The sequence below is a fragment of the Arctopsyche grandis genome, chromosome 5, assembly GCF_051622035.1.
Source record: "Arctopsyche grandis isolate Sample6627 chromosome 5, ASM5162203v2, whole genome shotgun sequence".
Lineage (NCBI taxonomy): Eukaryota > Metazoa > Arthropoda > Insecta > Trichoptera > Hydropsychidae > Arctopsyche > Arctopsyche grandis.
The window spans coordinates 4,579,007-4,715,209 of record NC_135359.1 but is presented as its reverse complement, the minus strand read 5'-3'; the positions used below and the strand labels follow the sequence as shown (position 1 = coordinate 4,715,209).

The following is a 136,203-nucleotide window of genomic DNA, read 5'->3' as shown; positions in this document are numbered from 1 at the left end:
TAATTAATCAAAAATCTTTGTTTTATGTGTGTTATATTGTCAGTGAAAATATATTTTCACTAGCGTTTTAGTGATATCATAACCGAATAATTTCGCACTAGTGACTAGTACCTACATGCACATATATATGAATATGTAACTTAAAAATTGTGCGATTTCGTTGTAACATGTGTATATGTACTTATATGATAATACGTGGTAATACGTCATGCCCGTTGTTGCTGGAGCAGTTGGGACTTTATGTCCCTAATCACTATGTGCGTGGTAGACATCATCATTTGCTGGCTGTACCTCCTGCCCGCACAGTCCTTTTTCGAATGGCTCCTATTCCAAGAGCTATCCGACTTCTTAATGAAATCGTTGCTGCCGAGACTGAATGTGATATTTTCCACCTTAGTGAGCGTAAATTGTCGGAAATTACTCTAACCCATTTATCTGGTAGTCTGCGCTCATCATTGTTTTCATGATTGATTGTGATTTATGAGTGAAATTTTGATTAACTCTCTTCCATTTGGGCCTTACAGGGATGTTTTGTATTTGTAGTTGTTTCTTACATATTTATTGAAACTGGCTGTAGGTGCAAGGCATTCCTTATGCTATATTTTATTTGATATTTTTACTTTATCTGTTATTATTAAATGCTATTTTTTATGTTTATGTATGGATGTATTTATGTTTATGTTAAATTGTTATTTTGTTTTTTTTCTTTTTTGTGTTATATTTTTTTTGACCATTTTGGCGCTTTAGGAATTCCTGTTATGCCACAATGGTCTGTTTAAAATAAATAAATAAATAAATGATGACCGAATAATAACTTACCGGACAAATAATAAAAATACTGACCATCTATACATATTACAATACTTCACAAAATTATTTACGAGTTAACAAGAATACAAATCAGTCAGTTTATTGAGCAAAAACATGTAGTATTCTCGATATTTTCGAGATTCTAATAAACGATTTCTTGAGATACGAGAATCTCGAATTTTCATAATAAAATATTCTCGAGAAATGAGAATCTCGAAATTTTACAATAAAATATTCTCGAGAAACGAGAATCAAAATTTCTCGAGAATACTCGAGAAATCTCTAGACGAGATATATGTATGTATATAGACAGGTTTCTATGTGAGGAATAGTATATATAACTTACTTTTAGTTCGGGGCTAAGGTCGTTCAAAATTTGGCACGTTGGAGCATTAAACTGGAACCAGTAGTGCAATTTTGTTCTTTGGCATCAGCTGGTGCAGTCGATGGACGGCAACTCTCCTCAGCATTGCGCAATCAGAAAAGCACTGTTTTGGCGAGTGGCCGTCAACTTGACCATCAAACTTTCTGAGCAGAAGCTGGTGGGACGTGGATACAGTTGCACGTGAGCTCTTTGGACGATGCTCGAATTCTGCAACAGTCCAAGATGAGATCGTGGAAACTGTTCGCCGTTTTTCTAGCGGTGTTGCCGCTCAGCGAACAGTCACCTTTTCTTCCCAACTACGATATATGGAACGATGGAGCCAAGATTACCAGGAAGAAGGAAAGGAGTCACCCAAGTGTGAGTGCGCCGAGAAAATTCGTGGAAAATCCGGTGGAAATCCACGACGGAAGATTCAGGAACGTCACCAAGAGAAGGGGAAAAAGTAGTGAGTTTTCACACCAAACATTTCTTATTATACATTTTATTGAATTGTATGATTAATTTCAAACTACACCAGTCGTACTTTTATGTAGATTATTTGGAAACAATATAACCTTTTGTACGAAACCTTTTCTTAAGTACAGCTATAGATGTTTTAATGTTTTTTTTTGTCTTATTTTCATATGTATGTATGTATATATTTTAATAATGATATCGTTGATTTTCAATTAACTTTATCTTTACTTGATTTTGTAACTATTGCTGAATCTATAATGGGAGGAGGACAAAGCTCAGATTGATATGGTCACATCAATGCAAATCAACTCAATCATTAAATATTAATATAAAATAAGCAGGTTTGTTTAAGTATGTCTATTTGTCGTAACTATGTGTATGTATATTCGAACTACGAAAATAATTAAATTTATTTAGTTACTAGAAACTTTTGATAATATAGCTTAGTAAAAGTAGTGGAGTTTTATTCTAGTTTTCACAACTACTAGCTATTGCTATACAACTGCTGAATATTAGAAAATCTAATTTCGAATGCCTTCGTTAACAAATTTCAAGTTAAATACGTATTTTAAATTAAAAATGAAACTTTTGAGGTGATTACAAAATAAATATGTTAAACGAAACCACTTTCCATATTTTTAAAAACAATTTTAGCAAGTACGGTATTCGGGAAATATGTACTAAATTTTATACAATTTGTTAAATTAATGATATAGGATTATAAATAATGTACATTTAAAGGATTTTGTTCGGTGAATCCGTTAAAACATGCTCCATTAAATTGAAACTAAACTCCACAATACTACGAAACATTTAAAGCTTTCACTGATAATTCAAATATAATAAACTCCCATGTATTAGAAAGTTCGTCATTGTTATATGTACTTGAAACTTACATAAATATGAAAATATAATGATGCCATGTTATTAAGTAGCCGATTTAATATTTATTGCTAACACAGTTTAATTTATAAAATTTATCAATTTAATATGATAATTCCGAGCTGATTTTTTTTGAGGAAGCTTTGAGATATTTCTTAAAATATCTGTTAACCCTTTGATAAAAATTATAGGCAGCTGAAAAAGCTAAAAGCATCTGACTGCGAACAATTGAACTAAAACAGTTGTAAATAGGCCAAGATATGCACATACATAGTTCTGAAATGTAATTAGATAAATCAGATAAAATAATTACATATTGAATTGTTGCTTTTGCATTGCATTTTCTTTATTTTTATACTGTAACTAGTTCGTGAAATATTATTTTCCTTTTCTATAGAAAAAAAAGGCTTTTCCTTTTATATATAAAAAAAACACCATAAATTTCCTTCACATATGTTCATATATGAAATGTATACTACAGTTGTAATATATTTTGAGCTAACCTAGTACCAACTACCGTTAAAATTTTAATATATTTTCAGTTATAATATATTTTGACTTCTTGGAATATATTCCGCCTAACCCACGCAAGTTAATTCATATGGTGAATTACATTCAAACTGGTCAAAATATATTACAATTGAAAATACGGTTCAATTACAAATTGGTACCAGGTTAGATGGATAGGTTAGGTTTTCGTGAAAACTAGTAAATTGATTTGGAAAGTCACATTTTTGTTTTGAACAAATTCATTGAGCACTAGTAATACGGTACTCATTACCTTCATTCGTAATACCTAGCAAGTATTAACGCATTATTGAATTCTAAGACATTCGTAATAGCTGTCAAAATTCAACTGTTATACTACAACTGGCGCATATTGTTGAAAGTGTATTTACGCTTGTAGATATATAATTTACTAGTTGAATTGTATTCGAATATGAATGACCTAAAACGCCAGTTGGAATATATTACTACTGAAAATACACATCGACTGTAACATATAATGCTATGATTACAGATCCATTTATACAACAACACGACTGATAAAAATTCACTCTCGTTACATGAAAAATAAAAAGAAGACCATTTTTTGTCTGCACGCGATTAAGGCTAGTAGTACAAATAAATTTCGTACAAAAGACTTTCTCGTGCCGCAAAAGGCGCTCGTAAATTACGATTGTAATCGTTACAACGAGATCGTCTGATTACATTACGACCATTGATCTCATTGAACGTTCAATTACATTATCGGAAGTTCCATGTTTACATTATGCTTATAATTTGCTCGGGATTATCTGAAAGAAAAAATCAATTCAACTGCGTGTATGCAAGTTACGATTTCATCATCAATCATTATTAACTTAAATGCAATGGATCGATCTCGGTCAAAAATCACCGGGTTTGGTTCCGGCGAACCTTGGCGAATTCAGCTCACCGGGTTACCTGTTACCTGTTATTCGAGTTGTCCGCGTATTTAACTGGATTTACCTTATGGCGCACTTGTGGTTTCAAGTACCGTTATACAGGGTAAGCAGAAAGTCAGACCGACCCATATGTCAGTGTCGAGGAAAGGATGCGCGAAGACGTGTCGAACAATCGTAATAAAAAAACTGAAAAAAAAAAAATTACATATCATTTTTACCTCATCAAACATCCGACGTGATGAATTAATGATTGATGATGCTCGTAAGACTCGTATGACCGACTTAATAAATCGTAAATCCCAAAGTGGCGTGCATAGACGTAATGAATTTGGCTTAGGTGCTTACATATGTACATAGCTAAGGTGTGTCTAAAAAATGAATTTGAAAAGTTTGATCATATTTTGTGAAATTAAATGGAATATTTCAGACATTTTTTGTTGTACATTTGTCAAAGCGTGATGTTAAAATGAAATTTCATTTTGTGCCGTTGAAGGGTCGGACATAATTGCGTTATAATACAAAATTCTGCTTTTGCAAAATGTATTACATATTATACATATAAGTTCATCTCAAACTGTGGGTAAATACATACATATTTAAATACATAAATCTTTCAAAGTTGTCGATGCGTCGTTGTACCGTTGAAATCTGCATTTTATCGATTTTATTTGCCGTCGAATATTATGTAATCTAACTGTTAACAGTGGTTTCGTTTTAATTCAGTATAGTGTTTTCGTTATTGGTACTTCAGCTGATTTTATTTATTATTTTTCAAGTGCCATAACCATAAGTGTGTAGGTGTAAGTGTGCTTGGGTTAACTGCATAAGCAATCGGATGACTCAGAGAGATTGTGTATAGAATGTTACATTCCTATAGTGAGATTTTATTGGGTGATGGTATAATGTTTGTCCTAAATACGCTTTTCTAATATAGTATGCACTCAACTCAAATTTGAATTGAAAAAAGTATTGTAATTAATACAATTGTATATGAAAAAAAAATTCTTCACAATAAATTCTTCGGTTCGTGCTTTATATCAAAAGTTCATCTGCAAAAACCGTTTTATTATGCTAATTTTTTTTAAATTATTGAAGCACTGAAATAATTGAAAACTACATATATTTGTATATACACATCAATATTTGAAAGTGGCATAATTACAATTTTCAGTTCCAATAACACTATTTCAGTTTGACTATTCACAAATTGTTATCACGTTTTTTAATTCGATATGTCCAGAATCTCGGACAAGCAGAAGATAGAAGAAAGGCCACCAGTATTTTTAAATATTGTTAAACGCAATTATATCTTATGTTTTGCAAGATATTTCTCGAAATGAAGAAAAGTGGACTTATGCTACTTACAAATATAACGGCTCATATATTTTTTTATATTGGTACGTTTAATTAGAGACAATACAAACTGAAATATTTTTCAACTCTACGTAGCGTCAATGGAATTTAATATACATATGTATTTATTATACTGTTAATTCCGACGAAAGGGTCTCTTGGACTGTATTCGTTGGTGGCCTCATGTTGAGGGCTTTAAGGGTCAAATTCCGTGACCTTTAAAGCGGGCTTAGAAATACTGTTAATTAACAATTAATAAGCTTTCGCAACTACTGGAGAATACATAACTTACAATTACAATTACAATTCGCGGCCGGGCTATAGTGAGTGGACGTGTTTGTGCGCGCTCTCGGTTATTACTAACGCCAGCTGTCTCTACACTTTAGAACCACTAATAGAAGCCAGGAATAACAACAAGGAGCTAGGAGGAGCTCTTGGTACATCGCAGCGTCCGTATCAACATTGTATTTCGTATCTAAAGGTGTACGCCGTTGTACTGCGAACGATATACGTATTGTTGCATTTACGTGATGGGCGATTGTTGTCGCATGTGGCGCGATCTTTTTTTCGATGCGATAAACCGTATCGAAAAGAGATTTGCTGCTTTGGAGTTGTTACTTCAAAGTTCAGCCTCAAGAGGCGATGTCCCTCATCTTTCTGTTTCCCCTGTTGCTAATGCAGCTACGGTGAACGGTGGCTCCAGTCAGAAGAAGAGGAAGAGGAAGGGACGCAAATCTGATGGTGCTACCAATCCTCCTTTTGTCCCCTCTGCACCTAGAGTCAATATGCGCCGCTTATCCCTGTCTCGGGACGGTGGAAAGTCTGTATACGGACTTTTGGCTGCCACACCATCGAATAAGCAACTACCACTACGTCGGCGGAATTTTGAAGTTGGGACGGCTGTTTCCAGTAGTATCACTGCAGCTAGAAGACTCATCCACATTCATGTATGGAAGCTCTCCTTGGATACTTCCTGCGATGCTGTACGAACTCATGTTCGAGCCATCTGTGGAGGCGTGGATGACATAGAGGTGTTATCACTAAAAGCACGTGGAGACTATGGATCTTTTAAGATCTCTGCCCCTGCTTCTGTGGCTGGCCTGCTTTTTTCTGCTGATTCTTGGCCTGCTGGGGTCCACTTCGGCAGATTTAGGGACTGGAGAAATAATACTAAGAGTAATATTAACTCTACTTCCACTACTAGTAACACTACCTCCTCTCCGCCTGTTTCTCAACTTAATCCATCGGTTGCTGTATCTCCAAACGTTACGTTTGCTGATGTTTGTTCCGGAGCTGCTGGGAGCATGACACCAACTGTTAATACTCTTTCGACTACAAATGCTAAGAGTGGTGATACAACTATGTCTACTGTCGCATCATCGACTATTTCATCTGTTCCTCAGTGTCGTGATTCTACAGTGACCGTATTGCCTTCTTCTTCTTCTTCCGTTTTATCTCCGCTGGCAAGTCTTGCGACTTCAAATCAGTCATTTCTTGTTCCAAAAAGACTCACGCGCCAGACTGAGAGATCGAAAAATATCAATCTACTACCAAAACGTACGCGGTCTCAGGACCAAGGTGGCCGCGTTTAATACGGCGATTTATTCTATTGTCGATGATATGGTGGCGTTAACTGAAACATGGTTAACGCCATCATTTTTTAATTCGGAGTTCTTTGATTCTTCGTGGACAGTGCATCGTCGGGACAGAGAGCAACGACGTGGTGGGGGTGTTTTATTTGCTTCTCGTGTCTGGTTGCGGTCTGTCAGGTTGAAGAACTTTGAAACTCCTTCTGGCGAGGACTTATGGGTGAGAGTTGATTTTGTATTTGCGAGAGTTTTTATTTGTGTTGTTTACATTCCGCCCGCTGCGAAAGACGATGTATATGAGTTATTGTTTGCAAATATGATGAATGTACGTGATTTCATAAATGAACGTGACATATTATTAATAATGGGTGATTTTAATATGCCTAGTGCCAATATTCATGTCCGCAATAAATTTAATTTTGTTATTTCCTATTGCGACCTAGTACAGGTTGGTTCACCCATTAGTCCAAGTAAGCTTGATATTATGTTGGTGAATGAATCCAATGTGTCAGCAACGATGATCCTATGCCCAAAAGGAACTGCGATCATCCCTGAGGACCTATATCATGATGCATTACAAATTGAGCTTCTGTTTTTGTCTTCTGTGAGACCTGTTTCAGCTTGTTCATCTGTTGGGATTCCTTCATCACGGTGGAATTTTGCTCGCGTTGATTCTGAATTGGTTTATAATGAGGTTCGTTCTATGGACTGGCGCCAAATGTACCTCATGAATACTGGTGATGCTGTTGAATTTTTGTATAACACACTATATAATATTTTTGACAGTTATGTTCCTCGGTTCATCAGTTATCCTAATTTAGAACTACATCGTCGGGTTTTTCCACCGTGGTTTGGGTCCAAACTTATAACTGATGTTCGTGCAAAATGGTTGTCTCATAGAAGATGGAAACGTAGCCAATCATTTCGTGACTATGAGAAATTTCGGATTCTTAGGAAGATCGTGAAACGTGGTGTGAGTGAGCGTTATACCCTCTATCTCAAAGAGATGGAGAGTGCTATCGCTAGTAATCCTCACCACTTTTTCAGATTTATTAAGAGTAAGCATATTTCACATGGCCTTGAGCATTCGTTCTCATTTAATAATAAAAGTTGTGTCGGTCCTGAGATCGCTAAAGCTTTTGCTAGTTTTTTTAGCTCTGTATTTGATCAGAGATCACCATCCCTTGATGCTAATTTGGCTTCCCAAATTGGTACTGAAGGTGTTATTATAGACATTCCGCGGGTCTCGCTTGGAGATGTTAGGATAGCAATTTTGAAGCTGAAAGGGTCTGTTGGGCCTGACGGTGTGCCCCCTGACGTATTAAAGGCATGCTGTAATTCGCTCTTAGAGCCTCTTCAGTTTATTTTTAACCTTATTCTGGATTCTGGTAATTATCCTGAAAAATGGAAATTATCTAGAGTCATTCCCATTCATAAAAGTGGCTCTAAAAATGAGGTTGAAAATTACAGACCTATTGCTATCATCTCGGCTATTCCCAAAATTTTCGATAATATCCTTCACCGTTTGATTCTTTTGCAGTTCAAAAGATTGTTGTATGATGAGCAGCATGGTTTTTCACCATGTCGTTCCACTACCACTAATCTTGCCTGCTTTTCATATTATACCATGTCTAAAGTTGACCGTGGACAACAAGTTGATGTAGCCTACTTTGACTTTCGAAAAGCATTTGATCTTGTCAACAATGACGCTCTTATGATCAGATTAGCTGAAGTGGGCTTTTCTCCACGTCTTCTTAAACTCTTTGCTTCTTATCTTAGTGATAGGAAGCAATTTGTTAGATATGGTATTTATGAATCTCCTTCATTTTTTACGCGATCTGGTGTAACTCAGGGGTCCACCTTAGGCCCTTTACTATTTACAATAGTCATTAATAACCTCCCAAAAGTACTACGCAATGCTTCATGTCTCTTGTTTGCTGACGACGTTAAACTATTCTTTGCTGTTAAGGATGAGAGGCAAGCCTCTCTCCTTCAAGCTGATATTAACGCTGTTTTAGAGTTCAGTTCCAGTTTAGGGCTTGAACTGAATACTAGTAAATGTGCTATTATGAGTTATGGACGTGCGAATTCGCTCTATTGTCACGGATATTCCATTGGATCCGTATTGTTGAAGCGCGTGGAATCAATGGTCGACTTGGGTATCACTTTTGATCCTCAATTCACCTTTCACAACCACATCAAGACAATCGCTGACGTTTCCTTTCGTCGACTTGGATTTGTCTTGAGATATGCTAGATTATTCTCCAACCCCTTGTCTTCTCGCTTGCTTTTCAACTCGCTTGTTAGAAGTAAGCTAGAGTATAATGCAATTGTGTGGAATCCGCACGAAGCAAACTACTCTCTTATTATAGAAAAAGTGCAAAAAGCATTTCTTCGTTTTCTTTATAAGAAAGAGTATGGGTACTACCCATATCTCTATCCTACTCCTTTCCTTTTGGGCATGCTTGGGTATAATTCCCTTGAACTTCGGAGAAACTTCTCGTTAATTCGTTTCGTTCTCCAGCTATTGCGTGGTAATACGTCATGCCCGTTGTTGCTGGAACAGTTGGGACTTTATGTCCCTAATAATTATGTGCGTGGTAGACATCATCATTTAATGGTTGTACCTGCTGCTCGCACAGTTCTTTTTCGAATGGCTCCTATTCCAAGAGCTATTCGACTTCTCAATGAAATCGTTGCTGCTGTCCCTGAATGTGATATTTTCCACCTTGGGGAGCGTAGATTGTCGGATATTATCTTAACATATTTATCTGGTAACCTGCGCTCATCATTACTTTCTTAATTTGAATGTGATGAATGAGTGGAATCTTAATCTACTCTCTTCCATTTGGGCCTCGCTGTGATTTTATTTTTTATTCATATTTTGTTTTATTTTATTTTATTTTTTCTTTCTCTTTTGTACATTTTTATATACTATTTTAATTTTGATCAGTGTAAACAAAGAATGGGATTTATGGATTTTATTTTTAATTTTTACACTTTTGTTATTTTTTTTTTTCTCTCTGAATGATGTATTATTTTCCTTTTGTTACTTTTTTTGTAATTTTATTTTACCATGTTTTCTGCTTTTGCTTTTTTCCTTTATTTACAGTTTACTTGTTTTTATATCATGTTTTTATATATTTTTCAAATGTAGGCCATTGTGGCGCATTAGGTTCTTCCTGTAATGCCACAATGGTCCAAAACTATTAAATAAATAACTTATAGAATTCATTCCACAAGCTAATTGCTTAATCAAATGCTGTACTTTTGATGTACTTATACACTCAAGTATGTATATCAGCTGATAGAACGAGTTTCATTCGTATCAAATTTGCCGACCATTAAGACAATTTATCTTCTCAAATATCACTAAGAGAAGCAATTCTCAATATCCATTAATGATAGTATGAAAATGACGATGTATTGTTGAATTTTATTTTAATATTTGATATTTTCAATAATAAATACAGGGATTACTTAAGCTTAATGCTAATAGAAAAAAACGAATTACATTTTTGTGCCCTATTTTATATTCGACGTTTAGACAAACTTTGTGCGCAGATTAACGTCAATTAAAATCCGATTTCGATTGAACGTCAAAATAATTGACAATTAAACTACGTTGTCGTTTGGAAGTGACATACATACATTCATCAACATAAAGTACGTCAAAAAAATATGTAAATCTCGGTGTGATGTATGCCATCGTATTTTTCCCAAAGCGTACCAGATTTGATTGATTTGGTTATTTTTTTAATTAAAACACGCCACAGACAAGTGAAACGAAATTTTATATGTACATTTCAGTTTTGAACTTCTTTTTTTCGACCGATGAAGAGGAGTGTCTGGGTTTGGATGGTCGCAGATCTGGATTGTGTATGAATCCTTACACGTGCAGGAGGCAGGATGGCACTTCGAGTGGCTCCTGTGCTCACGGCTTCGGAGTTTGCTGCCTTTGTGAGTTAAAATTTATTAAAAAATATAAGCAAAACAGCATGAAAGTGAGCGGTGGAATCGTTATTTTTTTTCAATTGCAATTACTGTAGTTATTCTCGATCCGATGCTAGATTGTTCTAGCTGTCTAACGGAACAGATTCGCTTCGCCATGCTGTCGGTGGGCAATCTCCGACTTTTATCTATGTCGTTATAATTATAATTTTGTGTTTCAGTTGTCGTGTCTTGCGGCAAAGAGATCAAAAACAACATCACCTATTTTGTCTCGCCGGAATTTCCCAGCTTGGCCAGAAGTTTAGACACGTGCAATGTCATGATAAAGAAAATTGAAGGTGCCTCTCAGTTGCGATTGGATTTTATACATTTTAATTTGGTAAACTTTGCACAAATACATACATATATAGTAATTGAGTCTAATTCCAACTCAATAGTATGTAATTCAACACAAAGTCTTAAGTTATAAGTTGTAGGTTAGAACGATTACACTCTAGCTTAGGTTTTCTAGAAGAAATGAAAGCACTATAGTTGATGCCTTACAAGATGCGTTTGCTGTGTTACAAACATTATTTTGAAACTAATAATAGCTTCATTTATACATTATTAGTATTCACAATGCAAGCTATCAGGTTAGATAATAATAACTTTTACAAAACGTGAGTCTCGCTCTATTCAACGGTATAATTATTATTACCATACTAGAGATAATCCCGGATTTGCTTTCGTCTACTATTAAAAATGTATAATCATTAGAAATGAATTGTGCTTTCAGGTCACTTAAAACAGTAGTAATTAAACAGTAAATTAATATACAGTTTTCTCTCTATAACATTACAATATTTGACCGTAGAAAATTGTAAACATGTTCGGATATTTGTTCGTATAAATGATGTTCGATTATTAAATTAGAATTTCGAATACAAGTAGCGTACAAAATTCAAGCTGTCGTACAAATACTTGAAAACATTTGTAATCTATTTTATTACATTTGAAAGCTTCAAAATTGTTTCAGCATTGAGGCCAAGTCTTATTATATATTTATTTATGCGGACGATATCGATCATTGCTGAAAATGGGCACAAATTATTAGTTTGAAATTCTGCTCGCCTGGAGATTGTTTTCCGGTACACGATAATGAGTAAACGTAAACATGAAGTTTACATTTGATTACAGTATTTTCAATATTTATGCAGCTCGTTATAACTGAAGTTAATGCTATAGCCGAAATACAAAATTGGTTTCTATGTAGTGCATTTATAGCGAAGTGGAAAGGATTCGTTTTAAATGCAGACGGCATTCTTGTGCCCATTAGCTGCAATGTTGCGGAAATCATCCTAGATTTTTACAACTACAAACATTCAGCATGCGTGAAATCAAACGTTATAATTTGCATTTAAGGGTCAACCAAACAGGTTAACTGGCGAATGCGATTCGGATGCTTTCATCGTATCTGGAGGTAAAAAGAAAGAGTTCAAATTGTGCGGTCAAAATAGCGAACAGCACGGTAAGCATTTTTGCACTTAAATAATGGACCGTTCGGTTGGGAATCACGGTTAATTTTGTCGTTTTGCAGTGTATTACGATATCGACAAGGAGGTCAATAGGGTTTTGGTTACTATGAGACTGTCTCGACCCAATTTATACCGTCTGTGGGAGATAAAGGTTACGCAAATCCCCTTTGGAAAGCGAGCCCCTGAAGGTTGTCTTCAATACTACATGGGGAAAAAAGGTAATGTATTAATTAATTTGTTTTTATTTATACACAGAGTAAGATATTAAATTTAATTATGAATGTTTACGAGTGTAAAATTTTATAGAGAAATTTTTAAGAACTTTTCCGCATTCCGCAATGTACTGCATTGCATTCTGGCGTGGATATTTTAATGGAAATATTTAAATAATCAGGAATTATGACAATATAAGTAAACATCGAATTAAAAATTAATTTCAACTTCCAAAGTACTGTTTTGTTTAAAAGTATTTACTAAATAAAGTAAGTGTATTAATTCTGAAAGATTTTAATGGTTGAGCAAAATTTTGGAACTATTTATATATGTATGTGTAAAATTGCTATATTTTTACAAGCTTTAATTGGTTCAGAATTAATACGATATTGAGTTTCTGACAAATTAATGTTAAATGAAAATTTGATAGAGTTTAAACAATTTCTTGCGCTTTCATCGTCAAAATGTGTCATTTTGGTCTGCCTATATTTCATAAAATTCACATACTATTTCTTTATTTTTCTTGCTTAAAATAAATATAAATACTCGAGGAAGTTGTTGAAATTTTTTTTGTATTTAAAATAATCTCGGGAACATGAAAAAAATTACAATTTTCAAAAAAAAAAAAACACTTCCGCTATACAAATGGGCGTTGTGAGCGTAGCGCGTTTTGTATGGGAGCTTTTGGCAAAACGTCGATTTGAGTCCTCGTTTATCATTCAAAGCCAATTGAAATAATTCTAATTAAACTGCAATAGGTGATTATATGGCACATACTTATTTTAAAAACTATATAAAAATCTTAACTATTCCTAGAAAAAAAGATATATGAAAGAAATCAACTTTTGTGATTAAATCAATTGGGAAGAGGCACATGATATTGTTTAAAAGCGATGAATTTTATTATCTAACATTCCCTTAATATGACAAAAGTTTTCTACTAGGGTCATTGTGGGAAATTAAAAATGTATTAATATGTATCTAGAAGAAATGAAGAGATGTTTGGACGAATGAATGCGGTTTTTAAATAAAAAACGCCACTTTGCCTGAAGAAAAAGTTCTTTGATCAATGTGTTTTGCCAGTGATGATGTACGGATGTGAAAGTTACACGTAAAGAAGTACATATATTTGTATTCTTGGCATAAAGAGAACATACAGGAAACGGAATACGTGGGTGAGAAGTATGACAAGGGTCGTACTAGGATATAGTTGATAGAGTGAAGAGATTGAAACGGCAATGGACATAGAAGGTGGACAAAAGAAGTACTAAAATGGTACCCGAGAGAATGCAAAAGGGCAAAAGGAAGAACGCAGGGAAGATGGGTAGACGAAATTAGGAAAATGTGTGAGGTGATATGGTTGGGCGTTCCGCAAAACAGAGACGAGTGGAAGCGTGTTGGAGAGACCTTCATCTAGCAGTGGATGGTGAATGGTTGTAGATGATGGCATACATATTTGAGACACAATAATTCGTGCTAAACAAAACGACGTAAGAATAATACAACAACCAGCAGCGTGGTTTAGTTTAAAATTTACTTTTCCTATCCAATTTTCTATTGAAAACCTAGAGTTATTGTTATATCTCAGGTTTCGGCAGATAGCTCTCCATAGATGCCTCTGTGGATGTTTATTGAATGTATGATGTTGATGATGATGACGGTAATTGGACTATTCGTCACATTGCGGTGGTCACAAAGACAATTTTTGCCATGAAAATCGCGAATACACAATATTTGGCACTCAAGTTCTCGTTAGTATGATGGACTTTTCGGCTGCCTGATGTTCCGCTATAGAGATTTTAGTGACTTTGTGACGAGTACTTTGTGACCAATAATCACCAAACCGATGATGACATATGCATCTAATTATTTATTTCATAGTTTTGGACCATTGTGGCATTACAGGAAGAACCTAATGCGCCACAATGGCCTACATTTGATAAAGATAAAACAAAATACAAAGATAAAACAAGTAAAATATAAAATAAAGGAAAAAAGCAAAAGCAGAAAACATGGTAAAATAAAATAAAAAAAAGTAACAAAAGGAAAATAATACATCAGAAAAAAAATGAAAAAAAGTGCAAAAATCAAAAATAAAATCCATAAATCCCATTCTTTGTTTATATTGAACAAAATTAAAATAGTACATAAAAATGTACATAAGGAGAAAGAAAAAGAAAAAGTAAAATAAAATAAAACAAAATATGAATAAAAAATAATATCACTGCGCTCATCATTACATTCAAATTAAGAAAGTAATGATGAGCGCAGGTTACCAGATAAATATATTAAAATAATATCCGATAATCTACGCTCACCGAGGTGGAAAATATCGCATTCAGGGACGGCAGCAATTATGTACATATGTTTTCTGAAAATTTACACCTCTCTAACCAGTTTACGCAAGCAGATTTTTAAGATCCAAAACAAATAAATTCGTTTGAATTGTTCGCTTAGTTTTATCTATTTCGGCTAGTTGAGTATCCTAGATGATATATTTAATTTTTTTTCATATTCAGGAATGATCCAGACACTGAATTTTGCCGAAAATGGCCGCCATCTCGCCGACCAGGACTACAATGCTTGCGTTCGTCCCATGAAGGGAATGTGCTCCATAGCCTACGAGCCCTGCGACTCTTCCAGCTTCAGGATAGGAAGAAGTGCGGCTCTGGACTCCAGACCCGGTATGGGATCCCATCCAAGTCCCCACAGATTAATCCGACCATATTTCACACCGGAAACGCTCGTCGAGCAATTAATCACGCCCGGTGACGCTTTATTATTCGTCGCACGCAGCACGGGATTTATGCGAATTCGCGAATGTCGCCATTTTAATCCCGAGGGAGAGTACAGCAGGACCGCACGTCAGCCCCCCGTCCCAGTCACATTCAATTCGGCAACAAGAGGGACAAGTATTTTTCCCGTAGGGGTTTGGTGTAAAGTTAATGCGGTTATGACGTACATTTATACATAGTGGTTATGTGTGTAAAGTGTTATGTACATACATTGTATGTTACAAAAGTATTATTGTTATTTCTGTTTGTGGGCTGAAAGGGTGGATGTTGATATAAGTTTTTCTGAATTGCTTTGGGTCGGGTGTGTATATGCTGATAGTGGGGTTTAATGCTGAATGAGAAAAGTTGGGTCATTTTTATATTTGATGTCGGAATGTAATTGCTTTCTAAAATTGTTGGAAACCTTTTCCTATTATAAATATATATATATATATATATATTTTACATATATACCAAGAAGGCCTTACAGGTGCCTTCCGGGCTATTTACAAACATTGCAGCATTTTTTTTTATTATACAAGTCACTGAATTACGAGACACTGAAAAACTCGCAAATTAACGAGACATCTATGAATTGTATTTAAATTTTATTGTACATTAATCAATCTCAAATAGTGGTGACATAGTAGGTAGGAAGGATATTTAGCCAATTTTACCGGGAACCGTTTCAACAATGGAATAAGAGAAAATTGGCAAACTCTGATAGGAAACGATCAACCTGGAGTCACAAATATCCAGCAGCACTACAGATATACTCGGGAAAAATCTTTTCAATCGAGGTCAGCTCATGGGATCGAACCCGGTGCCTCTCGACGCTAAGCAGAAGCTTAACGACCGAGCTATGCTGCTGGCTAGGATGTCAAGATTTCTTTTAACATTTCAGTAATAATGTTAATTTTATTCAAAGTTATAAATTTATGATATCTGCCGCATTAGAAATATTATTATTCATCATTGAGTCTCGATTAAGGTGACTGGTGCATTAAATATTGCTTTAAAAGAAAAAAATAATCAATTTTCAAAGTGTATGTATGTAGGTCGAAGATTTCATGGGGATCTAATTGCTCAAATACAAGCTCTTTTAGAGATATTGGAATTTTGAATCGAGTACATAAGTACCAGGGAAAGGAGAAGTGAAGTTGAAAAGTATTCGTTGAGAAAAATTTTCCCTTCATTAAGAATTTTCTTTGATGAAAAGTCATTCAAGGCTGAAAATGTTCATGGAAGGAAAGCTTATCTCATTTTAAAGCAAAATTTTTAACTGTTCAAAAGTATTTATTATTTTAATTGAACTTATATAATATTTTTTCGTTTTTCTGCGCATAAATACGTGACTAGTATTCAGGTTGAATAGTAACCTATATATGTAAGGATTCAAATATTTCGAGACAAAATGATTATATATACATATTTACATATATATGTAGATAAGGTTATAGAAATATGTACTCTGACTTTATTAAATGAGTATTAGACTCTATTAAATGGGTATTCGACTCTGTTAAATGAGTTAAATGAATATATTCGACTCTGTTAAATGAGTATTTATGAAGTTCTATGAGGTTATATGAGCATTTTTTTAGAGACTAATACATATTCATATACATATGTGTATTTATGAAATTCTATGAGGTTTTATGAAGATTTATGTATGTACTCTGGCTGTGTTAAATGAGTATTCGACTCTGTTAAATGAGTTAAATGAATATATTCGACTCTGTTAAATGAGTATTTATGAAGTTCTATGAGGTTATATGAACATTTTTTTAGAGACTATTACATATTCATATACATATGTGCATTTATGAAGTTCTATGAGGTTTTATGAAGATTTATGTATGTACTCTGGCTGTGTTAAATGAGTATTCGACTCTGTTAAATGAGATAATGAATATATTCGACTCTGTTAAATGAGTATTTATGAAGTTCTATGAGGTTATATGAACATTTTTTTTAGAGACTAATACATATTCATATACATATGTGTATGTACATATTTACATATATCTTAACTCTATATCTAAAAACGTAAGTCTAAAATTACATTTTGTGTACGAGAAAATAAAAATATTTTGTCGACCGTAGTATTGTATCAATTTTATAATTTTTTCATGATAGATTTGGAATATTTAGTAACAATGTTCAGTATGATAGATCAAAGTATTTCTTATATTATTTTTTGGTAGGAGAAAATTAAAGTAAAAGTTATTCCATTTAGACTAGATTTTTTTGTCAACTATATAAAATAAATATATTTATAATAATTTATTACAATCAAAATTTACTACCGAGTATACATATGTATATACCTAATTCTGTAGCATTTCCAATTTGTCAATGCCTACTTACTCCATCCCGATAGATTTGTCAAGCCGAGGTTTCCGTGTCGTAAATATCTTAACGACCAATCGATTGAATTGACACGACTACGCGGTAGATACTAATCTCATTTAACGTTTTTAGGCGTGTTACGGCGTGTTCAACACTCGAATTTTACGAGAGGTTTCCGGTCACCTACGAATGGCCAATAATAAAGTGAAAACCTCGTGAAAACGAGTGAAAACAGCCGGGGAAACTAAAAGTACCACACAGCGAAACAATCAGAACGTGTAACTGAAATCGGTACCTCATGAATTATTCATTAGGCGATGTAGCTTTTAAAATTATATTTGGATATAAATGGGCCGTCATTAAATCGACGATGCATTTTTATTCGTATGTTACTTTTTCTTACACGGTATTTTTATGTTTTTTCTTTGTGTTTTAACCGGTTATAGTGACATTGTCGTTAGCGAAACCGGACGCGGTTGTTCAAACGAATGCTGTATGCGTTTGCTGCGCCTAAAATGCCAAGAAAGTGATTTTTTTTATTGTTTTTTGTGTGTTGAAATTAAGGTAACCTTGGATATGGAGGTTCTGTGGGGTCTGGAGGATTGGGGGGACCTGGAGGACCTGGAGCTTTTGGAGGACCGGGAACGGAATACATCGGAGGAACTCCTCTCAGACCGCAAAATGGGATGTATCAAGGCGTTCAAGGTAGTTTTATAGTATAGCAATCGAAATACTTTATATTTCATATAATTTCATATTTGTTTGGTTTTGCAGCTGCTGAGCCGGTTCAAGATATGATTGAGGAGTTTGCAGGTTCTGGAGACGGTGTGGCGCCCGATATTGCGACCAATCAAGTATGATCACTTATATTCTTTCGTAGCATAAATATGCAACGGTTGATTTAATAGTAAATGTGTCATTGCAGATTTCCACATCTCGTCAGTTCAATCGTTGGAGTCCGTACGCTCAATATTTGGGTAATAGCGATCAAAAGGACGAGCAATTATGGAGGTATTGGGGCTACGGTAATTACGGTTATGGAGTATCCAGTTTCGGTCGTCAACGTTGTCAAGATCGAATCATCACGCCATGCGATGGAGAGGAATTTATCGCGGTATGTATTTGTATAGTGATATGATATTGAAAAAATATTACAAATAACCATTTAGAATTAATTTTTTTTCAGTCGGATGTAGTATACTTTATAGTTCGTTTGAATGAAATGCGTATTTATTTTTATTGCATTATTTGTATGTTTTTTTATTAAATTTTTATTGATTGAGTATCAAATTTGCATATGATGAAAAATTCAAGATAAAGAAAAGTTTAATTGACCGGAAAACGTGTATTAATCGTTTCAGAAAAATGGCAAAATCGACGATGATTAATGATGGGAACGGCGCGAAAAATAATGAGAAAAGTTTGGCGTATAAATGACCATTCAGATTTTGATTGATATTGTAAATGTGCATATTCGAAGCTATGTATGTCAGCATATTTGTACATATTTTCTTACATACGGGTTCCATACATTTATACGTTAAAATTTCATGAAAATACAACGTTCTAATCGAAGTCGATTTACGACCGTTTATAAGACCAATTTCAGTTTAATGAGTAAAATGATAGCGTTCGATTAGTACTAGACTGCTTTCAATAGAGGGTGAAGTTAGTTTAATATTGTTGAAAATGTATCCATGTCATGTGTATTACGATATGGGTCGTTTTGGCTTCGAAACAATTGGCTTTTGAAATATTGATTGCAAAACTTTAGCTTTAATAGTTTTTGACATACATACAAATATGTATACATATGTGTATATGTTTTTGTACAATGTAAAGACAAACTTATAAAATTTAATAACAGAAGGCAACAACTGTTGGGTTCTGTAACTATATTTTAAAATGTTGTTTTAATACTACATACATACTTACGTATATAAAAAATAAGTAGATTCGCCCATTGGATGTACCTATATAATATTTAAATGTAGGACTAGTTTAGTATATCTTGCGAAAATGAAAATAACAAAGTTGCCGTTTTACAAATTTTCATTTAAATCATAGTTGTCAATATTACTTAGTTTATTTCCGTTGTAAACTCGTTATTGGAACTAGCAATAGTTTCGTTAATTATAATCAGAGATCGGCGGCCAGGATTTTTTATTGCTCTATTGCTTTGTAGGACAATAGTGAACATTTTTTTGAGCATTAAAGAATTTTGACATGCCGATTTCTGATTATAATCATACATTCTTCGCATAAATTTGATGCTCAGTGATGTTCCCGAAACAACAAGATTTCAACAATGCTTTCAATACATTATGTAGTTATATTATACAAGCATGCGAATACATTAAAAGTTATTAAACACATATTTATAAATTATAAAGTAATATTTGAATATATTTGGCAATATGATTTTTTTTCAAGAGATTTTGAAAAAAACATTTATTATACATTCGGTTCAGCGACTATTCCATATAAAGCACAAATGACTAAAATCTCGATCAAAAAAATTCCTGAAATTCCATCCATCGAGAGTCACCCACGTGAACTATCATACTAACGAGAACTCAAGTGTTAGATATTCCGTATACGTGATTTGTGGGAATGATTGTCGCGTGCACGGTCGCAATGTGTGAAATAATCCGTTAACCTATGAATTTATATATACGTATTCACTTCGTCGCCGTGCGACCACCGGTGGGCGCTTAAGCTAGGTTCGAAATCGCCAGTAACCACATAGCACATAAGTTTTTAAAAATTTTCGATAGGGGTGTCTATAAAATCGTGCGTGAAGTTTGTATGGAACTTATTTCTAAGCAAACATGTTGTTAAGCAAATGAAAATTAGCAAATCAAGCAAACATTTAAAATCTATATCCTCTCATTCTGATCCAAAATAGTCAAATTGTACTAATGATTAGAACACACTGTGATAAAAGTGAAACTTTAGTTATGAAACCATTTTAAAATAGGTTTCTGCAAATTTTAAATTTGGAACCAAGGGTTTCCAGAAACTATTGGAAATCCACTTCATGAATGAACTAAATAAATTGCAGGATTAATGTTCATATAGCCAATTTATGACTAACTATTAAATAACTGTAATTATCTACAATTAAGTAACTTATACAAAGCGTCATCTTTGATCTATTAAACAATTTATGTTATGGAGAAAATAATCTCGAATTCCTGATCATTTTTGTGAACGTAGACGAACAGACATAGTTCTATTTCAAAACGAATATAATTATATCTACATATGTATTTAAACTCGTCACCATGATAAGACTTGAGGAGCAGACACACAGAATTGTACGGCCCGGCACGGCATGCCTAGTTAGATTTCAGTTGTGAATGGGCGTGTCTTATATCATTGTTAATTCTTAATACATTTATGCAACCAGCAGTGTGGGCTAGTGGTTTCCATACTATGCTTTAGAGCGGAGTGGTCACGTATTGATTTCCACTAGTAGCTGTTGGCCAGACCTCGGTTTGTGACTCCAGGTCGATCGTTTCCTATCTTGAGTTTGCCAATTTGTCTGATTTTCATTGAAACGGCCCCCATAAATTGGCATCTCCTTTCCAATCTCTCTTGCAAATCTCATGTTATTCAGCGTCTTGAGGTTCGCAAATTTCTATAATAAAGTTCTGCAAAAATATCTCCATAGATATCACCGTGGATAATGTTTGTATGAATTCGCATTGTATTGTCTGTATTATTGTATTGTACCTGTATTAGTACTCTCGTAGCTTCGGAGCGATCTGTAAAGGCGAGTGTAAATGTTCACCACTATATCACCACTCTGTGTGTCTGCACCCTTATAAACATAAGAATGCCAGTGTATGTTTATGGGCGAATATTTTATATCATCATCTATATATATGTATACAACTCGTATATCAAAATTAATGTCTGTTTGTCTGTTTGCCTGTCTGTCTCGTATAGGCTCCTAAACCACTCAACCGTTTACGATGTAACTTTCAGAATTTATTGTATGCATGTCCGGAAAGCTTACTATAAAAAAAATCGCCCAAAAACGGGAACGGAAACGCGAAAAACGGGAATGAGTGGCATTGCAACGCAATAATTTCAAATATTTTCGCGTCGCGACCTGCGATGTTAGGGTAAAATAAAAAAAACAATTGAATAATTTCAAATGTGTTCGCTGCCTGCATTTTTCCAACAAATGGGAATGGGAACGAGAACGAGAACGGGAACGCGAACGAGAATTGCATGCGTTATTGTGGCATTGCAACCGTATGCCGGGTTCAGCTAGTATATTGTATTTATTTATTTAATTTGTTATTTATAATAATAATAACAACAAAATGACCAGTGTGACCTGACAGATTGCCCCAAAGCGTCACACTAGTTTTACAAAACAAAAGAAAGAAAATAACAAAATAAAAACAATAAAAATTCCAATCATTCATCTCATTCAAATAGTCTCGTGTTGAATCTTAAGAACCCAACCAGCTCATCAACATGACAATTGAACAGGTCCAAATGCTCATCAATGACATAAGGGAACCGGATAGCCTTTACAAGAGACGAGTTATTGAAAGCAGACGTTTTCACAGGAATAGGTTGGAAAAGTAAATGATGACACGCAAAGCTCTACCGCATTCAGGCGCCGAAAATTCAAATTCAAATAAAATCGAAGGGTTGTCGATTCTTCCCTTTAATACTCCAAAGAAATATTTGGAAATGGCAATAATTCTTCTCGAAGATAGTGAGTCAAAGCCTAGCATACCGTATAAAAAGGGAGTGGGAAATAAATAGGGGTAATATTTATATTTCTTCATATAAAGGCATCTAAGAAATTTTTTTGTATGTATGTATCAACATATGAATGCATGTGTAATTCAGACTTGAAATATCCTAACGGGTCTCAAAATGCTCGCTCTGTCGGGTTTTAGCTTCCATTCGAGAGGCACACCTGAGGGCTCCGGAACAGTATTCTCCCAGGTGAAGTTTAATTAGGAGTGCCAGTTTTAATTACAAAGTGATTACGGGGCGTATCGTACGCCCGAGACGCGGAAGCTTCGGAGCTTTCGATTTGTCAGCGCCGTTCGCGGAAAAATTTTCAACGGTCGGGAAAACCGCCGGCCGTTAAACATTTTCCTCGTCGGCACCCGTTTCGTGTAAATTAATTATTTCGTTTTGTATTAATCCTTCCGCCGCCGGGGGGGTCGTTGCGGGCACCATGTTTTTGTCAATTCCGGACTCTGCGCAGTGTTTCCGCCGAATGTTTCAATTTAATTGGATGGTTATCCGAACCGATTTATGTATTTATTTATTTTTGACATATATATCAGTAAGGCCTTACAAGTAACCCCAATGGCCAATTACAAACATTGCAGCATTTTTTATTATTATTATACAAGTAGCTGAATTACGAGACACTGAAAAACTCGCAAATTAACGAGACATCTATGAATTGTACATAAATTTTATTGTACATTAATCAATCTCAAATAGTGGTGACATAGAAGGTAGGAAGGATATTTAGCCAATTTTACCGGGAACCGTTTCAACAATGAAATCAGAGAAAATTGGCAAATTCTGATAGGAAACGATTAACATGGAGTCACAAATATCCAGCAGCACTACAGATATACTCTGAAAAAATCTTTTCAATCGAGGTCAGGTCATGGGATCGAACCCGGCACCTCTTGACGCTAAGCAGAAGCCTAACGACCGAGGTATACTGCTGGTTAAGATTTCAAGATTTCTTTTAAGTTTCTTCAAGTTGCGTTGGTTTTAAAATTTCGGTAATGATGTTAATTTTATTTTAAGTCAAAAATGTATGATATCTGCCGTATTAGAAATGTTATTATTCATCATTGAGTCTCGATCAAGCTGACTGGTGCATTAAATATTGCTTTAAAAGAAAAAAATAATCAATTTTCAAAGTGTATGTACAAATGTAGGTCGAAGATTTCATGGATCTAATTGCTCAAATACAAGCTCATTTAGAGATATTTGAATTTTGAATCGAGTACATAAGTACCAGGGAAAGGAGAAGTGAAGTTGAAAAGTATTAGTTGGGAAAATTTTTAGAAAAAAATCAGCATGCGGTGCATGAACCTCGAATTTTATATTATTTTTTTAATATTGTTTATATTTTATTTATAAATTATAATATTATAAAATTTTTGAACTTGCCATACACTCGTAGGGGGGGGGGGGGGGAGGCAGGATAATTATTTTGCAGAACGTCCGTTTTGGGTCCTAGAAAATATGGTAACCCAACATATTTACATGTATTAATTTTTATTTAGTTCACGAAATTGCGGTAGGAAAAATAATAATTAAATGAATTTGAATTTTATGTATTAATTAATGATGCTGTTTGTATATTAAATTAAGGCACACAGTTCAGTCTTTTTGTGGTAACAAAAGGCTCGTAGATCAAATTCAAAGGTCGTATAGATAAATTGATTCAGTTTATTCCTAAAGCTGCTTGCTGACTTTGATTGAATTATATTGATTTGATTTCATTATGTTACATATTTTATTTTATTACATTTTATTATATACGTGTATACAATTTGGTTTGATTATATTTCAAAATGAATTTTGAAATGTTTGAAATATGCATATGCATATAAATTTTTATTGTTTTAAAAATTATTCATTGTTCTTCGATATGTAATCTAAACGAATTTTTATAATAAATTCGAAAAACACCGTAAAAATTCATTTATCAACATGATATTACGTTGTATCCAAAATATTTCATTTGCAAACTTCACCTTCACGGAAATTTCACAAATAATCTGTTTCAGACATGGGATATCTACGCCTAAAAATCTTATAATATCATACAATATACATAGCGAAATTAAATGAAAAAACAATTTCAATCTCGCCGTGTTTGTTTTTATTTATTTTTTCATCAAATTATATTTATATACATCACAATAATATTTTTCAACGACATGCTGTACTCCATATACATATCTACCATCGCACGTAGGGATTACAAAAATACCGGAATTTCCTATACCAATATTATCGAAATAAAAATGAACGATATCGGTATTACCGTTATTTTTGATTAATTAATTTTTAATAAAAAAAAACATTGCTTTCGATATCACGAGCACCGCTTGCATGTTTCAATATGTTTATTGAAAAATACGCCAAACCCAAACACTAAAATACAAGATTTTCGGTTACAAAACTGTCAAGTAGGTACGTCCCAGGTATTAAGGATTATAATGTGTGATTTTTGGTTTTTTTTTTTGCAATTTCGACTTACATAAGCTTATCATATACCCAATCATCACTCACTGGAGATGCAAAGAAAGGTAGATGCAAAATCAGCTGGTAAATTAGTTGTTGAAAGGCAAATTATATTTTTTTCCATACACTAATTAGAAAAATAGTCCCCGTCATGTTATCATTGTATATGTACATATATATCGTACTGAAAAATAATATATTTCATCACATTTTCAATGTATGTATGTATGTATGTACGTAATTAAAAAAAATCAGTATTTAATGTATTTAAATTAAAATTGAAAAGGTTTGCGAACTTGAGACACAAATGTTTGCCAAACATTGTATTTGACGATATGTATTGGAAACACTAAAAATTAAAACAATTTTACCGACGTGTTTAGTTATAAAATGAAGAGAGTTCGAAAACAATTTATAAAATAATAACTCGTTCATTATCGCGTATGCGAAATATGGTTCGGTGATTATTGTGGTCACAAAGCGCTCGCCCAAAAGCCACTAAAATCTCTGTAACGGAACATCTAGCAGCCGAAAAGTCCATCATATTAACGATAACTATCATACTAATGAGAACTCGAGTGCCAAATATTCCGTATTCGCGATTTTCATGTCAAAAATTGTCTTTTGGGCGATCGCAATGTGACTAATAATCTAATTACCGTGAAATATCATATCGGTAGTTTTCGTATTTTTTAGCCATGGATATATTGTTTTCGACAAATAAAATGTACGAATTAAAAAAAATGGATACTATCGATATTTCTTTTTTTAACCCTTCCTCACCGAAGTGGGGTACGCAAGTGCCCCAATATTTACGTTTTTCATAATAACTTTGCGGTTTTCAAAGCTATACACCCTATATTTCTTGTATTCCTAGAATGAACTACAAGAAATTTATTTTAATATATTTTGTATGATTTAGAAAAGGGGCACATCTTAAAAAATACATTTATACATTTCTACGTTCCAAAGTATGATTTAAAGGCGGAAGCGATAAGTCATGTTTTTGTCTGTTCGCTTGCATATTCTTGTTGATCGAAGAATCAATGAGAGAGAAAAAGACAGCTATATTTTCGTAAGGTATTGTTTTTGTCGCGTGGCTATTGAGTCATGCAGTCGCCTGTCGTTATTTTTCAATACAAAAATAGTTAAAAACATGCTATAGGACTAAATGAAACTTTTATGTTGATTGATGTATAAAATGATTAATAAGATATATATTGAACCCATTTGTATTGAGAAAAGCTGTATTTTGATTAAAAATTACTTATTCGACCCCGGTTCGGGACACCCGTTCGATCTCGACGCTCCGTCCTTCAAAACTTAATACCGGTATAACCAAAGGCTTATTTTCAGTCACATACCGATACTACCGGTTTCGTTACTTCCGGTATTGCAATCCCTAATCGCACGTTATTTTAAAACAGCCTACTGTTAACCTTTAATCACCTTTTCAGCTTCATCTCAGAAACAGGGGGATTCGTTAGCATGTATTACAAATTTATACATCTTATTTGTTTCAGGCCAGTGCTTACAGTCCCGGTGTTTGTGACCCTTACCATTGCGGTTCAACCCTTTGCCCGGACTTACCATCCGGGAAGGTGTGTCGTATAGAGTCCTCGGTCAAACCCTTTGCGGTCGGCATCAAATTTGGACCTCCTGTAGTTAAGACGAGTCCCGAAGAAAACATAGGAGCCTGTCTCAAGTACGAGCAATTGCCATGTGTAGAGTAATCGACGAGGTTCTATATATTTATACATATTTAAATAAAAAAAAATATATAAACATTTTATTTTCATAGAATGCTCAAGTGTCAAGACTGAAATGTATGATTTATTTTGTATGTACGTACGGCTGTGATTTATGTATTTATACTATAATAAGAGTTTCGGTTATATTATCATTGTTTTTATGTATTTATTATATTATATTATATTTGATACACTTGCGTCTTGTTTATTTCATTTTGACACGTCCTGTACTAATGTGGCAAACTCGTTTGTTTATTAATATTGTAAGTTGACATACATTAATTCAGGTTTATAATTACCAACATGGTTTGTTGTATTCTTTATTACTGTTTGATCCAAATTTTCATTTTTTCGAGTGTCGAGTAACGGCTGTTGGTATAATGAATCTATGAAGGTGGGACGAAATATACTTTCTGATATTAAATAATTGTATTTGATATTATAATACTAATTATAATACTTTCAATACTAATTCCCAAAAATATTTTTATCTGCAGCGCGTTTATCGTATGTTTAACGGAGAGCTGAATGAGGTTGATCTATTTGGTATTTCCCTACATCAATTCAGGTCTAACATCAAGAGAATCTTGACCGATTGATTCATTTCTTCTCCTATTCTATTTTTCCAATATTTCCAATATTTTTATACTTTAGTTTAGTTATGTAATGTGCTATTTAATCATATTATAGCTTTCATTCTTTTCCTTTTAATTTGTTTATTTTGTATTTACCTTTTTCATTTGTTTTATATTTGTTAATTTCAATTTCTTCTTATATTCTATTTTATAACCTTTTCCAAATATTTTAATACTATAGTTTAATTATGCATTGTTCTACATATTTTGTCATGCCTTTATTATTTACTTTTTAATTTGTTTTCCTTATATTTATCTTTTTCATTTATGTAAAAATCTATTATTGGACTCGGATGTTACATATATTATTTATTTACTATTTGTTTTTTTATACATATCTATGTACATCCTGTCTGTTGATTTTTCAATTAATAAAATAAAATAAAAATAAAATAAAATAAAATAATTCCAAATTAAACATAGTATGGGCTTAGTAAATTAAATTAAATTAAAAACCATTACTCACAACCCATGAGAGTGATCATATTCAAATTCTACCATTTTGTAGGCTTTCTAGATATATGTATATGTAAGTAAGTATGTATTTAATGTTAAATTGTCCAATTATTTGTGAGCCGTTATATTGGAATATGGCGTAATTCCACTTTTCTTCATTTCGAGAAATATCTTACAATATGTAAATATAATATTTTGCGTTTAACAATGTAATAAGTTTATTCTGCCTTTCCAAAATTCTGGACATATCGAATTAAAGGAAGCGATAACAATTTGTGAATTAAGTCAAACTGAATTAGTGTTATTGGAACTGAAAATTGTAATTATGCCACTTTCAAATATAGCGGATCATATTAATATTATTATTTTTTTAAATTTATACCAGGAAGGCTTAACAGGTAACCTCAATGCGCCTTCCTGGCCAGAAACATTGTACATTTGATACAAGTATTATTATACAAAGTAAATACATATTAACTAACATCCACAGGGACATCTATGGTCAAATTTGTAAATTTGCAGCATTTTATACAATTCAGCAAAATTTGAGATTGCTGAAAGCTCGAGTTTTGCGAGAAAATGGGTACGGTCGCCAATTTTTTGGAACCATTTCAATGAAAATCTGATAAATTTGGCAAACTCTGATAGGAAACGATCGACTTGGAGTTACAAATCCAAGGTCTGGCCAGAAAGCAGAAACCAGTGGGATTTGAACCCGTAACCACTTTGTTCAAAGCATTATATGCTAACTACTAGTCTATTCTATATATGTATATGTATAACTGCTGGTTATATATGTATGTATAGTATAGTACATATGTATGTATTTTAGAGCATTTATTATAGTAAATTCTTAAAACACACACACACACAATATGTAAGCTTTTTTATTTAATTTTTTTTATCTAAATATAAAAATTGAATATCTGTTTGTCTGTCTGTCTGTCTCGTGTAGGCTCCTAAGCCACTCAACCGATTACGATGGAACTTTCAGAATTTGTTGTATGTATGACCGGGAAGATTACTGTGAAATAAAACCGGAAAAAAACTCTAAATAATAATATTCGTAATTACAATTTCAACAAAGCTGAAATTTGAAGCGTCATTGTGTAGTTAAGGAAATGTGTTTGATGGTAACCACGTTACCAGTTGGTTTGAAGAGACTTTCGGCTTTGAAGAGACTTTATTTAAGCTCCAACAAACACTTGAAACGGAAACGGGAACGCAACAGGAACGGGAACGGGAATTGCATCCCTTATTCTGGCATTGCAACATAAATTCAAGAGGTGGTCTTTCAAATAATTATTATAATTAATAATTATATAATAATTATTATAACAAATAATTATATTATAACAAATAATTATATAATAATTATAATAATTATATCAATAATATACCTCGTTTAAAAATTTGCACTTTGAAATTGCTTGTATAGGATGAAAGTGTGAAAGTCGTCTCATCGACATTGTTCAATGTGAAATTTAAGCAAATTTAAATTTCCACTTTGTACTTTATGTACTCGAATTTATAATCAATGTTATTAAATTACAGCACTTGCTTTATAAACGTATAATACAACGCTTCGATGGAATTGAAGATGCTAATGAAGAGTGAGAGAGTCGAATTTTACAGGTGATTTAAATTGTTTGTTTAAAGGGCTTTAGCAGTGATTTAATTCGAGATGCTTCTCCATTGTATGGGCTTGGCTCGGCAGTCCAATATTGGAGTTTCTCGCTTTCGTCAACGCCCACTGAATTTACAACAGACTTAACCCTTTTAACCCTCCCTCTTAACTTTGGCTCTGTCGCCATGGAAGAGGCGTAAACATCCAAAGTTTCAATACGGAGAGTTTTTATCCGCGAATTATAAGTTCGAGTATTTAATTTGCGTTTACGCAATGCGTGGCGGGCAATCTACGTAGATTAATTGTTTAAACTGTGTCGCCAGGACGAGTTTGTGTGAGCTCGGGAAATTTCCAATAAGGCTTTGTCACTCGAGCCAGGCAGGGGTATGTTAATGAGTTAGCTAGGATCTCAGGAAGGTTACAGGACCCACCTCGACAACATCTGAGAGTGGTAAACTAATCACAGTTAATATTAACTGGGTGATACGTATCGGTCCCTAAAAACCTTTTTGACAAAGGGAAACTTTTCATACACAGTAATTAAGCGGTTCAAATATTTTACTAAATTTTAAATTATTGAATAAGTATTTCGTATTATTCAATAAGTATTTAAATTATAGTCGAATAAGTACTTCGCTGATGTGAATTTATGACTTTTTTTTAGGTAAGAGACAAAGATAAATAGTTATTTAATTCATTCAAGATAAACCATATTCAGTAACTAGAAAAATTCGGATGTGACCAATCCATGACTTTATCTATGTATTTGAGCAATATCAGAAGATAACAAAACAAAATTAGATATTGAACCATACCGACACATTCACACATACCGGCAGCATTATGAAATACTAACAGCTATGACAGCATTTTCGATACAAATTGAGTGCAAATGTATGGAAACTTGCACAAGACAAAAGTTCTACTTCCGGTTGTCGGATTTTGTTCAAATTTTTTTCATTAATTAAAATCACTATCAGTAATAATAATAAATAATAATAAAGGGTTCCATGGCAAATTTGAATTAGATTAGCGCGATGTTCAAAAATAAACATCAAATAATAAACTCTTAATTTGCGCTTAAAAATAAACACAATCAATTAAAAATAACACCCACTTTTATTTTTATTCGATACATAAACTGAAAAATATTTTTTAAAATGTAATTTTTTCGTTTGAAATATTGTCTGCATCGAAAAAAGCTCAGCCAAATAATTCAGTGGTTAGCGTTTAATGTAAACATCTGAGAGGTCACGGGTTCAATCCCCGATCCAGTGTTCTTGGATATATGTATGTACATATGTGACTTCAGGTCGATCGTTTCCTTTCATAGTTTACCAATTGATTTGACCTCATTGTTGAAACGGTTCCAAGCAAATTGGCAACCTATCTTAATTCGTCACCATTATTTGAATACAAATTCAAATTTATAATAAGAACAATAAGGTATAAAATACAAAGTTGGTCATATGTGTCGCCTTGGAAGCAATCCCGCAACGAAACCACGATAAAAATTATATAGAAATTTTTAATCCAGTCAAGATTTTATTTATTTATTTATTTATAGTAGTTTTGGACCATTGTGGCTTTACAGGAAGAACCTAATGCACCACAATGGCCTACATTTTAACCAGCAGCATGGACTAATGGTTTTCATATATTGGTTGAACCTTGGTTCGTGACTCCAAGTCGATCGTTTCCTTTCAGAGTTTGCCAATTTATCGGATTTTCATTGAAACGGTTCCCTTAAATTGGAACTTCATTTCCAATCGTTCTTGCAAATCACAAGTTATTCAGCGTCTTGAGGCTCACCAATTTCTATAATAAAATGCTGCAAAAATGTCTTCATAGATGTCACGGTGGATGATGTTTCTATGAATTCGCATTGTATTAATTGTATTGTATTGTATCTGTATTGTACACTCGTCGCTTTGGAGCGATTTGTAAAGGGGAGTGTACATGTTCGATTGAAATAAAAAAAAATCTCAGTTTAATAATGCATGAGTGGTATAAAATAGTAATGAAATCAATAAAATTTAATGTAATTGTAATTGTCTTATGAATATTTAAAAAGTCGCATTTCCAAAAGTTTTACATCCGGTATGAAATCATATTTACATAAATACATCTGATCATACATAAATGCTGGTAAATTATGATGATTTTATGTGTGCATTTGAATTGGGCCAACATGTAAATGTAACGGTCGCTTAAACTGCATCAAAATCAGATAAAGTTTACGATGTATGTAAATATGAATGGCCGTTTGCATAACGTCTGTTTTCATTCTACGAGCATCATACATACAAATATATTTCCGATAACATTCATGGATCGTTATATTACATGTACGTGACTAAAATCTTCCGAAAGTCCATCAGACCAGTCCCATTAATCAATTAGTGATAGGCAGTTAATAAAAACGAGACCAAAATCACGGCATGCGTGCGTCCGATTTCGGAAACTGGAGTAGGCCGATTTGTTAACGAATGCGTGTCAGTGTTTGTCGAAAGCGAAATTGTCACAATGGACGGACGTGTCCGGAATCGGTCCGGAGCGGGTTAACGACATCTGTAATATATACAGATGGGTCGTTAGTAACGAAATAATTGGCTTCGGTAGTACATTTTGAATCATTTCATCAAAATTTAAACTATTTTTTAGTAAAATTTATTCATATATGTATGTATAGAACTATTTAAATATGGCGTCTATTTCAGAGATCAGTAAAAAAATTACATTTCGATCGGTAAAAAAAACATTTGGTAGGTAAAAATAATGGGTTGATCAGTGAATATAATAAATGGATTTGGTGCATCCGCTCTAAAATCGCCAGATTAACAGAACGGCAGCTTTAAACGTAATTCTCGTTTTCTCGAATGATAGATTGCACATCAGATGACGAGTAACCTTTTGATTAATCTGTCGTTCAATTTGTCTGGCGATTTTAGAGCGGATGCACCGCATCCATAATAAATTATCAATTTGTATTGATCAGTTGCTATGCGATCAGTTATTAAATAAAATGATAAATATGTAAATAATATGAGCAGTAATTAAACCAAAATGATCAGTATATAAAAGGAAATGATAACATTTTCAAATAAATGATCAATTACACGGAGCAATATAAGCGGAGCGGAGACTAATCAATCTTTAATAAATAAATTTGATCCATTAAATTCGAATATGATAATGATTTTTGTTGATTCGCTCTTGTTTACGAGGTATGAGCTTTTAAAAAAATGCGTAATTTTTACAGTTTTTTGGCTTTTGCGGTCTTTAACTCAAAATCTACTATTGTTGTATTCAAAATGAGTATTGGAATCAATAGTCAGATGTTTTTCGTATTAATTGTGATATTTTATTGCTTTAAAAAAATTATAATTAATTATCTAGCAAATTTTAAAAGTCGAAAATATATATATATATATATATATTTTTTCATGCTATTATGCGTTTATTTGGCCAGTTTTTTATTTCACCAGGTTTATAAGGATTGGTTTTCAGTAGTGTACTCTCCACCCGCGTGCGTTTCTTTGTTTACGCCGGACAACGCGTTGATAAAATCTGACATTCACTGGTGTTTTGATTATTTGACAAATATTGACCCCCTCTCCGTTTTCAACCCCCTGGTCTTCACCCCTCGCTCCAGGCTCAGTTCTCGCGTGTCTGTTAAATTAATAAATACCGACCCTATCAACCTCATCTTAAATGAATAGGACCAACCCTAACTTAACCTAACCTAAGCCGACCCTTAAAAAAATAAGCTGCTAAGATCTAAGATGGGCGATGCGCTATCATCGAACTGTCAAAAATTTTAATTTATTTGGTTTTACTTATCATTCATATTATTTATATGATCACTTATTTAATTAATTACTGTTATTTACTGATCGAAAAATGAATATTTAATGATCATATATATTATTTAACTGATCAGTTATTTAATAAATTACTGATCATTAATCTCAATTTTTAACTGATCATTTTAGTAATTTTTAACCCACCAAATAATTATTTCCCTTTAAATATGTTGGTCCATTCTCGAAATGATATGCCTTCTTCATCTAGCAAAAACTGGAGATGGAGATCGATATAGATAGACTCGCCGTTATATGTATATCTATGTAGAAATATTGTGAAAACTGGAACGGCAGCTGTTAAAGTTTCGTCATCTATTTTAATACGTCTAATTTTAATATTCAAAATAATTTGCGGTTTTAAGCATAATTTATAGCAGTTCTATGAAGAAGAAAGAGTGGTTATGAAAGCACATATGAGACGTTATATTGTATTTTAAAGTGGCATAAGTCTACTTTTCTTCATTCCGAGAAATATTTCACGAAAAATTTAATACAATGTTTTGCGTTCAACAATATTTAAAAATACTGTGGCCTTTAATACGTTTATTCAGCTTGTCCAAGATTCTGGACACATCGAATTAAAATAAGTGATAGCAATTTGTGAATTAAGTCAAACATAAATGGTACTTTTGGAACTGAAAATTGGATTTCCACCACTTTCAAATATAACGGCTCATATCTAGTACGTATGTTCTTTATAACGATATGTCAATGTCATCTTTATGTATTTTGTTATATGTATATTCATAACATTTGCATATACATATGCATAGACGTAATACGTATGATTTTTTTTTATATAAGCATAAAATTTGAAATACCTACATATGTATCAAATAAAATAGTAAATGGTCACATACCAAATAAAGCTGTATAAAAAGAAAATACATGTATTTAACACAAATTACTATAATATCAACCAGTAACATAGATCAGTGGTTAGCGTTTAATGCCTTCGATTGTGAGGTCACGAGTTCTATCCCTGGCTTTTGTGTTGCTGGCCAGACCTTGGATTGTGACTCCAAGGTCGATCGTTTCCTTTCAGAATTTGCTAATTTATCTAATTTCATTAGAAACAGTTCCAACAAATTGGCAATCCTGTTCTACTTCTCTCAAACTTTTAGTTTACAGAATCTCACAATTTGTTGATATTTAAAAATGCTGCAAGAATTTGTTTGATGATCAATATTTGTAATTGGCCTTGTATTATATAATACTCAAATAATAGCCAACAGCAAAACTCGGTCGCTAAGCTGCTGCCTAATACCGAGAGGCGCCGGGTTCGATCCCATGAGCTGACCTCGATTGAAAAGAATTTTTCCGAGTATATCTGTAGTGATGCTGGTCAGACCTGGATATTTGTGACTCCAGGTCGATCGTTTCCTATCAGAGTTTGCCAATTTTCTCTGATTTCATTGTTAAAACGGTTCCCGATTAAAAATTGGCTAAAAATCCTTCCTACCTACTGTGTCACCACTATTTGAGTATGATTAATGTACAATAAAAGTTATGTACAATTCATAGATGTCTCGTTAATTTGCGAGGTTTCAGTGTCTCGTAATTCAGCGACTTGTATAATAAATATGCTATATTGTGTGTAATTGGCCAGGAAGGCGCATTGGGGTTTACCTGTAAGGCTTTCCTGGTATACAATGTAATAAAAAAAGGATGAATACTCGTATAAAATAAAATATTGATCTAATCAAATTTTCCAAATGTAATCATTAGATTCTAATGATTACATTTAAAGAAGATACATATGTACATAGGTATAGAATCAAAGCAGTGGAGCTGAAATATGATGGAGATGTCTGAAAAGGTCCTTCTGTTAATGATCTGTCATGCAATCAGTTGGGTAGTTTGTTACAGTGACAATGGTGATGATTTATAGTGGTGTCAAACTACATATGTATGTTTATGTACATACATAGTAAGATTGTATATGTAGTAGTTAGCAGCAGATCATCATCAAACAATGGAACAGATGTTTTTTTTATAGTTTATTATATACTATTTTTCAACGTTATGTGTCTAGTTTTATTTTAATATTACTTCAAATACCATTCGATAAAATAGTTTTTTGACTTACAAAAATATATCCGAAAAACATTATTCAATCAAATCAGCAGCAGAATTACAATTCTACGCTAGATGTACATTCTATGTAAAAGAGACTTTTACACATTTTCATCATGGCAATTTCAAATAATAAACTATTTAGGAGTACCGTTCGATAAGAGAATGGAATGGGCTCTTCACATTGAGGCAGCAAAATGCAAGGCGATACGTGGTACATATTTATACCTTCAATATACCCAATATTTAATCGCCATAGTTTTTAATCAACTCAAAATAAAATAAAATTATATCGCGCGCTCATATTAACAATTTTAAATTGTGATGCAACTGTATGGAATAACGCCTACAATACTAACCTTTTCAAGCTCTAAATTATATAAAATAAATCCCCAAAGATAATTTATAACACACCCATGTATATTAAACCTGAAAAAACTGCATGGTATAAATAATATTCCGTTAGTCACAGACATTACTAACAAACTTACTAGTAGATTATATGTCAAAATCACTAATAACCATACGTACACACTTGTGAAGAGTCTCGGTGTACAGCCAAATGTCTATACCCTTCGGGTATAAACACAGGTTAAAAAAACAAAAAAATAAAGAGTGAAAAAAGAAAAAGTTATAGGCGTTTAAGCAATTAAAATCTAACAGCGAGATGGCGGGGTGAAAAGTAATAAGAACCGTCTGAAACTACCGATGTGAATGATGAATGTGACCGTGTAATACGATGCAGTATTTTCAAACGTGTCTATTACGATTATTTCACCATCGAAATGACGGATTACACTTCCACTTACATTGATGACCAAACCGAGCAAAATAGTAAAGTTTGAAAACGATCGGATAACAACCCAAACTTTGTCACACAACCAAATTGTTTGCAAGCTATAAAGAGGTATGTAAAAATACTTTAGATCGTCGACTTTAGAGTCTTTAGTTAAATGCATTATAAGCATTTATATGGATGTTAAGTAGGTTTGTGAGCTCTTTTTTTTACATACCTCCTTAACGTTTCACTTACGATTACAATTCAGGAAAAAGTTTGCCTCTTATCCGATCGTTTTCACACTTTGCCATATTGCTCATTTTGGTCATCAATATATGTAAGTAAATGGATCCTCCGCCATTACGATGGTGCAACAATATCGTGTAAGACGCGTTTTATATCTGCCCGGCGAGATAGTCGTTGACGTTTATCCATCGTTTGTTTATTAGTTTTAAACATAGATGGCGGTAGTAAAATAAAATTATTGTTTTTATTCAAAATAATAATTTTATATACAAATTATAGAAGAGTATGTTTTTAAAAAACTTTTTTTATGTATATATTTTTATAATTATGCTGTACATTAACATAATATAATACTATAATTACAAACAAAAAAAAAAATAAAATAGAAAATGATCTGTAGATCAGTAGCTATTAAAATAGATATAAAATGTATTGTGAATATAATTTAGTAATAATAAAAAATATTTTCTCTTACATATTCAATTGGTAAATACATAAAACGATAGAATGGGCATTTCTTGACAAGCTTAGGTAAAGGAGAAAGAAATTGAGTGCATTCACTTCCAGTCCATTCTGTAGATTGTACATATGTATGTATGTATGTATGTTAGTACGACGAATTAATTCGATCGTAATTTGTCGGACGGTTTTTGTCCGGAGAATGCGAATCGGCCGATTACTAGCGGGCCACCGATTAAAGCCGGTCGTTATTCAATTGCCTTCGATCGAACACGTCAATCAAGACCGCGCCCGCGCAGGGCACAAATTACCGTTTTAACGCTTCTGATGATTAAAATACGTATATAGACTTTGTACGTACATATATATGACCCATTAGACGTAGATAAACAATGTCCTGTGCCTCCAAACAATAGATTCATCTCGATTTCGAAAAAGTTGTTTTTATTCATTTTTCTGCGTGCCAAGCTCACAACGGCCGTTTGTAAATGTTCTTTTAAAATATTTACTATTTTTTATGTTACCATTATAATTTTGAATATAAAAGTTATTGAAAGCTTTCATTAAAAATAAAAAATCCGAAAAAAGATGTGAATTTTATCAAATAAAAACAAACCAAAATACTGTATGTATATTTGGATTCCTTACATACTTAGATGTAAAAAATTGGACAGAATGTAGTTAGGCCGCCGCGATGACAAAAAAGCAGTCGCAGATAGATCCACGACGAAACGTCCCCGGATGAAACGTCTCCGGACGAAACGTCCCCGGACGAAACGTCCCCGGGCGAAACGTCCCCGGACGAAACGTCCCCGTACGAAACATCCCCAACAAAATGATAACTAAAGAGCGACGGTCAGATTTACGCCATAAAATAATAACAATAGACCTCTCCACTGTCGGAGAAAGCTGATTGATGATCATTTTTTATGATCGGCAACATTGATGTATAATACACTAGATCCGCCCTCACGTGTTATACTGGTCTCCCTTTTGGCGCATGCAAAATACATGGCGTATGCACAGTTTCTCTTAGTAGGTAGGTAGGTACCGCTGCGTCGTAGGGAAAAAAACCCAACTTCCCCGGTAGTTAAACCCCCCGCACCCCTCAGTTAGTGAAGACAATATATCCGACCAAAATCACACGTCAGGGCCCATCTATGTGTATTATACATCAATGATCGGCAATCAGCTGATGAAATGAGTCTGATTTGCAATATGATACAATAGAGTGTTGTATTTTGATCACATCCATCTTTTTTTGAAGTTTTTAGTTTGGTTTTAAAATACTTGTGCTTATTATGTATACATTTTTTTCTGTGTAGAATATTACATATTGTATTTATATATACATAATCCTGTTTATATATAATTTGATCATTTTGATTGTTTTATGGTGGAAATCTGAAAGGAAAACAGTGTCAGTGGTGGTAAATTTTGATACTTTCATCAAAAGGACGAAGAAGATTTGTTTTCACGGCCGCCAATTAGAAGTTTGACGACACTAGAAGATACTGAATTGAGATTGATTAACTTTTTCAATTAAAATTCAAACAGAAAGTCTCAAGCACCATCCTCGAAATGAAATCCGGGTTTGTTTTCATCATTGAATTTATTTCGAAAACTCATAATAATATAATATATGTATGTAGTAATTAATAATAATAATAATAATAGAATAATTCCATATGTATCTGTTTGCATTTTGATTTTATTTTATAAATAGTAAAACACCACAAGGAAGAGTAAAATATTTTAGATTCATGTGTTTACACAATATTATTATTATAAGGTTTTTTTTTTTGTAACTAGATACATGATTATGTCGCGTAAGCCGATAATTGTTTAAACGCTCGACCCAACAGCATAGCGGCGAATATATCTAAATTAATATGGACACGAATATTTAAGTATATGTATATGTTTTTTTTATACATTAAATTCGATCTTCGACGATATAAACGTTTCATTTGAAAAAAAATTGTGCGAAATTTGTGCAAATCTTGTATAAAAACCACCACAAATGTATGAATTTCCAACTCAACTGTGTTGTAGACAAGTTAGGAAATAATTGAATTTGTTATTTGAATAATGAAAACATTGAACATTTCATGATAATATCATCGGATCGAATGAAATATATGCATATTTGTCTTTCATCCAGTATTATGAAGATAATGACTTTACAAGTATATTTAGAAATTACATTATAAAATTACAGGCGTACGTTTTTTTGCAATGGTGCATTTCATTACATATTTTAATTATTTATTATCCATTGACATATATATTTATAAATTTTTTGTATGTTCATGTATAATATTATATATTATCTATGGCATTTTCACAATTTAAAAATTATAAAAATAAATTACCCTCGCATTAGTTTTTGTTAACTTTTCATTAAAAATATTATTATTTTATAACATGAATAAATGAGCAATGAATACTATGACTGTTTCAATATTTTTTTTACGACACGAATTTCATTCCGTACTAATTATGAAAATCATCAAATTACAATATTTTATATCATTATAATGAACATTTTTTTGTCTTCCGACTTTTGATTCAATCGAAATATAAAAAAAACGAGTATTGATTCAATTTGTTTTTTAATGGTATTCGATTCTAATCGAGTGTTTGAAAGTTTTGATTTGAAAATACTAATAACAATAGATAAAACTTCAATGAAAAACATCTCAACGTGTGTCACATTTTAATCATTCTATATAATGTATTTTTATATCACAAAGATAATTTATAAATCTTGGTCCAAAGTCTCTGTGATTCTCACTAATCCATTGCAAATATATATATATTAAATTATAAATATATTTTTTTATTAATCTTAACATACCAGATATTTGTGAAAATACTCGTAATTACGAAGTTATTTTAACTTTGAATATTGATTTCAATTAACGCTTAGTTATACTATATATTTACATTAGTCACTAGAAAAAATTAAATTGTGAATTATAAATAAAATGTGTATATTTTATAATATTTAATTCAACGAAAAATGCGTAAAAATCTATTAGTTAAATACATATATGTATAGTGGATGTGTATAAAATATACAAATCAATTCAAAATTGTTTAAATATATGCATTTTTATAATAGTTTATATGTATGTATAATAAAAATTACGATTTTTTATATGCAAAAAGCGATATTTTAATATATTTGAATTTTAAGTATTTTTGAAAAGAAGTGATCGGAAAATCGATTCAGTTATGTTATTTCATATAATTTCTCACATATTTTTAAATGCATTTTTAACCACATTTCATTTTCTAAAAAAATATAATTATGTCAAAAAAATCATCTTTTACGACGATTTCTTACACTCAAAATAGAAAGTCCGATCACGTCTTTGCATTTTTTTTTAGTTTTAATGAAAATTTTAATAATTTTTGATTTTATTTATGTGCATTTACGATTTATTAAAAACCATGTAATTTTAATGTCATTTTAATTTTTTTTTTAACACGTTATGAATAATTTATAGGATACTAAATTCATATTAAATTTAAACACTTTCATATATAATATATATGTACATACATACTCTTAAAATACACACCGTTTATAATTGTACGACATTTTAATAAAGTTGTATAAATTATAAACAATTTTTGCACAGTAAAATTTCATTCAAAATGATCATTTAATTTTACTGACAAATAAAAATGTCATACGCTTATACGCAGAGCATAAATATAGCATAACACACAAAGAGTTTCATAAATTCAAAAAAAATTTGAATTCTTCACAGATACATACCTACTGAAAAGCAAAAAAATGTCGCAAAGTTAAATCTCAATGGGAAATGCACAATTCATTTTGATTTAGAATTATTGAAACTCTTATATAGATTGATTTAAATTTAATGTTAAAAATCAACTCACACGGTTTGGTAAAAATAAGTTGCACCATCATTTATATCAGTGAATTTCTTGCACTAAAGACATTTATTCGTTTTGTGAAACATTACACTCTTGTTTGCATAGTGTTTTGCTAAAATATTTCGAGCCAAGTCGTTCTCACAGAATACATGAACCGAACAAAATTTCTCAACTGTCGATGATTTCAATTTTTCGTCAATATAATAATGATAAATAAAAATTACGACGACGAGACTAGCGATTGGAGTTCGCCATTCTTCTCTTCGCCGCAGTCGTTATCATCGGATTGGTTCGCAATCGGATCCACTTCCGGTTCCGCTGTCGCAGGTAAGGTCTCCTTGGTGAATTCCGGTGACTCCGAAACCATATTCTTCTCGAGGAATCCCTTTTCGGTGACGTTCTTCTCCATTAGACCCTTGCTGAGCAGATTTGACTCGGCTTCTAGCGGCTTTCCACTGAAAGCCAAGTTTTCGAAGCACTGGGTGGCCTTCATCATGGCCAGGGCAGGATTCATGTCGAGACCATTCGGACTCAGGGTGGCTGTGATACCCACCCCTGGCATCATGCTCAACGTCACTATTCCGAAAAAAATACAAAAATAACATTAGAAACATCAAAAAAATGATTGAATCGAGGATAAAAACCGATTAACATATAAGTTCCCGGAACGTGTTTTATTATTGTATTATATTAGACATATATTATATACAAATCAAAACGGTAACAGACAGACAGACTAAGCGGAATGTGAATTTTCAGAATAAATCTTATACATAGGATTATAAAAGTGAAAATGACCAAATTTTGAATTCAACTATTGAAGCGATGATTGACTTTCAAGCAGTTAGCGCGTCAATTTGGACACGCATTTTTTCAATCAACAAGAATTTAAAAATTTAAAAAACAGTTTGTTTATCTATATAAAGAAGCACCTGATACTCAATTTTTGAAAGGTAAATAATCTTATCTGAAATCCGATGTTTAATATTTGACGTATTTATTATTTTAATTGATTATTTTCTAATTTGTGTTTAGTGTCAACCCTTGACACTACCTCTTGAATACATCACAAACTAACGAAAAATATTGAGTTTTTTCAATTTAATTAGTATCACAGGATATTTTTAGATGTCACTGTGAAGAAATCGAAATTAATTTCGAGTCATAGCCTTAAATACGAAGTTTAAATACGGATTTAAGACTATTGCGTGTCCATATGAATTAACTCGCTGTATTATACATATAGAATAAACCATAACGAGCTAAAATACGTTGCTCTATTTGGCTAAGCTTTAATCTTTAATCCAAATATAAAATAGGATGAAAGACTACGATGTAAATGTGGTATAACTTCAAATTGAAATAATCTCTAAAGAAAAATTAAATAATCATTTAGTTATGATAGTTACGCTACTTTTAAATGAGATTTATTTGAAGAAAGTTGATATTGCATTAGTATATTTTGTAAATAAATTCAAAATGTTGACATTTTCATTTAAAACTCCGTGTATAAGACTTAATCGGATGAATTTGCAGATTTACGAACTCGGCTAAGGGGGGTTATTTAAGTATTTAAATATTATAATTGAGTAAAAATGCTATAGTAGAGCTTTCGCAATCTACGCAAGCTTCCAATTCAGCTCGGATAAATTGCGTCAATTGATTTTATTAAACAAAAAATGAGAATCATCTTTACTAACCTGTTCGTAATCAACCTATCGCAATATCACACAGCATGCATATGATAAATGCATTGTGAATAATATCGTAAATGTACAATTAATAAAATCGAATCGACCATTACGAATATTGTATTTAAAATAAACAAAAAAAAAATATATATATATTCATGCACTCATACTCACATATAGTGATTGACACATAGTTGTGGTTAAAAATATTTTTCATACATACATACAAATATAAAAGTAAAAACGTGAAAAAGAGTACAATCTTGTCCATTTGATATAAAATCACATCGAAAAATACACGCAAACATTCAAAAAACATATCATGCATATATATAAAATACTATAAATGTTAATAATTCATAAGTAATATTTGTAAATCGTAGTTAGTATACATGCTGTGTCGAATAATAATATAGTTTTGTTATGGGATCAAGTATTAAATATGCTTCAACCATAAGCATGCGATTTTAGTATGGTATATACTCTAGCGCTTATAACTACGTATAGGTATTTATTAAATATAATAAAAATAGATGCATAGTCGTAATATTACAATAAATACTCGATCTAAGCGTATAATCGATTGATTTTCATCAAAATAAGGGGATGACAACTATATATGTATATAATAAATAAGGTTTTTTTTTTTCAATACGCATCCAGCATTTTTTTTAAATAATACAGTATGTACATTCACCATACGCCATACAGTGGCCAAAAAAAGAAAATTACGATTAGTTATAGTGATTTTTATTTGGTACCCTATAGCGGTCTAGTCCCGCCCTACATCCACCGAGGCTTTGGTTCCATTTCTGCCCAAATTAGAGTTGCGTCGTTCCTCATCTGAAAACACTTTTAAAATCAATTCAAAGCCTGCTATCGATCGCCACCTAGCTATCCAAACGAAAAATATATCTATTCATGTCAAAATCTGTTGGGTTCAAACTAACGGTCCACACAAAACGCTAGTCAATATGTTACATGTTTAGTAAATGTATAACACACAAAGCTGACGACGAAGAAAGCGCCATTGTTCTATGGTACAAAATAAACAACAATAATAATTAAAAAAAATACACCGACGTCACTTCAAAAGCACAACACCATAATCCACGTTTAAACTACGTCAAAAATCAAGAAAAAACAGGTTAGACCAAAAACAAAGCTAGAAGAAAGAGATAGATAGACACGTAAAAGAGGTGCAAGCAAAGTGTGAGGATCAAAAAGTTACTATAGAAAGTCATCTCTACTGTATACAAGGGTATTATGAAAGAGAAGCAAAGACATGTTGAAGATGAAAAATAATAAAAAAAAGTTGAAAATCAAACCTGCGATGATGGCAGTCGGGAAGCGGGTAGCTAAAGCTTCTAATTTGGGAGCTACGAGCGGTGGTCGGTGGTGTACTTTATTATACTTGCTCGGGACTATGGAGGGATGTTGTTTGAAACTTTTCAGGAATTGCAGTGTACTGTATGTTGTGTGTATGTTGATTTTTTTAAACTAAAAAGACTTTCGTTTGGCTTTTTCAGCTCATTTTTATCAATTACCATCAATTTTTAGCATAAAAATCTTCATATAGACAGGAAAAAAGCGATGTTCTATATTTTTCAATACTTTAACGTACCTGAATTCACGAAAAAAATATAAATTTAAACACTACGTATACATGTATATATTTTTGATAAGCTGATTTAGCATCGTACAAATTCTAATATTAGTACAAATGAGCAAAGCCTGAATATTTACGAACCATTCTGTTGTATGAGTAAAAATTAAAGCAGACATTCATTGAGAGATTCGTTGGCAGACAAATCTTTAACTATCTGTCGTTTTAATCACATAAACATTAATTTTTGAGGATCTTTTGTTGAACAATTTTTTTTTCAAATGTGGTTTTGAATAAAATTGAAAGAAAGAAACTAAACTTCACGTTTACTGCTAAAAAATATTGTGTTTGCAATTTTTGAGAGTCTATTATTTTATCATATTTTAATCTTTGAAAAGTGAATATTATTAATAGAACAAAAACTACTCAATTGATTGTATTGTATTGTGAATAAAAGCCATATCTGCTGGAAGAAAAGTTGAGAAAAATCTATGACAGATATGTAGATAGCTAGAGATTCGTCTGCCGAATTTTCACCTTCAGAAAAATCCGCTTGTAAAAATAGTAATTAATTCCATTGTACGAAAAAATTGTTTGAATTTTACGCCGAAACTACTATAATTCCAATTAAAATATTTTATCAGCTTAAAATCCTCCACTCTAGAACAACAGAATCGTCAGAATGAATGCGAGAACATCGTGGCTTAAAATAACAAGCAAAAGTTATACAACATCAAAACATCCATAGCGAAAGCTCAAAATTCGTTGAATCGAATGAATTATTAAAAAAATATTAAACATATTGTGTTAGTATGGTAGAATTATCGTCAGGAACGACAACAGGTGTTCGAAGGAGGCCGCAGGTAGGTATAATAGATAGGTTAAATAACACTAAAGTCGTATAGAGAATAGATAGAGATATATCATAGAATGTGCATTTGAAGTCGTTATGATAGGTGGTGGTGGTGGTGGTGGTGGTGGTGGTAGTGGTGGTGTTAAAGTGGTTAAAGGGTGTGAGTGGAAGGGTTGGGCTAGTTTGGCCTAGACGGGGGTAGTTCGGGCAAGTTTTCCCGAAGCGCCTCGGCCTAGTGGCCGTTAGAGCATGCTCAGGTTCTTTCTTTTGAAGTGGTTAGGGGTGCTTTGGATCATGGCCTCTAGCTCGCTATGGTCGCCATCTGTGGAATTGCGCACCACAAACGCACAATAAAAGTAAAAAACGCAAAATAATCCAATATTTTCATATTCACTTAGGTGTAGCCTCATTTACGTATATGCGAGTGTCGTAGCGTGGCCCGAATTTTTGTTTATTTTTTTTTTTTTTGCAAATTTTTATTCCCCTCGGATAAACCGAGAGACGTGTGAAATTTGAATGGATAACTGGATTAAAAAGTATACATATGTTTGTATATACATACATATATTGGTGACTTAATTTTTTTAGAGATCAGATTTTGGAACTGTTTAACAGGGTCAAACAGTTCTAAACATTGTAAATAGATTTTTGAGCTCTTTTTTCTATTATGCTGTACATTAACATTAGAATAATATAATACTATGATTACTAACCAAATTAAATAAAAAATTTAAAATAGAAAATGATCAATAGATCAGTAGCTATTAAAATAGATGTAAGATGTATTGTGAATATAATTTGTAATAATAAAAAGAATTTAAAAATCAAAATCAAAACAGTTCTAAACACAGATTACCTAAGCACAATCTGCTTTAGATCACCGACTTTAGAGAGGCTTTAATTAATATTATGTATCAGATGTATTATGAGCATTTATAAGAATTGTAAATAGGTTTTTGAGCTCTTTTATCTATTATACTATACATTAACATTAGAATAATATAATAATATGATTACTAACAAAATTAAATTAAATTGTAAAATAGAAAATGATCAGTAGATCAGTATCTATTAAAATAGATATAAGATGAATTGTGAACATAATTTAGTAATAACAAAAAGCAATTAAAAATCAAACAGTTCTACGATTAGTTACTTGAAAATGAACACATTAATTGAAAAGTGTATAAATTTTTGTTTTTTTAAGACATTTTAGATTTTGGAACTGTTTGACAGGGTCAAACATTTCTATGATTAGTTACTTGAAAATGAGCACTTTCATTGAAAAGTGTATAAATACATCTTGTTCATAAGTGTAAGTACATAGTTTCAGTCCTAAATTGTCAAAATGTCATGATGATTTTGATTGAGAAGATGATAAATAAATGATTTCTTATATTGTATACATATCTATAATGGTTCCTTAGATTTTTTTAAAAGCTTGAGTGTTAATAAAAAGGTCTGTATGTATTTGGTCAGTAAATTAGGTTGATTTGGTGTAGTTATAATAGATGATTACTAGGTTATATTATCAGTCACTGACTGCTTGACTATTGTATGTTTGTCAAAGCACTATTATCAATAAATCTTATAATAAAGTTAGTGACCATTTAGTGAAAAAACAGACCATTTAAATTGTTGCCTAGCAAAAATAATACAATTAAATTATTTCAATGTACAAAACAGGCCACTTAAATATAAAACAGGAGCGGAACACTGATAATAATCAGTATTCGAATCAATTCATATTAAATAATTTTTTGATATTATATTACGTCTAGTTGTTTTGAAATAATTTTAAATTTTATATAATCTTGTTTGGTTTTGTTTTATTATTATAAAACAAATATTATTATTGGTTTTATTATTATAATGTAAGTATTATAATTTATATAATTTTATATTATCTTGTAAGCTGTTTGATATTACATAACACTCTCATTTGAAATATTAAAAACACAAAGGCTTTAAAAAGAAAAATTTTGTTTATTTATAAATTCAAAACGGTTTGATGTAGACTAAAAATTTAAACAAAAAAATCTTTAGAACCTCTTTTTTAATCTTTAAAGTTATGTTTTGAGAAATTAATATATACTATTCATATTATATTATATTAACTATGTATGTTGTTTTATTATATATGCATGTATATTTTTAATTATATTTAATTAATATTTACAACATTTAATATAATAAATTAATACTAACAAAATTTTCAGTTATATTTAATTAATATTTTGTGATCTTTATTATAAGTTGAAGGCATTTTTTCCATATACAAAAAATGTGAGCTTTTAATGCAATTCAGAATTGAAATATAACTATTATATGTACATACATAAAATAACCAGCAGCGTGGTCTGGTGGTGAGTATTGAATTCTTTCGTGCTTGATGTCACTGGTTCGATTCCCACTAAGACTCTCGTTGTTGGCCGAATGTTTCTTATCAGACAGAATTTGCCAATTTTTCTGATTTTCATTGAAATGGTTCCCGTAAAATTGGCTTTTCCTTCCCAATTTTCTATTACAAACCTTGAATTATTGCTATATCTCAGGTTTCGCCAGATTTATCACCATAGATGTCTCTGTGGTTGTTTATCGAATGTGTAAATTCGTATTGCTACATGAAAAATGTTATTAATCGTATTTATACGATGTTTGTAATATCTGAACATAGATGTCAGGTATTGTTTCGATTTAAATGTGTATGTATGTAATAATTACGTATTTAGATGTCTCGTTAATTATGAGTTTTCAAGTAATCAGATTATTAGTCACATTGCGGTGGTCACAAAGAGAATTTTTACCATTAAAATCGCGAATACACAATATTTGGCACTCAAGTTCTCGTTAGTATGATGGACTTTTTGGCTGCCAGATGTTCCGTTATAGAGATTTTAGTGACTTTGTGATCAGTGCTTTGTGACCAGTAATCACCGAACCGATTTTTCAATGTCAATAAATTAGCCATAGTGACGACCTGGAGCTCATCTGTAATGTCACTATGGTGAATTTGTAAAAAAATAAATAAATACAACTGCATAAATACTATTTTATAATTGGTCAAACCAGACAATGAAGATCAATGAAGAAAACGAAGTCAACTTTATTTTGTTAAATTTGTAATTGATATGAATAAATTATCAGAAAAAAATACCAAGAACCATTAGAAATTTTTCCCTTAATAACTTTGTATAAAAATATCAATTCTTCAGTTTCTCATATAATCTCGTTTTTAATAAAGTCCAAAATTCACAGTCATCCATTCAAACAGTACTGAACCGAGCTGAAATTTCATATACGCTACAAAGTAACTAAGACGGGCGCTGGTTACATTTTGGCAAATTTAGGCCACGCTAATGTACAATACATATAAACTTTGGCGAAATTGGTAAGGTAGGTGTTAAAGCTTATTAACACTTTCCACTCCGTACGTCAGCGGGGGCGGAGGCCCGGTTTCGAGACCTCGTGATTGAAACGGCTTAATTAACCGTAGCTCTTATAATTATTCAAATAATTAATGGTAATACATAATATGGATCGAATAGGACTTACTAAGGTTTTGCACACACTCTGCAATAAACAGATAATTAATTCATCACTATATGTATATACATTTACGCCATGTTTATATGTATTTGCGTACTTGCATACATACATATAGCGTCTTTTTATTTAATTTCGGTTTGTTTTTAATACATTATAATAATACATGAACGATAGATAAAGCAAACATTAATAAAGCCTCAAAATTTATTAGGTATATTATATCATGTCGAATTATTATAATATGATAATATAACCTTTAGTATCTGTACTGTTTATTATTTTTAAATTTATATAATGAATTGTGCACGTTAAAAATACATGTATGGATTAAATTAAGCGTCGTAGGCAAATAATTCGCAATGAATTCGGTCGAAAGCAACTCGTTTGATTTTTGTTAAAGCAATGCGCCGTTAATTATTTGCTTTAACGGCGTTAAATGCGTCCGTTATTATGAAATTGGAATGCTATTTGAGTGAAAGGAATATATTTTTTATAATTTACTCTACGGAGTAATTATTTTTTATTTTATATTCTATCAATCAGGCAATAATAATGATATCAAAAAAGTAAAAATTCCCCGATCGGTCGAATGAGGCTATGAAAATGATGTTAGTTTATTTTTAGAATAATTTTAGTTTGATCACCTGGCGTTTCTCAGGTGAGCGGTTGAAATTGAAGCTAAGCAAAAGCTTGTAAAAATTGAACATACATATGTATCTACATACATATGTATGAGTCTAAGCTAAAGTATACAAAATTAGATATATTATACATACATAATACAATTTGCATAATAGAAAAACATATTTTTTCAATAAAATTGCTTATTCCAGTTTCATAACGACCGGCATAAATATGCGACAATAGTGATCGAATAAAGCGTTAAAAATTAAAAACATTTTTTAAAAGCGACTCCTTCTGTACTGTTAAATCGGAGATCACTGTAAGCCTTATATTATAGGTTATATAGCCTAGCAAGGCTATATTCATATATATTATGATATCTGTTAAATATTTTGGTGTCGATATTGTCGTATAGTAATATCGTTATAAATTGAAATTATAATTTTTTTTCATTGAATAAAATAAATTAAAAAATACACTGACCCAATTTGGCGCCCATCATCTCCTTGGGGTGATTGGATTTAATGGCGTTCATTCGCCTGTTTTGAGCTGCGGGGGCCCCGGCACCCGCGGGGGGCCCGCCCTGGCCCGGAGCCCCCGACAATGAGCCCGCTGTTCCTCCGGGGCCGGCTTGACCTGACACAAATTTAGCCCGTGACAATGATTTAAATGGATGTGTTGAATTTTGATTAATTCAAAATATACGTACCAGGAAGCCTTGGTCCCCTAGGTTGTTCAACGGGCAGCACTCGCCGCCTCTTCTTGGGCAGTTTGGCCCTCGCCTGCGTGTGCGAATAGTACATGGCGAAGTTGGACACTATGACGGGAACCGGAAGTGCTATTGTCAACACCTGGAATATTTGCACAAAGAGTTAAAGTCATGGCATGTCCGCTTGAGCGACGTGTCGACGCGTTCGGGTAATTCCAGTAGCGTGGTCTAGTGGTGAATGTTGAATTATCTCGTACTTGATGTTACGAGTTCGATTCCCGCTAAGTCTCGCTATTGGCCAGACCTTGATTTGTCAAGGTCGATCGTTTCTTATCAGAATTTGCCTATTTTTCTGATTTTCTTTAGTTATTGTTATATCTTAGATTTCGCCATATTGCTCACCATAGATGTCTCTGTGGTTGTTTATCCAATATAAAATTCGTATTATTACATGAAAGTTATTCATCGTTGTTTATCGTATTAATGCGATATTTGTAATATCTGACGATAGATGTCAGATATTGTTTAGATTTACATGTATCTATGTAATAATTATGTTGTACATAAAATGGGGTACCCCAGTGCCGGTTTTAGGGGGGAGCTGGGCTGGGCGACGCCCGGGGGCGCCAAATAATTTGGGGCGCCGCTCGATGCGCTAAAGGCGATTTAAAATTTAAAATTAGAGCGCCAAAGGCACTACAAAATTTTAGATTAGAGCGCCAAAGGCACCTCTACTTTCTAAATTAAAAAAATTGTACTTGGCAAATTATATTCATTGGGTGAAGGCGCATTCCTTTTTGTATTATAATTAACGTTTTCTTGTGGCAGCCACAATTTAAATCTTGTGCTATACAACGCTGCGAAATCTTCTGTAACATCGTAAACTTTTTTCGATACTCTTCAAAAATTGTTTACACTATTTTCTGCTTTAATATATTTAACTGATTATGTGCTAAAAAACGTGATTACGTTTCCTAAAAAATATCTTAGATTTGAACAGTTAAACGAATATTCGAAGATGTGGGGGTTTTTGTATTTTGTAAACAATCTACTGAAAAGAGTCGATCTTCAAATTAAGCTCACCGAGAATTCAAAATCTGATATTATTAGCAATGAACCCTTCTTTCAAATATAGTTCAAGGTAAAATTAATCCACTCATTGTAATCAATTTGATAAAACAGCATAATTTACAAGAATTATATCCAAACATCTGGGTTGCTAGCTTTTGCTGACACTGCCTAAAACTGTAGCAAGGTCTAAGCCCGGAAAAAGGAGGATGGTAATCCAATTTTTATAATTTTTTTCTAAGCGTGTTCAGAAACAATTGCCCCAAGGCGCCATTGGGTGTAAGGCCGGCACTGGGTACCCCAAATCTCGTGAATATGGATTCTTACCACTTGAAGAATCAATTTTCAAAATTGTCAACGTTAGGTGTCTCTTTCGTTATGGTACGACATATAGAATTAAAAACAGGTGTAACAAATATGATCATCAAGCCCGATTGAGAAGAATATTTGAGTCCAGTTGTTCAATGATTAGACCAGGAAACCAAAACTAAGATTTTTACCATTGCGAAGGCATCAATATGACTAATCAACCAGCAATTTTGAATAAAAGAAATATGTATGTAATATGCTAAATATATCCACCCCATAAAATTATGGTGAACGTTTGACAGTCGGCGCTTTATAAGATTTTATGGCTTTCTCCTGATCTTCGTCGTACTAGCGCTATCCCGCCTGGTCTAATCAAATGAATTTTCATTCCTCGGAAAGAAAAACTCTTTCCCAGTCTAGAACAGTCAAAATTTTTTTATCTTCAGCCCACCAAAGACGAGTTTTTCTCATTTTCCTCGTGACAAAGGCTTTTTTTGCAGGGTGCCGCGATAATGATCCACATTTACAGTTTGTTATTACAGACTGTTTTAATATTTACAGTTTTTCTTGACTGTTCAATGTACTGTGATTAATTTGTGATGCAGTTTTGAATCGATTTTGTTGCAAGATTAGTTTGAAAATTTGTTTCCTCGTTATTTTTAGTAAATCTACTTATTGTAAAATGGCTACATTCCATTCATCGAAAAAATTATTTGTTTTCCTCGCACAGGGCTACGATTTTTACCTTTTCAGCGATCGAAAAAAGCTCCATCTTTTTAGTAATTAAAGCAAACACTCGAATAAGACGCCCTGCTTGAAAGCCAGAGAGTAACTGACTCAAAAGTTTTTGGAAATAAAATGTTGGGTTGTGTTGAAAACGACTTTAAATTTTTTTTAAGAAAACTCCTAGAAGATAAGATGCAATGTGGTGAACAATGGAGAGTTTCTGTCAAGTTGATGCTTGATGCGCTTCACTTTGCGCGGAGTGTACATTGACGTTATTAGATTATTTTATTTTTAAATTGGGTCATAGCGACACAGCAGGTGTGATGGTTGATTGCATATTTTGCATATTTTGATTGCAGTGTATGATAGTTGGTTTCGAAACAAAGCTCAGGAGCTAAAACCTTGATAGTTGAAATAATTCTGAATACAAATACTTTTAATCGCATTGTATTGTATTAACTTCCATTTTCGATAAGCTTATCAAAAATTTCAACTCATTTTAGCTAACGGATACCTGCAAATATGATTATGAAATTTATTGATACACAAATGAATGTATGTACACATGTACAAATGAGATGTAAGCCAATTTAAAACCAATTTGATACTTTCACAAACATGTTCAGCACGATTTTTTTTACCTTTAGTATCGTACATATTAAAGACTTTGTATAGTATACTATATGTATGTAAGTCGTTATAACATAGTCGATAGTATCGAACAAATTTCATTTATATAATATTGTTATCGTCGAAAAGAGATACCGATCATGCTACGAACGAGCCATAATGTGATAGAATCAACATGCATATTTTATCGCATGGCATGTTTCACGTATTGCACGAAATATCTATATTTTTTCCTTATTATATTTCCATGTGAAATAAAATGGAAGGAAAAAGACGATCATCGTAGCATGCGAGAATTCAGATATGTCGATAATCGTCATTCTAACGTGAACACTATATGACGCGTGTTCATGATACAATTGTTTGACGTTTCAATTTAATATCTAACCCCATTTAAGGACGAAAATATTGTTCAATATATCTAAAAAAAAAGATAGGGAAACAACCGTAAATCTATGTTTGAGAAAATGCGTTGTGTCGAAATTAAATAAAGTTGGTTTGTATTATAAGAGTGGTCTTCACTTTGGCATTTCGATAAATATGTACATATGGAAGACCTGGTCCGGATATCACACTTTAGTTGATGCTTTTTTTTCAATGTTTCCTATAAATAATAGTTATGATTTTATTTTGAAAAGTGTAGGTTTAGATGTCTATCAACGTATATACATTTTAAATGTATTATAACCATTCAAATGAATCATTAAAAAAAAATGGCCGTAACAACTGACTCTAGCTCTGGGATGATTGTCACAGGTAAGGCGTGCGAGTTGATTACTATAATATAAAAATGGCTTGTAAAATCTAGTATGATAAAAGCTTTGTAAAATATAAAAGTTGAAAACAAATATAGAAATATATAGATAGACGAGATTGAAAAGAGAGAAGTCAAACAAGCGGTGAGAATGCCTTGGCCAAAGAACAAACACCGCCATTTCAATTTTATGAAGACATATTTTTATCATTCATTATTGTAGCCTATTTGTGAAGTAAATATATATATATATGAGAGCCTATAATGCAAATTTTATAAGATATAGTGTGAAAAATATAAACTTATAGGCGTATTAGCAATTGAAATCTGGCAAAACGAATGGCGAGGGGGGAAAGTCAAACATATAAGGCTACAGGCTAATGGCAAAGGGTTAACTGTCACCGTCTCCAAAATTTTTGGATACTTAAACGTGTTTATTACGATTATATTTCACCATTGACTTATCGCACCTAATTGAAATCTTTATCGGCGGCCAAACCTTGCAAAAATGGCAAAGTTTCAAACCGATCAGAAGAGTGTAGTTTAGTTTAGTTTATCAGACCAATTGATGAAGTGAAAATTTGATAAAATGAGGTTCTTTTGTGGTAAATGAAGTTAAATAGTTTGGCAAACTTACTCCAGCAAGTGCACAAAGTGCTCCAACGAACATCCCAACGTAAGTTTTGGGTGCCATATCCCCATAGCCCACGGTGGTCATGGTGACCAGAGCCCACCAAAGACCCAGGGGTATGCTGTTGAAGTCGTTGTGTGGATTCGCCTGTATCCTCTCGGCATAGTACACCAAACTGGCGAATATGACGATGCCGAGCACCAGGAAGAAGACGAGCAGCGTCAGCTCCTTGGCGGACGCCCTGAACGTCTGTATGAGGATCTTCAGCCCGGAGGAGTGCCTCGTCAGCTTGAACAGCCTCATTATCCTGATGATGGAGAAGAACTCTAAAATATCGGCGTTTTCTAGGTGCGACGCGAACTTCTGCAGTATGAGATCGATGTAGAAGCTGAGCGTGGCTATGTAGTCTATGATGTTCACGGACGCCTTTATGAATTCGCACTTGTTCGGCGAGGATATGAACCGGACTAGGATCTCGAGGGTGAACCAGGCATTGCACACGCATTCTATGTAGAAGAATGCAACGTGTGCATTCGTCTGGGTCTTGTCCAGTACCCAGTCTGTGCTCTGGTTCGCAGTTTTCACGGTGAGGTTCCGGATTACTGGTACTCGCATATCTGGGTGTGTCTTCAGACAGAACGATAGGATGGAAACGCAGATGAAGAACACCGATATTACCCCAATTATCTGAAAACAAGAAAGCAGACAAATGGTTAGAAATTTTTAACTTTATAAATGGTTCAATTCCTATAAGGTACAGATATTCATATAGTACAGATTATTTAGGAGTAACGTTTGATAAAAGAATGAGATGGGCACCTCACATTGAGGCAGCGAAATGCAAGGCGATGCGGGGTATATCCTCAATATATCCAATATTTAATCACCATAGTTCTTTATCAACGCTAAATAAAATAAAATTATATCGCGCGCTCATATTACCATTATTAACCTATGTTTCACCTGTATGGAATAACGCCTCGAATACTAACCTTTCCAAGCTCCAAGTAATACAAAATAAATCCCTTAAAATAATTAATAATACACCCATATATACTAACCTGAAAAAACTGCATGCTATATATAATATTCCGTTTGTTACAGACATTACTAACAAACTAACCAGTAGATTCTATGAAAGAATCACTAATAACCATACTAACACACTTGTGAAGAGTCTCGGTGATTACAACAAAATGTCTATACCCTTCAGGTATAAACCCAGATTACCTAAACACAATCTGCTTTAGGTCATCGACTTTAGATAGTCTTTAATTAATATTATGTATTAGATGTATTATGAACATTTATAAGGATTGTAAATAGGTTTTTGAGTTCTTTTTCCTATTATGCTTTAGATTAACATTAGAATAATATAATACTGTGATTACTAACCAAATTAAATTAAAATTGTAAAATAGAAAATGATCAGTAGATCAGTAGCTATTAAAATAGATATAAGATGTATTGTGAACATAATTTCGTAATAATAAAAAGCATTTAAAAATCAAAAAAATATAGTACAGATAGTAAGTGGCGATGAGAAAGTCAAAGTGTTCAATAAAGATACAATTTGAATCAAGCAATCTTTCTGTATGTCAATTGAAATATAATAGACTAGCTGAGCCTAGCATGCTTTGCAATTCCCATTTCCGTTCCCGTTGCGTTCCCGTTCTCATTCCCGTTCCCGTTCTCGTTCTCGTTCCCATTTGTCGGAAACATGCAGACAGCGAACACATTTGAAATTATTCAATTGTTTGTTTATTTTACGCTAACAACGCAGGTCACGACGCGAAAACGTTTGAAATTATTGCGTTGCAATGCCACTCATTCCCATTTTTCCCGCTTCTATTCCCGTTTTTAGACGATTTTTTTACAGTAAGCTTCCCGGACATGCATACAACAAATACTGAAAGTTCCATCGTAATCGGTTGAGTGGTTTAGGAGACAGACAGACAAACAAACATTCATTTTTATATATGTATATAAATATTATTGTATCTAGTCTTAAGGTTTAAAGTCATAAAAGCGATGGTCAAGTTGTATACAGGAAAACGTCAAGGAATTCAATAATGTTTTGTTTGTATGGCAATTCACGGTAAGAACTTTTCAAAAATGAGGCTTTGAAAATTTACCTTTTTCAAGATACATATGAGCCGTTATATTTGAAAGTGGCAAAAGTCAACTTTTCGTCATTTCGAGAAATATTTCGCAAAACATTAAATATGATGTTTTACGTTTAGCAATATTTAAAAATACCGGTGACCTGTAATCCGTTTATTCTGCATTTCCGAGATTCTGAACATATCGATAACAATTTGTGAATTAAGTTAAACAGATATAGTGTTTTTAGAACTGATAGTTGGACTTTCTAATATAACGGCTCATATGTTGGGTAATCTATCACAGGTAAAAACAAGTGGGTAATAGGTAGTACCTTGACGAAACCGACTTACCGTGTTAATGAAAGGATTACTATACTTATAAATGTGTAGGTATATTTATATACTATGCACATTCGTAAAAGTGGCTCTAGGCGTCATATTGTTGTCAAGTGAGGAAGGTCCACAGACTTTTTCAAATAATTTTAGCATCAAGATGCATTAAAAAAAACACAATAAGCAACATGGGATACATTTTTATAAGTAAATTGATCATTTAAGTAACATATTATTCAATAAACATCGTAGTTTGACAGTTTTTAAAAGTGCCATGGCGATCGCCCGCATTCTATGTACATAAAATTTCAGGGGTGGCACCAGAGAAATGTTAAAATTATTTTTAAATAAATGTAAAAACATTTCTCTTGATGGCGCCGAATACTCAATTATATTAATAACCAATTATTTAAGTTGAATTAATATAAACATCGTCCATTTTATATTATACATATTTTTTTTGAAACTATACATTACACATTAATTTAAGAGTTCCCAAGGACAGACAAATACAAAAAAAGTGGATAAAAATAATCCACCAACCGAGAAAATAAAGAAATTGGCCACTAACGCCAATCACCACCATTTGCTCAAATTGTAAATAAATCTATATCAAAATAAAACTTTAATTTCTGTAGTGAATATGTGATGACCCTGATTATATTCTGTGCGTTGTAGCGTAGTTATGGAGATGTACCGCGTATTATTGACACAAGCAAAGCATTAGTAAAGGCACTTTTATTATTATAACATTTCTCTGTATATAATCCACGTCTAAATTTAATTAAATTTTTTACTGGTTTTTAGAGGTGCTATATAAATCCATCTTTATGCGAAAAATTCAAAAACAGAAATCTTCTTCTTTATTCTTTGTATTATTATAATTAAATGAATGAGATATTCTGTATGCTATAAATGAATATAGGATCACATCACAAACTCACAAAGAGTAAAAATGCAGCAAGGTTTTTATACGAAGTGCTGTATTTAGTCAAGTAGTGATGTACCAAAGATGCATCCATTGCACTGTAAATGTCCGCAAATCCTTTTTGTCTTTTACACTGAAAGAACAGTCGCAATCAAAAAGGCGGAACTTAAGAGAAGTCTCCGCTTCCTCAATCTGCAGATTCCATTTCCTGGGAAGTCCTACTCTTTTATCGTCACAAAAAATAGAACCAAAGAGAAAATGTCTCACGAAAAAAAAGAACTAGGCAAGCATCGTTTGCATGTACGGTATAGTGAAATTTTTAGCCATGCAAATTTACGATAGGAATTGAAGTGATCGAATTTCACACCAGGCATTATAATGCTACGAGGAAATTTATGCTTTCGGGTCAAACGGATTTTCCGAATATTTGATTCGATTCTAGAGTATGTGAGATGAAAACAATTTATTTATTACGCTGTGTGAGCACTTGTTTACTTATTTTCAATACGTTATTGATAATGGATGATTCCATGGCTATTTTGAATGTTTTTTTATAAAGAGAGGTGTCACTTCCGGTCAACCTAAAATTTAAAAAAACAAAACGCTTCTCTTTTGGAATAATATTTGGACTTATTCAATACTTCAACACTTGCTAGAAAAGATTTTAGTTATATATTTACTAGTTTTTTGCCCGATGAAAAATCATCGCATAGGATATGGGATATTAAATTATTAAATAAATAAAAAAAAAAAAAATGTGTCGGTTCTGTGTTCGATACGGTCGTATGTTTTACAAATACATAACATAATAAATACATACACAATAAAAATACATCGCGGTCGTATTTTTTTCAAATACCTTTAAAATATAATTAATATAATATGTATATTTAATTGAATATGAATAAAAATGGCTCAAAACCGCGCTAAATCAAATTACCGTTGTATATTTTTTTATATGACGCGACGTAAGCTATTTATATTATATGTAGGTCTGTTACTGAGAGTTGGCGCGAACAAATGCGCTTGCGTAGTGTTTGTGAATAGGGCACACTGCATTCAATAATAAAAATACTCTCTGTCTCTTTCGCGCGCACGTGTGTGAGTATGAGAACGCGCCAACAGACAGTAATATAGGTAACAGACCTGTAATATAGAGATAGACCCGATGAAAATTTAATCGGATGTATTATAAGTAAAAAAATACCTACGATATAAAACAGCGATAGAAAATTTTTCAATAGATGGCGTAAAATGCTCTGAGATTATTTTCCTAGAGGAAACATTGTTAGCAAACAGTATATATAGAGGTTTTCTTGATTTGATATCATATTCGTAAATTTTGCTGGCAATATTTTAGCTGTGACGTACATATGTATGTCGAATCGAAACGACTATATGTCGAATAGTACGGTTAGCGTTATCGCACACAAAAACACATTATATATGATATAATGTCATTGATCCGCCTTTATTGGGAAAAATTTGACCTTTGGATGATTGATATTTTGTTCAATTTACCTACATATATAATTGCCGTAAATAAAACTTTCAAATACAAAAAAGTTGAATTATAAAATAGGAGTTTTATTGAAGCAAAATGTTCAATATAAATGTTGGATGACCCGTCATAATGAGAAAATGAGAAACTAAATTTGTCGTAAAATGTAATTGTTTCGTTAAATTATATAACGAAATTTAACGTTTAATTATATATTAAGGTATAAATAACGTTTCGAATAAATGGCTCGTCGCTTACTTAATATTTTTTTATCGAACCCAATTAAACTCGATAATTGAACTTCATTGGTTCGGGGAACCAATTAAGTGATTTAAAGCCACCCCCAACTTAATTGCTGCGTCGTTGAAATGGCGAGGCTTCGCATTGTTTTAACTAGGCTTCTTTCTAGTTTTTTTTAAATATCGCTATTTCAGATTTGTGTGTTTGGAATTGCATTAAAAATATATCGAGCGTGACGGTAGTCGAATGAGTTGAAAAATAAAAAATAAAAGTATCACACAATAGGCGTTTGATTTATCGATTGCCAAGTCCGCGCAGTCGAGCCATTATTTATTGCAGTTTTGTGCATCGATTCTGTGCAGTTAGCGCATCGACAATGCACCAGACGTATACGTAGAAATGCATTCGGTCCGTTTCACTCTAAGGTTATATAATTTTCATCGGAAAATTTATTATTTACTCTGCGAAAAAATTCAGTTAAGATTTACTTGATATTGCGAAGCACTTCGATTACACGTCAACTATCACCGTGAGAATTTTATATTTGATATCGATTTTCATCGTCACTTATGTATCTAATTATCAACAAATTGAAGTGTCAGTATGTCTTATCTGGATATGTCAAATCTATCGTATTCTACATTGAATGCATGGATATATTCAGTGTATTATATGTATAAGCAAGTGCCTATGTATATTTAAATTTAATTACGTGTACTTGTAAACTTGTTGTTTTTTTTTATAATTCAGTCATATGTAAATAAGTGAATCCCATCAAAATTTATATTAAATTATTTATTTTTAGGGTATCGAATATATTATAACTAATTTGAAGTAAGAAATTTATTAAGTTTTCTAAAGCTGCAAACGTGATGTTAAATATATACTCGTAAATATCAAATATTTATGCTAAAAATCAAACTGCATATCGTCAACAGAATAGTCTTCACTTTGCCGAAAATTTATTTGGTTTTAAAACGAGGTAAGTTTCTTTTTTATAATTTTCATAGTCCTTTTTTTATTTTTTTAGAGATTTGAGATGATAATAAAAGTTTAAAAATAGTACATCGACCTTTTATGGACACGATTATTTATTTTTAACTATAAATTTATCTCACCATATCAATTTTTAAATTGTATATACTTATTCTATTTTTCTAAAACAAAATAATTGCCATATGAAATTTTTATAAAAGACTTACTTTTTGGAAAACTAAAGCAATTAAAATTTTTGTCAAAGTGAGCACAACTTTAATTGACAGCTTACTATTGAAACCTTCCAAGTCTCAATTTATCTGAAAATTAAATTAATACGTCAAAAACTTAAGTATTCATCTTTATTAAGTTATATTTTCATTTGTTTATTTTGTATTTACCTTTTTCATTTGTTTTATATTTGTATATTTCAATTTCTTCTTATATTCTATCTTATAACCTTTTCCAAATATTTTAATACTATAGTTTAATTATGCAATGTACTACATATTTTGTCATGCCTTTATTCTTTACTTTTTAATTTGTTTTCCTTATATTTATCTTTTTCATTTTTGTAAAAATCTATTATTGGACTCGGATGTTACATATATTATTTATTTACTTTTTGTTTTTTTTATACCTATCTCTGTACATCCTGTCTGTTGATTTTTCAATTAATAAAATAAAATAAAATAAAAAATAAAATATTAAGGATTCATCGTTCAAGTAACATACATATGTATATTGAAATAATTAAATCTTAATAATAAATAATCAATAACTAATAATCAAACATAAAACATTGTGTATATATTTTGAATTGAAATACCATTCAAATATAAATAAATAATTACATGCATGAGATTTTAATATCAATTTAATTATATTAAAAGTCAACGCCTCATAAATGTATGTATGTATGTATGTATGAATAGTTTGAGGCGAATTTGTAGAGACGATTTATCCAACTCGATCTCGGGTTAAATTTCACTTTGTTGTGGATGCCATGGATGATGTCAATGTGCCAGTTTTGAGGGGGATGTTTCCTTCGACCGTCCCATAACACCCCCTACGATGTTATTCAACGGATGTGTTATCAATACGAGGGGGTGGCAGGGGGTGCTAATCTTGATATAGACGCCTCAGGCTTCTCGCAAGGGGACGAGATGAGATATTTGCGGCACGTACGTCACCTTAATAATGGCAAACCCTTCTGCAACGAAATTATTCAATATTCAATATTCATAGCCGGATTTACGTGGTTTCCGTTTACGCGGTTTCGCTTCAATGCCGTGGAAAAAATGATTACATACATATATCCGAGTACGTGAGTGGACGCATACGATAAATGTGCCGCGGAGTAAAAACAATACGTCGTGTGACAACGTGGGGTAAAAAACCGTGGTTTTGGATACAAAGCTTATATCACATCTTAAGGAAACATCAACAGTTAAAATATATATATATATATATATATATATATATATATATATATATATATATATATATATATATATATATATATATATATATATATATATATATATATATATATATATATATATATATATATATATATATATATATATATATTTAATAATTGAACGAATACAAACATTTGAAAAAAATTGCTGAAGTTGGCCAATTCATAATATAAAAAGTTGTAAGATGTAAAGGAAGATGCTTCTCGATTCCAAAATCCAGGTGAAAAATAAATTCCAAGGACTCTTGGAAGCACTTGGTGTCTCCAGGAAGGGTGGGAGAATAATTCTGCCCATTATAATGGCGGCAACCGGCACTCACGTTAGCATTCTAGTATATCAAGAAGTTTGTAAAGGACTTCGCAATGACATTGATTGGTCAAAACAATGTAAATATAAAAAATATCTATTTCAGTTTAATTCGGTCGATTATGATGAGTTTTATGTAGCTTAGAACAAGTAGATTAATAAATAAAGTAAATAGTTTTTTTCAAACTAATTTCAATTAAGATTACAATATTAGACCCTTTACTATTGATTTTAACTGTAGATATTGTTGCGTAGGGGTGGGTGGACGATCCAAACAAAAAGCCAAAGTCGCTTCACAGCATTTATTGGGTGATTAAAGAGATCCACGCATTGCCAGTGTTCCCTCCAGAATGCCTTCATATGGTCGAAGTACCTGCTTATAAAGGGCAGGTCGCTCGACGCGTTTGCTACACAGTCCTATGGTCTCGGCATGCAGTCTCACCCTTTCGCGCTGTCAGTTCTGAGAACTCTAGCGGGAAGTTACCGAATGCCCTTATCGACCACTAAGTCAATTCGGGGGTCTTCATTGTTAGCCGACTGCACTTAAGCCTGGAGATAATCCTCGAAAACCAAATAAAACGGCGGCTCCTTTTAGCATATGCTACAATATCTATTCGTTTTTATTGTATTTTATTTATGTAACGTATGCCACCGGTTAAGTGCAATCGGATTAGGCCGATAAGCATCCCAGAGACCGTGCGACCGTTATAATTGGTTTCGAGGATTATCTCCAGACTAAGTGCAAGTCGGCTAAACAATGGATGGACTCAACCACTTCCCACTAGAATTCTTGAAACTGACAACGCGAAAGCGTGGGACTGCATATCTGGTACGTGATCATAACAATAGGTAAACAAACGTGTCGAGAAAGATGCCCTGAGCGACCTGTCCTTTATAAGGAGTACTTAGACCATATCAAGGCATTCTGGACGGAGCATTGGTAGTGCGTGTATCTCCTTAATCACCAATAAATGATGTGAAGTGACTTTGACCTTTTTGGATCCTCCACTCACCCCTACGCAACACATATATAATATACAAACAATGCAGCATTTTTATATCACATAAAAATGAAAATAGTGTCTTAGCAGCCAACATTTATTTATTTAAGGTTAGGTTAGGTTAGATCAAGTTAGGGTTGATTTTATCTATTTAAGATTAGGTTGTTAGGATTAGTGGTACGTTGTAATTCGAATTACAATATCACTGACATTGAGAAGAGAATTTGTAATTTGAATTTTATTGTTATATCCGTACTCACTGCTTGAGTCAGTGAAATTATAATTTCACTGATAATAACAGTTTCACTGTAACATCGACACTGATTTCATATTTTAAATTTAGCATATTTTAAATGACTTCTAGCTACATACATATTTACACATGTTGTTTTCATTTTGTAATTTTATTATTTAGCATAATGTGTATGTATGTTGGTTTTATCTTTATTTATATATGTATGCTATTTTTTATTTTTATATATATATGAGTAATTTATCTTTATTTATGTGTTTATGTGTATATGCATGTATAATGTTTGTATGTTTATGGATGTATGTTATGTATGTGTATGTGTATATGTATATGTATATGTGTATGTATGTATATGTGAATATATATATATATATATATATATATATATATATATATATATATATATATATATATATATATATATATATATATATATATATATATATATATATATATATATATGTGTAGGTGTGTATGTATGTATATGTATATATGTGTATTTTATATTTATGTATGTATGTATGTGTATTTGTGTATACGTGTAAGTATTTGTGAATTTATCTTTATTTATGTGTTTATGTGTATATGCATGTATAATGTTTGTATGTTTATGGATGTATGTTATGTATGTGTATGTGTATATGTATATGTATATGTGTATGTATGTATATGTGAATATATATATATATATATATATATATATATATATATATATATATATATATATATATATATATATATATATATATATATATATATATATATATATATATATATATGTGTAGGTGTGTATGTATGTATATGTATATATGTGTATTTTATATTTATGTATGTATGTATGTGTATTTGTGTATACGTGTAAGTATTTGTGTATATATGGATGGTGTACATATATGTTTATATAATTGTCTTTGGCCAGGAAGGTGCATTGGGTTTACCTGTTAGGCCTTCTTGGTGTAAATTAAATAAAAAAATAAAAAATAAATAAATAAAATATAACCAATTCGCATAATTGTTCCCAGGACGCAAATTTTTTTCAGAATCGTTACATTTGATATAATTTATGCAATCCGCTGATTGAAAAAACGGAATACACCGAAAAATACGAAATAAAATCCAAAACCAAAAATATTCAGTAGCGCGATCTCTAATTTATGTACGCAAAGGACGCGTTATTCGCCGAAACAAATAACACCTGCAATGCCGCCGGTGTGTATATTAAATATTTTACGAGGTGCTCACGAGATCACACCACCCCTGCTGGTAATATATATTGCATAGGGTGTGATGAAAAAAAATACCCGTTACGCTTTATAAGGGTTACCTTTACCTTCGCCTACAGTAGTACGTACGCACACACATGTAGTTCTTTGTTCTAGCGCTAATATGTACTACATGGAGAATGATGGCGTAGAAAAATCCCACTGAGAATTTTTCGCATATTTTGTATATACAATTACACTTGAGTAATGACTGAAGCGTGCCCTATTCAACTTATACGCATACATACTATATGTATGTAGGTATAAGATGTCGTACGTGTTCATCAGTCGGCGGTTATTGTGTTAACTATAATATTGTAGTAAACCCTTTGAAATGCGGCCACGCTCGATATCAAATATACAAGACAGCCTTTCAGAAACCGTATCATGATGATACTCATGTATAATACCTATATATTGTTGAAATGCATTCAAAATATAATTATTAATATATGTATTTCAAAAATTCTATTTAGATAAATTTTGATGTTCATACATAATATTAGATTAGTTGAGATTAGTACTATTTATTATTACATACCTCCTTTACGTTTCACTTCACAGCCTGCGGTTTTTCCGACAAATTATCATTACTGTAATTTAATTTGATTATTAAGTATTAATTTGAAATTGAAACATTCACATATCAAAACACGTCGTGAAACGGGAACGGAAATTGCATGCGCTATTGTGGCATTGAAACGCATGCCAGTTTCAGCTAGTACACCATAAATACAATGCAGATCATATTCCTTTAAATTATATTATAAAAAAAAGTTTTTTAAAAACATACCTCTTCTATAATTTGTATTTAAAATTATTATTTTGAATAAAAATGGTGGCACGACAAATCAGCGCAAACCAACTTAGCGCAGACAACTCAGCGCAATGACAACGCAGCGGATGACAATTTAGCGCATGGACTATTCAGCGCAAAATCAATTTTTTCAATAAGTTTCAAAAGTGTTTTCAAAAATAATAACTGTATTGAAATTGTCGGTCATATCTACATGATAATTAGATATGACTAGTCACCGGACCCAGAAGGTGCCGCGTATTGTTCAAAGGTTGTAAATGCATTGTTAAAGGTTTACCGAAACTTTTTTACAAAGAATTTACAACAATGGAACAATGGATAGCACTGTGACTATCCTACCTCTAGATATGACCGACTACTCTTTGTGCCTTTGTGCCCGGTTTAGAAACCCTGCTTAAAAATAAAATTTTGCGGCCTTAGTTGAGAAACCCTGCTTGCGTAATATTTCAAGGCACAAAGAGTATCAAATAAATTTATTCGCATTTATGAAATTATCATGTAGATATGACCGACAATTTCAATACAGTAATTATTTTTGAAAACGCATTTGAAACTTATTGAAAAAATTGTTTTTGCGCTGAATAGTCCATGCACTGAATTGTCATCCGCTGAGTTGTCTGCGCCGAAAGGTCAGCGCTAAGTTGGTTTGCGCTGAGATGTCGGTGCGCCGAATAAAAATACCAATAAATTTATTTTACTACCGCCATCTATGTTTAAATATTTATATGTTTATAGATATGACCGACAATTTCAGACCGACAATTAAATGTTTATAGATATGACCGACAATTTCAATACAGTAATTATTTTTTAAAACGCATTTGAAACTTATTGAAAAAATTGTTTTTGCGCTGAATAGTCCATGCACTGAATTGTCATCCGCTGAGTTGTCTGCGCCGAAAGGTCAGCGCTAAGTTGGTTTGCGCTGAGATGTCAGTGCGCCGAATAAAAATACAAATAAATTTATTTTACTACCGCCATCTATGTTTAAAACTAAAAACTGGATATATGTACGTCAGGCACTTTTCAGAAATTCAAATTTCAAAAGCGTCTTACACGATATTTTTGCACCATCGTAATGACGGAGGATACATTTACTTATATTGATGACCAAAATGAGCAATATAGCAAAGTATGAAAACGATCGGATAAGAGGCAAAGCTTTTCATGAATTGTAATCGTAAGTGAAGCTTAAGAGGTATGTAAAAGAAACAGGTTTAGGTTACTAGAACTTACTATTTCATTCAGTAGACTATTCCCAATTTTAACCTCTGCATATAATATTAGTACGATTCATAATGTAATGAAAATCAAAAGAAAATTTTGACGATATAAAGCGAATGTACATAAATTTTGCCCGGTGATGGCGAAATAAAATATTATAATGGGCGTGAAAATTTCATATATTTATAGGCGAGCCTTATTTATGCCTCATACGTGAAACTTGTCGACCGTAATTTTCTAAGTCGCTGGGCTGAAAAAAGTTGCAAAATGGATACTATATACATATTGTGCACATACACAGTGCGAAAAGGGACGGTCATCACTACTTCGTTTTGCGATCAATTTCTGATATGCTATCTGTGGTATTTTTACCTTTGCGGCATTGGAGCTGTACGGTTCGTCGAAGAGACTCCACATTTGAGGTTTCAGATGCTGCCACCAGGATACGGTCCCTTTGAAGTAGTCTTCTTCGAAGCCGAACTTCCTGGCGATCTCTTCATCGGATGGCTTCTCCGTATCAAGATCGAGCCTGTCCAGAACGGCTAGGGTCTCTTGCGTGTCTCGATGCTGTGAAAATGAAATGCAAATATATAAATGAAAAATCGGAAAATTTTGCCATACATGAATATTAATATTTTTGGTGACCCTTTTTAATGAAACTTTTTCTTTTACCACTCAAAAAAAAAAAAAGTTAATTGGAAATGTAAATTTAAGGTTCGTTAATGAAACGAAAGCATAGGGACAACCCTTGAATAATGATTCGGACTTAAATATATTCAAAATATCGATAATATAGCATATGAAATGCCAACCGTAGGAATTACCGGTAAAAAATAATTATAATGCGAGGTGAATTTTTAATCATTAATTTTAGATTACATTATAAAAAGCACTCCCTCACCGAAGTGGGGTATGCAAGTGTTTTTCAAAGCTATACACCCTATATTTCTTGTATTCATAGAATTAACTACAAGAAATTTATTTTTATAGATTTTGTATGATTTAGAAAAGAAGTACATCGTAAAAAAAAATACATTTCTACGTTCCAAAGTATGATTTAAAGGCGGTAGCGATAAGTCATGTTTTTGACTGTTCGCTTGCATATTCTTGTTGATCGAAGAATCAATGAGAGAGAAAAAGACAGCTATATTTTCGTAAGCTAATGTTTTCGTCGCTTTTGGCACGTGGCTATTGCGTCATGCAGTCGCCTGTTGGCCTTACCTATGTGCGTTTGCGTATTGATGTTTGTCGTTATTTTTTAATACAAAAATAGTCAAAAACATGCTATAGGACTAAAACATTTTTATGTTGATGTATAAAATGATTAATAAAATATATATTGAACACATTTGTATTGAGAAAAGCTGTATTTTGATTAAAAAATGCTGGGGTCTTACTCGACCCCGGTTCGGGACACTCGTTCGATCTCGACGCTCCGTACTTCAAAGGTTAAAATGAAATGATGCACTAAATATTGTTGCGTAGGGGTGGGTGGAGGATCCAAGTAAAAGGCCAACAGTCGTTTCACAGCATTTATTGATGATTAAGGAGATACACGCACTGGCAGTGCTCAGTCCAGAATGACATGATATTGTCTAAGTACCGCCTTATAAGGGGTAGATCTTTCAGGACGTCTAATCTGTTTACCTACTGTATAGTCATGTATTCGTATATGTATTCCCACGGTATGAGAAGTGCAATCATTGTTTACCTTACTTGCACTTAGCCTGTCGCTAATCCTTGAACCCACTTATACCAGTCGCACGGTATGCACTTAGTTAATCCGTTAACAGATATCCGTTAAATAGATAATCCTTGAACAGTCACACAGTCTCTGGGATTCTATTCGCTTAATCCGCGGCGTACGTAACAATATTTTTTAAATTTTATTTAAATTATTAATTTAAATAAAATTACTAAATTACTTTTTTACAAAAATTTGAGCATAAATATTTAAACACGAAATAAATAAACGTTATTAAAATTGATTTTCCAATATATGTCATAATTGAAATGCAAATGAAAATCAGATTTTTTTTGTGAGATTTGTACTGTGAAAAATGAGTATCTCTTAAAAAAAAGTAATTTTTAATGATTCTGTTTTCATAACTAGTAATATAGAATATTTTAAGCGTTTCACTTTAAATTTATTCAATAAAAAAAATAAAAGCATCAGATACTAATTTGAATGCCTCGAATCTGGAAGGTATATATTTGAATAATTTAAAAAATTTTCCAGGCATTTTTATAAGTTTATTCTAGAAAGAAAGAATGAATTGAGATAAATCTCAGAGGTCGCTAAAAAACAGACAACCACGAAAACTAAATATGTAAGCCGACACAAAATCGATATTTTCGTACATTTAGAGATATACCTACATATATAATAAATCAATTTTATATAGAAATACATTATAAAAAGTTTTTATATTTGTTGTAGACATATGATATGCTTTAAGCAACACGTTTTAAAGGAATAAAACTGTGAATAAATCATATCCGGAAAATTCATTATTTTGATCAAAGTATCATATGTCACTTTGTTCGGCTCATTTTCAAATTTTCACATATTTATATTTAATAGCGCTATTCTCTCTCTTCTCTCTGTGTGTGTGTGTCTGTCTGCAATAACGCTCGCTATACTATAATAGTCGTTCCGATTCGACATACATATGTAAGTCACAGCTAAAAAAATGCCAAAAAAACGTACGAATATAATAACAGATCAGGAAAAAAGTTCTATATATACTGTTTGCTACCAATGCTAACAATGCGTCTAGGGGGGCCGGGTGGCGGCAGCCGCGGGGGCGCCAGGGGAACCGAGGGGTGGCGACATAGGGGCGGCAGCCTTGATTACTGTTTCAATTCTGGATCCCGATTACTGTTTCAGTTCCGGTTCCCGACTTTTGAATCAATTCCGGATCAGGGTTCCTGTTTCAGTTTCGGTTCCCGAATTTTGCTTCAATTCCGGATCTGGTTTCCTGTTTCTGTTCCGCATCCCAATTACTATTTTAGTTCTGGATCCTGATTAGTGTTTCAGTTCCGGATCCCTATTACTGCTTCAGTTCCGGATCCCGATTCCTTTTTAAGTTCTGGATCCTGATTCCTTTTTCATTTCCGGTTCTGAATTCGTGACGAGATATGACTTTTTTTATAGATCAATGCCCAATGAACACGAATCTCGTAATAAAAAGTGTTGATTGGCTCGAGATTTGGAGATATATGTGTTTTTTAAATCGCGCAATTTTTCTATATCTTGGTGTTGTTCGGTCGATTTCTCAAAATCTGTTAATTTTCTGTTCAAAATAAATATTGGAATCTACAGTCGGGTATTTTATCTTTTATTTGTAGTACTTTTCAGCTTTCAAATTTCTCTAAGTAGTCGTCCAGTTCAAATCAAAAGTCAAAATTACGTATTTTCACTTGGGATTTTTTCCCACTGTTAATACTATATTATATTGAGTATTTTCTATTGAAACATGTTTATTAGGATAGTGTTCTGGCCACACAATTTTTTTAGTTCGTTTAAAAGGGTTAATTGGATGTGTGGTGAATTTTAAACCGATAAAATTGTGAGCAAAAATTTCGTATTAGTATAGCACAGATTTGTGTTGTGTGCGCTGCATCATTGTACGCTGTAATGTGCGTCATTGTATACAAAGATATAGAGTGGTCACAAACTTTTTTCAATGTGTTTTAAATTAATTTTGCAATGAAATAATTTTAATTTAATAATATATTTATTTAATACGAATATGTATAGCGTAAAAATAAGTATCAGTACATTTTAAGCACCCGAATAAAAATAAAAATAGACATGGAAAATAAAATTAAAAATCAAAATGAAATTAAATATGAAGAAAAAGTACTTTGTACCTACTTAAAAAATATAATGCTAAAAAATATAATATTTTATTTTCACCTCGTCTCTGAAACATTTTTCGTGTCGAACAGTGTTATTACTGTATGTACGTATTGAATTTTAAATCCTTTATCAATTTGTTTCCAAAACCACCCGTTGAAATTTCAACGGGCACAACACTAGTATAATTATAATGCTTGTTCAATATTATTGTAAGAGGAAAACATATTTTCTGTATTTATAACAATATAAACGAAGCGGAAAAATCTATGTTTGTTCATGTATACATAGCGAGTATGGAACGATTACACCAAACAGTGATAAATGGCCAAAAGCTAAACAGTAAGGGATGAAGTTGTCGTAGTCGAATGCAAACGAGAGTACATTTTTAATGCATAAATTCATCGTTGATGCGAAAATCCGACGTTGTAAGCGAATTTCCGTGTTATTCGTTGTAACCTATCCGACATTAATCTTCGGTAATCCCGAAAGCAAGCGACCGCGCCCCCTGAATTTAATTCGCGAATCGACTTTTCCTCGCATAATCTCACAATGTCGCTTTTTTGCCGCTTTTTAATTCTTCTGTGCGTAAATATTTTCGCGTGGGTGACATAATTAAGAAGACTCGGCGCTTCGCATTTGTTTTATACGAATTGTTTTTTTTTTTTTTTGTTTAAAACTAGCACAGACATTGAATGATGTTCATCCCTTGTCTGATATCGTACGACGACGTTAATATATGATAAACAGAATGACACTTGTGACCTAGACGGAATATATTAAATATTAAACTACTGTACATACATACCTACATAGCATAAGGTTTTATTTTATCATTTGTCAAAAACGAATTTTTCTTTGTAAGATCGCATATACTTATGTAAATTATACCTTATAATATATAAATTTTATTTTAATTTTTAAATGCTTTTTATTATTACTAAATTATGTTCACAATACATCTTACATCTATTGTAATAGCTGTAAGATGATCTGATAAAAAAAACAAATTTTAAAATACCAGTATACGTTATGCATAGGAATGTGGCGTGAAGATCGATTGTGTAAAGGAGATGCGGGGATGCAAGGTAGCGGAAAAGTAGGGGGGGGGGGTGGAGCGTCTGTTCTGTCGACATGTGCTCCTGATATTGAGCGAGTTGGAAAGAGTGGTGTCAGCGTCAGATGCGCTACGCGGGAGCATACACACATACACACATCCGCGAAGATACACACACACATCATTTCGCTCAATATCAGGAGCGCTCGACTTTTTACTAATAATATGCGCACGCGCCTATACATTACCTTACTCTATATTTATATTTATAATTCGTGTATCAATTCCTTTCCGAAGCCACCCGTTGAAATCAACGGGCACAACAGTAATTTATACATATATACAGTCTCAGTCATGAAGATAATCTCACAGATGAGGATATAAATGTATTTGTATACATTTATGTGAGAAATATATATAAATGTTTTGAAAGCAGATGTGAATATTTAGCTAAAAAAGGGATGAATTTCTATACAATATATACATATATATGTAAATTTAACGGTTGATATGATAAATCCACTCATTATTAATAACTATCTGAACCCGGCATGCATTGCAATGCCAGATTAAGGCATGCAATTCCCGTTCCCGTTCCCATTTCAAGTGATGGTTGGAGCTAACTATGTAACTCAATTAACGTCTCTTCAACGCCATGTAGTCATAAACCAACTAGTAAAATGGTTACCAACAAACAAATTTCCTTGACTGCACAATGGCGCTTCATACTTTCGAGTAATTACGAATATTATTATTAAGAGGTTTTTTATCGTTTTTTTTCACAGTAAGCTTTCCGGACATGCATACAACAAATCCTGAAAGTTCCATCGTAATCGGTTGAGCGGTTTAGGAGTCTATACGGGACAGACAAACAGACAAACAAACAGACATTCAATTTTATTTTTAACTTTTAGTCACACCTAACCACACCGAATCTTATATTATATTTTATTAAAATAAGTTAATACAACCTAAGTTTCCTCCTTCCTAATTTACTTACATAATTATAATAATAGGCAGTTAATCACAGTGAGCATAACATATGTATGTAAATATACAAAATGAATTTGAATACATACATAAAGTTAAATAATAACTTTCATTCAAACGTATCCGATAAAAATGTAGGTTTATTCCATTATACTCGTACATTATACAAGTACGAAAAACATATAAAAATAAATCTCTCGCCAGCTTTAAATAAAAACAAATCGCTTTAAATTGTATGAAGTCCTGTTACAGAACATAATTACATACATAATATTATATATCCACAAATTATACATCTTAAAATACTTTCGAAAACTACGTAACTGTTATATATTACATATATATAGACTTAAAGCTGATAATCTTAATGTAATAACTTCTTAGTTAGCGTACGTACGTACAATTGTACGATGTTGCACGCGATCGTACAAAACACTACTCGAGCACAACTTAGAGCTTTCAAAATTACATCGAACACGAACGAAAGCTCTAATTTAGATGAATGCAAACTTCCGGTCCAAACTTTGAAATTCACTTGACCACCTCCGGTGTATTCGTAGTTTAAAAACTTCGGTATAGTACGAAGTCGTGGTTGAATCAAATCGTTATGAGTTTGCGTCGGTGATTTTCCGGAACCGGAAGTTGCATTTATAAATCTTCTCGGTTTCCTCCATCGAGATGAAGTTAGTGCATACTGCATTGCAAGCTTCGATGACTTGCAAGCAACGGGAAATACGCTCGTTAATTCGACTAACGAGTAATCTCGACATAATTCCTCATGCTTATAAGTGAAGCGTATGCAATTAATTAGAAGTCTAATTTTATATACATATTTTTCAGATTTAATTGAAAAATAAATCTTGGCTTGGAGTTTATAGCTATGTAAAAAATCAATAGAGGATAAGATTTCATTTGGGTTTTTGTTAATGATTGCCGATATCAAGTTACAAAATTCCACGCAAAATATTTTACAAAGAGCCTACACAATTAATCGTATAGGTGAATATTAAAATTGTTGTCTCAAATTTCTTCCAAATATGAAATTAAATCTTGACTTAAAGGAATATAGAATAAATATTTACTTCATATTTAAGATTGAATGTACATTATACAATCGTTATACAATATTTAATAAGTAGAAAAAGTTAGGATTCATTTGGTTTTGTTTAAATTTTTATTTGAGGGAATTTTTTTAAGATATATACGACAAGAATTTTACTGATAATTTTCAAGAAGATTATTAAATAATTAATAAATATGCTAATCAGCATCAATATAATTCAATTCGAAGATATTTGTGCATTTTTTAATAACTATTTACTGACTTTTCTAAAGCCCAGCTTTTACTGAGCTTACTTGAGAATGGAATAATTTACATTTGGTCTTTCTCAATTTAATTGAATACTTTATACGGTTTTATCATTCGCTATAACGGATTCTAACTACAAGTTTCTAAAAGTTCGAGTTTGGCATAATTTAACCTCTAATTTACACATTAGTTGTCCAGGAAGGCACATTGGGGTCTTCCTGATATGTTTTCTTGGTATATATTTATTTATTTATTTTATTTTACATAGATATATACCAGAAAGCTTGACAGAAAGACTCCAATGCGCCTTCCTGGATAATTAATTACAAACAATGCAGCATTTTATTATTACATAAATCACTGTATTTCTAGAACCTGAAGAACACGAAATACCAATTAATTAATTAATTAATTACAGAATTAATCCATTGAGACATCTAAGGTTGTAGATTTTTGTACATAATTTTTAAAAATTATACACAAAATAAATACAGAAGATTTGTGACACAGAAAAGATGATTTTTGCCAATTTTGAGGAATCGTTTCAACAATGATCAGATAAAATTGACAAACTCTGATAAGAAACGATCGATTTGTAGTCACAAATACACCCAAATCCAACCAGCAGTTTGCAGATCGAATCCACTGATCACTTGGTGCTAAACGTACACGCTACCATTAAGCCACACTGCTGGTTATATATCTATTTAAAATAAATATATTTAATAGAATATATGCACATATTATGCCTACGATTGAAATGTGATGAATTTTGCCAAGCACTGTTTTGTTAACTATTTTTTAAATAAAAAAAAAATTGTTTTTGACATCGTTAAATGTCTGCACATATGTGTGGCATAATTTAATTTTATTACTTGTGTCAAGTTGGGGGGTTTCATAGAGGTGTCAGAGTTTAGGAACCCGCCTCTCCCCGAGATTTAATTTCAAAGTTAATTCTAACAAATTGACTTTAACGACGCGGGATCGTCACGGCTTAACAACCCTTCAACAAATAAACTGAATTTCATAAAATAAACTTTTATTACTCAAGCATATTCTCTCGTAATGATATCGCCGCTTTTAATTTATGACCGTGTGAGTATTCATCGTAAATTATTAATATCGTCGTCAGCGCGCGCACCTACTTTTTTACGTGTCGTAAAGTTATGCATGCTTTATAATTAACCCTTTCGGGGGCGACGAACTGTCACATTTGAGGGATGGAAACGGTTAAAATACGTGACTCCTGTCTGGATTAAATCGGGGAAATTGCAACCAAAAATGCCAAAAAAAAATCAACAAAAAATGTTTGATGATGAAATATTTACATACATGGAAACATATATAACAATTTTCTTTGTTTTCGTATTCATATCACAGCGTTATACATAGTTTCCATTTTGTTTGCAGAACTTTAAATATATGTTCGTTTAATATATATATTTTCTTAATTTGACATGTAAAATAAAATTAACGGATGTGCATGGGTGACTTTTCATGATGTAAAAATATGTATAATAGTTCTGGGAAAATGGGGTTGCAAAGTTAGGTTAAGTTAATGATACGTTAACCTTTCCTGTCAAGAGATGAATTGGATGAAAGACCCAACCTTTTACATAGATATATTATTATTATAATATAATAATATGCGTATACTATAAAATATATTTTGTACTTTCGCATCAAAATCATATTAGTTTTGTTTATTGAATATGTTAATTAATTATTTGAATATTTAAAATAATACAATGTACGAAAGCTATAACAATAGTTGAAAATATATTCATATAAATTTGTTTCATATTAAATTGACATCAATTTACTTTGACTCATTTTAAAAGGAATGTGTATATTGTCTATTTTTCATGTATATGATAAAATTAATTTATGAATATAATAGTAAGTGCCTTTATAAGAAGAATTTGAGTGATATTACCATTTAAAGTGTAATTTTTCATATGAGCTATTGCAAAATTTTCAAAAGCGAGTCTCTTAAGACTGCTTTACAGACGTAAAAGTAAGTGAACCTGTACCATATCATACGACTGAAAGTGAACATAAAATATTTTCATAGCAACACGAAAAAAGTATATATATATATATGAACCTACATACACAATTATGTATATATATATATATATATATATATATATATATATATATATATATATATATATATATATATATATTTATCGCACATTTTGAGTGACATATTTAATAATACGACGAATTAGCGAGGCGAATGTCGAGTGAACGTGTAATCTAGACGAAAACCCTATGAGGATTTTCCGACCAACAAATTCTGACAGGAGAAAAACGTCAATTTTCAAAGTCCACTTCGTTAATAACGCACATATACTGTACACATATTATACATACATATATTTTAATGTGAAAAAAAAGTAAAATACCTGAACCGAAATGTGGAGTACATGTACAGACGTAGAATTGGATGTGCACTAACTAGCTTGTGATTTTTTGGGGAAATTACTTTTTCTTTGTAAATTCGGTTCATAAACATCATTGGAATTAACAATAGCTTTATGTAATTGTCATTTACGGTGCATCATACAATATTTCATATATTCTTTGCACAACTTTGACGCAGCACTACGACTTTGAATCATCATTTTAATTTTCTCTAGCTTTATTTAACGATATAAATATTACTGCAATACAAGAGATCAGTGGCGTAGATAGAAATTTTGAGCCCTCATGTAAAAATTAAGTAAGGGCCCCGTAAAATTAAAAAAAAATTATGAAATTAAATAATTTTAACTACATTGTATTTGTATATACGAAATATTCTCATAATTGATTCTTTCTTGCTTTAATATTTGCGAAATCACTAATAAGTTTTTTTGGTTCTATTTTTGATACTTGTTTGTGTTCAATGGCCAGTAATTTCAAGATTATTTAGTCTTAATTTTCCGATAGTTTCTTTTGTAGTCTTTAAACTTACATTTCAACACACGTCATTGTTATTGGAAGATTAAATAAAGCAAATTTTATAAAATATAGAGTGAAAAAAGAAAAAGTTATAGGCGTTTAAATAATTAAAATTTGACAGCGAGATGGCAGGGCGAAAAGTAATGAAACTACCGATGTGAATGATGAATGGGACAGATAAACGTCACCGTGTAATACGATGCAGTATTTTCAAACGTGTCTAATACGATATTTTTTCACCATCGTAATTGCGGATGATACCTTAACTTATATTGATGACCAAAATGAGCAATATGGCAAAGTATGGAAACGATCGGATACGAGATAAGGGATATAAAAAATGATCGCTTACACGAAAACCATGTGAAACGTATAAGAGGTTAGTAAAAAATCATAAACTTCTGAAAATTCACTTTCTTAGCAACTGTATTTCGTGATGAGTTACATAATTCTAAAAATTGTCTTATAGTCATATTTTCAGTCAAGTCTTTTTTCAATTGTGAAATTAAGTGAATGGGCATCAAGTTCCTATGATAAGACTTCTGGGTATTTTTTTCTAAGTTTCAAACAATTTAAAAAAAAATTTGCTTGATGTTTTTATAATATTGCGAGGTTTGAGAAAACTGAAATAGTTTTTCAGTAACGGCATTCCTAGAAAGGGACTTTTAAGTTGAACGATTACCTTGTTAATAACACTATACAATACATAAAAAAACTCCGAATAGTTGTTCACTATTGTTGAATCAGTTGTCGGACGTTAACTCGTCAGAATGACGTTTAATGACATTTTGACTTTTTTTTTTCAATAATCATTTAAGCCCTATTAACAGGCCATTTCTTTCGCCACTGATTTTATTTCTTCATATGAATTTCGTAATTTATTTAAATTGTGTATGTTCTGTTTTAAATTTCGATATTTTTAGATTGACAATAACTATTGTTTCATATTGAGTGCTTGGTAGAAATTTGGGCCTTCATGCTTTACATGACCCTTCTGTTATGTAAGTACGCCACTGCAAGAGATAATCCTAAGATTTATAGTGATTGTATAGGTGACACTTTTTCGTGTCGCCCAATGTATAGTTCTACGTCAACAGCAATAGAAAATTTATTCGAACGAGCATCACTATAATCTGCATTGCCTCATCGTCATGATAATCCCGCTCTGGCGTGGAATTTGTTAATTTTGCACCGGATAAGATGAAAAACGAACGTCGAACCGGCTGCTGGAATGTGGGATATGAATGTTTCGGCATGCTCGTATGTGGTGGAGCACCGTTGGTATGCGAAACCGTACCAAATATTGATGACTACATGTATGGGATAGTGGCTCGTTCCCCATATATATTTTTTGTATATACTATGTACAGCGACGGTTCTAAAATGTTAATAGTGCGCTCTATTCGAAAGAGAAACTCTTTACTCGCACGTAAATAAATGTGAAAAAAATTGCGGTGAGAGCATATTAGAGAGAGTGTATGCTCGAACGAGTATGAGCGATAAGCGTATCGTTTAAAAGCACTATGTATTCTAGAACAAAATGAGAAATAGGTGTATATTTTAAATATGTAAGCAAATATAAATTTAATCTAAAATATGTAGAGTTAAATCTGTCAAAAGTTCAGAGGGAAATCAAGTGCACATCGGCGATAAACTGGTGTCGTGACAAAGCCGCGCGGGACAAAATCGCTTGGACGAGACCACACAGATAAAAATTGCACAAACCAAAATGACACGCCGAAAAAATCGCGCAACGCATTTATAAATAAATATAAGTAAGAAAATAAATACAAAAACAGGTCTTTATGTGTAAGAAAAATTCGATAGAACACAATTATGATAAAATAAGCATCGTATTATTTATTTTGGAAGTGTTCTTTTGAATTTGTGCCGATCCTTCGATATTATTTTTAATTTAAGACATATAATTGAATTTAATATGTCTATTCGTGTTATTAAAGTTTCAATAAAGTGTGAATAAATTCAAAAGTAGACTTTCAAAATTGATAAAAGACTTTATCATTACTGTGTTTTATTGAATTTTTTTTGTATATTAAACCTGTTTTTAATATTATTATTATTTGTTTTTTTATTTATTTTCTTGTTTATATATGTATGTATGTGCTGCGCGATTTTGTCAGGCGCTAAAATATTCACTAGAGTGGAATTGATTTTTTCAAAATTAATTTTTGCTTTCCAATTATTCTTTTAGTAAAAGTTTCACAATTTAATATTTTTCTATGTACATATGTGTACAGATTAAGTCAAAAAAATGTCAATAATTCAACTTTAAAATTGCTTGATTATGTATTTACTCTAAAAACACATGGAAAAAGTCAACATAAGAAGATATGTTGTTTTTGATATAAGTTTTTTTCTGATTCTAAAAAAAATTACGCCAAAATGATACAATTTACAAGCATATTCTATTTTTCATTTTAATACTATGATTACTATGATATACTATTTTTTTTAATATAAAGTTTTAGGCCTTGTGTAAACTACACATGAACTTTTCATGATACTGAGTGTTAAAAACTCATTTTTCAACCAAAAATAATACGAATAAGATAAAGATAGTGTTGTTGTGTGGAAAATAAAACGCAGTATGTTTTTGAATATTAGTAATAATTATTAGTACAGGATGGTAAAAATTATTTATTTATTTATAAAAAATGAATTCAAGATTAAAATTAATTAAAAGTTCGTGCTAATTTTCAGCAGATATTGAAATAGCAAAAGATATAAGAAAATTGAAGATATGATGAATTTCAATTCAAATGAGTTCAAATTTCAGCAATTTCATTTATTGTCTGATTTTACTATTAAAAATATTTATAATTAACTTTGACGACATCTTTTTAAAAATGATTTTAATTGATATTTTTGAATATAAAACGAGGAATAGAGAGTTTGTCACCTCTTCATATTATGATGCCACACGCATAATATACACATACGTATGTGCACATGTATTAAGTTGAGTATCGACACAAATAAAAAGAAAGCGAATAGAATGCGATGACATTCTAAATGGCCGTTTTAAATAGTTGAATAAATACTAAATCACCCTTTTTTCATTAAAAATATCCAACAAAGCGCGTCTGATTTAAATTGCAACATAAATTCCACTTTATTGACGTCCATAACTCTTTCTTTAGTACACACTAAAGGACATATCGATACGGTATTCGAAGTCCCCTCATAAGGACGAGAACAGAGACCGATAGCACATCGGCACAAAGCTATACATACATATATGTATACATTTCAAAATATGATACGTACGTAGATTATAAACCGAAATACATATTATATTTTCAACGGTTACAAAATGGCCAATCTCTCGTCGACCGTTGAAATTGTAGACTTTGATACACGGCGAGAATTTTCACCCGGATAAACCGGGCGAATCGATTTCGAAGTAGACTATTCGATTTTCCAGATTTCCTTCTCCATACGAAATAAAATGGATATAGGATCGGTGACCTTTCGTAACTTACGACCGGATTGTTTGTACATATACGAGTTTGTAGATATAGAGATTGGCTTGCATTCCGTACGTACCAGATGCTCCTTTGCGTGGGTCAGCATTGATTCCTGTATACAATTTTCCGCTTTATATCCACTTCGATGTCACATATATGCTACTTTACTATGAATAAAAGAACATGTACACATGTTACTTTTGCTATAAAAGATAACGTAATTGGAATACATTTTCTGTGAATGTTTTCAAAATTGAATTACTTTCAATTTCATTGAATTCATTGCAAGCCGATTTGAATGTCTGTAGTTGGGCTGTGATTGGTTTTATATCGGCTTTTATTTCGTCTCTAAATGACAATTTTTGAAAATTTATATATCTATTGTATATATGTATATAAGATTGAATGTCTGTTTGTCTTTCTGTCTGTCTGTCTCGTATAGGCTCCTAAGCCACTCAACCGATTACGATGGAACTTTCAAGTTTCAAGATTTTCAGTTTTTCAGTTCAATAAACCAAAAGTTTCTGAGAAAAACAAAAAAACCTCAATTCTCTAGAGTAAAAGTACTACTTACGGTTCAGACAAAAAAATTAGGTTATAAAATTTATAATTTCTATTCTATTACACGTGAAAAAATTTCAGTTCGATTCAGTTAGCGGTTTGGGAGATAATTGAATTCAAAAACATAAAGGGGACACCTATAAGGGGAGGTACCATTTCCGGGCAACTTAAAAATTTAAAAAAAAACCACGTCGTGTCCAAAAAAATTTCAGTAACCAATACTAAGTTTCAGTTAGATAGGACTAACGGTGTTTAAAAAATCCCCAAAATACACAGCCTTACTATATACTAATACACACATAAAAAATTTTCTAGATCATGAAAACATGATTGATGTAATACATACATAAAGTAAAAATATCTAATTTTCGCATGATTATAAAACTTCATCTATTGTTACTACGTATGTATGTATTGTTACTACGTATGTATGTACATACATATATTTACATACACAAATACATAGATACAAAAGTAAAAAGTACAAAAGTTGTATAGAATTGATAGTTATGTATGTAAAGCAATTATAATGACTCTTTTGTCATAAATAAAAAATACGAATTAATTAGTTTATTTTTATTTTTGGGTTACTTCAGAGGGCTGGATACCAGAAACCTTAATTTTGTTGCCGTTACTTTCTTCGATATAAACATACATATGTATATTGAGTGTATGCGATAATATATATATATATATATATATATATATATATATATATATATATATATATATATATATATATATATATATATATATATATATATATATATATTTTATTTTATTTTATTTTATTGTCACAATCAATACACACTCGCCATTACAGATTTGCTCCAATGCGACGGGTGTACGTTAATGAAATACATAAACAATCAGAAATCAGAAATACAGTAATACATACATATAGAATCAGAATATATAGAATATAACAATCGATCAGAAATAATAATCATAGTGACATCTATGGATTTCAGATTACTGTGTATAATTAATACAAATTATACACAGGCAGATTTTTGTGACAACAGGATTAGATTTTTTAATACCAATTTTCAGGAACCGTTTCAGCAATGATCAGATAAAATTGGCAAACTCTGATAGAGAAACGATCGATTTGGAGTCACAAAACCCCCAAATCTAACCAGCAGTGGCGAGGACACGAACCTATGACCTCAGTGATGCTAAATATAGACGCTATCACTAAGCCAAACTGCTGGCATATATATATATATATATATATATATATATATATATATATATATATATATATATATATATATATATATATATATATATATATATATATATCAATATACATATATGTATATGTATATTCAGTGAATGCGACAGTTACGCCTCGACTAGATTACCTATTTTAAATCGACAAAATCGAGGTTTCATATTCTCCATTTTTCCCCTCTGAAACTGCACCAATTAAAAAGAAATTTCATCATCGGTATGAGAAAGATATTTTATTTGTTTGTGTCTTAGTATTTTTTAAAAAATCAATCGTTAAATTAGCACGCTGGACTCTTTTAATAGGTGTAAAAACGAGGCGATTTTATAGATGTTTGGTGGCTCCTAGCTCCTATAAAAAATAACTAATCAAAAAAATAAAGAAGATAGAAACATGCCTATGGTGGTTATCCATAGCATATTAAAAAATAATGTCTCTAGTGCCATAATTGAGGAAGGGAGAAGTGTAATACGTTTGTATGGACAAGGCGATGGTGTCCAGCCCTCTTAAGTACAAATATTAGACTTCAGCTAATAGCTACAACTAGAATTTGCTTAAAAATAAAGAATATCTTGAAATTGGAAATCTTAAAATAAGTCCTTGAAATTATGATTTGTTTAGTTTAATTTTCGCCGAAAACTTTTTAAGCTTCCGTAAACTTCTCAGTCACTAGCCGAATCGTTAAGGAGATATACTTGAAATTGATGGCAATTATTCTTAGACAGTCGTATGTTTTCCTTCGAGCGGAATGAAACTTTTCACGCGTCGAATTTGTCGCGAATTGCGAATACTGTCACAATCAACACAATTCACCGATCGCTTAAAAGCAATTTTCGCCGGCACGAAAATCACGCAGTTTTCCCCACCCCCTCTCATCATAGAGAGGATGCTGGGAGGAAAATCGATGATGCGAATGGGGGACGAACTCCCCTCATTACGGCAGCTTCGAATGTTTGAAATGCAATACTACGTAGAGGTATGAATGCGAAATCGTACCGTGAACCGGATATGGTGAGGCTTGAGAAGCACTTACAAAACTTACGAGCAGAATTACGAACCGGAAGTACCAAGTTTTTCCTTCAGAACTTTTAACAAGAGAGCGTCGACATTATTCAAATAAAATTTCGCAATGAACATTCTTCTAGGATTAAACCAAAAGCTCAATTTAAAAATATTTTACACAAGTATTTTGCTATATTTGCCATTGCCGTAGATAAAAGTTGGTGATTAATTGAAGATAAATCTTTCAACTGAGGTGAAATTCTTCCAGAGGGAAAAAATCTCGTTTCCGAAGAGTGACGAGGATTTAGCGCAATTGATACGCTCTACTGGATTACGGGGACAAAGAAAATCTTGTCTTTTGAGGATATCAAAGTCATCAAAAGAATCACTGGAGTGTTAAACAAAGAAAACTATTAACGGTACGCGAGGACTATCTTAGAAACGAAGTTTAACGTTCGGAAGATTTGCCTTCAGCTCGAGTTGCGAACTCAATTTTCTCGCAAATTCAATCCAACTGACATGCGAAAGAAGAAAACCAGCCCTTATTGTAGACTACCTTCATTCCGAGAATTTACGGCACATTCGTTTGCAAATTATCGAATATTCTTTGTTGTGCCGCGAAAGAAAAAGCCGAAACAATATTTGACTTTAATTATAAAACGTTGAGCTTTATTTGAATAACACTCGAGACTAAAGATCAGAAAAATTTGACGCGTTTATAATTAAAATGGAACAAATATGTAATAAAAATTTAAAATTATATAAAATTCAATTGAATTTCGCACTCGTAGATAAATAGCGTACAAATATTCATGGTTTTAAAATACATCAATGCTAAAATTCAGAATGAATGCTTATTTTTGAGAGAATACAGAACTTTTGAAGTTGGGAAAATTATTAATTAATGATTTTCAACCAAATTTGATATTTTATTGCCATGAAATATTTATATCAAACGATTTAGCGCATTTCAAAAGCGAACAAAGACGTGATTCAAAACAATGAAGCTTTCAATTTCACACATTGCTTAAAACTTCTAAGACTTTCTAAACTGGCGACAATATATTGTGTAAAGCGTTAACTTTTAAGCCAATGTCTGTATATAAGAAAGCACAAAGAAATATTAAAACATTGATTTGCGTTTCGGGAAAATTTATTTAAAAATTTCACAATTTTCATTGTGATCACAATTGGGATTGACAATATTTTCAGTAATTATTAAATAATTTAGTAAATTTTATGCAATTTTGAAGACTAACTATGTAAGTTTCCAGACCGGCTAATCATCAATATTAAAAAGCTTAATTCCTCATCGATCCAATGCAATTAGTATTATTACTATAAAAGGCTCACATATAGTAATACAACGGATTTATAGTGAATAGTCCAAGCTACTACTTATTATTAAATAATTTAGTAAATTTGATGCAATTCTGCGTATAATCTGTGAGTTATATAATTATTAAAAAGCTTAATTTCTATCCAATTCTATTCGTGTTACTTCTATTTGAGACTAACAAATATTATATCGAATTTATAGTGATTAGTCCTAGCTACTGTTGATATAGAAACACACGTCTAGACAGACTTTATTTTGCAAAATGAATAATTTATTTAAATTTTTCTCGCTCAGTCTGGCTTATGAATAGAGATCAATCCAAAAAGAAATTACAGAAATCATTGCCTTATAGCCTAAATCGAGGGACATACTATATACTTCACAAACAAATAGATATTTATTTATTTATTGAAATTCAACAGGCCTCGGATGTAGAAATTCATAAAAATAAAGAATAAATATAACAAAATAACATCTGAGCCTGATTATAGATATTTACAAAATACATAATTTATCTAGTACATATAGACTAACAAATGAGAATGAATATAATAATTAAACACAAAGTGATATAATATAATTGGATAAAGAATATCCAATAAAAATCTCCCGATGGCAGTCCTGAATTGATGTAAGGAAATATCGATATATGTAGTTCCATGTCAAAATCAGAAGTTTTCAATGTCATCCACGTAAAAACAGTTCAAAAATCAATTACGTCAAATCACAAAGAAGCAGTGTTCGACACAACACATACAGATGTGCAAACATTTCAGTTCTTTCTGCGCAAAACACAAATGAATGGCAAGCGTAGGGCGAAATACAGCCTACAAACAACGCGAAATCGATATTTATGGCTATAATCCGAGTCAATGCCTATGTACATATATAACTACTGGCTAAATGAAATTCATGCAAGAGATAACAGACCGGCGCGTCTAGATAAGCGACTCGCAACTTTGTCGAAACAATAACAATTGACGTCGGTTACTTTGCCTCGTTTAGTCGGGCCGATGCGGGAGATATGGGCCAAAAAGAGAAGGAGCAAGGGGATTTAGAGGAGTTTCAAAGTTGCTATTATAGTGCGTGTGGAAAGTCGTGCTCGCTATACAGACACACCCACCGGGGCAAAAGTCCATCTGGTAGCCGTTGAAAATTCGAGCGACGACATCGACAATAACCGTTTCGCCCGAAGCGAGTTTTCCATAAGAGGTTTGACAAGACGAAACTTGCCTCTGAGATGGGTTCGAATACTTATCATTCCATCTAAATACGTACCGTATAGATATGTGCCCTGTGTAAAGGGTGTATGTAGGTATATATGTATATGTATGTATGTATATAATGTAAGCTAAAAAATGTTTGTGTAAATATTACATACGGTTTGGCTTACTAGTATTGACGCACGAGGATGATATATTACATATTCGGCCTGTGTAAACTGAAAGAAATCTGTATGTATCCCGAGTAAATAAATATGTTTTTGAATACATATATATATATATATATATATATATATATATATATATATATATATATATATATTTATATGTATAAAAGCGAAGTATGTAATTGTTATTTGGAATTGCATATTTTTCCATTCAATTTCATATCAAAAATTTAATTTTAATCATATGTAGATATAACTTTAAAATTTTAGTAAAACTATTTTTAATAGCCACTGATCTACTGATTATTTTCTATTTTACAATTTTTTTTGTAAGTAATTATAGTATTATATTATTTTAATGTATTAGATTTTTAAATCTTTTTATTATTACGAAATTATATTCACAATACATCTTATATATATTTTAATAGCTACTGATCTACTGATCATTTTCTATTTTACAATTTTAATTTAATTTTGTTAGTAATCATAGTATATTATTCTAATGTTAATTTACAGCATAATAGGAAAAAGAGCTCAAAAACCTATTTACAATTCTTATAAGTGCTCATTATACATCTAATACATAATATTATTTAGAGACTCTCTAAAGTCGATGACCAAAAGCAGATTGTGTTTAGGTAATTTGTGTTTATACCTGAAGGATATAGACATTTTTTTGTAATCATCGAGACTCTATGTTAGTATGTTTATTAGTGATTCTGTCATAGTTTGTTGCTAATGTCTGTGACTAATGTAATAGTATTTATAGCATGCAGTTATTTCGGGTGTATAAATAATTTAGCGATTTATTTTGTATTATTAGAAGCTTAGAAAGGTTACTATTGGAGGTATTATATTTCAGGAATATAAATGGAATAATCACAAAATATCTCTCTGTATATAATACATATACATACATATCTTAACCAGTAGTGTGTCGTTATTATGAAAATTATTACTTTTCATTAAATAGTACCAATGTGTAATACTTGAAGTATAAACGCATATCACACGATTTGATTTCTATAATAAAATAGTCCAACGATTTATTTATCAATGGTTTAAGTATATATTGAATTATTATAAGATCAATGCAGTTATGATGGAATTCCATCCTACAATTCACTATTATAATTAAATCAAGAATACGTCAGAAATATATTAATTTTTCATCTTTATCAATTTATTTTACGAGCATTGAATTAAATTCATCTTCTTCGTTAAAAAAATCATTAAAACTAATCAATTATTCATTTCTTTGTACGAATAATATTCATAAAGCTATTTGAAACTTCGCATTATATTTATGATGAAACGATTTCGTAGAAAATAAAGTTGTTTTTAATATATCGATCATCGCCGTTCCTTTTTACATACCTCCTTTGCATTTCACATGCTTTTCGTGTTAGTGGTAACTTTTATATCTCTTATCTCTTATCCGATCGTTTTCATACTTTGCCATATTGCTCATTTTGGTCATCAATATACGTTAATGTATCGTCTGCCATTACGTTGGAGATAAAATATCGTATACAACGCGTATTTAATATCGACATTATCGGGTTGGGTGACATTTAGTTCGTGTGGTTCGGCGTTCGTTCCGTGTCTTCCAACCTGTTCGCTTTGATATGGCCATATCAGATTTTAATTGTTTAAACGCCTATAATTCACTCTATATTTTATAAAATTTGCTCTATAGGTTCTCGTTATCTCTAATATTTAAATATTTATAGTTTTAACTCTCATATGTATATATAAATTTCAAATTTGGCGTCTAGCTTCATGTAATGTAATACAAGATATATATTGATTTTTGGCCAAATATGTCAGATCTGACATTTCACTGTATATCTCTTCAGTGAGTTTTATCTGCGAGATAAGTATTCAATAAGAAGTTATGTTGCATCTAATTGTTAATATGATTTACAATAAGCTTACATACATTTAGTTTTTTACAATAAGCTTATTATATATTTTTTTCATCTACAAAAGAGATTGAACTTCAGAGGAGACACTGGAAGACACTTATATATATATATATATATATGTATATGTATATATATTGTATATATCCCGAGAGATGCTAAATATGTATGTTCATAAAAGAATGAACGAGCTACGTTTGAAATCAATTACGTCACTTTGAGAAAAAGGTATTTTAACGTTTTCTATAAACCAAATATAATCATATTACAAAATGTACACAAACTGAAAATATTTTAACGTCAAATTAAAACAAATCAAAATTCCACGCCACTTTGTATATTTTATAATGTAATTTTCGCGTTGACATTTTTAATGTATGAAAATTATCTCTAAAAATTAAATTAATACTCAAACGAGGGGGTCGGATATGGAAGTGGAGGATTTACATCACACACCTATTAATGCGAAATTTCATACACACACACACACACACACTCGTTCGAAAAGGGTAAAAGGCAACCGTGTAATACTCGACTTTTTTCCTCTCTCGGGCTCGTCGTTCGGCAGATAGCCTAATCTCGTATTTCCCTTGGAAAAAAGGTGTGTCGCCAGGGCCGTAGTGAAAATAAGGACGAAAAGAGATAACGACATCGTCTTCTGTACCTTTTTCCAAGCGTCGTCGGTGAAATATCATTCAATTATTTCGGGGGCGGCGTAAGCGAACATGGAAACTTGTACGCACACACGGTAGATCCTCGCAGATAGATATACAATAATATATAATATACATTTTCCGGAAAGTAAAATAAACTTTAAGTTAGCAAGCGTTCGCCTTTTGTTCGTCTGCTTCCGACTTCGGTAATTTACAATACAACCAACTCTAAATTGTTCCACTTTTGCCAAAGTCCCCCTCCCGTTACGTCGGTTTCTCTCTCCTACGTGTGTATCGATTTTTGTACAGTTGACCGTTTTTCCAGGTGTATTTTACTATGAACAAATTCAAACTATTCCCTGTGAAAATGTACGCTAGTAAGTTTAATACCATCCACTTGCGAAGCACAAATTTCAACAATATTATTCCTAGAATGGTGGGTGAAATATTCAACACAATGTACAACACTGGATTCGCTGCCAAAGTACTGTTGGTATTTATTGATTCAGCATACCTGCAAACATGTATGTAATATTATATTTGCAATATTTGGGTCAAATCCTTTGGCTTTGGCTAACTGATCATGGCTGTATTCGAGTGTTTCGATCAAGTTAAAAGCTTAATTTTTATTACTCACAAAGAGTGTGATTAAAATAAGAATAAGTGGATATTTATTTCATATTTTAAAATACTAATGTTGTGCTTGTTGTTATTTAAACGGGTGGTTTCGGAAAATAAATTTATATAGGAATTAAAATAAAGTTATATGACATCGCAATTGTAATATGAAACCAATTCTATACATTTTTATTCATGTCTATCACTTAGAAATATTGTTATCAAAATATGATAAGCCCGATGAAATATCATCGCATGGGTTATTGCATATTAAGTTATTCAATAAAAAAAATAAAAGAAATATGTTGGTCATATGTATGTTGGATTCAATTAAATAATAATTAAATTAATATTTATATTTAACTATTAAATATGAAAAAAAATGGTTCAAAGCCTCGCTAAATCAAATTACGGTTATGTATTTTTATATGACGTGACGTAAGCAATTTCTGTTATATGTAGGTCTGTTACCGAGAGTTGGCGCGAACAAATGCGCTTGTGTACTGTCTGTGAATAGGTGCATAGCATGTTGTTACATTGCATTAAATAAAAAAAGTCGCTCTGTCTCTTTCGCGCGCATGTGCGTGAGTATGAGAACGCGCCAACTCTCAGTAACAGACCTGTAATATTGTTGCGATAGACCCGATGAAAATTTTAGAGTGTATTATAAAGTAAAAACTACTTATCTACCTACATACATATATGTATATAAATAATTTAAAAAAAATAATTAATTAATTAAATTAATTTTCAATAGATTTTCAGTAAATGCTTGTGGGAATATATTTCCCTAGAATAAATATGGCTAACAAACAGTATATATACAGGTTTTTTTTTTTGATTCGTTATTATAATCGTATATTTTGTTGGCAGTGTTTACCTGTATGTCGAATCGAAACGACTATTATACTATGGCGAGCGCTATCGCAGACACACACACACAGATACACAGAAAAGCGCTATTATATATTATTTTAATGTACTACTCTACAATGTAAGTGGTTAGTGGATACTATTATGTAAGTATAAGATCAACATTAAAATTAATTTGGGGTGTCGTTGAAAATCTTTAAAAATTATTTTAGTTTTCCCTCTTCTCCCTTTATACATATTTATATGTTTTTTCTAAAAAAAATTGCACTTATTATTTGCAATCGTAATATCAGTGCATTTAATTTTTTTGATACAAAAAAAATCTAAATAAAACTTACTTGAGTATACGTCATCCAACAGCAAGGCTCAACTTGATTGGCATCTAAGCCCCAAAATTCAAGCTCTTCTTCGAAAAGTGGTCCGCACACGTCTGTTGGATAATGGAGTTTTCCGGTCCTGAAAGAAAAAAAATAATCACATGTATAACTGTTATGTAGCAGTCGATTGAAAATCATAACGACGAAAAGCAACACAAGAAAAAACCGCAACACCTACAAATTCATACACCGCGACATTCACCGGAAAACGCGGAAGCTTTCGAATAATTGGAATCCTCGACAAAGTAATAAAATTAATTCACTCGCCATTTCAAAGCGTATATTAAACAAGTCTGGTGAGAAAATCACATTCTAACCATAATATACGTGTATAATATTTACTTTTTTTTTCCACTTATCTCCGAATCGTCTCCGCGTCCCAAGCGAGTGGCGAATTCGAATTTCTGCGAAAAAGATTACGTTGCTATCGCCAACCTTTGACCGGGCCTGGCCCAGTTCAATTAGAAAAAGCTCATCCAATTATCATGGAGAGCTTTCGCACTGAATATGCATGAGTTGGCAAGGAGCCTGCGAAGACGTACGGTCGAAGCTTTTCTGCGAAAGCTTCCGGCTTCGTTATCGTGCGAAAAGCTCGGCATAACAGTGCATCGGTGTAATACCTCTTGTCGACATTTGCATTTTAGAGATAGTTTATGAAACACTATGGCTCGTTTCGTACCATGACAGATATTTGTTACGATAACATACTACGTACAAAGAAGATATGAATACAATTTATGTTATACTAGTGGTTTTACCCAATTTCCTTACAAGCGTTTGTAATATAAATCGCTTAAACATGACCAAATCTAATAATAAACATTTTTAGTTCAGTTTTATTTTATATACAATTATTTGAATATTCATTTGTTTTTTTTATTAAATTGACTGCCACGAACAAACAAACATATGTATGTATAATAAGTCTATTTCGGAATTATATGTATATCAGAATCCGGTGGACCCCCCCGGCACCCTTCGGGGCCTTCGCCCTCGGCACCTTCGCCCTCGGCGCCTTCGCCCCCCGTTCGCCATCACATAAATTACATTGAAAAAAAAAACTGGAATTATTCCAGCATCTGCACACTTAAAATTTGATATATGTAAATTTAAAAATGGACATACAATATCTGTGCACTAAGCAATCGATATGCAGAGTTGATAGTATTCTATAACGGTGAACCCTATATTTAAAGAAATTTGTAGAAATAATAAGATTAACAATAACAAGAAGATTCGCCCATCAAAGCTGGAAACCAGAAGCACGTCCCGTACCGCACTTTTAAGTGTGTTCTTACGATTAGCAAGGTTTTTATTAGTTTCACTTCGCCAATTGGTCTGGCAAACTTTCTACATTCTTCCGATCGCCTTGAAACTTTGCCATTTTGCGAGGTTTGGCCGCCGATAGAGATTCAATTGGGTCCGCTAAGTTGATGGTGAAATATAATTTCTATAATATATATAACATATATTCTATAATATATAATATATATATTCTATTTAATGCTATATTCTTCTTTAAGCTCATAAATGGTTTCCTTGATTGTTCTGATTTACTGAATAAGGTTAATTTCAGAATCCCAGTTCGGTACTCTAGACGCGTTGCACTCTTTTCACTTGATCCTTTCAATACTAATTACCAAAAATATTCTTATCTGCAGCGCGTTTATCGTATGTTTAACGGAGAGCTGAATGAGGTTGATCTATTTGGTATTTCCCTACATCAATTCAGGTCTAACATCAAGAGAATCTTGACCGATTGATTCATTTCTTCTCCTATTCTATTTTATAACCTTTTTCCAATATTTCCAATATTTTTATACTTTAGTTTAGTTATGTAATGTGCTATTTAATCATATTATAGCTTTCATTCTTTTCCTTTTCATTTGTTTATTTTGTATTTACCTTTTTCATTTGTTTTATATTTGTAAATTTCAATTTCTTCTTATATTCTATTTTATAACCTTTTCCCAATATTTTAATACTATAGTTTAATTATGCAATATTCTACATATTTTGTCATGCCTTTATTCTTTACTTTTTAATTTGTTTTCCTTATATTTATCTTTTTCATTTTTGTAAAAATCTATTATTGGACTCGGATGTTACATATATTATTTATTTACTATTTGTTTTTTTATACATATCTATGTACATCCTGTCTGTTGATTTTTCAATTAATAAAATAAATAAAATAAAATAAAATAATCGTATAAAACACGTTTAAGAATTCAAAAGTTTTGGAGAAGGTGACAGCTCACTCACTGCCAATAGCCAGTAGCCTTGTTACAATTTTTGATCATCAATTTAGTCTCATTGTATATATTTTTTTTCCTTATACGTTTTAAACCCGCCTAGTATTTGTAAAGTATTCCTTCATGAGATAAAAAAACACTACTTGCGTATTATTTCTTCAAGCATACGTTTGTAAATTGAAATACATAAGTAATCTTGTATTTTATTTTGAACGTATTTCAAAATTTATATGAATAAGTACATTTGATTAATTATGTCAGTGCAGTTCTGTGAGAGTAATATGTATCATCAACATCCGTTTATGATAATATGTATCATCAACAAATCGTTTCGCCAGCGAATAACGATCCCTAATGCGTTTCCGTTCCCATTGATACAGTAGCTTTGACTTTAGCATCATACATATACATATATATAATGCTTACATTGTTGTATCAATTCTAAAAATTACATTTAAAATATATACTATGAATATATTGTACATTTTATTTTATTTTATTTTGTTTATTAAATTACATAAATTGATAAAAGTTGATATAGGTACCTGTACACGCGTGTGTGGAACTACCAATGTATGAAATTTTTATTTATTCAATTATTTAATGTACACTCGTCTAACAGATCGCTCCAAAGTGAAGAAGGTACTATACAGATCCAGAAATACACCAAATTACATACATAGAATACGTAATTATTATATACTAGTTGTTTTACCCGGCTTCGCTCAGTATATGTAATATAAACAGATTAAACATGGCGAATCTAATCGTAAAAATTCATTTGTTTTTTTATTAAATTTATTTGAATCGAAAAAATATACCGAATCGTAATAAAAACGATTTGTTTGATAACCAACATTATATATTTATATACTTACATACAATTTTTTTTTATATAATACTAGCTGAACCCGACATGCTTTGCAATACCCGAATAAGGCATGCAATTCCCGTTCCCGTTCCCGTAAACTAAGCACAGGGACGCATTTGACTCGAAATTCGCACTTATCTTTGAACCCCTGCGGCCCTTTTACCTTTCATTCTCACATTTACTTGTTTTTCTTTATTAGTTTTTGTCTTATTAGCTAGATAGAATATAGCTGACTCGTGTACCGGGAGACAGGGACAAAGATCCATAAACCAGGACACGTTCCTGTCTACAAGGACGAATGGCAGCCCTAAATAAATATAATAAGGTCAAAATATTTATGTTTGATGAACTACATATTCTGATTTTTATTGTTTGAAATAAAGTGATTAAATATCTAGTTTAAAGCCAATTTTTACCTTTTCCTATTTACTTTTCAAGGTGTCAAACTTATTGTAAGTTGTAGAAATTTATGTGGTAGGGTTTATTATATTATGTCTTGCTAATATTTCATGGAACAATTAGAAAATGTTGTGAAGTTTTGACAGAATCTGTCAGCTAAATTTGTCAGAAAACTTAAGAAACCTCCTCTAAGCCATAAGTCTACTAGGTGAAAGCTTAATTGTTGTAATACATTTAATTTTTTTTTTATATATTTATAATATAAAAAGAAAATTCGAAAGATTTAAAAAATTGTCATCCAAGTATAAGGTGATTTTTATCACAATTCTTTTAAAAGAAACCTGCAAATACAATATCTATTGCCAATGTTTCCATGTATCGGAGAATAATAGAACCACGAATCAATGGCAAGAATACTTATCGGCTTAAATCTATTATATAATATAATACTTGTGTACATATTATCGAATGTCCAGATATAGTATAACATTTTTATATATTATTTATTGGATTATAATTCAGATGAAGAAACGGAAAAAGATGAACGAATTAAATATCACATTAGATTTTTTTTTGTAATAGGCGTTTATATAATTATATTATTATTTCTAGATATACATATATGTATATGTATACAGACTTCACATATATGTATGTATGTACATAAATATAAGATACAACGTAACATATCACGCGTGTCATAATTTATTGTAACGAAACATCACATAAATCACCGCAATAAATCAAATATCCTTTCCGTTTGTCGAGAACGAAACCTTACGCGCGGATTTTTTTTATATTACATATAAATTGCCGGAAAAAATATCCCCGTATAATAAAGCAATCCGATGCGAACAAAATGAACAGTTACAGGGGTTGAAGTCGAAATGTAGAACTACGTACACTCCATTTATTATTATTAAATAGCAAATTGCTAGTGAATTATTTACAATTAACAATTTTAAACTTAAACTAACAACTATAATATAACATAGTCAACAAAATTAACAAACAGCATTTTATCAAACTTACATATATAATTACATCATCTTCCACAGAGGTATCCATTAACACCCCTCAAGAAAGCACCAACATTACCTCAAAATCACCTCCAATGTTCTCAGGAAGGGCATTATATTACATATATGTACATATGTATTTGAACACCTCTGTGGAAAACACCTCCTGCAGTTTTTGCTTCCTTAACTCTACCTATAATTAATTTGGGGACGCGACAATTGGTGCAAGTCCAAAAGTTTCAACGACAAAATGTACCCGAAAATTAGTGCACTGACAAAATGTACCCGCGACAAAATGTTCACGCGACAAAATGTCCACGGAAATAATGTTCAAGCGACAAAATGTTCAAAAATCCTTAATTTTCCTATTTTAATGGAAAAAGTAACTTTTTATTGTATTATATGTTATATATCTATTGATGTATATGGTACTTTTTGTCAGACTTGGATATTTGTGACTCCAAGTCGATCGTTTCCTATCATAGTTTGCCAATTTATCTGATTTCATTAGTGGAACGATTCCATCCATCCGATACATCAAATTGGCAAAAACAATCCTACCCACTATGTCACAGATGTCTGAATTTGATATATGTATAATACCTAAAAAATTATGTACAAGTCTAAATCCATAGATGTCTCTATGGATTAATTAACAATTAATTAATTTCTTGTTCATCAGCCTCTCGAAATACAGAGATTTATGTAATAAAATGCTGAAATGTTTGTAATTAATTGTCTAGGAAGGCACATTGGTTTTACCTGTTAGGCCTTCCTGGTATATATCTATGTAAAATAAAATATGTTCATATGGGATTTGTTTCTCATAGAATACTACATAGTTGTTTTACCCGGCTTCGTTCAGTATTTGTAATATAAACAGCGAAAACATGGCAAATATTATATAATAGTAAATATTCATTTGTTTTTTTATTAAATTTATTTGAATCGAAAAAAAATAATATTCAACCAAGCGAATCATCGTCATAGAAACTTTGACTTGTTTTCGATGTTACCAACCAAAAATACTAAGATACAAACTTACATACAAAGTCTCTTCAAAGATGACTATCAATATAGAATACTAGCTGTATTACCCGGCTTCGCTCAGTGTTTATAATATAAACCGCTTAAACATGACTAAGCTAATAGTAAACATTTAATTAAAAAAAAAAAAAAATTAAAAAAAAATTTTAAAAATTTAAAAAAAAAATCAAAAAAAATCAAAAAATTTTTTTTAAAAAAATCAAAAAAAAATTTTTTGCCTTCTAGGGCTTCGCCCTCGGCGTCCCCCTGAGCCTTTGCCTTCTAGGGCTTCGCCCCTCCACGCCCCCATGAGCAATTGCCGTTTAGGGCTTCGCCCCCATGATCAGTTGCCTTTTAGGGCTTCGCCCCTCCGCGCCCCCATGATTAAATGCCGTCTAGGGCTTCGCCCCCCTTAGTTAATGCCTTTTAGGGCTTCGCCCCTCCACGTCCCCATGGTTAATTGCCGTCTAGGGCTTCGCCATTAGTAAATGTCTATTAGGGCTTCGCCCCTCCACTCCCCCATGATTGAATGCCGTCTAGGGCTTCGCCCCCCTTAGTTAATGCCTATTAGGGCTTCGCCCCTCCGCGCCCCCATGATTGAATGCCGTCTAGGGCTTCGCCCCCCTTAGTTAATGCCTTTTAGGGCTTCGCCCCTCCACCCCCATGATTTAATGCCGTCTAAGGCTTCGCCCCCATGATCAGTTGCCGTTTAGGGCTTCGCCTCATAAGGCTGCGCCCCATGGGGCTTCGCCCCATGAGGCTGCGCCTCCCTGCGCCCCCTTGCGCCCCCTTCGGAGCCCCATGCGGCTAAGCTCCATAAGGCGGCGCCCCATAAGGCAGCGCCCCATAAGGCGGCGCCCCATAAGGCAGCGCCCCATAAGGCTGCGCCCCATAAGACTGCGCCCCATAAGACAGCACCCCATAAGGCTGCGCCCCATAAGACTGCGCCCCATAAGGTTGCGCCCCATAAGGCTGCGGCCGATAAGGCTGTGCCCCATAAAGCTGCGCCCCCTTTTGAGCCGCATGGGGCTGCGCCCCATGAGGCTGGGCCCCCCGGGCCCCCTTTGGGGCCCCAAGGGGCTGCGCCCCTTGTGGCGCCCCTGGCGGGGCCCCATGAAACTACTCGCCTTGCGCCCCCGCGGGGGTGAATCCATTGAATCGAAAAAAACAAATCGGCGCCCATGGATCGAAAAAAAAAAAAATCGAATCACGTGTTCGATGACGTCACCGATCTACGGACGACGACGACGACCAAGGATACATACATACATATATACAAAGTCTCTTTCCAAATTATAGATTAGATGTCTTATCAATACGGCAAATTTCGTAGGGAAAGGTTTATGAATAGATACGTTTATCGACAAATCTCTAACTAGCAACTAATAATTTTGTTAAAAATGTCATTGTATTCAATATCATTATTTCTATTCGAGATATAACTTATATGAGTACCTAAATATATAATTTATGATTAGAATGAATGCAAACAGACACCGGTGATCTAACGTTGGTTGGAGAGGTTTTAGAAAGAGTAAAAAGATTCAAATACCTGGGTACCTGGCTGTATGAAGAGATGGACCAAGATAAAGATCTAAGAATGCGCATTGAGATGTCTAGAACAGCATTGATCAAAATGAAGGGGGCGCTTACAAACAAGAATCTCAATCTTCGTACGCGTTTGAGATTCGCGAAGAGCTACGTCTGGACATTGTTACAACATGGATGTGAAACGTGGACTCTGAAGACCAGGATGATCAGCCGCATCGAAGCTTTTGAGATGTGGGTCTACAGGCGTATGCTCAAGATCCCGTGGACCAAAAAAATATCAAATGAAGCTGTCCTCGGCATGATAGAGAGAGGCAGAGAACTTGTTTCCGTCATCAAGCGGAGAAAGATGAAGTACCTCGGACACATGCATACGGGGTCCAAAATACGAATTTCTCCGTTTGATAACCATGGGGAAAATAGAAGGCAAAAAATCGATTGGCAGGAAAAAGTTGTCTTGGCTTCGAAACATGTGCATGTGGACAGATATGAGCGCTGAAGAGTTGTTCCGAGCCGCTGAAGACCGATGTGGATATCTTCAAATAATCGACGAGGTGGTCGCCAACGTTCGGATGCGGACAGGGCAATAACAGGGCAATAATTGAGAAGAAGAAGAATAGCACTGTTCGACACGAAAAATGGTTCAGAGACGAGATATGACTTTTCTTATAGATCTATGCCCAGTAAATACGAATCTGGTAATAAAAAAATGTTGATTGGCTCGAGATTTGGAGACATATGTGTTTTTTTTAATCGCGCAGTTTTTCCATATCTTGGTGCTGTTCAGTCGATGTCTCAAAATCTGTCAATTTTATGTTTAAAATGAATATTGGATTTTAAGTCGGGTAATTTATCTTTCATTTGTAATACTTTTCAGCTTTCAAATCTCTCAAAGTAGTCGTCGAGTTCAAATCAAAAGTCAATAGTACGTATTTTCACTTGAGATTTTTTCACACTGTTAATACTATTTTATATTGAATATTTTCTATTGAAACATGTTTATTGAAATAGTGTTCTGGCTACACTATTTTTTTTTTTCGTTTAAAACGGTTAATTGGAAGTGTGCTGAAATTTAAATCGGTAAAATTCCGAGCTAAAAGCTCATACTAGTATTTACTCGTATTTACACGAATCTGAATTGAATTAATAGGGATAATATATTAAATTGTCTTTATATCAGAATTTAATAAAATTTCACTTTGGAAAATCATATTTCGACCATTCTTGTGGATTAATAATAAAAATTCGTTTATTTTATAGAGGTAGGACAGTTATCAATAGAATGTTTATTACCAGATTCGTGTTTACTGGGCATTGATCTATAAGAAAAATCATATCTCGTCTCTGAACCAAAAAAAAGTTGTCATTTGTCGAACAGTGTAATCTATGATCAGAAACGAAATATAAAAAAAGAAAGGAAAGATGTTCAAATATAGCGTTCCAATTGTCCTGGAGTTGTTATTTTTTAGAGGTTTCTTTGGAAGTGGAGTGATATAATCTCGAGTGGTTGCCACTTAGGTTGAATGAGTCCACGTGGAAGTGTGGAAATGCAGCTCTAGTCGAGACTGCACCATAGTAGGACCTGCATAATAATTAGCCAGTGTGGTTTACCACTAAACTAAACTGCAGTGGGGAGACAGTTGTTTGCATCTGGTATACAATAAATTACATACATATATAGGGGATGCGGATGTTTTGGCCGTTTCGAAAGCTCGTTGTGTATGCGAATGCAGACGGTGACATTTAAAACGAGAAAAGTCTGACACGAGTGTGGGGCGGTTTTCTCACAGAAAAATGTCATAACTAGCGATGATATACATACATATGTATGTATGTAAAAACATAGTTTGAGTTTTCCTCGGACGTCCATTGTGAAATGGGAAACATTCTGGGCGTGTGGAATACGTGAGCTTTAACCGAACGTTTAAGTTTTGATCAAACTTTCTAGACGAGTCAGCCTTTCCAAAGGCGGAAGGTGAAAACGAGCTTTGAGATTTTGAATATTCAAGCGAGTAAATTTCGAGATTGCTTTACTTTGCGAAATTAACTGACTTTACAACATCAAAAATTGGTATTATTATTTAATTCAATTCGCAAAATTATAAGTGTTACTTTTTTGATTTATTACAGTTTGTGAAAGAATATTAAAATATGTCCAATAAATAGACGCATACTAATGTATGTATATATATAAAGGGCTTCCAAGCTGGTTTAAACCGAAACCGAAAAGCTGGCTTTTTGACCATTTTTTAAAAAACCAAAAAACTCGATGAATCGGCTTTTTAAGGTTTCCTTTAATTAATTTTTTTTCCCTCAAAACTCACAATTATGAATTTCAAATTTATATAAAAGATAAAAATAAATGTGTACATATTTCCAAACTTTCTACGGGAATAGGCGTATATTTCTTTGTACAACAAAAAAAGGTACAGCATTTAGCGGTGGCTTTGAGACTTAGTAATGGACGAAGACCAGGTCATAACCTAATAAAATATTATTGAAAGTAGTTTCAATAACCTACACAAGGCCTTTCAAAATTTCGGCAAATTGGGTTTTCCATAATTTGTAGTTTTTGCGTGTTCAGGTATAAAAGTTTAGAAAACTTTATCGTAGGTAAGAATTCGTTGTTGGATTAAGCTAAAATATATATGTAAAATAACTTTGATAGATGGAAATATTTCATAGTTCATTACGTTTTCGAACATAAATTCATCTCAGCAGTGTTCTTATTCACGATTCAACAATTACGGTTTTTCTACGAGGTAAGACATTTTTTTAAAATATATTCTTAATAGAAGCTTATTTAAATCATTTAATAATTTGTGCGTATTCAGTTTCTAGCATTTTACGACTGTGATATATAATACAAATTTAATTATTTGTAATAATAATATATAATAATGATCTTATGAAAGTTCATAATGTTTAACTCAATTTAAAGTATAAGCAATTATTTTTTTGTATAATATAATATGAATACTTACAATTTTCTTTTTCGATATTAAAATTTAAAACTTTCTGAAACTGATGAAAGCCGGTCAACCGGATTTTTATTTGTTAAAACAACGAAAATCGGCTTTTTATTTTTGGCGATGTTTTGGAACCCCTAATATTTACTCTACACACACTTTTGAATTGCTCACTGTTCATTTTACATTATAATGAAAAGTAAAAGAACAATGTTCTGATGGAATTAAAATATATTTAATTACTGGACATCGAGTCGTTTTATTGCTGACTATATTGAAAATCTTTTATGTATATTTTCATACTACATATGTGTAATATTTTTAAATTTCAGATAGAATAATATTGAAATTAAGAAAAGTTACAAGTTTTTAATTGGACGTATTGATTTACGTTCAATTAAAAACTACATCTGTAAATGAACGTTTTAATATTAAAGATGTATATGTATATTTGAAAACACAGCTTTATTCCAGTTTAATTGAAAAATAAAAATATTTAATCTAAATAAAATAGCGTCCTTATTAATTATAAATGAACTTAATCGCTATACTATCGTGAAGTATCCATTGAAGAATATTGAATTTATAGATTTTTTGTATTATGAAGAACTGACAAAGATTTTATGCTTTCGACGAATATTAAAGAGGTTTTTGATTCTTCGTCAATTTAATAGAAAATTATTGGATTTTCATGATTGGTTGAAAATGTGTTAGCGTAATTTTCGGGATCGTCCTTTTGAGTCCAATTTTGAGGTTGAAAAAAATATGAGTTATCTTTAAGGGTTTCATTCGTAGAAGAAGATCATAAGAAAAATGAAATGGGGAAAGATTCGACCGAAAAGAAATTCAAAATTGCTAAACTTTTTACGATTCAGGGCAGCTCGACGACAAATGGCACTTTGAATAATTTTCTCTGTCACAGGAACAAGGTGCGAATTAAACCGGGTCGTTTGTCATTTTTATTTTGACCTTAAAAAAATATAACGATATGACGATTCCTTAACGACCCACGGAAACGGCCGCTGTAAAGACGCATTATATATAATATATTTTCCCATCGCTTTTATGCGGCTTGAAAGTCGGATTATGGATTTAAGGACTAGGCCAGGGATTGTATGCGAACTTCTTATAATTAAATTGAATTTGAATTATATTATACATTATTTATTTGTACCACAATAGAAGTACCGAAAGTTTTTAATTAATTAGTTCGAGCGTCGCCTTCACCATAAGCTAATTATTAAAGGAAACAACTTATTAAATTTATGGCAAACTCATTAGGGCGTCTTACAAAGGTATTGCGTTTCATTCAATTAAAACAATGAACAAATTTACCTTTCACCGAAGTCGCATTTGAATCGTAATTGTCTTCAATTATAACAGCCAATTCGTTAAAGAATTACAGAAGATTCTAAAACTGGACAGATAAAGTCTGACTTATTCAAAAAATTAACAAAGAAATTTTTACCGAATTTCCCATAGTACATAAGTTAAAAGTCGCCTTTCAACTGGTATGAAATGTAAAGTCAGTATGCATGACCATTTTCACCACGTAAAAACATACTATAATAGATTATAAGTAAATGCATTCTGCAACTATTTCCTAGATAGGGACAGAACACAGCAGGCAAAGCTACGTTGCACCAAACTATTATAGATTTTTCCACTATTCGCTTCAATTGCTTCAAAATTTTCATTAAAATTTTATTCGATATATATTTATTTTGTGTTATTTATTTTAATCTTTAATTTATACTAGGAAAGCCTAACAGGTAACCCCACTGCGCCTTCCTGGTCAGAAACATTGTATATTTGATACAAACATTATTAGTATTATACAAAGTACATAAATACATATCAATTAATATCCACAGACACATCTACGGTCAAATTTGTAAATTTGCAGCAATTTGTTGGAACCGTATTAATGAAAATCAGATAAATTGGGAAACTGATCGATCGACCGAGTCACAAGTCCAAGGTCTGTGGCCAGCCGAAACCAGTGGGATTTGAACCCGTGACCACTCTGCTCAAAGCATTATATGCTAATATTACACTAGTCTATTCTGTTAATGATCTGGAATATATTTTCATTCATAATTTATCAGATCAAATGCGAAATGAAAAATATAAATAGTCATGTATATGTGTGCATCGGAACAGTGAAACATCACACGTCATATTAAAAATATGATTTCTTATGTTGTATGTGCTGGGTTGTATAAAAATAAGAAAATAATAATTTTATACGTTTTCAATTCCGTGAACATGTCAACCACATTTTGGTTAAATCTGCTTGACATTTTAAAAGAAAATATTTTCATAAACACATAATGTTGACATAATGTCGTCACACACTTAAAATATATACAATAAATGTTATCGTAAAAATTTTGAAATAAAATGAAAAATATTTAATATTTAGATAAAAATAGCCAATAAAATAATCAATTATACTTGTGATACTAAACATACATACATACAAGAAATATCATGAGTTTTGAATGTGAAACGTCATCATTCAAATATGTATGAAACTAAACTTGTTGTATAACATTTCCAATTATATTACTCGAGCAAACGGAATATTGTACATATAATGTAAAATTAATTATCGCATTCGAAAATTTCCAATGCTGAACACGCTATGAATTGTATAACAACCAATATATTATACAAATATGAAATATGTATATTTTATTTCAATAAAAAAGTCAAACGTTGATGTACACTTGTCGTGTTCAATATTATTTTAAATTGGAAAGAAAAAGTGAGCGAGAACGAATTCGAAAAAGTAAATTGCAATCGAAAGCAAAAGGACGAAAAGGATTGACAGGGGACGAAGATCGGGTTCAAAAGGTGTTCCTCGAATAAGATTTCCCTCGTTCGTTTTTCCGCACACAGATTTTCCCTATCTGGAAAATCGAGTTGTTACAGCAGCGTTGACACGGTGGCAGTGTAATGATTGATTTCACTGCTTTTGGTCAGATCAACGGTCATTAATCATCGCTTCGTGCTGCTGAAGCTTCAATTAATTTAAGATATTAACTCTCTAGTCCCGGCGTTTCCACAACGAATCTGATGATCATCGAAATTTATTCGCCAAATGCAACAACTCAATATCGTTCGCGGAGTCATCGTTACGCACGCAACATTGCTAATTAACTCAAGAACCTTTCAAACGAATTAATTTTAAATTAATTCCATCGAACACAGACCGTTAGCACTAGCTTGTGTGCATGTAGTTATATTAAATTTTTTATAAAGGCAGCAACACTATGAGTTGGTAGAATTTAAAAGGTTAAACGGAACAACAATGTATGACCTTTCCCATTCATTCTGTATACAAAATAACTAACATTAGCTTCCCTGCTTTGTTCAGACAGGAATTGATTCATTGAAATTTAAGGAAAGCTTTTGATTTGATGTAAGTTTAAAGCCATAGATAACATAAACAAAAGCAACAAAGAAAACGTTTGTATTTATAAAAATCAAAAAAGATTTCTAAATACTAATATATTCACATTATTTTAGTGTTTATAAAAAATGTTTACCACCAATATGCATGTATCATCCAATACTTTTACTATTATTACAAGCTTTTTTTTTGTAATGGAAAGTCAATTATCAGCGGTTATATTTTACAAATATTCATTTATTTACTTTGTGATTATTACAACTAACATTAGTTTCACTTGTTATGATCAATTTCGCTTAATTACAATGCGTCATTCATACTCTATTAAATAATGTAAGTATTATTAGTATGCTTGAAACAATTTCATATTTAGAAAATACCGTTAATTAATATGGGTCTACCTTGTTCTATCAACTCGCAATATCTCAAGACTCGTTTTCCCAACATTTTCAGTGTATTTCGTCGTCGAGTTTGCATATATTAAAAACTGACATACGAAAATGCTTATTTTACGAGATAAAAATTAATTATTAAAAAATATAGTAAGAATAATTTTTTTAACGTCTTTTTAAAATGAATGTTCACAATATGTCTCGTATATTACAGATATTACTCCCGTTTAAGCATATGAAAAGTTGAGAAAACGAGTCTAAATATATTGCAAGTTGATAGAACGGAGTGTACCGAATTAATATGTACTCTCAGGAGTATTCGTACTTCTACATCATCATCAGCATCATAATCTACAGTCACTCACCATCCATTGTTGGATGAAAGCCTCTCCAACACGCTTCCACTCAACTCTGTTTTGCGCAACTCTCATCCAACTCACCCCACAAATTTTCCTAATTCCATCTACCCATCTTCCCTGCTATCTTCCTTTTACTCTTTTCCATTCTTTCAGGTACCATTCTAGTACTTTTTTTGTCCACCTTTCGTCCATTCTTCTAACCACGTTGCCCGCCCATTGTCATTTCAATCTCTTTACTCTATGCACTATATCCACTACTCTCGTCATACTTCTCGACCACGTATTCCATTTCCTGTCTTTCCTCGTTATGCCAAGCATACAATTTTCCATACTTCTTTGAGTGCATTGGACTTTGTGTAGCATCTTGGCGTTCAATGTCCAAGTTTCGCATCCATACGTCATCACTGGCAAAACGCATTGATCGAATATCTTTTTCTTCAGGCAGATTGGCATTTTTTATGTACATATGTACGTTTTTGTATGACGTACGATGTATGTTTTGATGTATAATATATATCAAAATAATAATCTATATTTAAATTAATACGTCATCATCGCATTAATTTCCTCCATCAGCGTGTAGCCATTCGTTACGTCGTGTTTACGATTGTTTTGTAAATTTCGACGTTCGTTAAAAATAAAATTGAAATTGGGCTATGTCAGTAGGTTTTCAGTTGCGGCGACAAAGGGTTAATTGAAAATTTGTTTACGCGTGTGCGTTTACAAAAGGGACCGTTGCCGTCGAGGGCAATTTATCCATTCGCAGACGCCAGGATTTCCCCCATATTTTCCGGGTTGAGCTAAAGCGAAGACAAATGTTTGGCGAAACCGTTTCATTATGTTTTCCTTTTGGTGTGCACGACAAGAAAGGGTTAATGCGAATATACAGTGTGCTCTCACCCCGATAGCGGCTTGATGCTGGAGCGCAATTAAGCTGAAGACTTTATAAAGTGTTGGCGGTTTCAACTTTAAACCTACTAACACTCGCTCTCTATAATCTATATACCCTTACGAATATCGAATACATCAACTACTAAAAAAACTAGATCATGAAAACGTGATCAGTGATTGATTCTGAGTTCGATGATCGCAAAACTTCATCTATGGTTACTACGTACATAGATAAAGTAAAAAAACAACATCCGACACCGATATTTGGATATAATAAGATATAATTATTATAGATATACTATAGATATAAGATATAATTCGTTGCTGCTGTCCCTGAATGTGATATTTTCCCCCTTGGGGAGGGTAGATTATCGGATATTATTTTAACATATTTATCTGGTAACCTGCGCTCATCATTACTCTCTTAATTTGAATGTGATGTATGAGTGGAATCTTAATCTACTCTCTTCCATTTGGGCCTGGCTGTGATTTTATTTTTTATTCATATTTTGTTTTATTTTATTTTACTTTTTCTTTCTCCTTTGTACATTTTTATATACTATTTTAATTTTGTTCAGTGTAAACAAAGAATGGGATTTAAGGATTTTATTTTTGATTTTTACACTTTTGTTATTTTTTTTTCTCTCTGAATGATGTATTATTTTCCTTTTGTTACTTTTTTTTGTTATTGTTTTATTTTACCATGTTTTCTGCTTTTGCTTTTTTCCTTTATTTCCAGTTTACTTGTTTTTATATCATGTTTTTATATATTTTTCAAATGTAGGCCATTGTGGCGCATTAGGTTCTTCCTGTAATGCCACAATGGTCCAAAACTTTTAAATAAATAAATAAATAATCTATAACCAGCAGAATAGACTAGTGTTTTGTATATAATTATTTGAACGAACTGGTCACTGGTTCAAATCCCACTGGTTTCTGCTGGCCAGATCTTGGATTTGTGACTTCAGATCGTTTGTTTACCAATGTATGTGATTTTGATTAAAATGGTTTCATCAAATTGACAACCTTACTTATTTTCTAGCAAATCTCGAGTTGTATAAAATGCTGCAAATTTACAAATTTAACCATAAATGTCTTTGTTAATTGATATGTATTTACTGAATTTCGCAAAAATGCTGCAAATCTAGAAATTTCATAATAGATGTCTCCGTGGGTGTTAATTTATATCTATATAAATTAACTACCAGTATTTTTTAATATTGTTAAACGCATTTGATATTTTGCGAGATATTTCATGAAATGAAGAAAAGTGGACTTATGCCACTTTCATATATAACGGCTCATATAGTGTTTCGTTGAAAATAATGCAGTATTATTTTACGCTAGAGAGAATCTAATGTGTTTGTTAAATCTTAAATGAATGGTGGCTTTGCGTATAGGGCAATTCTAGGTTAATTATTGCCAAGGATAATTGCTTTTTGGGAAAATTGTTTTAATTAGTAGATATTGAGAGTGTCGTAAGCATAGGCTGAATGTAAAAGGTGTTTTTGAAATTAATATCTTAGGAAAAACATGGCAATTAGAAAGAAAAGTGAAAAAAATCTTGAATATTACATTGTATATAAGTATAAAAAAATATATTAAAGACCACTCTTTCCATTAGTTCAATTTTTTTCCAGTAAATTTAACCACCATTTATATATTATGTATGTTTGAAAATATAAAGCAAGTATTTTACATTTAATCTTTATTGTTTTACTTGATTTAACATTTCTGCGGTTGAAATTAAATTTAAAAATAATGTTCACATCAAAGTAACAAAATAAAATTATTAACATTTCTACTATACTTCAAAGATTACTAAAGTTAAAAGGGCCATTGAATTTTTGGATAAATTAAACATTAAAATGGACCCGGAGAATGTTTTTAAAACATGACATACATGTGAAGGATTCTTCAATAAGATTGCACATAATATAATGTTTATTTTTTTATAAAGTAATAGCTGAACCCGGCATGCGTTGCAATGCCACAATAACGCATGCAATTCTCGTTCCCGTTCCCATTCCCATTCTCATTCCGTTCCCATTTGTCGGAAAAATGCAGGCAGCGAACACATTTGAAATTATTCAATTGTTTGTTTATTTTACCCTAACAACGCAGGTCGCGACGCGAAAACGTTTGAAATTATTGCGTTGCAATGCCACAAATTCCCGTTTTTCTCGTGTCCGTGCCCGATTTTGGGTGATTTTTTTTACAGTAAGCTTCCCGGACATGCATACAATAAGTCCTGAAAGTTCTAGGATTAGGTTTAGGAGCCTATACGAGACAGACAGACATTCAATTTTATATACCTACATATGTATATATAGACGATAAATAAGAAATTATACAATACGAATATTTTTTTACGATAATAATCCACAGAGACATCTTAATTTTTTAACAACTCAAGATTTGCGAAAGAAATTGGGAAGGGAATGCCAATTTTAATAGGAATTGTTTCAATGAAAATCAGAAAAATTGGCAAACTCTGATTAAAAACGACCTCGAGTCTGGTCTGGTCTGGCCAACAACGGGACTCTAGTGGGAATCGAACCCGTGACACTCTGCTCGAAAGCATGATATGCCAACACTAGTCCACAAGATTCAATTAATCAGGGGAATGCATATAAAATCGACGATTGTCTGCACTATAATTAATCAAAGAATGGTTTGGGATTCAAATTGATATGTGATTTAATGTAACAGCTCAAATTCGTAACATTTGAATATAACATAGTTAGCCAGCAGCGTGACTCGGTGGTTGCGTTGATACTAAGCACCGAGAGATCCCATGAGCTGAACGCGTTTGAAAAAAAAAATATTCCGAGTATAATCTTTAATGCTGCTGGTCAGACTTGGATATTTGTGATACCAAGTCGATCGTTTCCTATTGGAGTTTGCCAATTTATCTGATTTCATTGTTGAAGCGGCAATTGCAAAATCAATCAAATTGTCCATCAAATTGGCAAAATCCATCCTACCCACTTTGTCACTACTATTTAAATATGATTTCGAAAAAAAATAAATAACAAAAAAACTGTTTTTTTAATTTCATAATTAATATAGGGTTGCCATAATTGTCGAGATGTCGACCGGGACATTTTGAAATTGAATGATAAATGCTAAAATTGAAATTCTGAACCGTTGAAGATCTTAAACAGCTTTTGATTATTTACATAAAGTTTATTGAAATATGTTTCTACTGATGCGGTTGTTACAGAAATAATCAATATAATGTTTAGTATAAATAGACAAATAGACAAACAGATATTCATTTTTTTTATATATATGTACATATATGGATTTTTTTTAGCATTGAAGAACGGCTAATATCCAAGGACTAAGGAAATTTCGTATAACAGACCAAACTTGCACATAAATGAATATCAAATGTGTGTATGTATTATACGTCCATAAAGTTCAGAAGCACATTCGTAGTCAACTAAAAGTAGCAGCACTATAAAGTACACTAATTCCTTTTGAATTTATTACACGAAAGCAGCGAAGTACCGAAATAACACGTCGCAAATTTAAACCGTGGCAATTAATTAATCGAAAGGTCTGCGTAGGCATCCAGACTGTATGTACATATGTACATACATTGGCACGAATGTTAATTTGTGTAAGAATTCGATATTGGCGATTCGGGTCGGGTTCCAGTGGCGTCACGTTGCGGTCACGTTAAATTGCGACACGTACCGACTAGGGCGTACCGTAAAACCCCAACTTTTGGCTTTGGGTTCTGCGAAGCGAGGGCTTCGACTTGAATTCTTTGACACTTTGGCGACGATTCATGACGACCGCAAAAGGAAACTCGTATTAGAGCCAGAACAATCAAATTTACGACAGGTCAATGTATCTACCGTACGTACATATGTACGTACACATGTTATCAAACCCATACTGGGTTTTGATTTTGCTAAAATAATTTCCAAGACTTTGGATTTGATAGTAATTTTGATTACGATCTGCTTAACGCTAAAATTGCATATATACATACATCGTTCTAATTCTGACTCAATCCACTCGATTGGGCAATAGATTGGGCTCTAAATAAATATAGATACCGGCTAAAATCTAGTTCCGAATTCGACTTTACTATATTATCATTTTGACCATTGTTCTGACTTCAACTACATATTTATTTTTTTATTCAATCGAACATGTACACTCACCTTCACAGATCTTTCCAAAGCGAAGATTGTACTAATACAAATATAAAAAAATCAATACAAGCATTTTATACAATTCGAATTAATACAAACATCATCCACAGTGATATCTATGGAGAAATTTTGTAGAATTTTATCATGGAATTAGTGAACCACAACACGCTGAATATCTTGAGATTTGTAACAGAGATTGGAAAGGAAATGCCAATTTACAGGAACCGTTTCGATGAAAATCAGAAAAATTCTGATAGGAAACGATCGACCTGGAGTCACAAATCAAAGTTTCGACAACAGCTACTAGTGGGAATCGAACCGTGACCACTCTCCTCGAAAGTATAATATACTAACCGCTAGTCCACGCTGTTGGTTATATGTGCACATACAAGTTTATGTATATTAGTAAAATCTAAATTTAAAAAATACGTTATTATTATATTTAATTTGATTTTTAAATGCTTTTTATTATTACGAAATTATATTCACAATACATATTATATCTATTTTAATAGCTACTGATCTACTGATCATTTTCTATTTTACGATTTAATTTAATTTTGTTAGTAATCATATTATTATATTATTCTAATTTTAATGTACAGCATAATAGGAAAGAGAGCTCAAAAACCTATTTATAATTCTTATAAATGCTCATAATACATCTAAGACATAATATTAATTAAAGACTGTCTAAAGTCAACGATCTATAGTAGATTTTGTTTAGGTAATCTGTGTTTATACCTGAAGGGTATAGACATTTTTTTTAATCACCGAGACTCTTCACAAGTGTGTCAGTATGGTTATTAGTGATTCTGTCATAGAATCGACTGGTTAGTTTGTTAGTAATGTCTGTAACAAACGGAATATTATTTATGGCATGCAGTTTTTTCAAGTTAGTATATATGGGTGTATTATAAATTATTACAAGGGATTTATTTTGTATGATTTGGAGATTGGAAAGGTTAGTATTCGAGGCATTATTCCATACAGGTGAGGCAAAGTGGTAATATGAAAAGAAACTATGAAAGGTAGCGTATGAAAGTATGTAAACGATCGAGTTGGAGTCACAAACTAAGGTCTGGCTAGCAGCTGGACTCTGCTGGGACTTGAAGCCGTGACCATGAAACATAATATGCTAAAAAATAGTCCATGCTGCTGGTTTTGACTACAATACGTCTTACTATAATTTCGGCTACATTTTCATTACACGACTATTTTTGGTAGAGGTTCAGTTTTTTTTCAGTTCAATTTTCAAGATGACTCCAAAAATAATGTTATAAAATCTACGACTCCGACATTTGATCAATACGCGACGCGACCGAGCCCCTATTTTAATATAAATTTAAATTACTGCGACGTACAATTTTCACGTAACGTATTTTCCGGTTATGAGCGACGCCTGCGATAACATAAGATTTTATTGCGATCGTGACACACGAGTAAGCCAAGCCGCACAGCCGATTTTTGCTTTCAAATTTTTTTTGTCATTTGAACCGGATGCGAATGATTCGCGTATTGGCTCATATTGAATCCGTTTTTTATTTCGCCACTTTCATCTAAATTCATGGCTGAAAATCTGCGTGGAGAGGGAGACGCATGCCACATATGTACGTTGCTCATCGAATCTACATGCATACATACATATGTATATTTCAACGGGCACAACACTAGTTTGTAATATAAACCACTTAAACATGGGTAATTAAAATAGTATACATTCATTTGTTTTTTTATAAAATTGATTTGAAACGAAATAAAACGTAACGACAACCAATCTGAAACCATTTTTTTATTTTTATTTTTATATAATGGAATCGGAACTGAAATTCGAACCGGCAATCGGGACTGAAAGAGGAATCCCGATCCGGAACTGAAATTTGAATCGGGAATTGGAACTGAAACAGGAATCTGGATCTGGAATTGATACAAAAGTCGGTAACCGGAACCGAAACAGTAATCGGGATCCGGAACTGAAAAAAAAATTAGGAACCGGAACTGAAAAAGGAATAGGAATTTGAAACTGAAACAGGAAATTGGATCTGGAACTGAAAAAGGAATCGGGATCCGGAACTGAAACCGAAATCTGGAACCGGAACTGAAAAAGAAATCGAAAACGGAATCGATATCAACATAGAAAGTTTGATTTTTTCGATAACTTCACGGATTCTACTAACCAAATAAAAACTTCACGGATTCTAAATATGTACATACATACATACATACAAAGTCTCTTTATAAATTACATATATATTAGATGTATTTTATAAGATATTTAATGCAATTGTTTTTTATGATTTTTGTATTATATGATTTTTGTTTTTTATGATAAATATATTTTTGTCTGTATAAATATATATTTTTTCTCTTGTCTGTTATATTTTCGACTATTAACTTAAATAAAATATAGAAATATTATATTTTTCATGGACTTCTTCGTGTAAAGTGTACATGAAATATAGCTTTCAACATACATATGTGCAAGTTTTATAACCACACCATTGACCCAAATAAGTGTATATTTACATATGTAAGTGGTTCCCACTTTGGACTGAATTGGATTTTCAACCTTAAATTAGATTTTCAATAACAGATTTATACTTTTAAAACTTAAGTATTTTGCTGCTAAGTGAGTACTATTCTAAGTACACAGTTGAACAGGAAGAAGCTGAAAAAAGTGTAAACAAAATGCATTCAACTAAATTGAAATACCCCGTTTGAAAGAAAAACTTTCGGCATGCTTGAGAGCATTTCTTTTTAGACTAGAATTCCACTGGGACCTGACAGACCTTTTCCTTTTATCGCGCTTTTGAAAGCAAAACTCGACAAAAGATAAGGTCGAGCATGCGCAGCATTCCAGCAGCAACCCGATCTGACACAACGTCCCCAATTCATCAACTACTAAGGAGATTAAATGCAAACCCTTAAAAGCTGCCAACTGCTATCCGTAACAAACAAAGTGATCAACGCTTTCGATCGGATACTCAGCTTACCTGTAGTAGTTGAGGACCTGTGCAAACACTCCGGGATGCCTGTCGAAGAAGTACTCGTTGAGGATGGGGTCGTAGTTGGCCAAAGCTTCGGTCAACCTCGAAAGCCTCGTCGCCGGTATCTTCTTCAGGGTGGCTTTGTAAGTCTCGTGTCTGATGCCACCCACGTTCAGCACCACGCGATTCTCCGCGTCCATGTTAATGAGATTCATCTCTGAAATGACAAGACAATCGATATATGTATGGATGTAATTGCTAGCGAGGGATACTTTAGTCTTGAGTGGACGTATCGGTTTCCACTTGTCTGATGTACGGGGATAGGGTTGTGGGGGTGGGTGATTGTTCCCCTAGAGCAGGTTCTGTATTCAGAGGGCCAACGGTACTCGAGATTGAATGGTGCTCGAATAAAAAAAAAAGAAAAACTAACGGTACAAGTGCAATTATACCGGCTGCCGGCCCTGCTAATTGAATTTCACTCGACGTCCAAACAAAACACTCAAAAGGACGAAACCCTACTGGTCGAGCTTTTACCTATCGTTTCGAGCAAAGTTTACGTTGAGCTCCACTATGGTGATACTGTGTTTGCTATGTAAGTTCTTTTGATAATTAAATTCCAGCCCAAAATGTATTATTATTTAATCTAAAAAAAAAAACAATAGAACAATGAGAAGTTAAAGGTTCTACATATATCCAAAATTATATACAGAAACTAATTCATTTGACATTTTGAGATGTATTGAAGGTTAAACAATATGTTCTAAGTACGTCTGTTTAATAAGAAAACATGCTATTATTATATTATTAGTGTTGTGCCCGATGAAATATCGGTTCGGTGATTACTAGTCAAATGTGAACCGGTAACAGGATAACCGGTCGCTCTAGATCGGTCACACGTCGTCACCCGTCACACTAAAACTGGTCACACCTAAAAATTGGTGACGAGAAAACTGATCACACCCAAAAATTGGTCACGAGAAAACTGGTCACATCCAAAAATTAGTTACGAGAAAACTGTTCATACCTAAAAACTGGTCGCATTTTTCTATGTGACCAGTTTTTTCGTGACCAATTTTCGAGTGTGACCAGTTTTCTCGAGACCAATTTTTGGGTGTGACCGGTTTTTTGTGACCAATTTTTGGGTGTGACCGGTTTTTTGTGATCAATTTTTGGGTGTGATCAGTTTTCTCGTCACCAATTTTTAGGTGTGACCAGTTTTAGTGTGACGGGTGACGACGTTTGACCGGTCTAGAGCGACCAGTTATCCTGTTACCGGTTCACATATGACTAGTAGTCCGTGTACCGAAATATTGGAAAAAGTAATTTACTTTCATTGAGACTATTTTGAAATGGGAAGATATTTAAAAAGTTTATTTTTGACACTATCAGACATGTATATTCATATAAATATATTATTATATTACATCAGAATAATTCAAATCGAAAATTTGTATTGTACATATTATGTACGTCAAATCCCATTAAATTCGATTTCGATCGAATTGAACTCACATTTCAATATGAAAATTCATCGGAATAATAATCCAATAAATTTACCATTTGTGCTTCAATTCCCAGAATTTATTTTTTGAATACGAAATAAAATTTTAATTGAATTCACGAACGAATCCATCACACACATACACATATGAACCGTTCTATTTTAAAGTGGCGTAAGTCACATTTCGATTAAGTTTAGCAATATTTCAAAATACTGGTGGCCTATAATACGTTTATTAGGCTTTTCCGAAATTCTGGACATATTCTGCTGGTCAGACTTGGATATTTGTGACTCCAAGTCGATCGCTTCCTATCAGAGTTTGCCAATGTATTTGATTTCATTGTTGAAACGGTTCATAAAATTGTCACAAATATCTGAATTTGATTTATGTACAAAATATAAAAAAATTATGTACAAGTCTATGGATTAAATTTGATTTTTAAAACGACGAATTCGAATTATAAATGACGAATTTGATTTGTAAAATGACAAATTTAAAGTTTAAAAACTGTAGCTACATATATACATATGTACATTCTCAAATATCAAATCGAACGAAATATTACCATACACAAAAATTTTCAACGCTTCGACAGATACCTTAATTCAAATCGACTTTTGCGCAAATTAACGAACGTAGAACAACCAGTGCGGGTCAAATTATCTCCAAATCGATGCGATGTGGCAAATCGTCCGTGACTAGGATTATCCTGATTCGAAGTTGGCTAATACCGCTAATACACATCCTGTGGGAGCTTCATAGATTGCGGTTTGTATACTTACATATCTACATACATTGCTATATACATATGTTTGCATACATATATTGCTATATGTGAGTTCATGGGTAATTTGCTCTACGGGATTTGACCGTGGCTATCTTTGTACATCGGTCCTGGGGGTCATTCGAAACCCGGCAATTTCAAAGCCTTAGCTATTTAACCAGTATTTCCGGTTGTGGTGCGAAACAAAGACCGGAAATTGGGACAATGCGCACGGTCGCCGCTATAAACATTCTAACATCCCCTGGTGAAAGTCACATTTTTTATATGAGGGGTGGCACAGACTCCCCTTCTCGCATTCTTCGTGTAGTGTGGATTTAAACATTTTTTTATTAAAAATTTTCATGTTAACCCTTTGAATACTGATCAACTTAAGAAAAATGTAAGGAATTCAGCGTTCACTCATATAAAGGAATCAGTGTGTAGTAGAATTGGCTAAATTCAAATATTCCGCATTTGCACAATTCAAAATACTGTTATTCTGTATTTCGATACACACCCTGATTATGTATGTAGATGAAATCAGGCAAAATAATATAGCAAAAGGGCCAATATTATTGAATCAGTACAACCTGGTCTCAAAATGTCTGTAACTATTTATATGTAATGTAACAGCAAATAAGTTTGACTATTACTAATAAAAAGCGATAGGCATAAGCTTATTGTAAAAAACTAAATGTATGTAAGCTTATTGTAAATCATATTAACAATTAGATACAACATAACTTCTTATTGAATACTTATCTCGCAGATAAAACCGACTGACGAGATATACAGTGATATGTCAGATCTGACATTATTTGGCCAAAAATCAATATATATCGTGTATTACATTACATGAAGCTAGACGCCAAATTTGAAATTTATATATACATATGAGAGTTAAAACTATAAATATTTAAATATTAGAGATAACGAGAACCTATAGAGCAAATTTTATAAAATATAGAGTGAATTATAGGCGTTTCAACAATTAAAATCTGATAAGGCCGTGTCATGGCGAACAGTTTACATTATAAGTGACAACGCTTGTTAAACGTCAGGGAGGTTTACGGGCCCCGTTTTTAAAACGCGTTGTATACGATATTTTATTTCCAACGTAATGGCAGACGATACATTAACGTATATTGATGACCAAAATGAGCAATATGGCAAAGTATGAAAACGATCGGATAAGAGATAAGAGATATAAAACATTTGGTAGTTAACCCTTTGAATGCTGACCAACGCCGATCGGCGTTTTGCTGACAAGGTCATAGGCCTGCAAAATTCCGATAGGCGTTGTAAATTTTGCATGTACAAAGTAAACAAGAATACTACCTGCTAAGCCTTTAAAGGTAGCATTGAAAAAAAATGCACTGAACATGGTTCGTGTAATCCTGGTCATTCATTTGTAAACGTTTATAAAGACTGGTTTACACCGGAATTTCTGAATTTATAACCATAGCAGAATTACCCGATGGAAATCCCTAACTGTTAAGTATTTTGGATTGTGTAAATCGTTGAATTGCACATATTTTAACGTGTTTTGGCAAAAACCGATGTTTCCTCCGTCTCATATTTTTATTAAATTGATTTGTTTGTGTATGAAATTCATATACATGTGTATGTACATATGCTCATATACTATGAATGTATTTACTTTTTATTCATACCTATTTAATTACCGATAATTCCACAAATTGGGCTAAATGTCAATTTTTAGTGATTTTTTAAATGTTTTATAAATAGGAAATCGCCGGAATTTTAATTACTAACAATTTTATACGTTGGCAAGAAAAGTCCATCTTACTAAACTGTTCAATAGTTGGAGTTTGGAGTCGGAGTCGATACATTTTGACCCGACTCCACAGCCCTGATTTCAATATAATTTTTATGGATTTTCCATGATGCAAAACATCTTTTCTAGATATAAATGTTACTAAATTCCAAAATTCTCCGTTTTAGATGTAACCTTATATATTTATATGTATGTAGTTGATAAAATATTTATCTAGAATGGTTTGTTGGATAGCATGCTTCTGTATTACACACATATATTACTATGTCAAGGTCTTACAAGGACTCGATATGAGACAAAGTTTCTTTGTCCTTCGAGAATTGTACTGAAGAAAATCCTTGAAAACAATCGGTAATATGCTCGATGTAATATCATTATAAATCATACGAAACCTAAAATCAATAATCAAAATTACATAACTTACTATTAAACGACTAAAAAGAACAAAAATCCCTACGCATTTTATGTAAATGCCTTATACGCGATTCTGTTTCACCTGATATTGACAATGCGAAAACTCAACCTGGCCATTCCATAAGACAACTGGAAATTTGATTCATAACTATTTCTAAGACAATGTTGAACATATTCCGAAATGAAATTGTGAAACTTTTGCCGGTTTTTATCCATGTTTTAGGATAACGGCAACTATGTGTCGGTCCATATATACATAATATACATACACACATATATGTATATGTATATGAAAACTTTCGATAAAATCGACGCTAAGGGCACGTCTTCGGATAACGAGTTTCGGTGAAAGCTGTTGCGCTTTCTGGCGACCTAGTTTGAACACCACGTCTATGGTAAAATATGCTAAATCCTCCCCTGAAGCATTCACCCTAAGGAAGATATTTCTTCGTAGCTCCAAATTACGTTAGATCGTTCGGAAACTGGGTCTATCTACGTCGACAGACGTTCATTGCAATCTTTGAAGTTAATACTTTTCAAATAAGATCACTTCTCAACATTTGGATTCAAAGCGAGCATCCTCGCAAAGCTTCTATAGAGTGTCTTTTAGCCCCTAAATCGGAACATGTGTACCAATTAGCGAATGAGATTGGTTTTATAGTTTATGCATTTAGAATGTAAGCTGAAGCGAGTGTGCGCATTTCCGTGGGGATGTTGCGGAAGTACTGGCTAATTTGAGTCTTGTGATTTGAAGGCTTCGAAGGGGATGAAGTGCGCCCACTAGCAGGGCGTTGGGTTTAAATAATAATACTCAGGTCCAATAAGTAAATGCTAACTAAGGCAGAGGAGCTTTTGAATACATTAAATTTTCAATTCACTTGGGTCGAGGGCTGAAGTGGTTCTATGTGTGACACCCTTAATTTGCATGTGTGGCATTTTTTTTCACAAAATTAAACCTTGTTCAACCCTTAGCTTGCAAAGGGCTGAAAGTAAATTCACTCGGTACTATTTTCGTAATTTTTCGTGAATTCTAATACTAGAATGTCGCCACTAATGGATAGCAATTTATTACCTGAAAATAAAGTGGGTATATATCGCATTGACGTCACTGAAATTTTAAATCGTGAGTTGAAACGAATACGTAGAGGCAGTTTTGGATAACATTTAAAAATATTTTTTGACATTTTATGGCTTTATATTCTGATACTACTGTTTCAATTTAAAGCCCTTCTCTGAGGTATGGGGATAGGATGTGATTATATATATATATATATATATATATATATATACGTACAAAGTAAGATACATGTAATATAATATGTATATAGATATGCAGTTTTAGCACCGTAGAGAAGTGGATATTCAAAGCAACTGAGTCTTCATTAATGATGTCAACCACATCCGGGAAGCTATGTATATACGTATGATGACAGCTATTGTATGGAATTTGATAAAGTGACATTACGTCTTCAACAAATCCTTATTACACGAAATGTAAATTCAAACCTTTGACTTGAATCCAGAATTTGGAGCTTGTGACGAGTTTCAGCATTTAATTTAGCCACTAATTAAGCGATTGCTTACCAGTTCAAAAGATTCAGCTCCCAGGCCAAATCGAAAAATTTAATCAATTATCTCGATTATTGCGAGTTTATCGTTATGACTGATTATAAAATGCAAATCGACCATCTCATGCTAAAATTTGATGGTTTTATCCAACACGAAATGTTGAGACGGTTCCATACAAAATTGGCATCATCAAAATCTAATCGCACTTTTCATTCTATCTGCTCCAGCAGGCAATGAAAAACCACATGAGATAATAAAATTCCCGGGGCAATTTCATTTTATGGAAGTATAAATGTTTGACATGATACCCTCAAAATAGAGTTCACAACAAAAACTAGAAACCATTAAAGCGTGATCGAGGAGTGATACTGAATACAAACCTGTCAAATTTTCTCAGAATCACAAAATTTCATCTATTGTATATACATATTTATATGGAAAAATTAATAATGATACATGAAAGTAGTCATCGAATATGACATAAATTTGACCGTGTGTCTTAAAAGTAAAACTTCTATACGCAATATCTACTACATACTCCCAGCTAAAAACTCCAGCTAAAATGTTTCCCAACGTACAATTTCCACATTCTTGTAATGCTTCATGACGCTGACGTCATCATCACTTTCCTGTCCGTAAAAAAGTGTTATTTTAAAAAATCGACAATCTAGTACATACATGTATGTATGTACTAGAGTCTCCAATTTCTCAACATCGTCAACTATTCTGGTATCGAATAGTAAAATACCCGAGTAGTCGAGTATACTTGAGAATTAACAGCCGCAGCTGAAGTCATTATTTGGTAAATCCAAAATATATTTTTTGTATTTCATATTGTTTGTGCCGTTGATAAGTCGGGAGACACGAATACACAAAATTATTTTTTTCCTCCAACCCGATTAGCATAGCTAACTACCGCTTTTAGCATAAACAAGAAAACAAGAGAAGCAAGCTAGAGTATGAATAATGCGATTGTGTGGAATTCGCATGAAGCAAATTAATCTCCAATGGTTGAGAAAATGCAAAAAGTATTTATTCGTTTCCTACATAGGAAAAAGATACTCATATACATATCTACTATCTAATCGGTTGAGTGGTTTTGGAGCCTATATGAGACAGACAGACAGACAGATAGGGATATGAATATTGAAATCTATAGTCGGGTATTTTATCTTTCATTTGTAGTACTTTTCAGCTTTCAAATCTCTCTAAGTAGTCGTCCAGTTCAAATCAAAAGTCAAAAGTACGTATTTTCATTTGGGATTTTTTCCCACTGTTAATACTATTTTATATTGAGTTTTTTTCTATTGAAACATATTTATTGGGATAGTGTCCTGGGCATACTATTTTTTGTTTTCGTTTAAAAGGGTTAATTGGAAGTGTGCTGAATTTTAAATCGGTAAAATTACGAGCTTAAAGCTCGTACTAGTATTTACTCGTATTTACACGAATCTGAATTGAATTATTGGTGATAATATATTAAATTGTTTTTTTATATGAAAATTAAATAAAATTCCACTTGGAAAAAATCGTATTTCGACTATTCGTGTGGATTAATAACAAAAATTCGTTTATTCAATCGAGGTAAGCCAGTTATCAATAGAATTTTTGTTATTAATAATGTAAGTATTTATGTTATTAATGATTCCTGTTTTATTAATAAATAAAACTATGAAAAAAGACACGTTTTCTTGAATACACATACTAATACGTAAAAATCATATTTCGACTATTCTTGTGGATTAATAACAAAAATTCTGAACCAAAAAAAAGTAGTCATTTTTCGAACAGTGTAATTGGGCTCGGATGTTATTTTGTTATATTTATTCTTTATTTTTATCAATTTCTACACCTGTTGTCTGTTGATTTTTCAACAAATAAATAAATAAATATCGCGCACCGATACCAGGCAGTTGGAAAGTTCGACAACGCGGAACAAAGCATCTTAAGCATCTTAAGAGTTAGCAAGTGGGCTTAGGATACTCACTGGATGCGCAATTAACGCGGCCGCCTTTAAAGTTGTAAAGTCGCTAATGTTCCAGCCCGTCAGTTAGTGGTGGGTGTGGGGTGTGTGGGGGTGTGGCAGGCAGTGGCTGCTAGGGTGGGTTGGTGGCCCTCTCAGCCTGATCGCCGGTACACGATAAGTTCATTAGAGACGTCGACGGCCCGTCGCCGCCGTTATCTCCCTTCTAACAATTGTCTGCCGTTGCCCTTCTAACAGCTGGTTGACGGTCGTTTCAGGGTTGAAGTGCTCTCCAGCCGCCCCCGGACCGGCCCTGTGCTCGCCAAACGGCCGCTCTTCAACACCAGCGACGCTCACCACGCGATCCATGGCTTCGCCGGGTCACAGAAGCATCCTCGTCTGAAACAATTAACCAATGCGATGGGTCATTTCGATGCCAAATCCATATCATCTAAATCTAACGCACTTATACTACGAAGTAACTAGTACATAGCTTACACAGCAGACAAGTCGCGAGTTCAAACTCGAAAATATGGTTCAAAAAGATGACTACGCCTACATCTACATCAGTGCTTTTTGAATTTGCCTCAATTATCTGGTCACCTTTTTATTTATCCCATATTAATTGTATTGAGAAAGTTCAACTTAAATTTATTAAATCCTTACGCTACCTTTTTCCTACCTATACCCATTCTACTGTTTCCGACATTTAAAAAATCCTTTCTTTTAACAATCTTTCTGTCAGGCGACGACATACTGATGCTATATTCTTCTTTAAGCTCATTAATGGTTTCCTTGATTGTTCTGATTTACTGAATAAGGTTAATTTCAGAATCCCAGTTCGGTACTCTAGACGCGTTGCACTCTTTTCACTTGATCCTTTCAATACTAATTCCCAAAAATATTTTTATCTGCAGCGCGTTTATCGTATGTTTAACGGAGAGCTGAATGAGGTTGATCTGTTTGGTATTTCCCTACATCAATTCAGGTCTAACATCAAGAGGATCTTGACCGATTGATTCATTTCTTCTCCTATTCTATTTTTCCAATATTTCCAATATTTTTATACTTTAGTTTAGTTATTTTATTTTATTTTATTTTATTGTCACAAATCAATACACACTCGCCATTACAGATTTGCTCCAATGCGACGGGTGTACGTTAATGAAATACATAAACAATCAGAAATCAGAAATACAGTAATACATACATATACAATCAGAATATATAGAATATAATAATTAATCAGAAATAATAATCATAGTGACATCTATGGATTTCAGATTACTGTGTATAATTAATACAAATTATACACAGGCAGATTTTTGTGACAACAGGATTAGATTTTTTAATACCAATTTTCAGGAACCGTTTCAGCCATGATCAGATAAAATTGGCAAACTCTGATAGAGAGACGATCGATTTGGAGTCACAAAACCCCCAAATCTAACCAGCAGTGGCGAGGACACGAACCTATGACCTCAGTGATGCTAAATATATACGCTATCACTAAGCCAAACTGCTGGCTTATGTAATGTGCTATTTAATCATATTATAGCTTTCATTCTTTTCCTTTTCATTTGTTTATTTTGTATTTACCTTTTTCATTTGTTTTATATTTGTAAATTTCAATTTCTTCTTATATTCTATTTTATAACCTTTTCCAAATATTTTAATACTATAGTTTAATTATGCAATGTTCTACATATTTTGTCATGCCTTTATTCTTTACTTTTTAATTTGTTTTCCTTATATTTATCTTTTTCATTTTTGTAAAAATCTATTATTGGACTCGGATGTTACATATATTATTTATTTACTATTTGTTTTTTTATACATATCTATGTACATCCTGTCTGTTGATTTTTCAATTAATAAAATAAATAAATATAATCAGTTGTCATTTGAAAAATTTATCAGAGCGATTCGATTTCTACTTTCCATCAGATGACGATCCATGAAAGGGAAAAGGTTGGATACGAAATCCATTTTTGCCATGGAACGATGATATATCACCTAATTTGGTATGATAAACTAATTGATCTGACTGCAAACCAAGAATTAAAAAAAATGTTTTGAAACCACAACTTCACTTGCAGGCTTTTGGATCAAATTAAAAGTAGAATTCCCATATTTTTATGAACTTGCAGTGAAAACTTTTTTACCATTTGCATCAACTTATCTTTGCGATACTGGTTTCTCAACCATGACTATAATTAAAACAAAACATCGTTATAGTGTGGATATTTATGATCCATTGCGTGTGGCATAGTCTTCGATTAAACCACGACTGGATAAGTTATCTAATAACAAAAAAGCTCATATGTATGTCTCATTAGTTTTTTTTTTATTTTCATTTTTTATCTTTGTCTAAGTATATACATATTGTACTTCTTTGAATTCAATAAAATAAATTTTACTACTTAGATTTTATTTTATTTTTATTTGCTTACAAGCTTTCAACTACACATATACATAAATACATACATAAACTTTTTATTTTAAAATATGATGCTGGTCCGTGAGAATTACTGAAAAATATATGCTGGTCCGCCAGCAGAAAAAGTTTGAGTAGCACTGACCTACATACATTAGCCAGCAGCATAGCTCGGTCGTTAAGAGGGCTGGACACCAGTGCCTTGTCCATACAAACGTATTACACTTCTTCCTTCCTCAATTATGGCACTAGAAAAATTATTTTTTAATATCCTATGGATATCCACCATAGGCATGTTTATTTTTTTGATTAGTTATTTTTTATAGGAGCTAGGAGCCACCAAACATCTAAAAGAAAACGAAACCTCGATTTAAAATAGGTATTATCTGGTCGAGGTGCAGCTGTCGCATTCACTCAATATATTGTCGCATTCACTCAATATATACATATATGGAAGAAATTAACGGCAACTAAATAAAAGTTTCGGGTATCCAGCCCTCTTCAGCCTCTGCTTAACACGCTAAGAGGCACCAGGTTCTATTCCATGAGCTTACCTCGATTGTAAAAATATTTTTGTTAGTATATCTGTAGTGGTGCTGGTCAAACTTGGATATTTGTGACTCCAGGTCGATCCTTTCCTATCAGAGTTTGCCAATTTTTCTGATTTCACTGTCGAAACGGTTCCCGATTAAATTGGCTGAAAACCTTCCTACCACTATTTGAGTATGATTAATGTACAATAAAAATTTCATAGATGTCTCGTTAATTTGTAAGTTTTCCGTGTATCGTAATTCAGCGACTTGTGTAATAAAAATGTTGTATTTTTTGTAATTGGCCAGGAAGGCAAATTGGGGTTTACTTGTAAGGTCTTGCTGGTATATGTATATGTAAAATAATAAATAAATCTACTAATGCTGTAATATCTGAATTAAATAACCAGAGAGATGGTTAATTTGAATGAATTATTATTTTTTTTTTGCAATTTTTAAAAACTGTCCTGAAAAATTACAAACGTAAGTCTTGCGGAGTAAAGAGTTGTGCTTTAAGGGTGCGATAAATACTACATTGTATATATGTATGCATGTACAAATATTACACATTGGAGAATTGAAAATAATTGATGTAGTGGTCTCTATAGTAATCGAGACTTTGACAGAAACGTCCGTCATTGTCTACGAGAAATATACAAAGGTCAGTTTCACATTAAATTTTGACAGTAAATTAACCTAAGAATCATATTAACTCAATTTCATAAAAACTCAATTTAACAAAAGGCCAAATCTGAACTCCATTTACTATTAACATAATATCTGGGTTCAAATATTGCAACAATGCATTTCGATTGTTTCCACCATTAAAAAGAACAGAATTATTCTATATAAATACTATAATATACTATAATATATGTACGTATATAATATATCACTAAAAAAAACAGCTTACAAATGAATTTATTTGTTCCATGTTGGAATTTCCTACTTTATTTTGCTTAATTGTTGAGATGGGTACATTCAAAATTGACCGCTAAAATATTATTCCAACTCATTATTTATTTCCTTTGATTTGTTTTCATTTCCCCAAGAAAACAAAGACAACTTGCTTAAGAAAATACATCAAGAACATGTATTATAATTCCGTTATAAATTACAAAAAGCTCATAATAAAGACACTAATGTCGATTCATTTCTAGATTTTTTCCAAATTACTTAATTTTTAGAAAAATCCAGGTCATATTAGAGTTAAGAATTTAGCAATTTATATAATCATCAACATCATCTACAGCTATTCGCCATCCACTGCTGGATGAAGGTCTCTCCAACACGTTTACACTTTTCTCTGTTTTGCGCAACTCTCATCCATCTCACCTCACACAATTTCTTAATTTTATCTCCCCATATTCCCTGCGGTCTTCTTTTTACCCTCTTGCATTCTCTCGGGTACCATTCTAGAACTTCTTTTGTCCAACTTTCATCCATTTTTCTAGCCACGTGGCCCGTTCCTTGCCATTTCAATCTCTTCACTCTATCCACTATATCCAAAACCTTTGTCATACTTCTCACTCACGTATTTCGTTTCCTATCTTTCCTCATTTTGACAAGCATACAACGTTCCAAACTTCTTTGAGTGCATTGGATTTTTTGTAGCAAATTGGCGTTCAATATCCAAGTTTCACATCCATATGTCATCACTGGCAAAACATATCGATCGAAGATCTTTTTCTTCAGGTGAAGTGGCATTTTTTGATATAAAAACCGCATTCATTCGTCCAAATGCACTTCATCCTAACTTCATACGTCTCTTTATTTATTCTTCTTTACTACCGGACATGTCTATTATGCCAATTTATATGTGTATACGTATATATGTACATAATAATGGTTGTTACTATTTCAAAAAATTAATAAAATTTTATATTTTTGATTAGAAGAAAGTTTGCATATTTGGTTTCGCTCTCTGATTTATATTTCATTGTTTTTGTATTTAACTTTAGAAAGATACGACTTTTATTAAACAATCAGTAAGGTATTCTAATTTTTCAAAGCTTGCATTAAAATTTAAAACATAATTATGCTGAATTAAACTACATAATTATATAGTCTGCAAAACTTCTTCCATCATAAAAGTTTACTAGTGATGATTGAGTGAAATATGGTTTGCGGTTCACTGAATACTCCGAAATATACATACAAACTGTGCAACCTCTTTTATAATCAAATAATACATCAAGAAGTATGAGATTTAAAGTTCCAAATATTATTTACACCTCAAGAACGAAGTTCACCAGGAAATATTTCAAAACTATTCGCCGCTACGACGTGTCCCAGCGTCTAAAAAGTTTGACCTCACAAACTTATGCACACTCGCAGTTTGAGAGTTCGAAATGCACTGAAGGCGAAGAAACTTCACCCAATACGTATTCACCCATATAGAATTTATACGTATATATGTACTTGCATTGCATAGCACATCGGATTCAATTTTTAATGCATTTATTGGCTGAGCGGATCGCAATCGCGCAAATTGAGCGACCGTTCCATTTCTTATCTGATTTGCATGCAACGTCGGGGGTGGTTTCTAGCGCACAGATTGTTCGGACGAGTCCCTTGCACACAGGGCTTCTCAAATATGCATGTCCTATCAAGGGCCTGAGACAAAGGGTCGGCATTTGCGATCTATATTGTATGAGATTATTCTTGGAGCGGCGGTCGCAGCTCACGGCACTCCTGGGTCCGACGGCGACAAAGGCTTTATAATTTTGAAAATATTTTCATATAAGTATTTATGTATATAAAAATACGACCATATCAATTTGTACATATATGGTTATTTTATGACAAGAGTCAAACATTATTTTCTTATACAATCTTTCAGATCATTTTTAATTCATAAGCGAAAATCTCTGTACACATGAGTTTTTATAGTCGATGATTACACAAATGTATTACAATTTATCATCATAAATTATAATGAACAAATGTCAAACTATAAACGAGTCCTTCCTAATACTTCAGCTTCAATTTAACACGCTTTGAACACACTCTAGTACATACATACATACATATCAGTTATAATAATATTAAAAATGGCAAATGTTAATGGTTCTTTTATACGAAGAGTCAAACATTATTTTCTATTGCAATCTTTCAGATATTTTTTTAATTTATAAGCGAAAATGTCCGTACACATGAGCCACTTTATCACCAAAAATCACGATAGTCAAATCTGAATCTATAAACCAGCCCTTTTTAATACTTCAACTTCAATTCAACACGCTTATTCTAGTACATTCATACCAGTTAAAATATTAAAAACGGCAAAAGTTAACGTTTCCAAAGCTAATCTAAAGCATTCTCGTCCCTGAAGGCATTACAGGTGATGCTATATAGCGATAAAACCCCCAGAGATTCTCAAAATATAATGGCAGGTCTATAAATCACCTGACATTTTTATTAAAGTTTGAAAAAAGCATTAATAAAATACGTAGGAAGTATGATTTTGAAAGATAATTCATAAGATAAATTTACTGTCATTTGTACGTAGTTTTATTTTTATACATTGATATATGTACAAACAAATAGATAAGATTTCAAAATAACGTATTTGTATACGAATAATAACGGAGAAAGTAACGAAAGACATTCAGAATTTTATACTTAGTATAAACATATCATACTTGCAATATGAGGTGAAAATAAACAAAGAGGAACAAAAATAATAACAACCAAAAAGCTTTTCTTTTATATTTTTATATATCAGAATATATAGTTTCATAAGTATTATACCTATACATATAACATGTATATAAACGGAAAAATAATACGAAAAAAAACAAGAAATCATATTCATTCCACGTATAATATTAAAGCACGGTTTATATACATACATACATACATTTTCGTTTCATGCAATATCCTGATTCAAAGTTTATATGAAACATTGTAAAATACACAAAAACATTCACATCCAATATATGAGCGTATATTTCACGCTCAATTCCAGAATTTTGCAAGTAAGCTTTTTTACCTTAACGTATCATATTATACTTGTCTACACGAAGCAAGATAAATCCTTTTCAGCGAAATTGTGCGTCGCAAGAATTCGTTCATATCCTCTCACCAGCCGACATACTTTAGCATTGTTTTATTTATTTCCTATCCGAGAAAATAGCTCAGCAAAGTATAGCATGAAAAGTTAACCTCTAGAAGGGGTGGAACGAGAGGTGGTGGTGGAAGGGAGGGGGGTCAAAGATACAAAAACTTAAATATACATTTATTGCATATTTTAAAAAGTGATGACGCTTAGTACAAACTTGCTAAAAAAATGTGGTTTTAGTGGGTTAGTATTATACGGAAGCGCGAATTTTGGATGTTTCACGAAATTTGCATTTTCAGGCAAGTTTGTACCGAGGGGTATGTAAATATTTGCGACTTTTTCATTAACAAACCCTCATGTGAAATTTAAGTATTTTAATTAGCATTTTAATGACATCGGCGCACAACATAAATATTGAACGAAAAAATGTCCGGGTAATTAATCTTTGATGACGAATTTTTGCTTGCTATTACTACACGTTGTAATTCAATATTATATCATAAACATATTATCCCTACATATATACAATTACGCTTTTTACGAAGTTAGTATATGAATAATCATAAGCTTCATTTTAAAAATGTAATAAATCACTGACTTTTAAAGAACTTTTAAACACCTTACACAGCTTTTAAGCACTGAATAACGACTATTAAAACTTAATTTAAATTTTATCAAAGCAAACTATTGCGAAAATACATCAAATAAAATTTGAAAATAATAATAAAAATATTGATATGTTATATTTAATCAATTTTTTTTTTAAACATTAGGCCATTCAGATGTTAATTTATCTTGAATGGGATAAAATGTGAATGTAAATCTAAAAAAGATGGAACATACATACGCCGTATTTCTTTGCAAAATCTGTCACAAAATTTGACAATCAAAAACCCATCTTCAAAGCGAAAATTGGAATATAAAGTCAGATATATATTTCCTTTGATTTTTTTTATACAAGCAGCCGTTCTTTTTATATCTAAAATCTTTCTATTATAAATAAACGTCCGTTCAGCCGACGAAATGTAAAATAAAATATTGCCTCAACGTTTCATAAGTTCTATTTTTCACATCGAAATATTCAAGGGATCGGAAATTGATTTTGGTTAAAATTTTATACACAACCAAGAGCATATCAAGATGTAACAAATTACAGATTCTACGGCAGAAAAATCTTATATATATACATATGTATATATGCATATATGTAGATGGAAAACGGTATATTCAAGTCAAGACCGATGCGAAAGATTCCGCTTAGGATATGCATACAATAATAGCTTTGATAATTCAACGGAATTTCCGCGAACGGAAAGCTCAAGAAGCTCGTACGTGTACTTTCGCGAGCTTTCGCACATTACATTCCGTTTAAAATCCAAATTAAAAGAGCACAAACGAGAATCGTCTCGGCTCGTCAGATTAAGGCTGTTCCGGGACCGTCTCAACCCCTCACCCGCCCCACAGGGGATGGGGTTTTTTCAGGGGGTGAATGTACAATGGCCGCGATAAATACATTGTGCCCATTGTGTGTCGTCGCCGCAGGAAATAGCCGGGGCTTTCTTTGAGCCATTGTACACCGTCTGCGACCTTAATCTTTGGATATTCAACGTTTCCAGGGCATTTGAAATTTCTTTGATATAAAACCGCGACACGGAGGCTTCTCTGCCCGATGACTTTTTCCGTTTAACTTTTCATCTAATTGGATAGCATGGACGTGTAAAAAGATAATACGTTGGGGGTCGTTCGCGAATACGCGGTGGGATTTGAGAATATTTCTGCCTAAAAGTCGAAATGCAAGTGTTGATTTGTCAGTCGTACTGATTTTGATCCCGAAATTATTTTGTTGAACAAAACAATCTTTTGACCAAAATCATATCTATGTACATATTTATGTCAATGCTACAGTGCTCAATCTATTTATTGGATTGTGTGTTGATAAACTGCAGAGAGTGCAGAATAGAGCAATGCGTGCAATTTTGAATATGAAGAAACGTAAGAATGTAAGAAGTACTATGTTAGATGAATTGAAATGGTTGGATATTAGAAATAGCCTTAAATTAAACACTTTAAAATTTGTATATAAGCTAGATAAGATTCTATTACCTAAATATTTTAATAATCATATAGTTTGAAATAGAGATATACATAATTATAAAATAGGAATAAATTGATTATAGGTAGCAAAAACTGCAGAAGGTGTTTTCCACTGAGGTGTTCAAATTTATGTACGATGCCCTTTCTGAGAGCATTAGAGGTGCTTTAGAGGGTAACATTGGTGCTTTCTTGAGGGGTGTTAGTACTCTGTACCTCTGTAGAAGATGACGTAATTATATACTCGTACATATGTAAGTTTAATAAAATGCTATGTTTGGAGTTATATTATATTATTTAGTCAGTAATAAAATATTTAGGAGTAACGTTTGATAAAATAATGAGATGGGCACCTCACATTGAGGCTGCGAAATGCAAGGCGATGCGGGGTATATCCTCAATATATCCAATATTTAATCGCCATAGTTCTTTATCAACGCTAAATAAAATAAAATTATATCGCGCGCTCATATTACCATTATTAACCTATGCTTCACCTGTATGGAATAACGCCTCGAATACTAACCTTTCCAAGCTCCAAGTAATACAAAATAAATCCCTAAAAATAATTTATAATACACCCATATATACTAACCTGAAAAAACTGCATGCCATATATACTATTCCGTTTGTTACAGACATTACTAACAAACTAACCAGTAGATTCTATGACAGAATCACTAATAACCATACTAACACACTTGTGAAAAGTCTCGGTGATTACAACAAAATGTCTATACCCTTCAGGTATAAACACAGATTACCTAAACACAATCTGCTTTAGGTCATCGACTTTAGAGAGTCTTTAATTAATATTATGTATTAGATGTATTATGAACATTTATAAGGATTGTAAATAGGTTTTTGAGCTCTTTTTCCTATTATGCTTTAGATTAACATTAGAATAATATAATACTGTGATTAATAACCAAATTAAATTAAATTGTAAAATAGAAAATGATCAATGGATCAGTAGTTATTAAAATAGATATAAGATGTATTGTGAACATAATTTCGTAATAATAAAAAGCATTTAAAAATCAAAAAAATATTATTTAGGGTTACTAATTATAGTTTTGTTAATTTTGTTAACTATGTCATATTATAGTTGTTAGTTTAAGTTTAAAATTGTTAATTGTAAATAACAATTTTAAATAAAATTTGCTATTTAATAATAATAAATAAATAAAACAATGTATGTATGTATGTATCTTTAATGTGTTTGATCAAATTTCTATGTAGATGGAAATGCAAAATGGATCGGTTGTCATAATCTAATATATAATTTCGTAAAATACTTGAATGTCATTTGAAAAAACAAATGAATATTTACTATTATATTCGCCATGTTTAAGCTGTTATATTACAAATACTGAGTGAAGCAGGGTAAAACAAACTAGTAAATGATAAAGTTTGGTTTTTGTCTACATGAACGCAAAATTGAATAAAAAAAAAATTGTTTTGCAAAAATAGTCAGTCTATCTCCCCAGTTTCTCTAACTACGACAAATTTTTGGCTATCGGGTATTCAAAAGCCTGGTATGCTACGTGAGACCTAATTGTCAAGAAATCTTTCCATGATTATCCACCTTAAAAAAGGATAGTTTTTCAACGAAGCTCTCATATATTTGTATAAAAAAAAGAACCAGAGAATTACCATTTTTCTTAATAAAAACCAATTAAATTTGTAATGCAAGTCAGTATCTATTCGCATTTTATGTTGAAATGAAATCATATTTTCAAAGAAGGATTTAGCGAGTAAGAAAAATCCCTTGAACATATTTTTTTTTATTTTAACCTTATTTATACAAAAGCCTTAGGAAAACAGTTGAGTGTACAAATTCTGACTACTAATTCGGTTTTGAACGCAGAAAAAATACATTATCTTCCATGCAAAACACGTAGTGTAGGCAATTTTCGTTCACTTCGAAAAATTTGTCGTGCAGAATGATTCAGTTTTTGATTTACCCTTTGTATTATTAACTTCAAACATATTTGTAACGCAATAAAAACCTTCACCTTTTATACTGACTCAATTTAATGAAAACATAATAAAACGTATTTTCAGAAACAAACAAACTTCATATATTATATTATACTTTCGCCTGAATTAATTAGGTATATAAATTCTAATATAGTCAACGTAATATTTTCGGCTATTGTAGTCAAAATTTATATTTTAATTAATTTTCTCAGCAGCTCTTTTGTGGAAAAACAACAAACTTTTTGTATTTTTTCCCCGCAGAAGTTTGTAAGGTCCATTAATTATCCTTTCTCTTGTACATATACGGATATATAGAACATAGCTGCGTATTTTTCTCTCACATTCTCATACCAAAACACAAACAGGCGAAAAAAATCAATCAATTAAAAAACAAGATCTCGTAAGACGGTTGAAATTCGAATCGATTGCATTCAAATAAAATTTTAGTGAAAAAGGTCGACAAAATCCAGTTGGGGATATATCTCGCAAAAATCTGAACGATCGAGTTAAGTTGCGGGATTATCTTCGTCCGGGATCCGTCAATGAGATTTGCGGGGCATTACGTTTGATTCGCACAGGATCCTGAGGGCTATTAGGTCCTTTTGACCCTAGCCGAGGACCTCTCACATGAACAGCATGCGGTCCCTAACGTTAGATAATCTTTTTGCCCATTAAGCTAACGCTCCTCGTACGCCCGCTTACAAAATACCACATTTCGATTCAATAGACAATACATTTATATATCTCGATGGTAAAAAAAAAAAAAATAAAATAAAATTATCGAGAACAAATTGGATTCGCTCATTTCGTTTAAATATATGTAGAACCAAATACGCTATTTTAGTTGTTTTACAACGTCTTTGCAAGACTTCATATAAGATTTCATCAACTTTTTCTCAATAAACGTAGATTAAATGCTGCGGACTTCGTGTAAGTCACCAGGCTAATTAATTTTTATTATTAAAAGTCGTCATGCTTAGCGATATAAATATTCAGCAATAATAAATGCGACATATTTTCGTGTCGAAGCTGCCGCTAATATATTTATTTATTTAGTCTAACATACTAAAATACTTGTGAAGAGTCTCGGTGATTACAAAAAAATATCTATACCCTTCAGGTATAAACACATATTACCTAAACATAATCTGCAGGTCATCGACTTTAGAGAGTCTTTAATTAATATTATGTATTAGATGTATTATTGGCATTTATAAGAATTGTAAATAGATTTTTGAGCTCTTTTTCCTATTATGCTGTACATTGACATTAGAATAATATAATACTATGATAACTAACGAAATTAATTTAAAGTGTAAAATAGAAAATGATCAGTAGATCAGTAGCTATTAAAATAGATAATAGATTAAATAAAAATAAAAATATACTCCTGGTATTCTAAAATTCGTTTCTTTTAAATCCCCATATTTGTCCACGCGTCCGCCACAAACATACCCACATACATGGCGTCCATTTTTTATATATGTTTGTATGTATATTATTTATTTATTTTCACATACATATACATATATATACACATATATACCAGGAAAGCCTAACAGGTAAACACGATGCGCCTTCCTGGCCGGAATCATTGTAAATATATTTGAAACAAGTATTATTAGTAGTATATAAAGTAAATACAAATCAATTAACATCCACGGAGACATCTATGGTCAAATTTGAAAATTTGAAGCAAGCCGAAAACTCGAGATATGCGAGAAAATGGGTTAGTTTACCAATTTTTGGAACCGTTTTAATGAAAATCAGATAAATTGGCAAACTCTGATAGGAAACGATTGACCTGTAGTCACAAATCCAAGGTCTGGCCAGCAGAAACCAGTGAGATTTGAACTCGAACTTGTTCAAAGCATTATAAGCCAACCACTAGTATATTCTGCTGGTTATATGTATATGTATATGTACATACATACCTCTCAAATAGACGCAGTTCTACATCAACAGTTCAAATTGACACAACCGATATGCGTGGGTGGTTGGCGTCATTATTGTGGATATTTGAGTCGATATATACGTCACTTGCGTCAAGGATATTATCGTTTCTCGTCTTGTGGGGCCTATTAGAGGAATATCTCAGTGGTGTGAACGCTAATGCGACCTCATCAACCTGTCATTTGTCAGAGCCCACCCCCCTAAATACAACCCCTGCTGAAAATCAAACACTCACAGCTTGAAATCGACCGCTTTTCCGACCTCTGAAAAATAAAGTTCACGATATATGTATGTACATTCGCTGGCGGTTTTACTTCGTTCGCTTTATAAACCACTCGGTAATTTATTATTAGGTATCGTAGTTTGGATATTTTCCGTGACGGTTATTTTCCAGAGATGTAGGAATGGGAGGGGAGTATTTCTGGTTTATCAGCGAGTGACAGAGGCTCTCACGCTTCAGTGGTTCTCAATGTGTGAGAGGATCGGAAGCGATCCGAAGTCGTTTCGGATTAGTGTTGTGTACTGACGATTTCGCGGAAGTTCTGCACAATGCTCGAGATCAGACAAAATTAAAGTTTTTTAATTAAAATTGTGTAATATTTCATCATCTAGTATCTCACACTCTTATACAGTTTATGTAATACGTTCTATATTGTGTAAGGATGTATAAGCTTTACTACCTTCATAAACCTCTGCACTGTACATAAAAATGCGAATGTATGAACGCTTTTATATTATATTAGTTTCACATAAAGACATAAATTTCAATTTGGAAATATATTCAATATGATTTTTTTTGATTAGTAAATATACACATGATTTGGTATTTAAAGTAATCGCTTGGAATGGAATTCAATATTAATGATTTTAAAAAAATTTATACAAAATGACCGCGACTTGGTATTGGTTTAAATGGTAGCAAAGATGAGCTTTTTCTACAGAGACCAAGAGTCACGTTTTCTTCTTGAATCTTTAATTAAAGAAGCTGGGGCATGTTATTTGTATGATTTAAAGTTGCTGTAAATAAAAGAGGTCAGTCATACTAAGAACGGTTCAATTGGAAATAATTAATAGGGCAAAGATTTCATAATTTAATATTCTAGAAATATTACAAAATACGCATTTTTTGTGAAAATAAGAAGTCGATGATACTCTTACTAGAAAAAAATATTATTTAAATCGTTTTGGATTAAGATTTTTTTCAGTTTGAAAAATATGTTCATAAGACTTTATATCAGGTTTATTTAATTTTATTCCTACACATGTAAATCCATAATTAGTTGAGATTGAAACTATACATTTATAAGCATTATATTTCACATACAATTTAAGATTTTTCTGATATAGTAATAAAACCATCTAACGCATAGTAAAACTAAATAAACACATAAACAACACATGTAGAATATCCCGGTATACCAGTTACTGGTAAATCGGCAACATTTTGCCATCGGTAAATACCGGAAAGTTTATAAATTTCCGTTATTTACCGCAAACTATTTATCCTGAATTACGTATATACATATACAGGAATATCATTGCATAATGTAACATTAAAATCGATGAAAATGGCGTATTGTGGATAAGGTTGTCTGGAATTTATTTATTTTCAGTATTAAATGAGGTAATTTCAAATTGATAAATTCACTGGCAGCACAAATCAACCAAATCGTAATAAATGCGATCAAAGAGATGTTACATTTATGATTGATTGCAAAAAATTATTTATTATTATGAATTTACTTAAAATTCAATCTCGGTTAACGTTTTTACGTTTTTAGAAAAAGCAACCACATTCAGTCATCTAATCCATGAAAAAAAAACTTTTTCCATTTACCGGTAAATACCGATATACCGGTAGTAGGAAGAACTATTTACCGTTTATCGGTTTTTGAAATTTGACGGTAAATTTCAATTCCAAATTCCGCATAAAGCACCATTTTTACATACCTCCTTTGCATTTCACATGGCTTTCGTGTTAGTGGTAATTTTTTATATCTCTTATCTCTTATCCGATCGTTTTCATACTTTGCCATTTTGCTCATTTTGGTCATCAATATACGTTAATGTATCGTCTGCCATTACGTTGGAGATAAAATATCGTATACAACGCGTTTTAAAAACGGGGCCCGTAAACCTTCTTGACGTTTAACAAGCGTCGTCACTTGTGTTGTAACCTGTTCGCCATGACACAGTGATATCTCTTATCCGATCGTTTTCATACTTTGCCATATTGCTCATTTTGGTCATCAATATACGTTAATGTATCGTCTGCCATTACGTTGGAGATAAAATATCGTATACAATGCGTATCAAATATCCAGAATCTCGGGTACGGTGACGTCTATGACGGTACGTAAAGCTACCATAATCTATCTTCAACCTTTTCGCCTTGATATGGCCATTTCAGATTTTAATTGTTTAAACGCCTATAATTCACTCTATATTTTATGAAATTTGCTCTATAGGTTCTCATTATCTCTAATATATAAATATTTATAGTTTTAACTCTCATATGTATATATATAAATTTCAATTATAAATTGGCGTGTAGTTTCTTGTAAGGTAATACACGATATATACTGATTTTTGGCCAAATATGTCAGATCTGACATTTCACGACTAAAAGTATATCTCTTCACTGGGTTTTATCTGCGAGATAAGTATTCAATAAGAAGTTATGTTGTATCTTATTGTTAATATGATTTACAATAAGCTTACATACATACATCAAATACAATTATTTTTAGTTATCAGCTGATTTATTTCATCTGTAATTCTAGAAGTATATTTCCAGAAGACGATTTCCAAATCACAGAAAATCTATAAGCAGTAAGAATGTACATATGT

At 32.3% G+C, this 136,203-nt stretch overlaps 1 protein-coding gene across 1 annotated transcript; it reads right to left on the bottom strand.

The window, feature by feature from the left end:
• Nucleotides 1-40,992: 40,992 nt before the first annotated feature.
• On the bottom strand, nucleotides 40,993-112,502 carry Shaw (potassium voltage-gated channel shaker cognate w). Its single transcript, XM_077431243.1, has 7 exons — nucleotides 112,294-112,502; nucleotides 89,943-90,060; nucleotides 66,724-66,918; nucleotides 53,929-54,609; nucleotides 49,805-49,946; nucleotides 49,573-49,731; nucleotides 40,993-41,327 (listed from the first exon to the last, which is right to left on the bottom strand). The coding sequence occupies exons 1-7, from the start codon at nucleotides 112,500-112,502 to the stop codon at nucleotides 40,993-40,995; spliced, it is 1,839 nt and encodes a 612-aa protein (XP_077287369.1).
• Nucleotides 112,503-136,203: the final 23,701 nt, after the last annotated feature.

Excerpts from the sequence above, each read along its gene's own strand:
- Shaw (XM_077431243.1), bottom strand. The coding sequence starts at position 112,502 with ATGAATCTCATTAACATGGACGCGGAGAATCGCGTGGTGCTGAACGTG. Across the intron at positions 90,061-112,293 it reads CAGGTCCTCAACTACTACAG|GACCGGAAAACTCCATTATC; the intron begins GTAAGCTGAGTA and ends TTTTTCTTTCAG. Across the intron at positions 49,947-53,928 it reads CACTTTGTGCACTTGCTGGA|GTGTTGACAATAGCACTTCC; the intron begins GTAAGTTTGCCA and ends CAAATATTCCAG.